Source organism: Bos grunniens, chromosome 3, assembly GCF_055505025.1.
Source record: "Bos grunniens cultivar Pamir isolate PY7600 chromosome 3, Bosgru_T2T1.0, whole genome shotgun sequence".
Taxonomy (NCBI): domain Eukaryota; kingdom Metazoa; phylum Chordata; class Mammalia; order Artiodactyla; family Bovidae; genus Bos; species Bos grunniens.
The window spans coordinates 104,743,650-104,883,138 of NC_141167.1; the positions used below are offsets into that span (position 1 = coordinate 104,743,650).

Below are 139,489 nucleotides of genomic sequence, written 5' to 3' on the forward strand. Positions count from 1 at the left end.
AAAAGTGACTATTAATATAGTCAGGTTAATATCAACCATATTCATAGCTGTTTTCTACTCATAGCTCTTTTTGTGAGTTTTTTCACCTTTCACTCTTTTTTCTGTCTTTTCTGGTTTTAACTGAGCATTTTACATGGTTCTGTTTTCCCTCTTAACATATCAATTATACTGTTTTGTTAGTGTCTTCGGTGGTTGCCCTAGAATTTGTAATATACATTTGCAAGTAATCTAAGTCCACATTCAGATAATACTGTATTACTTAACAGGTCTTGCAGGTACCTTATAACAGAGTACTCCCAATTTCCTCTTCTGCCTATTACATTGCTATTATTTATTTCTCTTATAGGTAATCACCTAATACATTACCACAATAATTATTTTGAACAAACTGTAATCAGTTAGATCAATTCAGAATAAGAAAAACATGTTGTGTGTCAATTACACCTTGATAAAAAAAAAGTAAATTCATAACAAATGAAAAAATTTTCAAGAAAAAAGATTTTATTTTATCTTCATTTATTCCTTCTCTAACATTCTTATTCTTTATGTAGGTCTAAGTTTCTGACCTACATCATTTTCCTTCTTCCTGAAGAACTTCTTGGGACATTTCTTCCAAGACAGGTCTAACTAGCAACAAATTCCCTCAGTTTTTGTCTTTATTTCTTTTTCACTTTTGAAGAATAATTTCACTGAATACAGAATTCTAGTTTGGTGGGTTTTGTCTTTACACTTTAGACCAGATCAGATCAGATCAGTCGCTCAGTCGTGTCCGACTCTTTGCGACCCCGTGAATCACAGAACGCCAGGCCTCCCTGTCCATCACCAACTCCCAGAGTTCACTCAAACTCATGTCCATCGAGTCAGTGATGCCATCCAGCCCTCTCATCCTCTGTCGTCCCCTTCTCCTCCTGCCCCCAATCCCTCCCAGAATCAGGGTCTTTTCCAATGAGTCAACTCTTCGCATGAGGTGGCCAAAGTACTGGAGTTTCAGCTTTAGCATCATTCCTTCCAAAGAAATCCCAGGGCTGATCTCCTTCAGAATGGACTGGTTGAATCTCCTTGCAGTCCAAGGGACTCTCAAGAGTCTTCTCCAACACCACAGTTCAAAAGCATCAATTCTTCAGCTCTCATCCTTCTTCACAGTCCAACTCACCCCACTATTCTTGCTTGCATGGTCTCTGAAGAGAAATCCAGTAAAATCCTTATTCTTGTGCCTCTATATGTAGGGTGAGGCAGTGTTCTCCACCTCTGGCTTCTTTCAAGATTTTCTCTTTGTGTTTGCATTTCTGAAATTTGAATATAATCTATGCCTAGATGTGGTTCTTTGGGCATTTGTTCTGCTTGGTGTTCTCTGATATTTCTGGATCTGTGGTTTAGTATCTGTTGTTAATTTAGGAAAATTCTCAGCAATTATTTCTTTAAATATTTCTTCTGTTTCTTTCTTTCTTTTCCTCTGATATTCCTGTTATATGTACGTTACACCTTTTGTAATTGTCTTGTATATTCTGTTCTTGTTTTTTTCTCTTTGCTTTTCTATTTAGAAAGTTTCTATTGACATATCTTTAAGCTCACTGATTGTTTTCAATTGTAGCCAGTCTACCAATGAGCCCATCAAAGACATTCGTTGCTATTATAATGTTTTTTATTTCTGCTATGTCTATTTTCTACTATTTGCATAACTTTCTTAGAGTTTTCATCTTTCCAGTTACGGTATCCATCTAATCCTACATATTACCTACTTCCCACTTTTCCACTATAGCTCTTGGCATATTAATCGTAGTTATTTTAAATTTTCAGTTTGATCACTCCAAAAGGAATATGCCAGTGGACACCCACGGCCTCCAGTTCTGCTCCACAGTGGTTGTATCCCTGGATGAACTGTTTCTCTTCTCTGAGTTTTGGATTCTTCCACTGAAAATGGAGTTAAATTACACTTTAGCTTGGTTTTTCTTTTACCAGACTGTCACAAATTTTTGCTCCCTTGCTTCTGAAAATATTTGAGTTTAAGCCTTGATCTTGAGTGTAACTTCTCCAGGAGCAGGACCCAGACTCCTTCATCAAATACTCAGTGTCCTGGAAACAGAGTACCATCTCTGAGCCAGAGAAAAACAGGTCTCTAAGAAGACCACCTCTCCTACCCAGCACTGGCCTCTCCCCTCCTTTCTCGTTGGACCCCTTAGGGTTTCCTGAACCCTCCCTGTCAAGTCCTCTACCTAGCATTCCCTTCCACCTCCTTTTTTCCCAGGAAACACATCCCTCTTTCAGATGTAGGTTAATAGCTACCTCTGTTGTGGAGCTTTCCCTGACTTCTTCAAAGAGGTTTTGCAGGGACCCCAGGTTCCAGCGGCACTTCCTCATCTCTTGGTTTACCCCAGAGTGGCACTGTCTCTGCACTGATCAGGAAGGAACACAGGGTACTAGCCCAACCCGACAAGTCACCCTTCATGTGGCCTGGCCGGGATAGCACTTCCATCTCTGTGCCATAGTCTATTGTCTATCAGTGGGGACACAAACACCACTTCACAGAACCCTGAGGACCACAGGAGGCAATGGGTGAGAAACACTTGGCAAGGTTGAGAAATGGGAAGAGGTGGCGTTCCTTTTGATAGAGATTCTGATGTGCTGAGTGACATCTGTGATTCAGAGTCTGAAAGCGGGCCTCTCCAGTGTACAGCCAATTTACAGACGTGGGTGGGGGTTATGCATGCTTACAGCTTCCCTGGGTGTAACAGTAGCCTGGTTGAAAGACTTCAATTAGATACAATGGGGAAGGAGGAGCAGTTATTCCTGAGGGCAGAGCTTCAGTTAGGGAAATGACACCCACCCCCGCCCCACCTCTGCAAAGCGCTCCCAGAGCCTGACCCTCACACAAACCTCAGGTAAAACTTCCTGAATCACCCTCAGCAAAGGCAATATGCAGCACAGTCTCCTCCACACTTGAGGCTTGCCTGCCACCCCATCCACATGTAACCAGGAAAGGCAGGACAGCTGCATTAAAGGCAAGAAAAGGAGCTGGTGGTTGGAGAGAGGACTGGACACTCTGTCAACGCCCCTGAGCCATTGCAGAGGACAAAGTTGAAACGGGAATAGGAGAGCCCCTCCCCCACCGAGGTCCCACACTTCTCTGGTTCTGTATCTTCACAGTTGGTAATTAATCCTTTACATACAAAAAAGCTTGCCTGAGTTTCCAGGACTTTTAATAACTTCAAAAGGACCAATGGAGAGCCCGGGACCTGGCTTCCCCCAGAGGCTGTGCCCAGGGAAGTGTCTGGAGGTGTGAAGCAGGCTGCAGGAGGGACTAGAAAGGGGAGTGTCCTGCTTTTGCCTATAGCTCCTGTCACCTGAGCCTCACAGGATGATGCAGTGATCCAAGCAACAGCCAAAGGCAGTAAAGAATGTTTTCTTCTCCAAAGACAGTGAAGAAAATTCTAGAAGGTTGCTCTGTGTTTGTATTACTCCTTTTCCGATCAAGAGCAGATGCGTGGCCTGAGCTGCTGACTTAACACAAACACTTGTCCCATTGTTAAGATCTGGCTCAGCCGGCTGCATCATCACCTCTGCCTAGACTGGCAATCCTCGGTGTGTGCTTTGGGGACCACCTGGGTCAGAAGCTCCAGATATTGTGAAAATGCAGGTCTTGTGTCCCATTCTTGGCTTACTGACCCCGGTTATCTGGGGTGAAATCCAAGAATCCGCATTTTAAACATATCCCCAGGTTTGGGGGGTTGTTTTTGTGTTGTTGTTTGTTTGTTTGTTTTGGTTTCATTTGGAGTTTTGGGGGGATTGAATCTTGGAGAGAGTCTGAGAACAAATGATTAAAGTATAAGTTCCTAGAGGGCAAAGACCAGGCTCTTGGTGGCATCATCAGCATAGACCCCTTCACAATTCATCCTCTGGGACCAGCAAAGGAACCAGAAGACAAAGGCCATCTCATCAAGAGGGCCTACTCTTCACAGGGAACAGGACTCTCAGGAAGAGCCTGAGTCAGGCTGTAGGCTCACCTCCCTCCTCCCCTCATCACACTGAGCCCCTCGGGCCCCAGACACACCAGCCCTTCCTGGACCACTTGCCTCTGTCTACACTGCCCCCAGTTCCCTTCCCCTAGTTCTCCGACTGCTCTGTGAACCTTCCTGCTTCACCCAACAGAGTTCTCATTCCTGCCATAATGCCCACACGTGCATCCCTATTTCTCAACTTCCTCCCCCCAATAATACTGAATGTCAGTGTTTACATCTTTCTCTCACCAACACAGCATCACAGGGAGCTCCCTGAAGGCCAGTCAGGTATCATTCCTCTTTGAATGGTCACAGCTAGACAGCTCCCAACACAGAGAAGGCATGCCCCCATCCAAAAATAAATAAATACATAATGAATCATAGCATGAAATAATCTTAATAAAAGAATTGACCCAAGAGTCAAGAGTACTAGGTCCTCTGGTCTCAGCTCCACTAGCAAATCTCTGTGTGACCCAGGACAGCCAAGTCTCAGGTCCACGAACAGCAAGAAACAATGGAGATGAACGTATTCAATACACGTAAGAGGTGTTAACAGAATTATTGACAGATCTGTTACTGAAAGTGCAAACCTGACTTGTAGAAACTCACCAAGGAGGGAGCAAGTGTACTGAAAACTGGACCAGGTTCTATAACAAATTGTTCTTCTATGAAGCGGTACAATTTGTGCCCAGGAGAGGAACAACATCCTCAGAATCAGAAGCATCTCTTCAGATAGGTCGCCCTCTAAAATATGACCGTGACATTGGTGGGAGGCGAAAAGCCAGGAGACTGGACCAAGAGTTCTTGTACAGGCTTTAACTATGGAATTGGCTGGGGAAATAGAGATAGCAAGACACAGACTGAGGCAAAAGGGCCTCTGCAAAGCTTGATCATGGTAACTAACTGGTAGCAGACAGAAGAGGTTAGAAATGCTTGCAGAGATCACTGCTGCCCTCCCTCGTCCCCGTGCACTGGAGAAGTGGGACTGGAAAGGGGGCAACTCAGCTGGTGAGTGTGGAGTCTCTGCCCCAGTCACAGGATATGTCAGAGGAGAAGAAGGGAAGAAGGATCCATGCCTTGAGCCTTCAGTGAAAGCTGGCCGGGGCAGTATGGGGCATTCAAAGCTCTCAAAACCAGAGTGAGGTAAGAGTCTTCTTCCAGTACATCTAGCTTGGGTTTTAATTTTTTTAAGTGGCTGTTTCACATGCTTGATAATACAGTTTCAACACATCTGTGCAAGTGTTAGAAATCTTAATGTAATGGATGCAAAACTTCCAGCATTTGCATTGAAACTTTGGCTGACTGTGACCCTGCCTTTGTGTAGCAATAAAACTCTTCTTAAATGTGTCAGAGATACAAGGGGAAGATATCAGTGTGATTGATTATGGAATCAGATCTGAATAGAGCTACGTGCCACTCAAGACTTGTCAACGTGAGTATTACTCATCTTTGCTTTCAAAGAGCTGCTGGAAAGAAAAGAAATAACTGATGTGTTTTGTCACTGGGTGTGGATCTGTGCGGAAAGAATAAATTCGATGGACGATAAGATGGGTAGGAAAGGATTGGAGGAAGGAGGATGTAAAGGGCGTGAGGACAGAGCTAAATTAGAGCAGAACTAAGTGTATTTTCAGTTTTGATCCAGATGAATGAGGGGGCGTAGAAGGGCCACTCTCCTCACCCATCTCCACCCAAGGTCTTTCACATTGTATTCTAGAAGTCACCCCACAGAGAATAAAATCTGAGTGGTTTTCTGGAGCATCATGTTGCTCTGGAAGGGCACAAGATCAGGACCCGATTCTGGGAATGGGACCACTCAGGCCCTGTGAGGCCTCTGAGATGATGCAGAAGAAAGGCTGTGGTGCTTGCGATCCACAGGGAAAGGAGAGAGCTGAGTTTCCATGTGGGAAGAGTCCAGGCCCTGGATGCCAGTTATTAGGACATCCTGTGGGGACCAAGAAAGGAGCAAGACTTTCTAGCCTCTCTACCTCAAGTCTCAGATTTAGCAATAAAATTTTCCTCAGTTTGGAAAGTCAAGGCTGGAGTCTAATGTCCACAGCAGGACAACAGTAATGAACAACATGACTTCGGCTCATTCTGGACAGGCCCTCTCAGATTCCTGGAACTCTTGACACACACATGTGCACACACACACAGACATTCATACAGACATGCACAAAAGCCTGTACACCAGCATAACACCTCACATTGTCCACAGAGCATACTCTGGGGCAGCCTCCATCTAACCAAACACACATTTAGTGGCCTGACCACCTCTGGTCACAAGCATGAGAACAAGCAGAAATAAATATCCCAGGAACGCTCTCAAAGAGTCATAAAAGAAGACTGTTTCCAGAGTAAAAAATCAGAAGAAATGCCTGCCAGACTTCTTGACCAAATAGAGGGATCAGAAGAGGCCATTGGATCAACCACAGTTGTAAATTTCTGTCCCTCTTTTGCTAAGACCTAAGCTTTTTCTGTTTTGTTTTAATTGGAATATAGTTGATTAATGGGGCTTTCCCGGTGGCTCAGTGGTCCTGCAATGTAGGAGACCTGGGTTTGATCCCTGGGTTGGGAAGATCCCCTGGGGGAGGACATAGCAACCCACTCCAGTATTCTTGCCTAGAGAATCCCATGGACAGAGGAGCTGGTGGGCTACAGTCCGTGGGGTCGTAAAGAGTCGGACAACTGAAGCGACTTAGTTAGCTGGACTAGGAGGACCAATTGTCCTTGTTTGCCTGGGATTGAGAGGATTCCTAGACATCGGACTTTTAGTGCTAAAACGGGTCAAGTCCTAGTCAAGCCAGGACAAGCCAGTCATCCTAGTCTCGACTCTGGAAAGCAAGTTGTTACAGAGATGCACGCACATGGTTACACCACATGCTGCTGATTAGTTTTGGGGCCGGACTGGGTTTGGGGCCAAAGGAAAAGGACAGTGGTACATTTATCACTAAGAACTCCCTACTACATAGCACCCCCTTTTCCCCCTAGGCCCTAGGTATGTGCAGTTGAGAGCAGACTGAAAAATTATCCCCAAAGAGAAGGAAATCCACGTGTTAGTTGCTCAGCCAGGGAAACATCCAGGATACTACTGAGGATGTACTTTTTTTTTTTTTTTTTTTGATTAGTCAAGGAGAGTGCCCAGGGGATAATGGGACTTTCTTCTTACAGACCTATGGACTGACCTCTTCTTTTAGAGCAAGGCAGAAGGTGGCCAGGACAATGGAGCATGAGGACTAGTGGGAATATGGGAAAGATTGACTTGGCCCCCAGGCACTTCTCTGGGAATATTTATCAGCCCAGATTGCTAAAGAGGATCAAAGACAAAGGCAGGTTAGTGGCCAAGGGGCTAAAGTGGGCTCTGGTCATCCTAGATATGGCTTTGTCCTCAGCTCCCATTGGAGGCATTTTCCCAGTGGCTCCTCATGACTGGAGACTCATAGCATCAATTTCTGACCTGGGATGGGTGTAGCCCCAACACCCTGATTTTACAGATAAACACACTGAGGCACAGGGAGTGCTGACTCATTCCAGGTCACGTAGCCCAGTTGGTGTCAGAGCTAGTTGGTGAGCTGACAATGATTGATAACTAGTCACAGGAAGTTCCCTTGCTCTTCAATATTGCACGTGGGATTTACACCTGAGGAATCCAAAAGGCTGATTGGACCTTGTGAGGAGTTGCTGTCTTAGTCTGTTCAGGCTGCTGTAACAAAAATGCCAAAAACTGAGTGGCTTAAACAACAAACATTTATTTCCCAGTTCCGTAGGCTGGGCAGTACAAAGTCAAGGTGCTGGCAGATTTGCTGTCTGGTACATAGTACATGGTCTTCCCAGGTGGCACTAGTGGTAAAGAACCTGCCTGCCAAAGCAGGAGACGATGTGGATTCAATCCCTGAGTCGGGAGGATCCCCTGGAGGAAGGCATGGCAACCCCTCTAGTATTCTTGCCTGGAGAATCCCCATGAACAGAGGTGCCTGGCGGGTTATGGTCCACGGGGTTGCAAAGAGTCAAACACAACTGAGCAAGTAAGCACATCACAGCACGGCATGTGGGCTTCCCAAGGTGGCACCAGTGGTAAAGAGCCCGCCTGCCAATTCAGGAGACATAAGAGATGGAGATTCAGTCTCTGAGTTGGAAAGATCCCCTGGAGGAAGACACGGCAACCCACTTTAATATTCTTGCCTGGAGAAACCCATGGACAGGGGAGCCTGGCAGGCTACGGTCCTTAGAGTCACAAAGAATCAGACACGACTGAAGCGACTTAATATGCACACACTTAGTACATGTTACATCATCTTCTCACTGTGTCTTCACATGCAAAACTTAGGGAGCTTTCTTGGGTCTCTTTAATAGGGCACTAATCCCACTCATGAGAGTTCCACCCTCATAATCTAATCACCTATCAAAGCCCCCCTCCTCCAACACCATCAACTGGGAGTTAGGATCTCAACATAGGAATTTTAGGGGGACATAAACATTCTGTCTATAGCAGTCACTGAAGAGAAAGACAAATTGGTAAGGAACAGGTGCTTCTCTGGGGCTCACAGCTGACCCAGTGCCAGTATTCCACCAGCTTTTGGATATGCCCAGAAATTTTCAACAGAGCCTTGGGGTTCACCAGAACCCTGGGGCTACCTGTGCCTCTGAGCCATCCAAGCCCCAGAGGTTGAAGCAGGGTTATAGAATCATAGATTAAATTGGAGAAGTGATGAGGAGTTTGCTGAACCCCAAGAAATATAGCTCATTGTGTCTGAAGAAAGAAACATGGCCTCTCCTGGTTTCCCCTTCCAGTCATTCAGGAAAAAATGGCTATAGATATTGAGAACTATTGTTTACTGAACACTGTGCCAAGCAAGTACAATATGTGCTTTACACACCAGTTTTTTGTTTATTTGGCCACGCCACGTGTCTTTCAGGGACTTAGTTCCCCAACCAGGGACTGACGCCAGGACCCATGCAGTGGACATGTGAAGTCTTAACCACCGGACTGCCAGGGAATTCCCCTACAAGTCAGTTTATTTAATCTGCAAGAGAATTCTATTAGATGAATATTAGCATCTCCATTACACAGATAAATAAACTGAGATTTAAAATGGTTCCATAAAAAATAAAAAAATAAAGTGGTTCCATAATGTGAGCAAGTCATCTAGCAGGTAGTATAAAGCCAACAAACCCAGGTCAGCCTGACTCCAAAGCCGGACTCTTAATCCTTCTGCTGTTTTATGAAGTCCTTGGTATGTCACATCAGGATCCACCAGGCAGGAGCCCACCACCCAAAAGACAGATGGCCATAAATGTTGTCAGCACAGCCCCACGGACTCTGATAGGGGAAGCCCAGAGAGCTGTGTGGCCATCAGGGCCCAGAGCAGCAGTGAGCGAGACTTCAGCAGGCTCTAGAGCCTTGGATCTCATATTGCTAGTCCACAGGCCACTCTGAAAGGAATTTGCTCCCCTAAAGTTAAGTATCAATATGCAGCACCTATAACTGAGACTTGAATATTACCAGCAAGAACCTTGCTAAGGAACTGTGAAAAACAGGTAAGATTTGTCTCCTGAGATCCACCTCCTGGGATAGGAGAATATGCTTTTGTCGTGTTATTTCCCTGGTGATTTACAAAAGATCCTGTGATGTTACAATTGGCCCCAGTTAAAGCTGACGCTCAGAGATTACCCTGTCCAACGCACTGGCCACTAGCTACATGTAGCTATCAAGCACTTGATGTATGGCTAGTGCAACTGAGAAGCTAAATTTTTTTTTTTTTACGTTTATATGAAGTATTATTATTGCACAGAAACCATTTGTTAAGGTAAGGAAAGAATCTGTTAAAACTATCTCAATTCAGGGTGTTGCATAGATGGGAGCCTGACAGCATAAATAGATCACCCATTACCATTTCCTTTTTTTTTTAATCTATTGATTTTTAATTGAAGGATAATTGCTTTGCAATATTGTGTTGGTTTCTACCAAACATCAACATGAATAAGCCATTGGTTTACCCATGTCCCCTCCCACTTGAACATCTCTCCCACCTCCCTCCCCATCCCACCCCTCCCTCTACGTTGTTACCAAGGGTTGAGTTCCCTGCGTTGTACAGCAAATTCCCACTGGCTATCTATTTTACATATGGTAATGTATGTTTCCATGTTACTCTCTCCATACCTCCCACCCTCTCCTTCCTCACCTCCGGCAACTGTGTCCACAAGTCTGTTCTTAATGTCTGTGTCTCCACTGCGACTCTGCAAATACATTCATCAGTACCACCTTTCTAGCTTCCACATTTATGCATTAGTATATGATTTTTTTCTTCAATTTAAAACTATTTTTTAAAGAAACTATTTAAGATTACATTTTATATAATGTCATTTGCACCAACCTGGATGAACCTAGAGATGATCATATTAAGACAGAGAAAGATAAATATAATATCACTTTCATATGGAATCTAAAAAAAAATGATACAAATGAATTTACTCACAAAATAGGCCTGCAGACGTAGAAAACAAACTTATGGCTACCAAAGCGGAAAAGGGTAAAAGAAAAACTGAGAGTGTTAGTCACTCAGTGTCCAACACTTTGCAACCCCATGGACTGTAGCCTTTTAGGCTCCTCTCTCCATGGGATTCTCCAGGCAAGAATACTGGAATGGATTGTTATTTCCTTCTCCAGATCTTCTCGACCTAGGGATCTAACCCAGGTCTCCCGCATTGCAGGCAGATTCTTTACTGTCTGAGCCACCCAGGAAAGGGGCAGAGAAGAGGTAAATTAGGAGTTTGGGATTAACATATACACACTAATATATATAAAACAGATAACCAACAATGACCTACTGTATAGCACAGGGAACTATATTCAATATCTTATAATAACTTATAATGGAAAAGAATCTGAAAATAACTTTCTTGAGAGAAATTTTGTAATAGAAAAATTTTTTGATATTGTATATTTTATAACTTGAGATGCCCTGAAATTTTACAGGTCGTATATGAAAGAAACTTTATAAAGATTTTGAGCAATAATCCTAAGAATGTACAAGACATTACCAGGAACAAGTTGTAAAACTGAAAACAAAATCTTTTCTAAAGTATCAATAGCAAACTAATTAACACTATCAGAGGAAAGATTAAATTGTCTTTCTAGTCTCATGATTTTGCAAAATGATTGTCATATGAAGCAATCAAAGATCACAGAGCCAAGAAAACATAGAAAAAATAGTTAAGTAGACAGTTGAGTCATCCAGTTAATCAAAATATTGCCATTTTTATGACTTGTGTAATGTGTGTGGTACTTACCAACTTTTTGAAATTCATGACTTTCGATAGCCTCTTCCTCTTTCTAAATAAAAATTTATGTATTCTTTTTCTGAATGGAGGATCCTTCTAAAATTTTAGCACGCACAAAATCTGTACTCAGTCCTGACATTTACCCATCTTGTCCATGACTTTGTCTCTGCCACAGCTTCTGCCTGGCTTCCCCCCCACCTCCCCTCTCCCTAGAAAAGTCTTCACACTCCTTCAGAGTCTGCTCAAAAGTCACCTCTTCTGTGAAGACTTTCCTAACTACCTCAAGATAATAGAGTTCCCCCTTCTGCTTCAGACACAGGGCAGTCTTACCTGTCTGTGGCACACCCTCATGGCACTGGGATTTGCCTCTCTACAGGCATCCCCTCAACAAGGGAGCAGGCTCCCAGGAACAGGCACTGAGGTCTTACCTACATTTCCATGTCCCCATCTCACAGCGGGAGGTCACAAAGAACACGCATGTTTATGGGATGCAGTCGCGGCTGACCAGGAGATGGAGGGATGACTCCAGTACTAATATAATGACCCCCGAGGCCAAAAGAGAAGTGTCCTAACTCGGTGTGACACTAGGCAAAATCTGTACTTCCTTTGTTTTTGAGAAGTCTTTGTCTTATCTGTCAAATGGGAAATGAATATTCTGCTTTTCAGAGGTAATGGATGCGACAGCACCTGCGCGGTTGCGTGGTAAGTCGCTTCAGTCGTGGCCAATCCTGTGCGACCCTATGGACTGTATGGGTCCATAGGAGCTTATGCCAGGCTCCTCTCTGTCCATGGGATTCTCCAGGCAAGAATACTGGAGTGGGTTGCCATGCCCTCCTCTAGGGGATCTTCCTGACCCAGGGATCAGACCTGTGTCTTTTACATTTCCTGCGTTGGCAGGCAAGTTCTTTACCACTAGCACCACCTGGGAAACCCATGAAAGCACCCAGAAAGGTGGGAAGTGCGTAGAGTAGACGTAGAGAAAAGTAGAGAAAAAAGTAGTGCGTAGAGAAAGTGCGTAGACGTAGAGAGTGTGTGATTGTTGCCGACGCGTTCAGGTGTACTTCGAGGAGACACTGTAAAACCCTGTGACTTAGAATCCCAAATCTCCCTTCACGGATACACTCCAGTTAATAGAAGTGGGCTGTGGCGCTGCAGTTTCAGCTTCCACAGGGCGTAGCAGCAGCTAGATCAAAAGATTACATCAACTACAGAAAGGGAAGGAGGCGCCCAGCCCCTCCACTTCTCCTGAGGCCAGAACCCAGCCCTCATGTGAATTCAGCTTCCTGGATCATTCTCATCAAAGAAGACTCGGGGTCCCTTCCACCCACCTTGTCCAGCCCAGTCCTCGTTCCGTGTAAGCTACAGAATCAGGCACTTACATAAATCAGCTGGAGGCAAACACACTGAAATTGAGCAACTGTGCTTCTTTCTTCACCAAATCCCACCCTTCAGATTCTGTGAGTGCCAACATCTGCCCAGTGAATTCTCACCCTTGCTTACAAATAATGCCCAAAAGTAGCCTTTTTTCTTTTTTTTTTAAATGTTCTGGCCATTTTGCCAGCCCTGTGGAGAAGCAGGAGTAAGGATTGGGGTTTGATTTGTAGCAAGAGGACTGGGAGCACCTCTGCTCCCAGAGACTCAGGGGCGGCCAGCCAATGGGCCCAGCAGTTCCAGCTCCCTGTCCAGCCTGTCTCACCCGCTTTCACAGATGGATGGACAAGCTCGCTCTCTGCTGCAAGGCACCACAAGACAGAGTCTCTGGCTGGTCTGTCTTGATTTTATTTTTTTCAAGTATAGTTCTGCAGCTGCTGCTAAGTCACTTCAGTCGTGTCCGACTCTGTGTGACCCCATAGACAGCAGCCCACCAGGCTCCCCCGTCCCTGGGATTCTCCAGGCAAGAACATTGGAGTGGGTTGCCATTTCCTTCTCCAATGCGTGAAAGTGAAGTCGCTCAGTCATGTCCGACCCTCAGCGACCCCATGGACTGCAGCCCACCAGGCTCCTCCATCCATGGGATTTTCCAGGCAAGAGTACTGGAGTGGGGTACCATATAGTTCAGTTTGGGGTTTTTTTGTTCTTGTCGTTTGTTGCTGCACCGAGTCTCTTAGTTGCAGCATGCAGGATCTTCTGTCTTCATTGCAGGATCTTCAAACTTTCAGTTGTGGTGTGAGAACTAGTTCCCCAACCAGGGATCGAACCCGGGCCCCTTGCATTGGGAGCACAGTGTCTTAGCCACTAGGCCACCAGGGAAATCCCATCTAATTTCTCTTTGCCTTGGTTTCACCGTCTATAAAACAAGAGAATTAATAACATCTTTCTATAAAGTTGTGAGAATTAAAGGAGTTAATCTACAGTGCTTGGAGCAGCACTGAAGGTGTAGCCTGTGCCAGGTAACCACTAGCTACTTCCTCCAAAACATAGCACCAAGCCCACAGGATTGTTTTCTATTCTGTTAATTGCTGTGTCCCCAATCTCTAGACTGGTTCCTGGAACATAGTAAAGCTTTAAATAAATTATGTTTAATGAATGAATCTCCTCTCTAGGCAAATTATTCAGCCAGAGAAAATAAGGGACTCCAGTCTAACCAGAGAGCATCAGTGCAGCCACCTGTGAGAACACAATCATGTATTCATTTATTTAACAAATACTTACTGAGCACTCATCTGTATATGCTGGACACTCACTGTTATGTGAATGATGCTTCAGCTGGCTTTTGTGAGCCGCTGCTCCCCCACCTCTCACAGTTCTCATGAACGCAGTTTTCCTCCAGCCCAGCCTCGGCCCCATCAGTGCCTGGCCCACCCCAGAGCCTCCATGTTCAGGACCTCCTCCTCAGCCTCTGCCCCTAAAGCCTTCCCACCCCTTAGGTCTGAGGCTGTCCATCTCAGAATGACTCATAGGTTGAAGTATAGAACCTCCTCAGTTTACTTCTTCCTTCTCTGACCACTGCCTCCTGTCACTGAGCCAACTCCACCTCCAAGGCAAGAGACCACAGATGAGCTCTGCAGACTTCCAAACACAGCCCACGACCCAGGAAACCAAGGCCTCCCTCTACTCCTCTGGGTCCCAGACCACTCTATTGGCTCACTCCTCTGTACCCCATCCCCAACCCCCACCGATGTCCACACTGGCTTTTCCTAGCTCCCAGACCTCCAGCAAGGAGACCATACGCTACCCTCTGAAATATTTACTGTACCCTCTGTCTAGAACACTTCTCCTCATTTTCTCTCAGACCTGCTGATCCCTCCAGAATTTTTTTTAGTCAATGCTATATAAGTACAGTTGGCGACAGAGCTAATTTTGAAATCAAACAGTTCTACAAGGCTAATATCAGCACCCCCACCTCACCTCTCCTCACTTTCAAGTTCCCATCCTGAGGCAACCACTTCAATCTTTGGATCCATGTCTTCCTGTATGTACTTTTATATTTCTGAATAATAGCCCTCTGTTTCTAGTTGATGATTTTTGCACTTTTTTAAGACTAGCTAATGACTTCCTATATTGGAAAATGAGGATTTAGTATTTTTACAGCATATACACACACACACATTCTTCCACCACTCACTCCCCCACAATTCATCCAGTATAGTTATATCAGTTTTTGGTTAGAATAGAATTCAGGTCATACAGTATTATGACTATGTAACTGCTATTCAGAGCTAAACAATGTCATCTACTTCGAATATATCTTCTTCCTTATGCAACTTTTTGTTTTCTCAAGTGTTAATAGCTGACCTATTTTTTTGATTTGTTGAGCGTTCTCTTTTTCTATCACTAACCCTACTAGAACTGTCCACAAAATCATAAGCCTCCTCTCACTTCAGTTAAATATGTTAGATGATCTACAGCTTTGTTTGTATTACTTGCACACACCTCTCACCAAAAAAGCAAGAGAGTTCCAGAAAAATATCTACTTCTGCTTTATTGACTATACCAAAGCCTTTGACTGTGTGGATCACAACAAACTGTGGACAATTCTTAAAGAGATGGAATGCCAGACCACCTTACTTGCCTCCTGAGAAATCTGTATGCAGGTCAAGAAAGAACAGTTAGAACTAGACGTGGAACAACAGACTGATTCCAAATCGGGAAAGGAGTAAGTCAAAGCTGTATATTGTCACCCTGCGTATTTAACTTATATGCAGAGTACATCATGAGAAACATTGGGCTAAATGAAGCACAAGCTGGAATCAAGATTGCCGGGAGAAATATCAATAACCTCAGATATGCAGATGACACCACCCTCACAGCAGAAAGCAAAGAACTAAAGAGCCTCTTGATGAAAGTAAAAATGGAGAGTGAAAAGGTTGGCATAAAACTCAACATTCAGAAAACTAAGATCATGGCATCCAGTCCCATCACTTCATGGCAAATAGATGGGGAAACAATGGAAACAGTAAGAGACATTATTTTGGGGGGCTCCAAAATCACTGTGGATGGTGACTGCAGCCATGAAATTAAAAGATGCTTGCTCCTTGGAAGAAAAGCTATGACCAACCTAGACAGCATATTAAAAAGCAGACACATTATTTTGCCAACAAAGGTCAATCTAGTCAAAGCTATGGTTTTTCCAATAGTCATGTATGGATGTGAGAGTTGGACTATAAAGAAAGCTGAGCACCAAAGAATTGATGCTTTTTAACTGTGGTGTTGAAGAAGACTCTTAAGAGTCCCTTGGACAGCAAGGGGATCCAACCAATCCATCCTAAAGGAAATCAGTCCTGAATATTCACTGGAAGGACTGATGTTGAAGCTGAAACTCCAATACTTTGGCCACCTGATGCAAAGAACTGACACATTGGAAAAGACCCTGATGCTAGGGAAAGATTGAAGGCAGGAGGAGAAAGGGATGACAGAGGTTGAGATGGTTGATGACATCACTAACTCAATGGACATGAGTAAGCTCTAGGAGTTGGTGATGGACAGGGAGATCTGGCGTGCTGCATTCCATGGGATCACAAAGAGTCAGACACAACTGAGCCATTAAACTGAACACATCTCTCCTGGAGTCCTCCATTTTCATATTCCAATCTGGACTCAAATCTCTACAGACCTGCTGCAAGGCCATTTTCTTGCATCTTACCTACATCTGCACCCTAGGATTTCCCTTCATGTTTCTTTCATGTGGCATCACCTATTTACTGGATTTCATGCCTTGCTCTTTCTTGGCTTAATCCCTTGTTTTGCAAGAGCACATCCTCCAGTAACTTTTTGAGAAAGGGTTCTTAGGAGGTAACATTAAGACCTTGAATATATAGAAATATTTTTTTCTACCAATAGTTGATTGATAGTTTGTCTGGGTATAGGAGTCTAGACTGTAAATTATTTTCCTTCAGAATTTTGGAGACTATGATTTTCTTCTATTTTCCAGAATTGTATTCTATTTCATTCCACTAAAAGGTTTAAGAATCTTTCCCTTGTCACATTGTTCTAAAATTTCATCATGACATTCCTTGCTAAGAATCCTTTTTTTAATTCATTGTGCTGGGCAATCAAATATAAAAACATATTTTTATATTTAAACATGCTTTTCAGATACAACAATTTTCTTTACCATGTCTTTGATCATTTCCTTCCCTCCATTGTCTTGGTCCACTCTCCACTCTTGAACTTCCAGAGTTGATCCTCCAATATTCATTTCTTTTCTGTCTTATTTTTCATTTTTTTAATTCTATTTTCTATTCTACTTTATCTTCTAACACGCTTGAATTTTAACTTTTGTCAAAAAAGGGGAAATGTAAAAGCAAGCCCATTTTGTAATTTCTAAGACCTTTTTTTCCCCTGGATGTTCTTTTTTAAATTTCTTCTTTTTCTTTTGTCACCGATTCAATGCTATATCTTCTTGTAACTCTCTGAAGATATTGTAAAGTTTCCTTCTATGACCTCGCTGACTTTTTCCCCAAGTTCCTTTTATCTGTTTTTCTATTTATCTTTGGGATTTTTCTTAATCTTTCATATATAAGACTTCCCTTAAATGTCTGGTGATCCTTGACTGTCTGCTCTTGTTTAAGAATGAGGCACTAAAAATTATTGAGAAGCTCTGACTAAAAGTCGGGGTTTCTTAATCGGTAATCTTCATTATAATGTGACCTGATTGAGTCATTTTAGGGAAGGCTGTTATATTGCAATTTATAATAAGACACGTATATTTGGTCTTCCTTCCAGTTCCTGGCACAGAGCTCCCAAAACCCTTGGAATTTCCTGAGTGATAGTAGTATGCTGATATTCATAACAAACCCCTTTCAGCTACACCAAAGTTTATTTTAATGAGGAGACTTTTGGAAAGCACCTAATGATAGTGGCTGGTTGTCAGGAAACCAACCATGCAATTGGAGGGCTGGAACATTTGGTCCTACCCCCTGCTCTTTGGGAAGGAGAGAGGGGCTGGAGGTTGAATCTATCACCAGTAGCCAATGATTTAATCAATCATGCCTATGTAATAAAGCCTCCATAAAAAGCCAAAAGGACAGGTTCAGAGAGCTTCTGACATGTGGAGTTTCAGGGAGAATTCACTCCCAGAAAAAGCATATGGAAGCTCTGCATCCTTCCCCACATGTCTCGCCCTATGCATCTCTTCCATCTAGCTGTTCCTGAGCCTTTTATAATCAAGTATGCGAAATGTTTCTCTGAGTTCCATGAACCACTCTTGCAAACTAATCAAACCCCAAGAGGGGAACATGGGAACCTCTGATCTATAACCAGCTGACCAGAGGCACGGGTAACAGCTTGGACTTGCCACTGCCATCTGAAGTCAGGTGAGGGGACAGTTTTGTGGGACTGAGCCTGTGGGATCTACCTGTGGGATCCGATGCTATCGCCAGGTAAATGGTGTCAGAATTGAGTTGAACTGTAGGACAGCCAGCTGGTGTTGGAGAATTACTTGGTGGTGCAGAAAAAAGAAACACACACACATGAGAAGGGCCATCTTGTGGTGATCAGTTTCCCCAGAAAAGAATCGCCAAGTCTCTAGTCTGAAGGGAATAAGCCAGCCATTAGTGTCTCACGGATGAGTGGAGGGAGAAGCTAAGACTGTCCCTCCAATCAATGTATAGCCTCTTACCTAATGCCCTGGTTTCTGTGCAGCACCTCTGCCCTCAGCTCTGTTTGACGTCCTCATTTAGAGACTGCTGGAGTAAGGAAGGAAGATTTACCTGTCTGCAGAGGTAGGAAAAGAGACGAGGGTCCACCTATTTTTAACACAAACTTTGAATTAGTCTTCTCTCCACTGGCACAGACACAATACTTGCCCTCATAGCAGTTTAGCGTGGTGTCAGGGACTAAAGTCCAACCTCCAGGTTCAGATCCCACACCACCACTCATGAGATGTCTGACCTTGGAGTATCCTGAAGTACCTAATTTCTCTAGGCCTTTTTCCTCACCTGCAAAAATAAAAATGAGAATGCTGTCTAGTTTATAACTTTTCCTGAAGATTCAATAGCATAATAAATGTAATGTTTAGAACCATAATGATACATAGTAAACCTTCAATAAATATTAGGTGCTTTATTTGGAATCTACTCCTTGCCACAACCTCTTTACTGTTCTCTCTCTTGCCCTTGCTAATCCCATTATTATTCTTTAGTCAGAATAACCTTTTTAAAATATGAATCTAATCAGCCAAATTCAGTCTGGGTTGCTTGGGACTGAGGGATTTCCCAGACATGGGATTTTCACTGCTAAGACCTGAATGTCCCCAGCAAATCAGAACAAGTTGGTCACCCTAAGTCACCCCACCCCTGCAAAAAGGCTTCCCATTTCTCTTCATGTAAAGTACAAATTCCTGGCCATTCCAAGTGCCAGGAGATCTGCCCTCCAGGCTCATGGCTCTCTATTCCCCAGCATCCTCACATTCCATTCTCCTCTGGCTTCCTTCCAAATCCTCCATCCCAGTTCACTTCAGAGGCTTCTCCCACACTGTTCCACACACCCTTCCATCCTTTCACCCTTCATCCTTTTGTCTTAGGCATCTGTCAGGAAGACCTCCCCTGAAGCCACGGATAGTGTCACGTGCCCTGTAGGATAGAATCCTCAGGAGGACAGTGTCTCTAGGAAAAGAGTCTACCTTGATTCATGGCTGTGTTACCAGCAACCAACACAGGACAGGAAGGTCAAAGTGGCTCTCTGCTGAATTCATAAAGTCATGAAAGTGGAAACGCTCCTTGATCATCTGCTGACACTTGCTGTTGACTCATGGCCCTGGGAAAGACACCAGATTTGGAGAGGAAAGATGCGAGGGGTCCAAGAAGCCACTCTGCCTCCACCTCAGCTCCACCATAGGAAGGAGGACTCCAGAGAAACCACTGTCAGTTGTAAGCATTTTTTAAAACCCCTCCTCACCCTGGGAATCAGGAACCTCACCTTCCACACCCCTGCCCTCAACCCAGGATCTTGGCTACACCTGCCTTGCCATAGGCACTGCCCTACTTGGGCAGGGCTCCTGTAAATGGTTAGCACTTAGATGCTGGCAGCAGTGCAGGGCCTCTTCTCTGATCTTACTGCCTAAGCTTCTTGCTGTTGTTTGTCACTGAGTCTTGTCTGATTCTTTTGCAACTTCATAGACTATAGCCCTTCAGGGTCCTCTGTCCATGGGATTTCCCAGGCAAGAACACTGGAGCGGTAGCCATCTCCCTCTCCAGGAGATCTTCCCAACCCAGGGATCAAATCCCCCATCTCCCACACTGGTGGGCAGATGCTTTACCAGTGAGCCACCTGGGAAGCTTAAGTTCGCCTTGACACAATCTGCTACCACGCAGCCCAGTTGCAGCCCCTTCCTCCCTCCACTTTCCATCTACCACCCAGGCCTGGCTTAAGCCACCATAAGTCTAAGTAATCCCTGTTGCTGCCCCTTCTCCCATTCCAAATTCTGTCCCCTCCAGGGGCCCTAGCCCTGATGTCCACCCCCACACCACCCCATCTCAGAGCCCTGCTGCCCAGAACATCACCCTAGATCTGCTGCCCAGATTGTTTCACCTCCTCCCTTCTCAGCAGAGTCTGGGTCTTCCTCCCTCAGACTCGATAACCTCCAAGGCTGAGAGCTTTCTGCCTTCACCCTGGGTGGTTCTCAGGAGCAAGGCTTATTCTCCCCACTTAGACTGGGAGCTCCCTAAGGTCCTCTCCTGCCTCTAATTCTCTCTCCACACTCTGAGCCAGACCTCTAGCCACAGAATGCAGAAGAAAGGAGACGGCCTGCCCTAATCCCAGCTCCTCAGAGATTAAAGCTTGCGGAGGGAAGGGGTGAGGGGATCCCATCATGCCTGCAAAGAAGGGAAATGAGCAAGACCAGCTTCAAAGTTCTGCCAAGCTAGAAATTTAGAGAAGTTCCCATGTGGCTTCTGGTGTGGGTTTGACTGAGTTTCAATTCCCAAGGCTCTAATGGGACTGACAGTGGTCATGACTGTGGTGAGATCTGTCATGGGTCCAGGGTCATTGTGCCCCTTACAGCAAGCCCCACCCAAGACCACACACCCAATTTGACCACAGTGGCTCTCAAGGTAGCACACAGGAGAGGAAGGGCATTATTCACTCAGGGCTTATTAAGTGCTGGCCTTGCAATACTCTTCCTCACATTACCCTGATATCTATGGGTAACTTGTGGATATTATGAGGTGGTTCTGGGAAGGACAAGACAACCCACCTCCCCATTACCCAGGCAAAGATATCAAACCCCATTCTCTAAGTGCAACTCCCTTCAAGGCTTTGTCTCTGACACCCACCCAAAAGCTGAAGTGGATGTGACCACTCAGTCAGCAATTACTGGTAAACTACTCGGTAAGAGGTCTAATCCCATTAATACTGGCTCTTCCTCCCCAGCCCACTTCACCAACTTGGCTGGATTTACACATAGCTCTAATCAAAAGAGACACAAACCTGACCATAGTGGCAGCTCTAGGCTTCCTTAAAAGGCTCAACATGTAGATTTAAGCACAGCAGCATACAGAAATCTTAACAGAAATGTTTACCAGAAACCATTTCCTCTCCACTAAACTGTGCTGTCTGAGCACCAAAAAAATCTCTCCAGCTGTCTCATCCAGTTCCCTCACTGCCATCTCACTTCTGCCACCCCTTGTCCTTCACCACATTGCCATTCCGGTCCAAACTAGCCACTAGAACTTCCGTCCCTCCAGCCATTGACAGGTGCTCTGGAGAGCAGAGCAACCTAGAAATTCCGTGACCTGTCTCCCTCACTCTACGTATACAGGTACGGACCACCTAATAGGTGTCGGTCTGCAAAAGTCAGTTGTATCCCTAGCTACTGACAACAGTTAGGGGAAGTTTTTTAATAACTTTTCTTGGAGTAGAGTTGGTTTACAATATAGTTTCTGCTGTACAGCAAAGTGAATCAGTTACACACATACATATATCCACTCTGTATTAGAATCCTTTCCCATATAGGTCATCATAGAGTATTGAGTAAAGTTCACTGTGCTATACAGTAGGTCCTTATTAGTTATCTTTTTTATATAAATTACTGTGCTTATGTACATCCCAATCTCCCAATTTATCCCTCTCCAACTCAGCTGAGGGAAATTACTAATGCCATTTGTAATAGAACAAAAAAAAAAATTGTAGATATCCAGGAATCAATCTAATAAAATATATCAACTCTGAAATGTTGATGAAAGATCCCAGGTAATTTTGAAGAAGATGAACAAAGAAGTGGACTTCCCTACCAGATAGAAGACTCATTATAAAGCAGTGGTCATTCAAACATTGAAGTAATGGTGCAGAGACAGAGAAATAGAGCAAAATAGAGATCCCAGAAATAGGCCCACACATATAAATGGAAATGAGAATAAGGGGGTGCCATCGAGAGGGACAGTGCAAATCAGTAGAAAAGGACAGCCTAGTTCACAAGTGGCACTGAAATAATTATGCTTGCGGAGAAAAAAATAAAACTGGTTTCCATGCTACATTACATAGCATACAAAAATAAATTCCAGCTGGGTTAAAAACTTAAATATAAACTTGTAAAAAATAAAACTTTAAAACCTTTAGAAGAAAACTATAGAAAAAGATCTGTATGACATCAGGGCAGTAAAGATTTTCTTAAAGATAAAAAGAGTATAATCTGGGGCATCAGGGAGGGAAGACTTCCCTACACTTAAATTTAAAATTTATGTTCATCAAAAGGCACTATTGAAAAAAATCTGTCAGCCAGGGGAAAATATTTGTTTTGTATTGTTATATGTCTTCACATATAACTGACAAACATACAGTATCCAATACACTTTTTTAAAACTACAAATTAACATGAAAAAGACAAACGATGCAATAGAAAAACTGTTTAAAGAATAAGAACACGCAGTTCACAGAAGAGCAATGATGGAAATTCAAGCTTCAATTATATCATTGGGATATCAGATTAGGGAAAATATTTAATCTGACATTTAGGACTTTGCACAAATTCAAACACTGCTCAAAGGATTCGCATAACCTCTTTGGAGAAAACTTCAGCAATATCAAATGTCGGAAAAATGTACATTCCCTCTGACCCAGCAACTTCACATGGAGGTTTATTCCCTAGAGAATCCTGTATACAGAGAAATATGTGTAAGAAAATTTATGGGAATATTGTTTGTAACAGCAAAAAAAGGAAGTAAGTCTATCTTCCAGGAGACATAAATAAATAGGAGAATTCTAGGAAAATGGGTATATAAATTATGCAGTATTCATGAAATGAAATATGATACATGATACAGTACTACATACAAGTGAAAATTAGTGAACTAGCACTAGTATCAACATGGGTGAATTTCACAAAGACAGTGCTAAAAAAAGACAAATCAAGTTTCAAAAGTATAAAGTTTAAAGCAAACAAAGCAATACTAAATACACAAGGGAAATGATAAACACCAAATTCAAGATGACAGTCTCTTTGAGTGTAGGGGCATGAGAGAGTAGTGGGACCAAAGAGGATTCAACTTTATTTGCAGTGGTTTATACAGTTTTTGTAATTGTGGTAAAAACACACATAACATGATGTTTGCCAATTTTATGTGTACAGTTCAGTGCTATTAAGTGCATTTACATTATTGCATAACCATCACCAACATCCATCTTCAGAACACTTTTCATCTTGCAAAACTGAAACTCTGTACCCATTGAAACAACTCCCTGTTCTCTCCTCCCTTAGCCCCTGGCAATCATCATTTTACTTCCTTCTATGAGTCTAACTGCTAAGTACCTCATATAGGTGGAATCACAGAGTATTTATCTTTCTGTGACTAGCTTATTAGCATAATATCCTCAAGGCTCATCCATGTTATAACATGTGTCAGAATTTCCTTATTTTTTCAATTTTAAGGCTAAATAACATGCCATTGGATGTAAATATCCCCATGTTGTTTACCCATCCATCTGTTGATGGACACTTGGGTTACTTTCTCCCATTTGACCTTTGTAAATAATGCTGCTGCTGCTGCTGCTAAGTCACTTCAGTCGCGTCCGACTCTGTGTGACCCCATAGACAGCAGCCACCAGGCTCCCCCTTCCCTGGGATTCTCCAGGCAAGAACACTGGAGTGGGTTGCCATTTCCTCCTCCAATGTGTGAAAGCGAAAAGTGAAAGTGAAGTCGCTCAGTCGTGTCCAACTCTTAGCGACCCCATGGACTGCAGCCTACCAGACTCCTCCAACCATGGGATTTTCCAGGCAAAGTACAGGAGTGGGGTGCCATTGCCTTCTCCGAAATAATGCTGCTACGAACATCAAAGTGAAAGTGTTAGTTGCTCAGTCCGGCCCAACTGTAGCCTGCAGACTCCTCTGTCTATGGAATTCTTCAGGCAAGAATGCTAGAGTGGGTTGCCAAGCCCTCCTTCAGAGGATCTTCCCGACCCAGGAACCAAACCCTGGTCTCCTACATTGCAGGCGGATTCTTTACATCTGAGCCAGGGTGTACACATATCTCTTCAAGACTCTGCTTTTAACTATCAGTATTTTTAATATATACTCAGACATCAAACTGCTGAATCATACAGTAATTCTACTTCTTCCCTGGCAGTTCAACTTGTTAAGAATCCCCCTGCAATGCGAGAGACCTGGGTTTGATCCCTGGGGTGGGAAGATCTCCTGGAGGAGCGCATGGCAACCCACTCTAGTATTCTTGCCTGGAGAATCCCCATGGACAGAGGAGCCTGGTGGGCTGCAGTCCATGGGGTCTCAAAGAGTCAGACACGACTGAGCAACTAAGCATAGCACCTGGTAATTCTATGTTTAATTTGTTGAAGAACTACAACACATTTTGCCACAGTATTTGACACTCCCACCAACAGTGTACAATGGCTCCAATTTCTTCACATCTCCAACACTTGATTTTTTCTTTTTCTTTTTTTTGTATTAGCCATCCTATCGGGTGTGAGGTGGAAAGTCATTGTGGTTTTGATTTGCACTTCCCTAATGGTGAGTGCTGTGGTGCACTTTTTATGTGTTTATTGACCATTTGCATGTCTCTGGGGAAATACCTATTCAAGTCCTTTGCCTATTTTTCAATCAGATTTATTTCTTTGGTTATTTAGTTCTGGGAGTTCTTTATACACTTTGGATATTAAGCTCTTATCAGATACAAGATTTGCAAATATTTTCTCCCATCTCATGGATTTCCCTTTTACTCACTTGATTGTATCCTATAATGCACAGAAGTTTTATTCTGATGTAATCCAGTCTATTTTTTACTTTCGTTGCTGAGCTTTTGATGTTGTGTCCTAGAAATCATTGCCAAATCCAATGTCACAAAGTTTTCTCATATGTTTTCTTACAAAAGTTTTATAGTTTTAGTTATTGCATTTAGGTCTTTGATAATGGTTTATATCTTAAGCTGTTGGGTAATTGTGCATTCTTTATGTTATTTGTTTCGGCTTCCCTGGTGGCTCAGAGGTTAAAGCATCTGCCTGGAATGCAGGAGACCCGGGTTCGATCCCTGGGTCGGGAAGATCCCCTGGAGAAGGAACTGGCAACCCACTCTGGTACTCTTGCCTGGAAAATCCCATGGAGGGAGGAGCCTGGTAGGCTATAGTCCATGGGGTCGCAAAGAGTCAGACCCAATTGAGGGACTTCATTCACTTCTTTATGTTATTTGTTACATTGTGTGATATGTGCATGTATAGGTCCTTCCTGCTTCACTTGTTTTTCTAGGACCATATGACATGTGGTCCAGTCAAGCTGTCCTTGCCATGGTCTCTGGTGCTGCTCCTTAGAAACCACCTTGTATCGGGCTTTCTGGGTAACTCAGCTGGTGAAGAATCCATCTGCAATGCAGGAGACCCCGGTTTGATCCCTGGGTCAGGAAGTTCCCCTGGAGAAGGGATAGGCTACCCACTCCAGTTTTCTTGCCTGGAGAATTCAATGGACAGAGGTGCCTGGTGGGCTATGGTCCATGGGGTCGAAAAGAGTCAGACACGACAGGGCAACTTTCACTCACTCACTCACTCAGTCCAGCTCTGGAGTCCACGTTCTTCATGACTCTGCAGTAGCAGTGGCAGTGGGTTTTGCAGTGGTTGTAGCAGTGGGTTTGGGGGTGGAGAGGAGGTGTCAATAGTGAGTGCACGCCATAATCAGAGTTCAAGAATACAAATGTAGACATTCAACCACTGGAGTGAAATGGAAAAACCTGATGACTCTAAAATTGATCATTAGAATTTATTAAGGTTTTACTTGAATCCTGAAAGTAGAGCTGTCCTTTTCTTTCTGGGCCCAAAGGAGAAGAGGTACAGAGCCCTGTGATACAAGCACAGTTGGGCTGAGAGCACCGATAAAAGAAGGACCAACGTGTGCCACTCTTGGGTATATATTTGGACCAAACTCTAGTTGAAAAAGATACCTGCACCCCAATATTCATAGCAGTACAATTTACAATAGTCAAGACATGGAAGCAACCTAAATGTTCACCAACGGAGCAATGCATAAAGAAGATACGGTACACATATAGAATGTAATGGCAAGGCACTCCAGTATTCTTGCCTGGAGCATCCCATGGACAGAGGAGCCTGGCAGGCTACAGTACCTGGGAACACAAAGAGTCGGACACGACTGAGTAACTAACACTTTCACTTTCAGATCAATGAATAAAGAAGACTGGGCTTCCCTGGTGGCTCAGACAGTAAAGAATCTGCCTGCAATAAAGGAGACCCAGGTTTGATCCCTGGGTAGGGAAGATGCCCTGGAGTAAGGGAATGGCAACCAACTCCAGTATTCTTGCCTGGAGAATCCCATGGACAGAGGAGCCTACAGTACATGGGGTCGAAAAGAGTTGGACATGACTGAGTGACTAACACTTTTGCTTTCAGATCAATGAATAAAGAAGATATGGTACATGTATACAGTGGAAAGTTCCTCAGCCGTAAAAAGAAGGAAATAATGCCATCCATGCAGCAACATGCACCTAAACATTATCATAGTAGGTAGAGTCAGACAAAGGCAAATACCATATGATGTCATTTGTATGTGAAATCTAAAAGTGGGTGAAACAGGACTTGCCCAGTGGTAGAGTGGTTAAGGCTCTGCTTTCCAATGCAGAGGATGTGGTTTAATCCCTGATCTGGGAAATAAGGTCCCACATGCCACCAGGTACGGCCAAAAAAGTTAAAGCAGTAATAATAAAGTAGAATATGAAACAAACTTATTTACAAAGCAGAAACAGATTCACAGACACAAAATGCAAAATTCTGGTTACCAAAGGGGAAGAGAGGGGAGGGATAAAAGAATAATTTTGGGTTAGTAGATATACACTTCTGATATAAAATAAACAACAAGGTCTTCCTGTATAGTACAGGTAACTGTATTCAATAACCATAATGAAAAAGAATATATGCGTGTGTGTGTGTGTGTGTAACTGAATCACTTTGCTTGTACAGCAGAAACTATGCAACACTGTAAATCAACTATACTTCAATAAAAGTAAACAAATAAATAAAATAAGAGGAGCAGAAAGCCATTTCCTCACCCACCAACCTTCCTCCTTCACCTCAACCAGAAAGAAGAGCTAATCAAACACTGAGCCCTTCCTCACCATTTTCAGGGACTCCAGAGAAATGCAGAGTATTTCCCCTTTAAGGAAATGCCCTTCAAGGTCTCCCTGGTCCTAAACCTGGACAGGCTGCAGCCTGAGCCCCACCCCACCACCCCGAGGGCTGGGGGCCGAGTGGGAGGCCCCTCATCTGCCTGCCGTCCTGTCTGAAAACCCAACACTCGGTCAATTCTTTGTATCTGGTTGCCCACCACAAGGTACAGAACTGGCTTAACACTGGCTTTATCCCCTTAATTCTCACCACAGTCAGGTGGCGACTTGACTCTGGGTCCCAGCCAGCCCTTCAGTCTGACTTTAATCCCTTTTAAAGACTAATGAGCTGTGACCTATTTTGTTTTGGCTTTTCACTGTGGCTGATGCTGCTGCTTACCTTGCCCCTGGCAAGAGATAGCAACACGGTGTATAATAGTGCCTCCCTTATCCCGAGGTGAAAGGCTATAAAAGAAAAAGAAACACTCAGGAACCAAAGAGGGGAAGTTAACATTCACTGAGTGCCAACCAGGTGCCAGGCACAGCTTCAACTCTCTAAACGATCCACTGTCCATCTCTGAGTGAGGAAACCAAGGATTGAAAGAGGTGAGCCTGCCTGAAGTCACACAGGACACGGACACCGAGCTGCAGCTCCCACTGGAGCCCCCTGCCCCCAGCCCTGAACAGCGCAGCTGGTTTACAGATAACAAGGCCAAAGCTGGCAGAGGTCATGTGGCTCTCCCAAGGCCACACTGCCAGGGAGGGACAGCAAAGTCTTAACTCAGAGCTCCTGAACCCTAAGCCAGGCACTCATGCCTTCTTTGGAGGGTACTAGAGGGCTGCTATTGACTCCTCAGCAGGGCAACACTTACGTAATTTGCTGACCACTTAGTTGGCAAGCCAAGGAGCTTGCTGAAACACAAGATGGGAGAAGGAAGCCACCTCAGCTCTCTTGGAGTAGGACATCCTGGTATATGCAGTTTGGGTTCTAAGGGGAAGCCCACGGTCACCCCTCAGCATGTTTAGAAAACTCCAACTTAAGCTTAGGGTGAGGCGGCTCACCCCATCCTCTCTGTGCCCAGCCTGGGCCCTGGGGCACGGCCTCACCAGGACAGTGTCCTGGGTACTGAATAAGGACAAGGTCAACACTCACACCTGCAAGCTCTGGAGACTCCTGAGGAGGCAAGATGGGCTGACTTCTGGAGCTTTCTCTTCTGTTCCCTAAACTCTCACCCTAGCCCTTTGGGTCTCTTCCTTGAATCCCCTCCCTGGTCTTTCCCCAGCTGAGCACCCCTCCATCTAGCACCTCCCATCCAATCTATGTTTCCACAAAGGCGTCCCTCAGTGAGGCCTCCCAACTTACAGGTCTTATCAGAGCCCTTAGGCCCATCGTCCCTTACAGAGCTGGAAATTCCCCAAGGATAGGGCTGTTTCTTCCCTGTCTAACAGGTGTCTGCTATTTGTTTCATCTGCACCGCTGCCCTCCTACTGCTAAGGACAAGACGTTTGGATCAGGAAATTCAAGAGAAAGAGATGTGTTCTGGTCCCAGTTCTTCATTCCCAGTCATGTCCAGGAGTGCCCGGTCACCACGGAGTTTTTCCCAACAGAGAAGGAAGGAATTCTATTGCCAATGATGCAATGTCACCCTCCACCCTGTGGGCTCAAGGCAAGTCATCGTGGTTGAAACTGGCAGGAAGAAAAACAGAAACAGGCAGCTCTGATGTCAGATTCAGGACACCCCAGCCCCAGTGTGGGTGAAGCACCCCTCACATCAAATACACAAGCCCACAGTTATGCTTTGGACCCCAACACATAGGCCATCTTTAACCTCAAAATCTCTCCTCCTCTTCCTCTTGCAAGGCCCCAGGAGTTGGTCTTCTTGCCTCTCTTCTGCAGCAACTCCATCCCCCTTCATCCTTTGGGTTTGCAGCAATCACTGTTGGTCACCAACCATCTATCGGGCCCCTCCCCATCCTTCCTCTTTTTTGGCAAACTTCACCTTCCATGAGGAAAGTTGAAAATGCCAAAGACATCTCAAAGTTCCTTTGCTCCTAGAAGTGGCCAACGGACCTGGTTCTGAAGTGCTGTGAAGGAGAAAGACTTCTGGAGAATTTAGGAGAAAGATTTTCTGCCTTGGTAAGAAAAAGAATTTGTGGGGGGAGGGGAAATACCTCCTTCTTATGTTAATTGTTGTTGCTGAGGGAACTATACTGCTGGAGAGGGGAGCAAAAAGAATTACAAAGAAATTGGCATGGTTGAGCTGCAGAATTCCCAGACCAGAAACCCCTGACATCCAGGTTTCTTGTTATGAGATAATAGGCTCCATTTAGAATCCAATTTAAATCAGTTTTTCTGGTTGTTTGTTTTTTTGGTTTTTTTGCAGCCTAAAGGATCCCAACTGGTACAAATTTCCTCTTCCCAAGACTAATCATAGAGACACTCAATCTCCAGCTCCCCTCCTTGCAGCTGCCCAGAAATCAGACCTCAGAAATCAGAAGTCCCAACCACACACTGTCCAGCCACAGGGCCCACTTGGGCTGAACTCCTGCCTCCCATCTATATCACTAAGAGAAAAAGAGGTAGAGCAAATATTAATATCTGGAAACCTGAGCATCTGGAAATCAGATCATCAGATCCCAAAGGGAGGTCAAGAGGGATAAGGTAGAGAGAAATGAGGTCCGGTTATCCAGTTGGCTTTTTCACTGATGCAGCTTGGTACGCTATTTCTGCTATCTTCAAAGTAATGTAAAGATATTTCTACTATCTTCTAGATGTGACCTCCTGGGACTTCCCTGGTGGTCCAGTGGTTAAGCATCATCCACCTTCCAAAGCAGCTGGCGCAGGTTCAATCCCTGGTTGGGGAACTAAGACACCGCGTTGCAACTAGAAAGTCCGTGCGTCACAACTAACATCCTGTGTGCCACAACTAAGACCCAAAGCAGCCAAGGTATTAAATAAATATATAAAAATTAAATTTTTTTTAAATGTGACTTCCTCCTTCTGTAATTTCCTCTTTCATACTAGATCAGTGCTTTTCACCATATCAGTTTCAACTCCTCCCACCTTTGCACTCAAGGCCTCCTTGTATTCAAGAGCCCACAGCTCTTCTCTGGTGGGACAGGTCTCACAGTCCCCACTGCACACCCTCCATCAGGCTGCACCTTCCTCCTTTTCTCACCCACCCATGGGCCTCCACCTGCCAAACTCAGATCAAGTCTCCCTTGCTGTGCAAAGCCTCCCAAACCACAGCAAACCTTCTGACCTCTTCCTTCCACAAAGGCTTGAGATTTTATTTCCTCCAACACATCATTCAGCCTGTAATGTCACAGGTGTCATCATTTAACTGCCATGAACGTTACTGCCTGTCACAAAAACCAAGACCCTACTCCCTAAGTCATGGCCCCAGAGGGCAGCCGACATAAAGGTCACCCTGGCTTGTAGATTCTCCAGTTGGTGGGAGCTGGTGGCCTTGGAGTACAGAATGAAGCAGGGCAAAAGCTAATAGAGTTTTGCCAACAGAACACACTGGTCATAGCAAACCCCCTCTTCCAACAACACAAGAGAAGACTCTACACATGGACATCACCAAATGGTCAACACTGAAATCAGATTGATTATATTCTTTGCAGCCAAAGATGGAGAAGCTCTATACAGTCAGCAAAAACAAGACCAGGAGCTGACTGTGGCTCAGATCATGAACTCCTTATTGCCAAATTCAGACTTCAATTGAAGAAAGTAAGGAAAACCACTAGACCATTCAGGTATGACCTAAATCAAATCCCTTATGATTATACAGTGGAAGTGAGAAATAGATTTAAGGGACTAGACCTGATAGATAGAGTGCTTGATGAACTATGGAATGAGGTTTGTGACATTGTACAGGAGACAGGGATCAAGACCATCCCCATGGAAAAGAAATGTAAAAAAGCAAAATGGCTGTCTGAGGAGGCCTTACAAATAGCTGTGAAAAGACGAGAAGCGAAAAGCAAAGGAGAAAAGAAAAGATTCCCATTTGAATTCAGAGTTCCAAAGAATAGCAAGGAGAGATAAGAAAGACTTCCTCAGCAATCAATGCAAAGAAATAGAGGAAAACAACAGAACAGGAAAGACTAGAGATCTCTTCAAGAAAATTAGAGAAACCAAGGGAACATTTCATGCAAAGATGGGCTTGATAAATGAGAGAAATGGTATGGACCTAACAGAAGCAGAAGATATTAAGAAGAGGTGGCAAGAATACACAGAAGAACTGTACAAAAAAGATCTTCACAACCCACATAATCATGATGGTGTGATCACTTACCTAGAGCCAGACATCCTGGAATGTGAAGTCAAGTGGGCCTTAGAAAGCATCACTACGAACAAAGCTAGTGGAGGTGATGGAATTCCAGTTGAGCCATTTCAAATCCTGAAAGATGATGCTATGAAAGGGCTGCGCTCAATATGCCAGCAAATTTGGAAAACTCAGCAGTGGCCACAGGACTGGAAAAGGTCCATTTTCATTCCAATCCCAAAGAAAGGCAATGCCAAAGAATGTTCAAACTACTGCACAATTGCACTCATCTCACACGCTAGTAAAGTAATGCTCAAAATTCTCCAAGCCAGGCTTCAGCAATACGTGAACCATGAACTTCCAGATATTCAAGCTGATTTTAGAAAAGGCAGAGGAACCAGAGATCAAATTGCCAACATCCACTGGATCATGGAAAAAGCAAGGGAGTTCCAGAAAAACATCTATTTCTGCTTTATTGACTATGCCAAAGTATTAGACTGTGTGGATCACAAGAAACTGTGGAAAATTCTGAAAGAGATGGGAATATCAGACCACCTGACCTGCCCCTTGAGAAACCTGTATGCAGGTCAGGAAGCAACAGTTACAACTGAACATGGAACAACAGACTGGTTCCAAATAGGAAAAGGAGTACGTCAAGGCTGCATATTGTCACCCTGCTTATTTAACTTATATGCAGAGTACACCATGAGAAACGCTAGGCTGGAAGAAGCACAAGCTGGATCAAGATTGCCAGGAGAAATATCAATAACCTCAGATATGCAGATGACACCACCCTTATGGCAGAAAGTGAAGAGGAACTAAAAAGCCTCTTGATGAAGGTGAAAGAGGAGAGTGGAAAAGTTGGCTTAAAGCTCAACATTCAGAAAACGAAGATCATGGCATCTGGTCCCATCACTTCATGGGAAATAGATGGGGAAACAATGTCAGACTTTATTTTTTGGGGTTCCAAAATCACTGCAGATGGTGATTGAAGCCATGAAATTAAAAGACGCTTGCTCCTTGGAAGGAAAGTTATGACCAACCTAGATAGCATATTCAAAAGCAGAGACATTACTTTGCCAACAAAGGTCCGTCTAGTCAAGGCTATGGTTTTTCCAGTGGCCATGTATGGATGTGAGAGTTGGACTGTGAAGAAGGCTGAGCGCTGAAGAATTGATGCTTTTGAACTGTGGTGTTGGAGAAAACTCTTGACAGTCCCTTGGACTGCCAGGACATCCAACCAGTCCATTCTGAAGGAGATCAGCCCTGGGATTTCTTTGGAAGGACTGATGCTAAGGCTGAAACTCCAATACTTTGACCACCTCATGTGAAGAGTTGACTCACTGGAAAAGACCCTGATGCTGGGAAGGATTGGGGGCAGGAGGAAAAAGGGACGACAGAGGATGAGATGGCTGCATGGCATCACTGACTCGATGCACATGAGTCTGGGTGAACTCCGGGAGTTGGTGATGGACAGGGAGGCCTGGTGTGCTGCGATTCATGGGGTCGCAAAGAGTCGGACACGACTGAATGACTGAACTGAACTGAACTGGCTCTGCCTGCCTCAATTCTGACTCCAAGAAGGACAAGTTCACAGTGGCTTTATTTGTGAACATGTTCTCCAGAAGCATCCCGACGCAGGTCCAGCCTGCCATTGCCAAAGAGCACATCCCATGTCAACAAAGAGGGGCAACTTCTCGTGTTTGCTAGTCACAGGTCTCACAGTATCACCCAAAACACCACAAGCACCGACTGACCATTTCACATTTTTCCAGCACTTATCTCCAAAGTATTTTAGGCCTTTATATATTTCTCTCAACCAGAATCTATAAATCAAAATACCTGGCAGTCCAGCAATTAAGACTCCGGGCTTCCACTGCACAGGACTCAAATTCGATCCCTGATCAGGGAATTAAGATCCCACATGCCATTCAGGACAGCCAAAAAATTAAATTAAAAACACAAAAATACGAGAAAGATGTTCATTAAAAATAAAATTTTTTTAAATAAATAAATTGGGACTTCCTTGGCAGTGCAGGGCAGTGGCTAACACTGCGGGTTTGCTCCATGGTTGGGGAGCTAAGATCCCACATGCCTGGCAGCCAAAAAATCCCAAACATAAAAGCAGAAGAAATATTGTAACAAATTCAATAAAGACTTTAACATACTAAAACCCCCTTAAAATAAATGAATAAACAAGTAAAACATATAACTTGCTTTTGTTGCCTACATGTGAACAGGGGTCCCCCGTCCATTACTACCACCGCCCCTGCCCTGCCTGCCCTGCCTGCCCTGCCTCTGTGCCCCCAGTTCCACATCTGTCCAAAGCCCTCCCCAAGATGCCTGCAAATTACAGGAGTCTTTACATTCTCACGCTTGTCTCTGCTCTGGAGACTGTTTTCTGAAATACCTCTATGAGTAACCTGTAACAATGAGTTACATGTGAAATTTAATCTTTTCCTCAATTTCCACCTAAAAACAAAGGAAAGACATACAAAGGACCCACGTCTGCCTCCACCAGCTTCCAGTAAACCACTCCCCACCCTCTTTCCTGTGTGTGTTTGTGTTTGTGTACACACAGGCGCACACGTGCGCTAAGTCACTTCAGTCGTGTCCGACTCTTTGCGACCCCCTGGACAGTAGCCCACCAGGCTCCTCTGTTCATGGGACTCTGCAGGCAAGAATCCTGACGTGGGTTGCCACGCCCTCCTGCCCCACCCCTCTCTCTGAGTCCCCCTAAATGGGAATGACTTCCCTCCTTTTTCCCCTCGCCCCGCTCTTCTTATTAGAGTAACGCTGCTGCCCTCTCCTGGCCTATTTCGGAAAAGGCCCTAGGCAGCTCTGCAGTCCGTCCCCTTCGTCCTGCCTGCTTCTCTGAACTGAGACGGCTGATGTCCCCACCCCTCACATATACCATTCCCTGCAGCTACTGCTCCCAGGAGTCAAGGACACATCCTTACCTTCTTGGCATCAGGCTGGAAGGGCAAGGAAGAGACCCACAGGCCTACTTTAACCCACCCAGAGAGAAGCCTTAGCCTTATCATTAAACTAGCAATTCGCGTTCAGGGGCTGTCTCCTGCTCAGAGCAGGACTTGGGTCTTCCCTCCTTAAATTGGGAGTTTCCTGGGGGTCATTCTGTGATTGGGGGCTAGCCCCTACTTCTCCTGGCTTCCTCAGGGGGGTGAGAGCAAGCTCAAGGAACAGAGCGGCTGCAGGCCAGATCTCCAGCCTCAAACCAGGGTAAACATAGCAGCTGAGCTTCCAGAAGGTAAGGACGGGCCAGCGTCACCTTGCTCTGAACTTTACTGAGACAAAGAGGATCAAGGTATATTGATTTTTTTTCCCTCAGATATTAATCATATTATTAAAGCGCTATTTTAACTTTTTAAAATATAGGTACTTGCATGGGCTGGATGAATATATAAAAAAGGAGGAAACACTAGAAGATCAACACACCCTGGGAGTGGATCATGACATAAGCTCCTCCCTGACCACTGCTGTGGTTCTCACAGCCATCTCCCATGAAAGCAAGCAATGAGCTCACCTCTCCCCAGGGCCCAAGGCCTTTATTACCCGCACGGCCGGAGCTTCACCCCTACCTACCTTCCATCACCCCCTCCTGTATCCTTCTACATTCCTCAGACAACATCATGGACTGGCCACACAGGCCACGGCAGACGCAGATACTGGGAATCTTAGAGGGCCCTCAGCAAGAAAAATGAAAGTGTTAGTCACTCGGTCGTGTCCTGCTCTTTGTGACCCCATGGGCTATACATAGCCTGCCAGGCTCCTCTGTCAATGAAATTTTCCAGGCAAGAAGACTGGAGTGGGATGCTATTTCCTTCTCCAGGGGATCTCCCTGACCCAGGGATCGATCCCCTATCTCCTGCATTGGCGAGCAAGTTAGCCACTAGCACCACCCGGGAAGCCCTTTATTTTCCAGAGCTACCTCCTTTTTTATATATTCACCCAACTCATGCAAGCACCTAGATTTTTAAGAGTTAAATGGTTCAGAAAAACTTTTAATAATAAAAAAAAAAGAGCATTCCCTGCAGCCTGCAGGTCCTCTCTCCAAATACACATCATTTTAACTGTTTCTCTTTCACTTATTCTGTACTCACTGTTCATCACCATGCCATGCTCGTGGCTTATGCTTCTTTTACTCCAGGCACTGGCTTAAGACATTATCTGCTGAATGCCTACAATAAACAATAAAGATTAACTTGCCTTTTTTTTTTAATTTTTTTAAAAAATTTTTTGTCAGGGACCTAACGTGGCACCCCCTGCAGTGGAAGCCTGGAGTCTTAACCACTGACTTGGCAGCGAAGTCCCTAACTTGCCTGTTTTCTACTTCCTAACTCTTCTCCCTGTCTTCCTCCCAAGTGTTGATAAACTATCATTCCAGCTCTTCTCTTGACTACTTGTGCAACTTCTAATAAGAAATGGAGGCCCCCTTTGTTTGCGTTCAGCCAGTGCCTCTTAGGAGAAGGCAATGGCACCCCACTCCAGTACTCTTGCCTGGAAAATCCCATGGATGGAGGGCCTGGTGGGCTGCAGTCCATGGGGTCGCTAAGAGTCAGACACGACTGAGCGACTTCCCTTTCACTTTTCACTTTCATGCATTGGAGAAGGAAATGGCAACCCACTCCAGTGTTTTTGCCTGAAGAGTCCCAGGGACGGGGGAGCCTCGTGGGCTGCCGTCTATGGGGTTGCACAGAGTTAGACATGACTGAAGCGACCTAGCAGCAGCAGCAGTGCCTCTTAACCTGTCCCTCTTTAAGATGAACTTGTCAGCACTTCAGCCTCCCCACCAGTCACCTCCCCCTTCCTTCTCCTCCCACCTTCTGTCTTATAAACTGTTGTGCAAAAGATTTATGTTCTGCTCTGGGACCGTAATTAAACCTTCAGGCTCTGTTTATAGGTTTAGTATAAATAATTGAAACCAAAACACAGGGCTTACATTGCTATGGCAACATAATTATTGTTTACTCCACAGCCAGAAGCTGCTAAGATGACTCTGTTTTATCTAGTGGCCCAGGGTCACTCTCCTGGTTTCTTACAGGACAGACCTAGCATCAAAGTTGAATAAAGCCTTCTTTTCTTTCATCCTGTCCGTTGCTCAAAAGCATGCCACATTCTAGGTTGCTTTGTTTCTGCACCATGACTTTCTTATCATTTTCTATTTTATCTCAAGTCACTCGTTGCTTTGGATTTTTTGTTGTTGTTGTTTTCCTCTGGTTAAGAAAAGGCAACTATGGGACTTCCAGGGTATCGGAGTGAAGTGAAAGTCGATCAGTCCTGTTGTGTCCGACTCTTTGTGACCCCGTGGACTGAAGCCTGCCAGGTTCCCCTGCCCATGGAATTCTCCAGGCCAGAATACTGGAGTGAGTAGCCATTGCCCTCTCCAGGGGATCTTCCCGACCCAGGGATCGAACTGGGGTCTCCTTCATTGCAGGCTGGTTCTTTACCAGCTGAATTTGTAGTCGTCCAGTGCTTGGAGAAGGCAATGGCGCCCCACTCCAGTACTCTTGCTTGGAAAATCCCATGGACGGAGGAGCCTGGTAGGCTGCAGTCCATGGGATCGCGAAGAGTTGGACACGACTGAGCGACTTCACTTTCACTTTTCACTCTCATGCATTGGAGAAGGAAATGGCAACCCACTCCAGTGTTCTTGCCTGGAGAATCCCAGGGACGGGGGATCCTGGTGGGCTGCCGTCTCTGGGGTCACACAGAGTCGGACACGACTGAAGTGACTTAGCAGCAGCAGAAGAAGTGCTTGAGAATCCACCTGCCAATGCAGGGGACTTGGGTTCGATCCCTGGTCTGGGAAGATACCACATGCCGCAGGGCAACGAAGTCAGTGCACAACTACTGCTGAAGCCCACGTGCCTAGAGACGGTGCTGTGCAACACGGGAAGCCACAGCAATGAGAAGCCTGCACGCCACAACAAGGAGTTGTCCCCACTCTCTGCAATGAGAGGAAGCCCATGTAGCAGTGAAGATCCAGCACAGCCAGAAAGAAACAGATACGATTTTTTTAAAAAGAAGTTCCAGGGAGCTTGTTCATTTTCTTTAGGGAAATGCTGGGTCCAGACAGCTACTGCTCTGCAAGCAGGTAAAGGAAGAGAGGAGAGGTATGTGGCTGCTCTGGATGCCCACAGACTTTCAGCCAACTCTAGCAATGCCAGCCCCCTACTCATTCCCATCCTCCATGGCCAACTCATCCTGAAGTCTCCCTGGTACTCCAAAATGCATATGAGTTTCCAGTTTCACTCCATTCCCTTCCTGGCATCATATTCTGTCTGAGGCTTCCTTCACTCAACCAACATACCTCCTTCAATTTTCCATCTGTTGTAAATCTTTGAGTCTCTGACTCACTGTCTGATGCATCTCACATCACCTTTCCTGCTATGAGCTTCCACCCCTTTCCAATGGAATCTCTGGAGAGAGACACAAACACAAATCCTCAACCCATTATTTGGAGCCAAATATCCATTATGATTCATTTACTATGTTCTCTTCCAGATTTTTTTCTAACCATAAGTTTCCAGTTCATGTTCCACAGCATATTAATTTCACAGGAGATTAAGTTTCCTGCAAAGAAAAGAAAAAAATGTAGGCAGATCACTTTGGGAAAAAATTCCCTTTTAGAAATTTATAGTTACACATTAACATAATGTCAGTGTTCAGAATTGCAAGCAATGGGAACTGCCTCAAACTGATTTGAACAGGAAAAGATTTTAGTCAAATGACGTTAGACATTTGACAGGTTCACCGAGAAGACTAGGGAATGAGAGCTTACGGGCTAGCGAAAATGGGCAAGAATAAACAAAAGTCACGCAAACAGAAGCACAGACGTAATTGTGCCACTGTAGCAGGCTGGCAGGGACCTGCGTGGTCACACGGGCCCTGGGCTGCACAGCCATCATGGCACTGGCACAGATGCTGCCAAGGCCAGCAAGGAGTCTCCAGAACCCCCGATTCTTGGGGTGCCCGGCCCACCTCCAAGCTTCCAGGCAGGTGCATCTCTGTTTGGTGCAGTTGTCAAGGAAGAAAGAAATTAAGTATATAACTGGAATTTTGAGCTTCTACAATGGCAGATGGATTCCACTTCATCAGACGAGATCTTCCCCACACATGAAATGGAAATCCAGGAGCTGGGCGGCCAAAATGAAAAATTACCCACTTCCCATATTCAACAAGGCTCTGAGAAGACTCGCAAAAAATAAATCCTGTCTGATAAGGTTTCACTTAGGCTCTCCCCACCTTGCAGTACCACATCTCCTTTTCTAGAACAATTATTAACATCTCACAGAAAGTAATGCTCTACAGAAAGCAATATGGGAGATGCTGTTACATCTTACATATACTTAAGAGTATATGTTACCTCTTACGTATACTTAGAGTAATATCAAAATTGGAAACATACTGTACACATAATTTTGTATTATTTAATGTGCAATATTATATAACAATATATACGTTAACAGGGCATGGTTAATATACTTCCCTTGTTTCTGCTTTCTTAATGCTCTCCTTTTTTATACTTTCTTGCTCTTCCTTTGATTACTACTTTTGTTACAGGGGTCAAGCTTTATTTCATCATAGTTTCTCCAGTTACTTGGAAAACATGTATTTCACTCTCCATTTTTCCTGTGGATACTTTTAAAAAATTGTTTTTAACTTTCTACAAATATTATTCTAATCTTGAAAGTCAAGAATAAAATTGTATCCTTTCATTTTCCTCATATAATATAAAGAAATGTATACACTTTTGCTTTTTCCAAACCCACTTCCTGTTTAATGTTAATATGGTTTACAATTTAAACTGCAATTGTTGCCAATAAATTATTGTGTTTACATTGTATTTTTTCTTGAAATAATTATTTTTAAGCTTACTTTTAAAGTTTAGTGGAACAGTAAATTAATAATATATTTTGTTAGTGGACCTAACTATAAGTTAAGTGTCTTTATTGGTTTATTATTAAGAATTCTAAGCCACTATGCCTCAAGTTCTTCATTTGGATTCATCTTTTGGTTGGGGTCATACTTCCAGTACCTTATTGCAAGAAGAGAATATAGTCAGTATATTTACTTCCAGAAGAGAATATAATTAGATCACTTTGACCTTGGCAGGTCTGAGAATATTTTTCTGATGCCTTCACAGATGGCCAATAACTTAGTTATAAAATTCTGAGTCAAAAACTTTTTCCGCACAAAACTGAAGATTTTGCTCACTTGTGACCCTTATGAGCAGATTCTAAGAAGTACGAGTCACTTGAATCATTTCTTTCTAGATAACATTTTCCCTCTTATAATCCAACAACTTTTTCCAGAGCGTGTCTAGGCATTTCTGCCTTTATAAATTTTGCATGGATTGCAGTAAGTCCTCCTCCTACACATTCTTTTATCTTTTTATCCCAAGGAGATTTTCTTTCTTTGTGTTGTACATAATTACTTCAGCTCTCTTTATTCTGCCCTCTTGCTCAGGAACAATCGTCACCACACGGGCTGGTGCTGAGATTAAATATCCAGGTGTGGAATCAGGCCCACCTGGACTCACACAAGCTCTGTGATCTTGGGCATGTTTACTAATCTTCCTAAAGCTGTTTCTTCATGTGTGAAAACACGGTGACAACACTTGGCAAGGATTAAATATGATGCTTATAAATGGATTAGCATAATGACCTGAGAAGTATCAGGTTGCAAGGTAACCGGGGTTTTGTCTTCTTGTTCAAACTCAAGTAGAAAGAAAGGAAGAACAAGGAAAACACTTTTTATGATTATAACCTCACGTTTGCTTCATCTTAATTTTGCACTTGATACTTAATCCACAGTGCTTGGAATAATTGTGTTTTTAATTTTTCCCTCTGTTAAGAGTGTTAAGATGTTGTAAGCCTTTTATATAACCCAAATAATTTTTTTATAATGTGAATAATTTCTAATTTATCTGTGTGCAATGAAGATATTCAGGCATTAGTATGAATTTTTAAACAAGTATTCTTTTTAATATTTGTTTATTTATTTATTTGTCTGTGCCAGGTCTTAGTTGCGGCATGTGGGATCTAGTTCCCTGACCAGGGATCAAACTTGGGCCCCCTGCACTGGGAGCTCTGAGTCTTAGCCACTGGACCACATTATGGAAACTCCTAATGAGAATTATGTTTAATAATATAAAAAGCTAATCCATGTACTAGACGCTACAGCTCTAGAGTAAGTCTGGGATTTGTTGTTGTTGACTTGTTGTTTGTTCTGCCCCCCTATACCTACCTCACCCATGTTAATGACCAGGCCTTCCATGAGTGATAACTCACCATCCTATTAGACTACTTAGCAGCTGCTATTACTGTTACAATAATGTCACAGACCACTTCCAGGCTCCTCTTTCTGCTCTCTTACACCTTCTTCCTGCCGTCTGGTTCTTTGGGAATTGCATTCTCAAAGAGTCAAACACGACTGAGTGACTGAACTGAACTGAACTGATGAGATATCAAAAGATTGGGAAGAACAGGAAAGATCTCGGGGCTCTGGCTACCTCCGATGGATAGAGAGAAAAACAGGATTGCAAATACACGCTTAAAATAAAATAAACCTTTCAAGAGACTTGTCCAGTTAATGATAACCCTGTGTAGCCAGGAGCTTCCCTCCTTGCCCATATTAGGAGAGAGAGAAGGGGACTACCCTTTCTAAGAACCGCTATTCTGGGACTTTCCTGGTGATCCAGTGATTAAGACTGTGCTTCCAAGGTTGGGAATGCGGGTTTGATCCCTTGTTGGGGAACTAAGATTCCATGCCAGCGGTCAAGAAAAACACTACCATTCTTCCAGGTATCCAGGCCCCCACCCACATCCATGTGGCTGTTAGAAAATGAGATGGAAGTTTCAGCCAAGTCTTCAGGCCCAGGGCCACCTTCCTACTGAACCAGCAGATGCTGGCCCTGATCAGCTGCAAGAGGCACCATCTCAGGACCAGAGCTTGTTCTGTAACCTCAGTGACCTCTGTCTGCTCCTGCACTCCAATCCCACCCAGTCATTGCCCTGGCTCCTTGGGGGTTGGGAGGTGCAGGGTTTGAGGTTTGGAGGAGGGGTCTTAGGGAAGGATTACATATGCATCCAAATCTTTATTTTCTTTATTATCTCTAGCCCAACTCTTTAAAATGCAAGCACCAAAAATGTGACACCAATGTCCTTTCAGGTTCTGCACTAACTTAAAGCCACCAGTGACTCTGGTCCAGCAGCCTAAGTAGTGGGAGGGCTTGGGGTATCACTCAGTGGAGCCAGAAGAGGGAAGACCACCAAGGGCCCCCAACTCCAGCTCCGAGCCCTTGCAGAGAAGACCCTTGAGGACAGTGGTTCTCAAAGTGCAGTCCACCAAACAGCAGAAGCAGCAGCACTCGGGAACGTGTGATAAATGCAAATTCTCAGCCCCACCAGACCTACTGTATTAGAAACTCAGATGGTTCTGCGATCTGTGTATTAACAAGCCTTTCGGGCGATTTTGATGCATGCTACAGTTTGGGACCCATGGCTCAGATAACAAATGTCTCTCTTGTTTTCACAAGCAGAAGAAGCTCTCCTGAGAGAAGACAGAGGAGAGTGCTGCCAGATTTCCTCAGCCCTCGTTCTTCCTCATATTTCATACTTGTTGTCCGTAGAGATTTTGTCTTTCTCTCTACTTCCATGAAGGGTTTCCCAGGTGACATAGTGGTAAAGAATCCATGTCCCAGTGCAGGAGACTCAGATTCAATCCCTGGGTCTGGAAGATTCCCTGGAAGAAGAAATGACAACTCACTCCAGTGTTCTTGCCAGGAAAATTCCATGGACAGAGGAGTCTGGCAGGCTACAATCCACGGGGTTGCAAAGAGTCAGACATGACTGAGCAACTGAGCATGCACACACGCCTAACTGTCATGAGTCATTCTATAAGAACATGATGGTATCAGGGGATGCAGCCCAGACCCCTTTTCACCAGAAGCTCTCTTTGCAATCTCATGGCAACTTTGTGGGGTGGATCATGTTATCCCCACTTTTCAGCTGAAGAAACTAAGTTTCAAAGAAGTTAACTGCCCTTTGAAAGTCCACCTCCCTCCCTTCTGCAATGCCATCCAGCACCAGAACATGTGTCTCAGCCCCACCACCAGCCCTGAGCCACAGGCCCCGAACTTCACTTGTCTCAGCCCGTCTCCTCATCCGTAAAGTAGGAGTACAGCTGACCTGGCCAGCCCATCTGCCTCACAGAGTCATTTGCAGAGCCAAATGGGAGGAGAAGACATTAATACAGTAGTTATCTCTTAATTATCCTCGACTGTATGTGTATGTGGGGAGGGGGGAGGTGGACAAAAGACAGTGGCCCAAGGAGTTTGGGGTTGGGGTGGGCAGAACCACCAAGGATATAAGTTGCTGTGACAGAGTATGAATGCAGGGGTTCTGAAGGTATGTCTTATGAGGACTCTTCTGACTGAAAAGAACAAAACTAAATGTAGCTTCAGGGGGAAAAAAACCTCATATCACTAGAGGATACAGAGAAATGCCAAGACTCAAATGATATCACCTGTTTTCTAGGTGATGGATCCACTGATGCCCTGTCTCTCTTAGAAGATCCCATTCTCCTCTGCCTAGGAGGACTTCCTCCATGAGAAGACAGACGGCTTTTATCACATATGTGTGGCAATGAGAGCTTTCTTCCTCTAGCATCCTTCCCCCAAGAAAGGACCCCGATTGGCCCAGTTTGGGTCCCATGACTTAAAAGACTTGCTCCTTGGAAGAAAAGCCATAACAAACCTAGACAGCGTATTAAAAAGCAGAGACATCACTTTGTCAACAAAGGCCCGTCTAGTCAAAGCTATGGTTTTTCCAGTGGTCATGCATGGATGTGAGAGTTGACCACGAAGACTGAGCACCAAGAAATTGATGCTTTTGAACTGTGGTGTTGGAGGGGATCAAACCATTCAATCTTAAAGGGAATCAACCCTGAATATTCACTGGAAGGATTAATGCTAAAGCTGAAGCTGAAGCTCCAATACTTAGGCCACCTGATGGGAAGCCCCAACTCATTGAAAAAAGACCCTGATGCAGGGAAAGATTGAAGGCAGGAGAGAAGGGGTGACAGAGGAGATCGTTTGATGGCATCACCGACTCAATGGACACACTATCCAGGAGATAGTGAGGGACAGGGAAACCTGGTGTCCTGCAGTCCACGGGGTTGCAAAGAGTCAGACACAAAAAAATAATAATAATAATAAATTTAACAAAAAAGAAGAGTCGGACACAACAGAGCAACTGAACAAGGTCACATGTCTGCCCTTCAATAATCTTGTGGCCAGGCTGACATCGTCCACAAGAGCTGGATTTGAGGCTTGAAGAAAAGAGCATTTTGACACCTCATTTGTGTAGTTTGTTTTTATTGGAAAAGACCCCAAAAATTCCACCCGATAAGACATTCCAGAGGATCTCAGGCTGGAAGCTGTTCTCTGAAGTTTTCCAATTCCCCCTCATGTTTTCGACTTTGTCACACTGAAACTCCAGAGTGACAAGATCAAAAGCTGACCTTCAGGAAACCGCGTCACCTGGACCTGACCCCTAGTTTCAGGCACAATGTCCTCTCGGCTCTGAGCCCCCTCTTGCTGTATCACTCCCGTAGCAAAGCCACACTGCATCCAGGTCAGCGTGGTCGTCGACCCTCAGCCACCAGGTGTCTCCTCCGACTGAGCACAGCAGGTCAGCCAGGGCCCGCAGCGCCAGGGGACAAGGCTGTCGGACCAGCCAGCCTGCGTTCACGCACCCACTGCAGCTTGTAGGAGTAAAGCGGTATAACTGGGAGCACAGCCAGAATGAAGTGAGAGTGGGGAAGGAAAGTTCCTCAGAAGGGGAAGAGAGAGTGTTCAGACCTGCGTGCATGAAAATGAAAGCAGCAAGCACACCAAGAGCCAACTGGCCTCCATGGGCCTTCATGGGGCAGTTGACCTTACTGAGCCCTTCTCGCCGGTCATGTGGTCCAGTTTGACTTGCCAGCTCTGCGCAGCTGGCTTCCTACACCAGCTCCATGAAGAAGAGTTTCCATTTCCAAGACCAGAGAGGGGAGGCTGTGGAATTTTTTGGCCAGAGAACCCCAAGAGCACATGAGTCAGCCATGAGGGCCCAGGTCCTGGGGCAGGGAGGAGGGGCTGACCCAGCAGAGAGGAAGGGGGAGGAGAGGACCTGGTCTGGGGCTCGGAGGGAACAGGACCCTCTCTCCTGCCCACCAGGGCCACTCTCCAGGGACCCAGCTCAGGGCTGAGTGGGTCCTCCCCACACAGTAAGGAAGTGCAGATTGCCTGCAACCAGGCTGAGTGAGTTGAGAGGCGGAGGGTGGCTAGGAAGGTGGGGATTCATCTCTGACTTTCTCCTCCAACAGCTGCCCAATCCAGGAGCTGGAAACTGGCTTCCCCTCTGGACTGAATTCCTCACTCCCTGTCTCTTCTCCTCCTGCTGCTTCCAACCAAACCTGAGCCCCAACCCCACCCTTAGCCTGCTGACAAAGCCACCCCTGGCCTCTGAGGAACAATAACCCCAACAAATGTATTACTACCAGAGTGAAGACTCTCTTGCAGACTTCATCATCTATTAATCTATGTGCTAAGTGGCTCAGTCATGTCCAACTCTTTGCAACCCTATGGACTGTTGCCTGCCAGGCTCCTCTGTCCATGGGACTCTTCAGGCAAGAGTACTGGAGCAAGTTGCCATTTCCTCCTCCAGGGGATCTTCCTGACCCAGGGATCGAACCCACATCTCCTGCATTGGCAGGTAGATTCTTTACCACTGCACCACTTGAGTTCTCGTTAGTCTACATCATCTCATTAATCCTAACCCTGTATGGTGGCTTCTATAATTATCCCTATTTAGAGATGAGCCAATTGTAGAGAGAATATGCAGCTGTCCCCAAAACACAACCAAGAAATGACAGAGCCAGCATTCAGGTCCCAGTCTACTCTGGGGATCCAAGCTGGGCCCCCCTCGCTGCCCTCCTGCCACCTCATGGCTGACCCAGGAAGCTTCCTGGTCATCCCTTTATTCATTCCACAAACCCTAGAGTCAGTGTTGCTAAGAGAACGCCCTAAAATGGAGCCAAGAGGCCACTGAGGGACTGAGACCTATGCACGTCTCAGCCCATCTGGAAACTGACCTTTTAACCTTTCATTGTCTTCACAAAGACATCCAGAGCATCTGCTCGATGTTCCAAGATACTTATCGGACACTTACCCTAAAATAACTCACGACAGCCTATCCCTTAAAGACAATACTTCCTTCCTTGTGTCAGAGGACAGATTTGTGGCTTTTGTCTTTGTGAGCCCCTGACTGTCTCTTCCTCAGAACACTCTTTCTGGTTGACCCCAATCTGTGCCTCCAGACTGCAGGTCTTAAGAGCCCAAATGAAGTTCTTTGTTCTTTGAGGCCTTGATGCTGATTGTTGTCCGACAACCTTGACATAACAGGATGTTAAAAAAAAACAATGGAACTTTTTCAACTGTCTTCTTTTTGACGGAGGCCACAGGCTGAGGTCAAAGGGTTAAGTTTCTACACATTCTAAAGAGAGGCTCTTGACCAACTATGGAGTACTTCCTAGGAAGGAGGTGAAGCAAAAAGGCAATGTCTTTACCTATCCCTCGACTCAGGGGAAGGAAAGGCTGGGGTCAGTCAGAGACAGGAGGGAGGCAGGGTGGTGGAGACACCCCAAAGAGGTGGAGGGCAAGGTGCTTCTCCTTCCCCTTAAGCCAAGTGAGAGCCTCTCAGGGAATGGGCTGTGTCCTGTGGACACCTGAACCCTCCAGGCAAGAGGCTGGCTGCTCCAACAGCAGGTATGGAGAGATGCCTGCCAAGGGGTGAGATTGCCCTCCCGCAATTGTGGGGCAATTGCTGGGGTCCTATGGCCAGACCCCCACCAAAGGGGGCCTGCCTCCAGGATGGAGGGACCCCAAATGAGGGCCTGCATGGAGACTTCTGCTGGATGTCAGAGCAGAGTAGAGCTGAGATGCTGTAAAGGATCAATGTAGGGGGGTTCTGACAAACCCACAAAAGTTACCCTCGCCCTGAGAGAGTCAGCATTGGAGCCCCCACCCATGAGGACTCCAAGGCCAGCTGATGTGTGCCCTGGTCACTGAGATCTCTGTGACCCCTTGTCTCTCCTGTCTCTGTCCCCCTAGAAGTGCCAGAGGTGACATGGTGAGCAGGGAAGGAGGGTGAAAGGGCAGGTGGGAGCAGTGAAGAGGCCACCGCCCTACCCCACAACCCCACCCCCACCCCTCTTCGGCCCCCACCAGGCAGGCCAAGGGCTCTCACTGGGATGAGAGATGGAAGTCTGGACTCAACTTTTCACTTCCTGAAAATTAAGAGCTGCAAGATTTCCTCCACAGATAGAGAAGAATGAGAAATCAGGTTTAACGGAGAGCATTTGGAGGGAATAGATTCATTTTCATCTATACTTCACTGAGTGCAGAGCATTCAATAAGCTGGTTATGTTTCGTGAATCACCTGCTCTGCACCCCATACGGCGCTGGGAATGAGGGACACAGCAGTGAACACACCCTGGGTTCCTCGTGGTCCTTCTGGCATTTCCATGAGAGTGGAATTCCAGGTCTATGCCCACCCATAGCTGTGTTTGCCCGCCACCCCTCAGCCATGTTTCTGAAAGGGTAACTCATGGAAACCCTCTGCTTGGTATGTGCAGACTCAGAACCCACGTGTTAAGCCTGATCTTGACTAATCAATTCCTCCATCCCCCTGCCTCAGAGCTGAACTTGTTCTCCAGCTTCAAGTTGTGTGGCTCCGAGTTCTATGTAAAAATTCTTGTGCAGTCCCCCATTCCTAGCCCTTTATCCCACATCCTTCCTGAGTGTAGAAGTGTGTCCATCCATCCGACAAAGATGTATGGGACACTTATTAGGTGGCAGGCTCTGTGCTAAAATAAAGATAAGGATGACACGGTCCCTCGCTCTGAGTAGCTCCAAGTGTGAGTATCAGGAGAGGGGATGGAAGGAAGGGGAAATGAAGGAGAAGAGGCTTATATGCAGGTGTTTCCACTAAGTTGTAGCCAGACTAATATAGACAGGTGTAAGAGGTGCTATGGGAGTTAAGAGCAGAGACCTAACATGTCACAAAGCAGGTGACACTTGAGCCTGGAGTGGGTTTCCCGAGAGACAGAAGAAATTGCCTGGACAAATCATGGGATGGACACGGCAAGATCTAGGGACCAGGGCAAGTATCCAGCATGTGTGCAGTGCTCCTTTCTACCAGCAGAGGGCACTTATAAGGGCACCAATCCCATCCTGAGGGCTCCACCCCCATGACCTCATCCAAACCCAATTATTTCCCAAAGGCCCCAGCCTCCAAATATCATCATGTTGGGGATTAACATATGAATTTGGGGGAAAGGAACATTCAGCCCATAGCAGAAGTCAATACAGGATTTTAAGCTGCAGAATCAGCTTTATTAGCCAGAAAGACAAATTTGACAGCAATGTGGAAGACAAACCGGGTCTAACTCAATTTTTCCTTATACTGTAGGGCTCCCCATTAGCAGAGCCGTGTGACTCAGCACTAAAGAGGAAGGGTCTGGCTTCTGATCAAGACATCTGGCCATCAGGTTCTTCCAGGCAATCTGTTGGCAAAATCTCACCATCCCAGACCTCTCAGGCTTCCCCGTATACAGGACCACGCTGAGTGGAGACTGAATGGTCAGCAGGGGGCACCAGAGGACTGGTAATTGGACTGTCACAAGGCTGGTCAGAGCCTTCCCACCACGTGGTGAAAAGGAAAATCTTCCAGGTTCCAGACCCTGGCACAGCCTGATCCCTTGGTTTCCATCATTGCCAGCCTCTCCGCCCCCCTCACCCCAACCCCACTCTGACCTCAAATAAGAGATCAGAAAAGGAAGGAGGTGGAATTTTTTTTTTCCCCCCAAATTCAGGGCAAACATACACACATACTTTTTTTTTTTTAAGGCTCTTCCCAGTTTCTTAGGAAGGTTTTTACTTACCAAACTCAGCAACTTCCTGATCAAGTTTTGGGTCATACTTTTGTGTGTTCCTAAACAAATGCTCTGAGCTGTGAGCAAGGACCCTTCTCAGAACATAAAATCACAAGCTAGAGCTGGGTGTGAGCCTCAGAACTAATTACAATCTGGTAATAATTCACACTCTTGAGAGTAACTCACAATTTAAATCTATATTTATTAATATATTTACCATAGGTGATCTGTAACTGGGAGGAGGAAAGGACCATCTAAATGTCCAAAATTAAGGGACACTAGCAAATGTGGAACATCAACAGGAAGGAACTGTGTGTCACCAGTAAAGTGGAAATGATGTACTTGTAGGAAATTTTGGTAAGAGAGTAGAAATGCTTGTCTTTTCTTTTTGTAGGGGAAGGGGGAGGCACTAAAAGAGTTTTGACTCAAATGGCTATCTTCAAAAAAAAAAATTCACACATAATAAATGCTGGAGAGGAAATGGAGAGAAGGGAGCCCTACTACACTGTTTATGGAAATGTGAATTGGTACAGCCACTATGGAGACCAGTATGGAGGTTCCTTATAAAACTAAAAATAGAACTACCCTGTGATCCTGCAATTCCACTCCTGGGCATATATCCAGAGAAAAACATGATCTGGAAGGATACATGCACCCCAGTGTTCATTGCAGCACTGTTTACCAAGACATGAAAGCAACCTAAATATTCAGTGACAGAGGAATGGGCAAAGAAGACACGGTACAGATATACAATGGTACATTACTCAGCAGCCATTTAAAATAGTGAAATAATGCATGTGCAGCAATATGGATAGCTCTAGAAATTATCGTGTTGAGTGAAGTCAGACAGAGGAAGAGAAATATCCTATGAGCAGAATCTGGAAAGAAATAATACAAACGAAGTTATTTACAAAACAGAAACAGACTCATAGACTTAAAGAAGAAATTTATGGTTACCAGGGGGATAGGGATAGTTAGGGAACTGGGGGCTGACGTGTATACACCGCTGTATTTAAAATGGATAACCAACAAGAACCTACTGTATAACAGGGGGAGCTCTGCTCAGAATTATGTAACAACCTAAATGGGAAAAGAATTTGAAAAAGAATAGATGCATGTAAATGAGTAACTGAATCACTTGGCTGTACACACGAAACTATCACAGCATTCTTAATCAACTATACTCCAATATAAAATTAAAAGAATTTTTTTAAAGTTTTTACTCATTCCTGGAGGCAAATGTAGTCTTCCTTCCCGGAGAGAGTGAGGGCAGGCAGAGGAGTATCCTGCTTGGTTGGGAATTTGATTGCTTGCTCGTTTATTTTAAAGAATAAGTGATCATAATGCCTGTTTTATATATTTCTGTATTCTGGTACATTGTGTAATTCTTAGGTACCAAACTATTAGTATTTTGTCAATATTAATATTGACATTAATTCAATATTTTTTAAAACCTGAAACCCTAACCATTTTCATATTGAAGTGTACCTAAGAATTATAGGTTACATTAAAATTTCAACTCAAACAAAGATTAACTCTATTAGAAAACATTTTTCTATACCTCCATAATCTGCAAAAGGTGACAGAAAATGGCAATCAACATAGTAAAAAATAATTCTTCTTATCCCTGAGCAAAGGATGATGGACATTTTAGTACCAAAATTGATACCAGTTCCTCCAAATTATCATCCATATTCATATATGAAGGCAATAAGGAAGACAAGGGCTTCCCTGGTGGCTCGGATGGTAAAGACTCTGCTTGCAATGCAGGAGACCTGGGTTCAATCCCTAGGTTGGGAAGATCCCCTGGAGGAGGGCATGGCAGCCCACTCCAGTATTCTTGCCTGGAGAATCCCATGGACAGAGAAGTCCGGCAGGCAACAATCCATGGGGTTGCAAAGAGTCAGACACGACTGAGTGACTAAGCACAGCACAAGGAAGGCAAAGCAAACTGAATGTATATTCTTTAAAACAGAAACTGTACCTTACAACAAACAACAAAGACAGGAGGCCCCGAAAAGAAATTCAAAAGCATCTCAAATTAAGCAAGAAATGAGGATTTCCCTGGTGGTACAGTGGTTGAGAATCTACCTGCCAATGCAGGGAACACGGGTTTGATCCCTGGTCTGGGAAGATTCCACATGCCTTGGGACAACTAAGTCTGTTTGCCACAACTACTGAGCTCCGGAGCCCCCCTCCTACCTCCCCAAGCCGCAGCTACTGAAGCCTGCGTGCCTAGAGGCTGTTCTCCACGAGGAGAGAGGCCACGGCCAGGAGAAGCCTCCGCATGGCAATAAAGAATGGCACCCTCCCCCACCACAGCAACTTGAGAGAGCCGACACAAAGCAATGAAAACTCAGTACAGACAAAAAATAAATTAAATTTTTTTTTTAAGAAATGGGGTCATTAGGAGATGGAACCAGCTGCCCCTCACCCCTCTCAGTCTAGATGAAGATGACAGCACCTTCAGTAACTGTCAAACTGTCCACAAAGTTACATTCACAGCTCAAGGACAGCACCACTGATGAGGATTGCTTTTTTAAATTGTTCTTTTTTAAATTAAAGTATAACTGGTTTACAATATCATATTAGTTTCAGGTGTATAACATAGTGATTCAATGTTACATTATAAAACGATTACCACAATTAGTCTAATTTTCATCTATCACCATACAGAATTATTACAATATTATTGACTGTGTCCCCTACACTGTATATATATCCCCATGGGGATATAATGTCACATTTGCTTTTCACATTTATTTTCACATTATTCCATTCACATTTATTTTACTTATAATTTTCACATTTTATTTCACAACTAGAAGTTTCTGCCTCTGAATCTCCCTTACTATTTCATTCATCCTCCCCTGATCTCCCTCCCCTGGCAATCACCAGTGTATTCGGTCAGAGAGGAAGAAAATGTTCCCTGCCCTTTTCGGTTCTTCTGGCTGGTATGAGAATTAACTTGACATGAGGCAGATTAACGGGAAAACATCAAACAGAAGTTTAATAACATATATACACAGGAAAGTCCAGCCTCGTGGTGTGGCCAAAATTAATTAATTAATTAAAATCTACAACTATTTACTATAGTTTCTGTTGAAACAATTTTTTTTCTAAAATCACCCTCATTTCTAAACAAGATAGCCAATTAAGACTAACATATTTGCAAAATAAATTTAGTTTCATTAAACTTGGTCTGATTATTTAACATAAATCCAGCAAGAATAGCTATTGACCAATAGGCTCTTTTAAATCAGCTTGTTGAGAACTTTTCATAAGAAATCTCCAGAGTGAACTTTTAAACGCCTCCGAGGTCAGGAAACCACGCCAACAACCTGCCATCAGACTTGCCTGTGATCCCTACAAATTTGGGTGAATTCCTCTCTGTCTGAGGTCCCCCAAATATCCTGAGGTTCTTGTGCCTGCCAGGAAGTGACCATTCTTACTCACCTGGTAAGACTGCTGGGAACCCTGTAAGGAAGGTTCCAGACTATTTTTCCAAGGGGCTTTAAGACTCAATAACATCAATCTTAGCTCCTTAAAGCTGTCACATCTGATTCTATGCATGTCTCCTTCAAATATGATATTCCAGCCAAAGTCTTCATAATTGTGTTTCCAATTGTGTCCTATTAGAAGGAGAACAGATTCTTAGCAAATATATATTAAATAATTATATTGCCAGGGCTTCCCAGGTGGCGCTAGCGGTAAAGAACCCGCCGGCCAATGAGGAGGGGAGACATCAGAGACGCGGTCCGCCGATCTCTGGCTCAGGAAGATCTTCTGGAGGAGGCCATGGCAACCCACTCCAGTATTCTTGCCTAGAGAATCCCATGAACAGAGGAGTCTGCAGGCTACAGCCCATAGGGTCTCACAGAGTTGGACACGACTAAGGCAACTTATCTCACACACACGTATTACTGTGAAAATAAGAACACCCACTAAGAGGTGCCAACTTCTAAAAGGACCAGGGAGAGAGAAAAAAATAAATATTTCAACTGTCCTTACAAAGGTATAATTTACCAAATAGCTGTTAAGTCATAGTTAGCTTAAAAGGAAAGGTGTCCTTATAACTGGAAAACAAAGATTAAAAAATCAGTAATATCCCAGCTATGGTTTTTCCAGTCGTCATGTATAGATGTGAGAGTTGGACTATAAAGAAAGCTGAGCACTGAAGAATTGATGCTTTTAAACTCTGGTGTTGGAGAAGATTCTTGAAAGTCCCTTGGACTGCAAGGAGATCCAACTAGTCCATTCTAAAGGAAATCAGTCCTGGGTGTTCATTGGAAGGACTGATGCTGAGGCTGAAACTCCAATACTTTGGCCACTGAATGCAAAGAACTGACTCATTGGAAAGGCCCTGATGCTGAGAAAGATTGAGGGCAGAAGGAGAAGGGGACGACAGAGGATGAGATGGTTGGATGGCATCTCTGACTCAATGGACATGAGTTGGAGTAAGTTTCCGGAGTTGGTGATGGACAGGGAAGCCTGGTGTGCTGCAGTCTATGGGGTCGAAAAGAGTCGGACACGATTGAGCAACTGAACTGAAACTGAACTGAATATTCCAGACAAAAAGTTATACAAATTAGAATTGTACTCATCAGTTCATTTTAGTCCCATATAATTAATTATTGTTGATCTTGATCTTTTGTTAGTATTTTTAGTATATTCAGAAAGCCATCAGTGTTTTCGTTAGAGTTCTGTAATTTCTTACCTAGTTTCACTGGTATTATCTAAAAGTCATCAGAAACTTGTCTGTTTTTTTAAAAAATGTCCTATCTATGAAGCTTAAAGCATTTCCCCCAAAACATCAGAGTAAGATAATAACTGTCTTTAAATGCCAAAAGACTTTAAATGCCACATTAAAGATTTGATGACAATGCAATTGAAAAAGATATTTGGTCATTTCTGTGACATACAACATTTGAACATAATAACTAGAAATATAATTGATGACATAACAGGACATATCCAACTTTTATGAATCTTATACAATTTCTAGCATATTTATGTTAATGACATTTATCCATACAATATAACCTAAGTAGATTTATCATTATTTATTTGATAATGTGTTGCATGTAATTTAACATGATGAATGAGACTAATTAGTTTAATATCTCTTTTGGAGATGTTTCAGGGGCCCTTTGATTCTCTAAGTTAGCTAGCAGTCAAAAGGGCTTTATTTAGCATTTGATGTGGGAAATTTTATCAAAGATTTTTTACACACTTGGTCAAATAGGATCATAAGTCACTGTGAAACAATACTTATCCATTTAACCAAAGTTTCAATAAAAGATTTCAAAGACAAATACAGAAAGTTATAACATATTATTAATACTTAAAAGGTAAAAAAATTTGTACAATTGTTACCAAAACAAATCGATAGGGAATTCCCTGGTGTTCCAGTGGTTAGGACTCAGCACTTTAACTGCCATGGCCCAAGTTCAAAATAGATCAATATTCCAAGAAAATGCTCTCCTGTTATTAGAGAGAGAAAGCCAGATTCTAATTTTGTATCAGCTTACTTCTTTATTAAAACTCATTCACTTAATTAAATTCATTTTAATCTTAGCCACCTTGACCAAATATAAAACTCTTTTTTCCAAGGTTCCTTTTCCACAAATCTTCTATAATTTAATTCTTTACATTCAGAATTTTGTCCCATTCTCCTCTCTCTCTCAACCTCTCTTCAGTATAAAATTACTTTCTTTTCCCTTAACAAAATGCATTTCCATAACTTTATACTTCTAAAATTTCTTTGCATATGAGAGTGTTTTCCTTCTTAATTTTAGTAACTTTAATTACATATGTTAATTAGAATTATTAACCCTTAGAAACCTTAATTTCTATTTAAAAGTAGGAAGCAACCAATTGAAGACTGTTATACCAGTATTTTTTCTTTGGCAAACTTATACATTTTATAATTTCTAAAAATATACATTTCCTCATAGCATAACTTTTTTTCAGTGGTACATAACATTTTTCTAATAGACCCAAACATCTTTAGTTTTTCAATAATAAGAAAAAAGTAAGTAAATTCAGGCTTATTTAGCAACTAATGTTTCAGCATTTTATCTTATTTGGAAATAATCTAGGCATCTAAGGAATTTCCATCATTTAACTTAGCAAAACTAAAGCGTTACATTCCTGAAAGATCTTGGAAACTATCTTTAGACCTTTAAATAGATTTACATCTTTCTAAGTCAATAAACTGTGGAAAAATCTGAAAGAGATGGGAATACCAGATCACCTGACCTGCCTCTTGAGAAACCTATATGCAGGTCAGGAAGCAACAGTTACAACTGGACATGGAACAACAGACTGGTTCCAAATAGGAAAAGGAGTACGTCAAGGCTGCATATTGTCACCCTGCTTATTTAACTTATATGCAGAGTACATCATGAGAAACGCTGGACTGGAAGAAGCACAAGCTGGAATCAAGATGGCTGGGAGAAATATCAATAACCTCAGATATGCAGATGACACCACCCTTATGGCAGAAAGTGAAGAGGAACTAAAAAGCCTCTTGATGAAGGTGAAAGAGGAGAGTGAAAAAGTTGGCTTAAAGCTCAACATTCAGAAAACTAAGATCATGGCATCTGGTCCCATCACTTCATGGGAAATAGATGGGGAAACAGTGGAAACAGTGTCAGACTTTATTTTGGGAGGCTCCAAAATCACTGCAGATGGTGATTGCAGTCATGAAATTAAAAGACGCTTACTCCTTGGAAGGAAAGTTATGACCAACCTAGATAGCATATTGAAAAGCAGAGACATTACTTTGCCAAAAAAAGGTCCGTCTAGCCAAGGCTATGGTTTTTCCAGTAGTCATGTATGGATGTGAGAGTTGGACTGTGAAGCTGAGCGCAGAAGAATTGATGCTTATAAACAGTGGTGTTGGAGAAGACTCTTGAGAGTCCCTTGGAGATCCAACCAGTCCATTCTAAAGGAGATCGGTCCTGGGTGTTCTTTGGAAGGAATGATGCTAAAGCTGAAACTCCAGTACTTTGGCCACCTCATGTGAAGAGTTGACTCATTAGAAAAGACTCTGATGCTGGGAGGGATTGGGGGCAGGAGGAGAAGGGGACGACAGAGGATGAGATGTCTGGATGGCATCACCGACTCAATGGACATGAGTTTGAGTGAATTCCAGGAGTTGGTGGTGGACAGGGAGGCCTGGTGTGCTGCGATTCATGGGGTCACAAAGAGTCGGACATGACTGAGCGACTGAACTGAACTGAATATATTATAAAATTTTACATTTAATGCTAATAACTCTAAAGACGCTCTTATTTTAATTAAACCAGTACCTTTAAACTTGCTTTTATTTACTTACCAATGATTAATCCTATATCATGTGAACTTGAAAACATTTGAGTTAGTTTCTATTATACTTTTGAGCTTTGGAAATATTTAATCTGTAACTGGTTGCATTTATTTATTTAGGCCATGCCACATGGCTTGCCGGATCTCAGTTGCCCGACCAGAGATTGAACCCGGGCCACAGCATTGAAAGCCCAAGATCCTAACAATTAGGTCACCGGGAAACTCCTGTGACTACTTACTTTTAAACCAATTACATAGAGTACTTTTTCAAGTTAATTTTGGCAATATGATTCTGAGATAGAAAAATACCATATCTATAATGTACATACCCTCTACCTGCCTAACATTTTTCTGTCTGGTCTAAGAATTAAATTGACCTGAGACAGACTAAAAGGAGAAAATCAAAAGTTTGATAACATGGATACATGGGAGAGACCCAGAAAAACTGAGTAACTCACCAAAATGGCCAGAACACTCATCTTAAATACCATCTTCAGTGAAAGACAAAATAAGATGTTGGCGGTAGTGGTTTCGGACTTCAAAGGGGAAGAAGGTAATTCCCATGGAGATAGAAAAGCAAATGTTTGGTAAACAAATATTTGCTGGGTCATTTAAAGATAAAGAGACACAGAGAGAAATTTTATCAGAGTGTGTTAGGTTCCTCCCTGTCTACACACCTAGTCCAGTGTTCCCAGCAGCATTTATTAAAAAGGCTGTCTTTTCCCTTTTGTATATTCTTGCTTCCTTTGTTGTGGATTAACTGACCACAGAAGTGTGAATTTATTTCTGGACTCTATTCTGTTCCATTGATGTATGTGTTAACGCCCTCAAGGTCCATCCATGTTCGCAAATGGCAGGGTCTCCTTTCCTCTCATAGCAGAATAATACTCCATTGTGTGTATATATACACCACATCTTTATCCGCTGAAATTCACTTAGATAGTTCCCAGATGTTGACTATTGTGGGTAATGCTGCAAAGAACACGGGAGCACAGATGTCTCTGAGAGATTCTAATTTCAATTCCTCAATAAACCTGTTTAAAAAAAGAGAGAGAGACAGCTAATTTTTCTTGTAATGAAAACAGTCCCTGGGTGAGGTGCTAGCCTCTGGATAGGGGGCACCTATTAGATACAGAAGTCACTGTGCCGAGAGCTTTGAAAACAAATTCATTTATTTTAAAAGTATGAGAAATCTGAATATGCAAATAATGCATATATAATAATGAATCCATTTTGGTTCACATTTGTCTTTACACCAATACAGTAGTAAAAAATGATTTTTATTATGCTCCTATGGAGGAAAGAGTTCACAGAGGCAAAAGTACTTAGAGCTCATGGAAGTCAAAAGCAGTCCTGCTTCGAGGTAATTTGTGAGGAAATTGGTCACAGCCTTCAAGTGCTGTAGGGAAAGAACCAGGATTGGTGACCCTACTCCTCAGTCTGGAACTCTACCGCCTCCCCTCAACCCTGAACCCTCCAGAGAGGGCAGAGCCTGGGCAAAAGCTCTGTTAGCTCCCAAAGCACCAAGGGCCTGAATACTGGGACACCCTTAAATAAGGAGAGCAGAGGCGTGTGCTGAGGGAGGGTCTGGAAGCTTAAAGAACTGCGTGAGGAGGAGAGCTCCAGGGAGGGAGCTTCCATATGGGACTCCCCACCTGAGAGCCCTACCGTTGACCTGGAAAGTGAAAGTGTTAGTCGCCCAGTTGTGTCAGACTCTGTGCAACCCCACGGACTGTAGCCTGCCAGGCTCCTCTGTCCATGGAATTCTCCAGGAAAGAATACTGGAGTGTGTAGCCATTCTGTTCTCAGGGGATCTTCCCAACGCAGAGACTGAACTCAGGTCTCCTTCACTGCAGGTGGATTCTTTACCATCTGAGCCACGAGGGAAGCCTGGAGGCAGGAGAATAGCCTCCTGAGGCTGTGAGTGTACCCTTCCCAAGGAGAGATGTGAGGGGGTGCCTCCAGACCTTCCCCACCTTTCCCCCTCCCTCTGAATAGGGGCCTGGGGTGCTTTCCCCTGGACTCTGGGAGGACACAGGCAGGGCAAGGGTCTGCTTGAACATCCCATTGAGCAATGACCGGTGGCTGACTAAAGTTTCCCTTTCTCCCCTTCTCCCCTCCAGCTCTCCCACCACACCCTTCCTACAAGAAGCCAGAAGAGCTACAATCAGCCCTACACACCCCTCACCACCCCTTACCCAGCTCCTTTTTCAGGCTCCTCCGGGTCTGTCCCTGCTAACCACCTCGGCTTGGTTTATAAATTAATTCCCAAAGTGCCAGGAAGACTGGTGTGCTCACTCCAGGAGTATCATCATCACAGGCCTCCTAGCCAACCACTGGGTGCCAACCTGGGGCATCCTAGCTTGTCTACAGCTCCATCCTCACCACATATCCAGGAGATCCTACAGGTTCATCTTTGGGTAACTGCCTGCCCTCTTCCTGCCACCCCGCCGCACTCCAGGTCAGATCCTCATTGTCCCACTCGCAGGGGTCGCCAGCTTCCTGGCCTCTTCCACAGGCTCCAGATCTCTTTGAAGTCCAGGCTTTCATCAGATCACCACCTCATTCAAAACCTTCAATACCAATTGCATACCCATAGTTTAGAAGCAGGGCTTTCAAACATTCCTTTACCCCTGGAAAGTGTTAGTGGCTCAGTCATGTCTGACTCTTTGTGACCCTATGGACTGTAGCCCTCTGTCCATGGGATTTTCCAAGCAAGAATACTAGAGTGGGTAGCCATTCTCTTCCAGAGGATCTTCCCAACCCAAGGATCAAACCCGAGTTTCCTGTATTGCAGGCAAATTCTTTATGGTCTGAGCCCACCAGGGGAGCCCTTTATTCCTGGAACCCTTTCTTAAAAGGAAACATTATGGAGGAGACTGGTCTATGAAAAATACCAAAAATAGGGCTTCCCAGGTGGCTCAATGGGTAAAGAATCTGCCTGCAATGCAGGAGACACAGGACATGTGGATTCAATCCCTGGGTTGGGAAAATCCCCTAGAGAAGAAAACGGCAACCCACTCCAGTATTCTTGCCTGGAGAATCCCATGGACAGAGGAGCCTGGCGGGCTACAGTCCATATGACTGCAAAGAGTCGGACACGACTGAGCGACTGAGCGCACAGCACTGGCTGAAATGGTAAGTGGTCAGAGCTGCACCATGAGAATCACCCCACCATGGGCCAGCCCCTAAACCACCTTTGAGAACCCACAAGAGCTCTTGTAGTTCAAAATCCACTAGATCCGATCAGACTAGCTAAAACTTTTTAAAATGATACTGCCTAAGGCTGTCCAGGATGCTCAATCATTTGCCACTAGCGGGAAGTGGGAACTGTTACTGCCATTTTGAAAAGTAATATAGTAATAGCTATTTAAATTAAATATGTATCACCCCTTTAACCCAGCAATTTCACTGCTGAGATTCTGTACTAAATAAATAAAACCATCAGTTCTTGAAAATGTGTATACAGAGATGTTTATTCATCAATATTATTATTGTTTATAGTGAAAAAAATTGGGGGTAGGAAATGCCCACCACTAGGGAAATAGGAAATAGGAAGCAGCAAGCACCACGTGGTGCCTCTGTACTATGGAATAATATACAGCCATTAAAAAGAAGGATTTAGACCTCTACAGGTTGACTCGAAAGGATTTTCATGATATATTGATAAATGGAGAAAAATAAAATGAGAAAAACATATACAGATCATGATGCTATTTTTATAATGCAATTATACAAAACATCTCTTATATATGGGACTGCATCTATATATAGTAATACGGTCATAAACAAGCTATGGAATAATGCATTCTAGTTTTTTAGCATTAGTTGTTTGAGTGCGAGAAAATAAAACTTCAGTGAATATCTCAGTTCCCCAGCACTAGCCCTAGCCTCCTGGTGTTGCAAAAAGCAGGACCCCTTCCAGGGCCTAAAAGTGGGCTCTTGTCTAACACTCAGAACTGAATTGTCCAAGGAGACACATGTGCTGACAAAGCAAGAGATTTTATTGGGAAGGGGCGCCCAGGCGGACAGCGGTAGGGCCAGGGAACCCAGAAGGACTGCTCTGCCATGTGGCTCTCAGTCTCGGGTTTTATAGTGTTGAGATTAGTTTTGGGGTTGTCTTTAGCTAATCATTCTGACTCAGAGTCCTTGCTGGTGGTGCACGCCTTGTTCAGCCAAGATGAATGCCATCAAGGATTCTGGCAGGTGGTCGGACACGTGGTGTACCCTTCTGACCTTTCCTGAACTCTTCTGGTTGGTGATGGCTTATTAGTGTTGTGTTCCTTACCAGGACCTACTGTGGAAAGCAACTCATGCAATGGTTCCTATGGTGCCTGGCTGGGGTGGGCGGTTCCAGTCAGTGTGCTTCCCCCAACACTGGGACTCCTCACATGCCTTGAGAATTACATTTGCAGGCATTCTGTACTAAACTGTTTTGCTCCACAGCTTCCCTGGTTGCCCAGATGATAAAGAATCTGCCCACAATGCAGGAGACCTGGGTTCGATCCCTGGGCTGGGAAGATCCCCTGGAGTAGGAAATAGCAACCCATTCCAGTATACTTGCCTGGAGAATTCCGTGGACAGAGGAGCCTGGCGGGCTACAGTCCGTGGGGTCACAAAGAGTCGGACACGACTGAGCAACTAACACTTCCACTTTTCTTTCACTTGTCTCCCGAGTCAAATGCTTACTGTCTGTGGTAGGTCCCAAGGTTAAGCTCCAAGGAGATCAAGAAAACAAAGCTATCTATCTAGGTATTTATACTTCAAAAGAGATGAAGACTCGGAATTTAGAGATCTCTAGGATCTAAAAACTGGAGACTCCTGGAGCTATCTTCTTCCTAGAGAAATTTTATTTACATTCCAAAGGGTGGTGTTAGGATTCAGGCCAGTGACATTCCCAAGGAGATGATTCCAGAAGAAGAGAAAAGGTTCCCTTTCCCTCCTTACAAGTCGTGAAAAATCATCTTTCCTTGTCACTAGTCTTTGAATGTCTGGTCTTGAATGGGACCCAGCCCAGGATAAGATCCATGCCAAGGCAACTCACTGATTATTTCTATAAATCATTTGGTACACTCTCAATACGTAATGAAAACATTTAAGAGAAAAACATGAAAAAGAAATAGCCAAAATATGTCATGATGCGATAAGCACTGATGAACTGGCAAAGAGATTGGAGAGGCCCCAGTTCTGAACTGAAGTTTGCCCAGGGTGGAGGCACTTACTCCTTTACTGGTCTTTTCACTTGTCAAACGAGGTTAATAATTAATACCACCCATGAATCTTCTGAGCACCACAAAAGACAATGGATAAGAAAGTGCCTTGTAAAACTAAACGCACTATACAAATGTACAGCGGCTTTATTCTCCACTGTACTGGATACGCTTGGCAGAGAACAGAGAGTTACAGATTGTGACTCAGTCCTAAACTCCTTTGATTGGGGCCCGCCCCAGCTTACAGACGTGGGCTGTGATGTTGCTGTTTCAGCTTCCTGGGAGTCAGGCTGACTAGGTTGTAGGATTAATGCCTGTTTATATACCGCAAGGGAAAAGGGAGCCTCATCAAGGGGCATGGGGGAACACACGGCCACTTCCACCAGAGGCCTGGATCAGCCTCAGCAAAGAGACAAGGTGTGAAGCCCCCAGATCACATCTGAACATTTCCTTCTCTAAGCCCAGACCCCTGTTCCACAGCGTGAGTTAAAGGCTTCACATCCAACCTTACATCAGTTAGAAGCAAATGCAATAAAACATGACCAGTCTGTGCCTCCCCTCCACACCCAATCCCAGCCTCTGAGTAGACCACCCACCAAATTTCATTGTAAATGCTGTCACCTCCCACTGCCCCCCACAAAAAAAACTTAAAAACTGTAACTTCAAAGCAAACAGAAGATTTGCTATTTGTTTGCGGTTTTATTTTTAAATCTATGTTCCTGTTCCCCGCCACTACTATGGAAAGACAGCTGATAAAGGACACATCTGTTAAAACGCAGGTGAACCATGCCTGTTTCTTGATTTCCTTCGGCCTCACGGCCTGCCCACCCACCAGAGCTCCCTGAAGATGCAGGGCTGAAGGCCTTGTCTGAGTAGCCCCTCCCCCTGCAGTGCATCTTCACCCGCTGAAATGACCCCTCCTCCCTCTTTGTATGAAAGTCTTCTTGGCCCTGAAATTGAGCGAGGGGAAGGGAAGGGTTCAGATCCTATTTGTCTTTGCAAACCGCCTTCCTTTCTTTGACTTGCTGGTGGCAGGCGTGTCTTAGCTGAAGCTGAATTGCTTATTTGAGGACTAAGTTAGGTTTGTGTTTGTTCAACCTCTAAGCCATGCCTGACTCTGCAACGTCACAGACTGCAGCACACCAGGCTCCTCTGTCCTCCACTGTCTCCCAGAGTTTGCTCAAACTCGCCTGTTGAGTTGGTGACACTATCTAACCATCTCATCCTCTGCTGCCCCCTTCTCCTTTTGCCTTTGGTCTTTCCCAGCATCAGGGTCTTTTTCAAGGAGTCGGCTCTTCACGTCAGGTGGCCAAAGTACTGAAGCTTCAGCTTCAGCAACTGTCCTTCCAGTGAACATTCAGGGTGGATTTCCTTTAAGACTGACTTGTCTGATCTTGTTGTCCAAAGGTTAGGTGCCAGGAGCCAAAAGATCACCTGGCTGACGTTCCCTGAGCACCAAGTGGCATGTCCTTCTTCCCTGGAAGGACTCCACGACCATCGGCCCCTCCCCAGGGGCTGGAGAAAGCCAACCCCGCCGGTCTGCAGCGTCGTGCTCTCTGCCCACAAGAGGGCGCTGGCTCCACGCCCCAATATGCTGGCCTCTGGGGTTCTGGGAAGGTACCTTTCCAGGTGGTGTTGGGTGCAACCAAAGCCGAGCAGCCTGGGACCGCAGGCCCTGGGTCCCTTCCTGGTTCCCAGCTGTGCCAGTCACTACACCCTGCAGGGAAGGAGAGGCCACTAGAGAAGGAGGGACACCAAAAGGTAAGGCTTCCAGTCCTCTTGAGACTGTCCACTCATCCCCACCCCAAGGAGGAAGAAGACAATGCTGCAAACCTGGGCCCCAGGGAAGCGCGGAGGTAAGAGGAAAAGGAGGATATGGTCTCCCTTTGAGGTCCCCAGAGCCTACAGAGGAACTTGCCTGGCCGCACCAGGCCTGGAGGGGACAGACTATGACAACTGCCCCATCACCCTGAGACACAATTTACCCCCTTGCCCCACCCTCACCCGCCACGTGAAAACACTAATGCAAACAATGAACTCAGGCAATAATTCAGACAGTTACTCACCTTCCCTGATGGGGGCTGAGAATGAGGCTTGGCTCTGACGGAATAAGTGGGGTGATTCATTCTGCTAAGGCTGTAGGGATTGGCTGGATCAATATTGATAGAAAAGCTTGAAGCCGTGGTTGCCCAGCCCTGGGATCCCCACCCCATCCTGGGGACCCCCCACCCCACCCCTTTCACAAACACCCCATGATTCACATATTCACACAGCTACCAGCTTCTCAGACCACCACCCCTAGTACAAATTACCCTGCCCCCTGAATGCATGGACACACTCCTAAAGCGTGCTTCCCAACTTCAACCACCCAGGGCATAGGCAGCAGAACGGAACTCAAGCATCCAGTGTCCTGTCCGTCTGTGGTGGTCTCAACAGAGTGACAAACACTCCCTGACCAGGCGCTGGGCATGTCCATGGCACCTTCTCTGCCCCCACTTCACTGTGGTGAGACGTGGGCCAGCCCCGCCCCCCAGCGCTTCTGGCCCTTCCACTCTGGCCATACCCAGAGCAAAACTAAGTCTTCATCATCAGGGACCTTGCTAGGACTATCTCTGCTCCACTCTGGACTCAACACAGCCTTACTCAAGCACCATTTCCTCCAAGCCCACCCCAGAACCCACTCTACTGGGGACCACTTGTGTGTGTGCATGCTAAGTCACTTCAGTTGTGTTCAGCTCTTTGCAATTCCATGGACTGTAGCCCGCCAGGCTCCTCTGTCCATGGGAGTCTCCAGGCAAGAGTACTGGAGTGGGTTGTCATGCCCTCCTCCAGAGGATCTTCCTGACGCAGGGATCAAACCCCCATCTCTCATGTCTCCTGCATTGGCAGGCAGTTCTTTACCACCAGTACCACCTGGGAAGCCTGGGGACCACTTGAGCCTTTCCTTAAGATGGCTTCACCCAGAGTGGACATCTTTTCTAATTCACATAAAAGCCAACTTGTGAGCTCACAGCCACTCTGTTAGGGTACATCCACCATCTTGTGAGCCTTCCCACCAGTTTTCCTGGCCTGGTGAGTCACTGAGTCACTCCCAGAGGTAACTGTGAGAAAACCTTCTGATGGTTGATGCAGCATCAAGCAGAAGAGGAGACAGAAATCACTGAGAAGCCAGGACACAGGGGTAGATTTAACCAAAAAATAATAATAAATTTATTGTACAATTACCACCATTAGACAGACAGACCAAATAGAGGGCGTCTCCACCTCCCAATTTATTTTCAGTCCTGGAGAAGTTCATTGTAGATCATAGCCAAGGCCCCCAGGAAGGTGACATATTCTTGGAAGTTCACCACCTGGTCCTTGTTCTGGTCCAGTTTGTCCATTAGCTCTGCGATTTCCGCATCCTGCATCTTTTAATGTGTCAGAATGGGAAAGCCAGACTCAATGGTGATGAGACCTTGAGTTCTCTGCATTTCCCCCTCCCAGGCAGCCCTCTCTCATACAAGTGTCTCTGTTCTCACTTGTCACCAAAGATCCAGTTCCACCTTGGGTTCACTTGGCTTTACCCCTCCTCTGTTCCTCACTCAAAGGGAAGGAATTCCAGGCTGAGTAGCCCCAGCCCCACAGAGTGTGAACCAATGGTAAGGCATGTGGTCTAGGGCCCTGGAATGTGGACAGGGGTGAGTCAGATGCACCTGGCACCCCGCCCTCTCCCAGTCCTGCTGCTAAAGAGTGGGAGGTGGGGAGAGGGGGCCTGGGAGGCTCACTCATCTCCCCAAGGGTGAGCTCCTTCTGGACAAGCTCTTTCAGTTCCTTCTTGCTCAGGGTGTTCTTGACGCCCTCACGGCCGGAGTACTTGTGGCAGATGGCCACCAGGAGGCTAATGGCCTGATCCAGGGGGGGTCCCCATAGCTGAAGACTGGGCTCAGAGCTGCAGGCAACGGGACAGGTCAGCAGCCTGGGCAGCAAGGCCTTCTCACTCACCCACACGCTTCAAGACCACTGTCAAGCAACCCCTTCAACTCCCTTTGACTAGGGTGAGGTGAACCTTGGTGGAGAAAGGAGAAAGCCGGGGGCTGGAAGGGGAGGGGGAGGGCAGACTCTAGGGCCAAGAGATGCGTGCCCTGCAGAGAAGGGAACCAGAGCAGAGGTGGTTCGAGGATCCTAAGGAATAAACAGGACCACAGTTGAGAACTCTCCTCTAGGGGTTCCAAGAAAGTTGGGGAGTATCTTGGGAGTGTGGGATGGAGGCTGCACACCCAGCCGCCCCCCACCCCACCCCCCCCCACACACACACACACGCACACATCCTCACAGGACCACATACCGTGCCAGTGACACACCCCACGCCCAGGACACACCCTCCTGCAGCCTCCCAGGCCCGCTGTGGGGAGCTGCCCCATAGGACGCCTTAGCCCGGGGCCAGCCTGACAGGGCCTGCCTCTCCCCGCCACCGGCCTACTCTGAATGCGAGCGGACCAACCCGGGAGCGCCGCCCCAGAAGGACCGGGGCCGCCCTGGTGAGAGAACTCACCGCCGGTTGCAGCGAAAGGAGAAGGGAGCGACCGAGCGGAAGGCTGAGCGGTCGGCCAGCCCGCCTTATAGTGGCGCGGCCGGGAAGCCGGTCAGCGAAGGCGCCCCCGCCGCGCACGTCCCGCCCCAGGCCCCACCCTGCCGGCTCTTTACGCAGCACCCCGGCCGAGCTTTGCACGTCCCCTGCCCCGGGGGCTTTTCGGGGCTCCGTGGGGTGGGTGTGAGGGGCTTAAGGAAGACCTGCACTCCCTCCTAATTTCCAAAACTCAGTTTGTCCACCGTGTCGTGATGTGACAGGGCAAGGGGAGGAGGCGGAGAACCGGGCAGGGACTGTGTGTGTGTGTGTGTGTGTCTGTCTGTCTGTCTGTCTGTGTAGAAGTAAGGGGGTAGCGATGCAGGGAAAACCCTCGATGAAGGACAGAATTGACAGGGCATCTGGAACAGCCATCCCACTAGGGAAAATAAATTCCTGCCACCACCAACCCCTCCCTTCCCGCACCCCACCCCCTCCCTTCCCCCACCCCACCCCCTCCCTTCCCCCACCCCACCCCCCTCCGGAATTCCACTCGGAACCTCTTGCCCTTTAAAGTGCACGCACACCCGGGCGAGCGGAGCCATGTGTCATGAGTTATTTACCCTCCACAGCAAAGTTTTTCCGATCCTCTCCTAAGAAAGGATTTTGATATGGAGAAGTGGGGAGAGCAGAAATCTCTGGCCCCCAGAGATGATGGGGGTGGGGCTCATTGCAAAGGAGGAAATGGAGGAGAAGGGGGCTGGCATGGAGTTCAAGGCCAGACTGTTTTCTTAGTGTGTTGGGGGTGGGGGCGGGGGGCGGAGGGAGAGCCTCCTGTGAGCCAGGGACAAGTCGTTCTGGCCTGCCCACCACTGCCCTCAGGGACCACATCCCAGCTGCCCCCAGTGATAGGGACAGAACAACGGGGCCAAGTAGTGGGAAAGTTAATCCCACTGGGGGACTATAAGTAGAAAAAGTTTGAGAGACCCCTATGAATTGATGATTACTCAAGAAAGTGGGTTTGCTTAGCCACAAAATCAAGCAGGCTTGCTTAGCAACAAAACCATGCATCAGAACATAAGACATACCCCCAAACAACAAAACAATGATGGCCTGAGCCCCACATCCTGCCCAGTGAGCTCAGTAAGTTAATGATCCCTAGGTCGTGCTCTCTGTACACATAAAAAACAGTAATTTGTAGACCTAACTTGACCATGTAGAGATATGAAAACTCCCCTGCTCAACCCAGAGGAGGAGCTAATGATGGAAGCACGATGTCTACTCAAGAAAGACAAAGGTCTTCTCCCCCTCCCCACCTTTCCTCTGATTGTAAAATTGTAACCCAGTAAGTTCTTAGGGCCGGGCATCTCTCACTCACCCACTTGTAAGCCTCACAATCATCCTCTTCCAGTAAATCACTTCTTATCTACCACTTAGCCTCTTGCTGAATTCTTTGCTGTGCTGAGACTTAAAGGGCTATGGTACCAGAGCTCTTTGGAGCTCCTGAAACAGCACCTAAGGATTTCACCCTTATTGTGAGTGTCCTCATTCCCTGAGCCACTTTCCCCCAGCAACTTTCTCTGCATACTTGCAGCATTCCCTCGAGGCAAGCAAAAGCCTGGCCCTACTTCCCCATTTTTTTTTTTTTTGGAGGGCAAGACTACGCCTGGATAAGATTAGTCACATCCACTCTGAAAGACTCAGAACCCTAACTCCCAGAGGCTGTCCACTTACTCAAGGAGAAGCTCTGCCTAGCCCCACCCCACCCCCAGCCAAGATGGAAAAGAATTCTACCAAACCCGCCCTGGACACCTGGAATGGAAAACCTTTATTCCTCTGCTGGAGGGGAAGGCTGAAGCAGGGTCTATCTGGGAGGGAGGGGAAGGCGAGGGGCCATGCAGGATTTGTGAGCAGAGCTGTAGGGGCCAGGGACCAGGCCCCGGTCACTGGTTCTCCTCCAGAAAGAAGTCATTGTAGGCCATGCACAGCGTGGTCAGGAACACCGAGTACTCCTTGAAGTCAATCTCCTGGTCGCTGTTCTTGTCCAAGCTCTTCATCAGGTCGTCAATGCTGCTCTCCCTCATCTTCTTCAAGGGCCCAGATAGAGAGACAGGTCAGCCAGCCACCTCTCCCAGCCCTGCCGTGCCCCCTGGGAAGGTGGCCTCAGGCTGATCCCCAGCTGAGTCAGCAACACAGAGCATCTCAACCCCCAGAGCCTCCCCCCAGGCCACAGCCAGCATGGGATCTGACACCAAGCAGAGCCTCCGTGCCCTGAATAAATGACTAGAGTTCGGGTTACTGCAGGCACCCTTCTTCCTCTCAACAATTTCTACCGTTCAAAGAAACAGCTAGACTTCCTACAACACCTCATAGAAACAGCTTGGTGACTATACTGGCACTGAGCAGGATCCAAGTCTTATTCTGTCCCTGTTGGGGATCGTTCAGAACGCAAGCAGATCACACATCCCTCCACGAGAGCAGTGGTTAGAGCTCTGTGTTCCCTAGCTAGGAGAGCCTGCAGGATAGCTATATGGCACGAGTGCATGGCACCCAGGCCTGCTCTCTGTCTGGTCCCCTGCCCTCCCAGCCCAGCTCTACAAGAGGAGGGAGACAGGGCACTTGGAGGGAACAGGAAGAAAATACAGGCACATCCTGCCCGCTCCTCTCCGCTGTCCTCCACCCCAGCTTTGCCACAGGAGACAGGACGTCGGGACATACGGAGATGGAAACAGCCTCTCTGTGACCCCATGCTTGTCCCCAATCTGGGCTCCTGTTATAGCCAGGCCCTCCCCAGGGCCTCCGTCTCCCTGTAATTAACCCTGCCGGACCCACGGCCCCTCCCTCTGCCCTCATTAAACTCCAGGATGCAGAGAAGTAGGCAGGAAGGCCAGAGGGGAGGCCGGTGACACCCACACCTGCTTTGGTCCCCTGTCCACAGAGACACATTCCCACTTTTCTCTAGGGAGGTCCACTAAGGTTCAGGATGCCACAGGAGAGCCCCCCGCCCCAGGCTGATTTTAAAGGAAAGAGGGAGAGTGATACATGGAGCTGGCCTTGAGTTCCAACCTCTCACTAGCTGGAGATTATATAATGCATCTGAGCCTCAATTTTTTTTTTAACTGTAACCATAATATGATGACTACCTCACAGGCCTCTCCCTCTTCAGTTGCCTCCCTCCCACCATCTCCATCTGGTAAGAATCAGTTCTGCTTCCTTCCAACCTGTGTTCACAAACTAGCAGAATTGTCCTTTTGGGTCCCATGTCAGCATTGGCTGAAAGCCCCAGCAATGGTGGACGCACAGAGCAGGGCCAGGTGGGAGCCCTGCCCGTGAGTTATGCATAGCTGACCTGGACCCCCGAATCCCCTCACCCACCACCCACCCCATTCCTCTCACAGATTCCACAGCTGCAGGAACCCAGCCTCAACCTGGAAGTCTCCTTGATCTCCTTATCTGCATCCCTCACCCGGGCTGAGGTCCTCCCTGCAAACGCTGCTCTCTCTGTTCCCAGTGATACCTGATTCATCCCTCGGCTCTAGGTCTAGAGTTGTACACGCCCAGGATGTTCACTGTCTTCCTTGGGTCTCCGCCCCTACTTTGGGCCCTCCTGTCCTGGCTGAGACTAGTGTACCTTACAGACAGACATGTGTCCCCTCTGGAGGGGCCTCCCCTCCTCGTGCTGGGGAGCCCCTGACAGTGGCATCCCCTTCTTTTCCCTCCCCTCCCCCACCTACCCAGGGAGCACTGGGACTCTGGGGTGCAGGGGAGGGACCGGAACCTACCTCACCAAGACACAGCTCCTTCTTGATCAGTTCCTTCAGCTCCTTCCTGCTCAGAGTCAGTTTGCTGCCCTCTCTCCCAGAATATTTATGGAAAGTGGTGACCATAGTGGTCAGTGCCTTCTCCAGAGGGGTCTCCATCACAGTGTGCAGTTCCAGAGGCTGAAGGGAGAGGGAAAGATCACATGCCCCAGGAAGCCGGACCCCATCACTAGCCCCTCTCCAAGCTTCTCCTTCAAGGACCAGTGACTGGAACGCCTGGTGAGCCCAAAGTCTGGCACGTGGACCCCAATGTCTCAGGATAGGCTGTAGTGAGACCCACGGCAAACTTGGAACAGCCAGAGCCTGACCAGCCCTGGAAGGAGACTGCACACTCTCCTGCTTAGAAGATGTTGAGAAAAAGGTCTAGGGGCAAGCTGACCTTCCCAGAAGAACTGGTGGCAGATGGTGGAGCCAGTGAAGGGTCAGGATTTTCTTCCGGCCTGACCCAGCTTGGGCACTCACTTTCCAGAGGTCATTCTCCTTACCTTAGTCACCCTCCCTGGCCCAGGAGCCTGAACCGCCCGCTATCAGGGAGTGTCCCATTACAGAAGTGGGGGACAGGGCAAAGAGAAAGTCCAGGGGTTGGAGGAACCGGGGCTGAAACTGGAAGATAAGATCTCAACAGGAATCCGGGAAGGGGGGACAGGACTTGTCCGGCTGGTCCCCAGGCTCCAGCCCAGAGAACTGCACACACAGACCAGTCATGAGTCAGGGAAGGAAGTGGGCCTCCTCTCCAGGGTCATTGTGAGGGCTGGATGCAGAGACTGGGTTTGATGGGGCCCTCCAGTCCACCAGCACAGCCACACACCCCTCCAAAGGAAGAGGCTCTTGGAGCTCCTGTGACTCAGACTTGGAAACCACTTCCCCCTTAGGCAGGAAGGAGCCAACACCCAAGGAACTTGGGGTTTGCAGGTAAATCTGTGTAGGGTCCTGAGCCAGGAAAGGAGGAAGAAGCTGCTGTCTCCTACCCTCAGCTGGAAGCCCACCTGGCTATTCCTGCCTCCTACCTCCCCAAACCCTCGGGAGACTCCCCACCACCAGGAGACTCCCCACCACCGGGAGACTCAGCCAGGACCAAAGTGGAAGGCGGGGGTCTCGGCAGTTGCAGCAGCCTCCTGGCTGGTTCTGATCCCCACCTCCACCTCCAGAGCCACTTTCTCGGGAAATTCTCATAGCCATGATGCCAAATACCTGGCCCTCTCCTCCCTGAGCACATGCCCACTCATCAGACCCAGCCTTTCTTGGGGGAGGTCACCAGAGCTTGTCAGCTTCTGGCCTCATCGCCCAGCTTGCCCTACCGTATAAATGAGCAGGGAGATCAGAAGGAAGGACTCACCAAGGAAGGAGAGAGCCAGAGAACTCACGCGGCAGACACAGGCTGCCTGCCACTGCGGTCTGCCTATATTCCCTTGTTCCAGTCCCCAGGAAACCAGGGGAAAGAAAGGGCCAATAAGAAGGGGCCAGGGACAAAGAGGCCTAGGTCAGAGCCTCCTGGGACATGGCTGCAAAGAAACCCCCTTTTGCGAATCTCACCTTCCTTGTTTCTAAACAGAGGGGATGGGAGCATACGGAGTTTACCATGGTACATACATTTTCAATCCCAGAAGCTTTGTCTTTCCAACCAAAACCCAGAACTCACAATCTGATGGGACAACAGCCAGGCTCCCTGGAAAGAAGAATCAGGAGGTATGCAGGGTATCCACCCATACCCTAGGCTGCTCTTTGTATTGCGGCCCTCCCACCCACCCAAGAGCAGAACAGATGCATCTCAAGATGGAAATCAGCAGGGGAAGATGTTTCCTGCTAAGGGCATGGTCAAGGTCATTAGCGAGTATGGAGACTAAAATTTTAAAGGACTTTTCAATGATGATTTTTTCAACACCTCTCTGGTCACCATGGGAAAGAATTGTCAGAGATTTTTGGGGAACTGAGAATCAGGGAGACCAAGGCAGAAATCGGGGAAGGGTAGGGCTGGATGATGGGGTAGAGGCTGTGGACTCTGGGGAGCAGGTTCAAGGTGCAATAATGACCAGGGTGTGGGTCAAGGAGATTTGCCTATATCCCAGGAGAGACTCAGACATTGTTCTGTGATTAGTTGCTCAGTCGTGTCTGACTCTTTGCAACCCCATGGACTGTAGCCCGCCAGGCTCCTCTGTCCACGAGATTCTCCAGGCAAGAATACTGCAGTGGGTTGCCATGCCCTCCTCCAGGGGATCTTCCCAAACCAGGGATTGAAACCAGGTGTCCCACATTGCACACGGAATCTTTACCATCTGAGCCACCAGAGAAGCCCAAGAATACTGGAGTGAGTCACCTATCCCTTCTCCAGGGGATCTTCCCAACCCAGGAACCGTGTCGGGGTCTCCTGCATTGCAGGCAGATTTTTAATCAGCTGAGCTACCAGGGAAGCCCGGACATTGTTCTACCACCAACAACCAGTTCAAGAATGAGAAGAGAACAGAGTTAGGGGCTTAGCGCCTGTGGCTGATGCCGCCTCACCCTAGCCTGCCTAGATGCTCCCTGCTGCCCCCAATTCCACTCCCACCCCCAGCTGCCAAAGGTAAAGACACAGCAGGGACTGGTCGCTAAGCAACAGGAGTTTCCAAAGTAGAGAGTTGATGCAGAAGGGAGACTCAGGGGAGGGCACTTCAATGGAAGATGGGCAGACCGGGGAGGGGGATGAGGGGGAGAAGGAAGAAGTGGCAAACTTTTTCCTGGATCAAAATTCTATCCGAGTCTCTGTAGTCACACTCTGAAGGAACATCTGAGTCACCTACCCCACTCCTCTGCAACTTGAGAGAAAAACAACACGATGAGAAGAAAAGGGGAAAGCTTGAAAGGTCACGGACACCAGACCTTCTCTGTCTCTGGACCTGCCTTCTACTCATCTCTTCATTGAAGGTCCCTGTACCACCCAAGCAAGGCCTGGAAATCTAATGCCCACCCATTGCAGGCTGGAGCCGCTGGTCTTTAACCTAAAGAGAAGCACTATCATGCCTGATATTTTCAGGAGGGCTGGGGAGGAGGGGCGGAGAAGGCAATGGCACCCCACTCCAGTACTCCTGCCTGGAAAATCCCATGGACGGAGGAGCCTGGTAGGCTGCAGTCCATGGGGTCGCTAAGAGTCGAACACGACTGAGCGACTTCACTTTCACTTTTCACTTTCATACATTGGAGAAGGAAATGGCAACCCACTCCAGTGTTCTTGCCTGGAGAATCCCAGGGACAGGGGAGCCTGGTGGGCTGCCATCTATGGGGTCACACAGAGTCGGACACAACTGAAGTGACTTAGCAGCAGCAAGGAGGAGGGGAGTCTCAATTCACTTATAAAATCTCATGCCTAGAATTTTGTCTCCAAAACTCTGGTCGCCTCCCACTATCTCCCTCCCTCCCAGCACAGTTACTGTCCACTCTTCAGTTCCAAGGTCCTTTGTCCTCCTCTGATGGAACATGACTGTTAACTGGTAACAAATCTCATCCCAGGGCCTCCAGAGAGATAGGCTTAGAGAAGGATGATATTCTCATGCTGTGGCCATCAACCTGCCCTTCCTCCATGTCACCTCCCTGATCTGACCCTGGACAGGAAGGATTCATCTCTCCTGGGGTCTGAAGCCAGGGCACTGGAACAGGTGGCAGGCGGGACCCGAACTGTAAGTGTCAGGATTGAGCCTTCCTCCCCATTCCACTCTGGCCTCACTACTTCCTCCCCATGACTCAGTCCTTTCCCCACCACCCCAGGGCACCCACACTCCATTCCAGACCCCAGCCAGGAGCAGATGTGACCTCCGAATCCATCCCAGCCTCAGTCAGAGGTCCTGCCAGAGGCAAGGCTGGGGAGGTGGGATGGGTGAGAACACTGGCTAAGATCCTACAGCTGGGACATTCCAAGCGTCTGGGGTCCCTTTCCCTGCCTTTGACCCCATCCAGAGTCGCCTCTGTCCGCCACACACATGCACAGTCCCCGACATCCGTCTCCCACCTTCACTAGTCCGCTCTCCACTCTCCACAAGATGAGAACTCAGCTCCCAGCATCCTCCATTACCCCCGCCCCACTGCCCCCGCAACGCATCACTCAGGCCCCACCCCCACGCCCCCGGAGTTTCTCAGACCATCAGCCTCATAGCTTTCAAGAATCTTTATTGAACTTGTTCAGTATGGTGCTCACGTCTGGAGGAGCCAGGGTGAGCTGATGTGCCCACCGCCAACAGGGAAGACCCCAGCTGGCAGCCCCCCACCACCCACACCTGAGGAGCCTTCACTTTTTCCGGGGTTGCTTATCAGGGAAACCTTCGAAGAACTCATTGCACATCATGGCGATGCAGGACAGGAAGACGCAGTACTCCTGGAAGTCCACCTCGTTGTCCTTGTTGCAGTCCAGGTTGCTCATCAGTTTCTGGAACGCAGTTTCATCCGTCCTTTTCTGCAGGAGGAAGAGGCTACGGGTAGAAACCGGAAGCGAGGTCGGGGGTGGGGGAGTAGGGCAGAGCTAGGACTGGGTGAGGCTTGAGCTCCAGATGGGAGCTCAGGAAGGCACAGGCACCCCTGTGGGGCCCGGCTTTGGACCTCCAGCCCTAGGGGCTAAGCTACCCCTCAGATGACGTCTGAGGACCTGGGTACAACTGCGTAACAGAGACCACAGCCTCTTCTGCCAAGGTCATTTTAAGAGTCCAATTATACAATGGTCATGAAAGCGTAAAGGTTGATACAGATGGCAACTGGGATTGCTCAGGAGAATTCTGTAGGTGTTTGAGTGTCTCCAGAGAACTATATCTTCATGTCCACAAGCCAAATAGAAACTCAAAAATGGTTTATGGGGCGAGCGGATGGTGATAAAATAGGAATATGAGATTAACAGATATACACTACTGTATATAAAAGAGATAAGCAACAAGGATTTACTGTATAACACAGGGAACTGTATTCAGTATTGTGTAATAACTTATAATGGACAAGAATCTGAAAAAATAGATGTGTATATATAGCTAAATCACTTTGCTGTACACCTGAAATGAACACACTATAAATCAACGATATTTCAACTAAAAAAAAAAAAGAATAAGAAGGCATATAACTTTCACAGAATCTTAAAAAAAAAAAAAAGAGGTTCATTGCTGGAGTGATGGCAAGAGTTCGACCATCGCGGTTCATGATCTCAGCTTTAAACACGGACTTCCTTGGGAAGTTACTTAGCCTCTCTGAGCATCAGTTTCCCTCCAGGGAAGTTGTACAGAGCACCGTACCCTATCTGCTCACTCTGCCCTCTTTCTGAGGGTGCTAGGAAGTAAGCGGTGGGTGCTCACCGTGCTTTGGCCACAGGCACCCAGGGTAAGCTCTCTGCCCGGAAATTGCCCATGTCAGCAGCTGATGCCAGCTGTAGGTAATGCTGAACAGAGGACAGGTGCCTCCCAGGCAGTATCACTCACCCCCAAGAAGCTGGGCAGCTCCCGGGTCAGCAGCTCCTTTAGCTCAGACTTGTTGAGCTTGAACTTGTCACCCTCCTTGCCCGAGTACTTGTGGAAGGTGGACACCATCACATCGAGGGCCTTCTCCAGGGGGTATGCCATGGCAGCAGTCAGGAGCTGGGGGCAGGGTCACAGAGACAACCTTATTTTCCCACCCCACCCCCAGCTATGTATTTGTAAATGCCCCCACTCCCATCCCTCAGGGAGCACATCTCCCATCCAGAAAGGGGTTCAGCTCCTAGCGGGAGAGGGAAATGTATGCTTGGGGCAGCGAACCCCTGCAGGGCTCCGGGTTCCAGGCAGCCAACTCCCCAGCAGCACTTCCTCCACCCTCACTTGGTCCCTTCACCCACTCCTGAGCTCAGCCCACAGCAGCCCCACCCCAGCCCATTCTTTCCCCCTCCCAGCACTGGGCTGGGCGAGGCTGCTGGAGGCTTGCCCAGGGGCCTAGCGGAAAAAACCAGTGCATAGGGAGGGGCAGGGTGAGGTGGCAGAGGCACGGATGCAGGGGAGGGACGGGGAGGCCACCCTCCCTTGGGCCGGGCTGCTGGTGCAGGACCGAGGCTCCTAGGACATAACCAGCCAGAGCCCACAGGCGCCTTCTGCCTTCACTGTGCTTTCCACACCCAAGTGTGCCACCCAGCAGACACCAGCCAACGTGCACACCCACCAGTCACATACGGCAGCAACGCCACACGCAAGCCCCGGCATCACAGAACCCCTCAGACAGTCCCCACCAGCCACCTGCACGCTTGTTGTTCTTTCCTGAATGCACACACACACCACCCACCCCAGAGCCTCCACATCGGAATCTCACATCTGGACCTGTTTAGCGCCTCTGGCTCCCACCCACCCCCCTTCCTCCTGCCCCCAGCCTCGGCCTGACACCCCTTGCATGCCAGCCCGGCGACCACAACTCACCAAGAGAGAGGAAGTGCTGGGGAGAGATGATGGGGAGAGAGGAAGAATGGGGAGAACCCAGCAGTCTGACCTATTTATACCCGGGCCAGGCCCTGCCCATGGCAGGGGATGGGGGAGAACGGGACCCAGCCCTCCTATCGTGGGCTGATGTGGTGAACACAGTGGCCCCCCTCCACCCCTCTCCACCCGCCCAGCCTGGAAAGCCAGCTTCCTGCCCCAGCAGGCACAGACGAACATGGGAGAGCCCCAGGGGCACAGGCAGGGGCCTGGAGGGTGGGTGTGCACAGCTCTGCTTGAGTTTTAGGGAGCTGGGGGAAGGGACAGGCTGTGCCTGGGGCATGAGGGACAAGGAGGACGTGTCCCTCCAGGCAGCCGGCATAGAGGGGTGGAAGGTGGCAGGTGGGAAACTGCCCTGGGATGTGGCAGCCCGAGAACACAGGGAGGGCCCCTCAGGTTCGGTGCGGGGGATGGCTCATGCTGCCCTGCGCCCCTCCCCAAAGAGCTTCCTACTATGTTGAGTGAGCCCCGGGACGGGAGCTGGGGGTCTGGGAGGAGGAACAGGCTAACACCCAAAGGAGGCTTGGGGACCCCCACAGGCACATCCTTGGAGAAAGGCACTGTGGCAGGAGTGATGGAATGGGGAAGGAGAGGCATGCCTTGGGGCTCAGGGATGGACTGAAGAGACCAAGAGCGGTCGGGTGGCAGAGGGCGTTGGAAGGGGGCTTATATTTGGCAGAGGGCGTTGGGAGGGGGCTTAGATTTGGGATGGGTGTCAGGGATGAAGAGGGCAGGGAGCGGAGGAAAGTTAGAGGTGATGCAGCACAAAATGAGGGGAGGCAGGGATCAGCGGAACCTCCCAGCGTAAGGTATGAGCTCAGGGGTTGAGGGAGGGTCAGGAGTCGGGGGTTAAACCCCTCAGGTGGCTGTGACTTCAAGCAGAGGGGTCTGCCTGAAGGTCTCTCTCCTTCCCCCTTCAACAGCAGAGCACCCCTCCCCAGATGATCAGGGAGCAGCACCCTAGTCCAACCCCTAATCCCATTAGTGCTGCACTCTGGGCTCTCATAGCCCAGGGCGGGGAACAGACTCGCCCTCTCCCCTACGGCCCCACCCTCCTCCCAGAACATCGGGTCTGGGGGATTGAGTTTGACCCCCCTCTCACCTCCTTCACAGCCCAAGGGAGCTTCTTCTTCAGAGACCCGCCATATACAGACAGACAGAGAGCCCCCCCCCAACTATCCTCCCATGGACATTGTCCCCGAGTTGCCCCCATGCCTTCCTGCTGGACATTGGGACCATTTCATTTCCGCAGGGTCTGAAACTGCCCTCAACCTCCTGTCCTCCCGTGGAAAAGTCCAGGGAGGGGTGATGCCCCAGTGCTGTCATCTCAGAAGAACCAAAGGAAGCCAAGTGATGCCAGTTCTTTATTAGGAACAAAAGAGGCCTTTGCCGCCACAATCTCTCTCCCAGACATGCTCTTCTGGGCCTTGACAGCCACCACCCCTGTGGCTGGTGGGGGGAGGCAGCGGCTGGCTGCTCTTCAGATCACTAGCTGTGGTTCTGGGGATGGTCCCCTCGTGTTTCCTGGACTCATGGGTTGACACACCAGGGGCAAACCTGGGAGAGTCTAGAAGGAGGGGCCCGGGGGGCTGGGAAGGGGAGAGCTGACGGGCCCAGGATGACCTCGGGGCAGAGCCAGAGCGGCTCCGTTACTGGGCGCAGGAGGGCTTCAGGGGACTGTCCTTGAAGTACTCATGGCAGTAGATACAGAGGCAAGCGAGCAAGCGCATGTACTCCACAAAATCCACCTGGCAATCCTTGTTGGTGTCCAGGACGCTGATGAACTGCTTGTAGTCACACTCCCGGAGCGTCGTCTGTGCGGGGTGGGGCGGGGAGGGATGAGGAGGCAGGCTGAGGAGGGCAGAGCAGCCTGGTGCACACATCCCTCCCCTCCACGCCTCCTCCCCGCCATCCGCAACCCACGCCCCTTCGGGGTCAACCTCAGCCTCCCTGTTCTGAGGATTCACCGTGTCAGTTTCCCTCCCAAACCCTCTTTCTCAGCCCATTTACGGAACGTGTGTTCTTCACAGAGCTCTCCCTCAGTCTTCCCAACTGCCCTGCCAGTCTGGGAGGTGATTTTCTTCCACTTTACAGATGAAGAAACTGAGATTCCGGTTGTGCCCATTTCCCTCCCAGCACCCCTCCCCACAGTCTAACCTCCACCCCCTTGTGCCCCAGACTCTGAGCAGGGTCTCTTCGCAGAATTCAAGCAGTGCTTCCCTTGGGGGCTAAGCCCAGGTGCTCACCGGGGCCCAGGTAGGCAGCTCCTTCTCCAGGAGTTCCTTGAACTTCGCCTGGCAGAGCGGGTTTCCAGAGAACTGTGAATATTCCTGAAAGGTGCGCACGAGAGTAGCCAACGCCTGCTCCAGAAGACTGGCCATATTGCCTGTCATGGAACAAAGGTGGGACTCATGGCAGAAGCCAAGTCAACCCCTCTCTAACCGCTGCACTCTAAGTGTCCCAGGGACTGAGCCCAGACCTGGATTAACCCCCTACGCACTTCCAACCCCACAAGCTCCCCCTCCTCTGAGCAGCCCTCCTTGACTACACCAGCTCCTCGTTTATTTTCCGACCGCCCCCACCGTCTCCCACCACCACCACTTGTTCTGTTTCTGGACAGAGGCCTTAATTGCCCAACATCACTGCAAACCCCTCAGGGAGAGCGGCCCACTCGTCACCTCACTCCCCCACAGCGGTGGTAGTTCAGTCACTAAGTCATATTGGACTCTTTTGTGGCCCCATGAACCGTAGCCAGCCAGGCTCCTCTGTCCAGGGGATTCTCCAGGTTCTTACTGGAGTAGTTTGCCACTTCCTTCTCCAGAGGATCTTCCTAATCCAGGGATCAAACACTGGGTCTCCTGCCTTGCAGGGGTTCTTTACCATCTGAGCAACCAGGGAAACCCCCACTTATTGTCTCCATCTTTTCTCATCTGACACCCAACCATAGCTCAGTCCGGCTCTGCATCACCCTCTGAGACACAGCCCCCTGAGCCTAGAATCTTCCTCCCCTTCAGGACCCCAGAGCCCCTTCCATAGGAACCTGCACGGAGATCCTTGCTCTGGGCTCCCAGCCTCAGGTCCTTGGCAAAGCTGAGCATCCTTAGAGAGTCAGGTCTCAGAGGAACCCCTACAGTCTCACCACCACCCTCTCACCATCCCTTCTGCCCTGAACTCAGGGAAGCTGCATGCAAAGATCCACTATGCCTCTGACTAGCTGTGCAGGCGAGGATGAGCCATTTAAGGTCTCTGGTGCCTTATCTGTGAAATGGGGTTAATCCCACCTCACAGACCTAATCGGGGACCTGAATCAGATGGTCTCTGGAGACAACCAGCTCCGGTAGGGACCAGTCTGTGATCTGCCCCAACTATAGCCATCACCCTGACCCCTGAGGGTCTTGAGACAGAAGGCTCTGCAGACAGCTACCCCGTTCTGTTAGAGGAGAAGCCCTCCTCAGAATTGCCCACCCACCCCCATTACATTGGCCCCTCCCACCGCCCTCCTGGGAGATGCCTCCAGCCTGGGGAAACCCTAAGGCAGCCAGGAAGGCACGTGTTGTTTCCACGTGAGCTGAGTGACTCACTCCTGGTTCCCCCAGGGGACAGGAGTCCTGCAGCATGTGGCAGCCTGGGCCAAGGCTCTCTCCCTCCCTAATGATTTGTCCTCTGCTGGGCGCTGTGGATGGTCAAGAGTAGGGAGAGACAATAGGGTTAAGTGCTGCCTGGGGTTTAACGCTTTGTGACAGCCCAGGATTGGAGCAGAGTTCCGGGTTCCCAGGAGAGGAAAGGGCCATGATGGCAGGGAATAGGAAAATGCAGAGAGGCTGAACTGCCCTTCTGGGTTCCTGCCAGCCTGCCTGGCGCCACCACTGTGGCTTTTTCAGGAGCTCGGTGCCTGGAGACTAGAGGGAATCCCCTCTTGCCCGCCTCCCTGGCCCATCTCACCCCTCTGGGAGGAATGAAGGGAGTGGGTGAGGGGGAAATTAACTGTGGGCAACAGCAGTGCCTTAAGCCCATCATCCCCATCCCTCGGCCAGACCTCAGCTCTGCACACCCCCTAAACCCAAGCTCCCCAGCATCCCCTTACTGTACCATGGAATCCCTGAGTCCATCACCAGACTCCCTTCACCTCATTAATTCCTGCTGTGGTCATCCCTCTGCCCTCAAGCTCAGACTCTGAGCCAGGAAACAGAACTCGGGCTGACCAACACCCAACCCAGGGCAGGACCCAAGCAGCTGGCACTCACCACTGATGTTGGCGTTTCAAGTGGAGGAACCCAGACACAGGACATCCCTATTTGTAGCCTCCTGATGAAGGAAGGGAGTAATTATGGGGCGATCCAAGTAGGTCAAGCTCAGGATGCCTCCCAGGGGCTCCCCTGCCTCCCTCCCTGGCAACTCCTACTACAAACGCCACTCACACACCTAGCCATGCATACATCAAAGGCTGAAGACACCACCACCTCTTCATTTTCCCTCTGGCCTCCCCCAGCGTTGGGAACAGGCCATGGCCTCCTGTCCATCTCCCTCCTGCATGGTTAGAGGAGACAGGTCATTCATCACAGCCACCCTCCATCTCTTCATGCTGAAGAGGCATCCCAGAAGAAGGATGGACACATTTTTGCCTCACCCCAAGAGAATCCCCGTGCCAGAGAGGATCTTGGTGAGCCTCTGGTTCAGCTCCCCCATTTATGGTGAGACCACTGAGCCCATCAGACACTCTCCTGGCTAGATCCCCAGACCGACAGTCTTTGTGATGGGGGCATAGCCCTGGTGGCTCAGATGGTAAAGAATCTACTTGCAATGCAGGAGACTGGGGTTCAATCCCTGGGTCGGGAAGATCCCCTGGAGTAGGGAATGGCTACCCACTGCAGTGTTCTTGGCCTGGAGAATTCCATAGACAGAGGAGCCTGGGGGGCTACAGTCCATGGGCTCACAAAGAGTCAGCTACAACTGAGCTACTAACATTTTCACTTTCAAAGGGACAAAATAGGTGATTAAATAGGTAATCCCACTAGGGGATGGTAAGTGGAAAAATACGGAAGACCCCTGAATGTTAATGATTACTCAAGAAAGCAGGTCTGTTGCTGTTTAGTCGCTCAGTCGTGTCCGACTCTTTGCAACCCCGTGGACTGCACCCCGCCAGGCTCCTCTGTCCATGGGATTTCCCAGGCAAGGATACTGGAGTGGGTTGCCAGTTCCTTCTCCAGGAGATCTTCCTGACCCAGAGATCAAACCCACATCATTGGCAGGTGAATTTTTTACCACTGAGTCACCAGGGAAGCCTGAAAGCAGGTTTGCTTAACCACGAAACCGAGCAGGCTTCCTTAGCAACAAACCACACAAAAGAAGCACAAGACACCCCCCAAAACAAGGAAACAGTGGCAGCATGAGACCCACATCCTGTGCAGCGAGCTCAGTCAGCTGAGGATCCCTAGGATATGCTGTCTGTACACATTAAGAAAACATTCATTTGTGAACCTAGCTTAACTATGTAGAGACAAGCTCAACCTGGAGGAGGAGCTAACGATAGAAGCATTGATGTCTACTCAAGAAAGACAAAGAAGGTCTTCTCTCCCTCCCCATTTTTCCTCTGATTATAAAACTGTAGCCCAGTAAGGTCTCACAGTGTGGCATCTCTCGTCCTCCCGCTTGTAAGTCTCACAAGCATCCTATTCCAGTAAATCATTTCTTCACTATGTCACTTCGCCTCTCCCTGAATTCTTTTCTGTGCTGAGACGTAAAGAACTACGGTACTGGAGCTCTTTGGAGCCCCTGAAACAGCACCTAAGGGTTTTGCTTGGACACATTGGGTGGAAAACTGCTTGCTTCCCTAGGGGATCATCAGCAGAATGCCTTGAGACCCGGGAGGAAGGCGTGCTGCTCCTAGGGGCCCTTCTGGAAGGCTAGGCTGTGTTTTCCTGGTTGCCCCCTCACCCCACCCCACCAAGCACAGACTCTCGCCAGGGCAGCCTGGAGCTAGAGCTCTTGTGTCCTGTCCTCCTGGCTCCACATGGCACCAAGGCCGAGCTCCCTGCACTCCCTTGGGGTGGGGGTAGCTTTCCTCTGGTTTGGGGCTTAACGGTATAGCCCTTTGGGGTCCCAGCATTATGTGGGGTGACCCCTTTGCCTCCGCGCCTCAAATGAACCCTTCCTCTTTCCACAAACAAAGCCAAAGGTCACTTTGGCTCAGTTTAGTGATGTCCTCAGGATATGAGGGGCCTGGTACCAGGCTCTCTTCCTGGAATCTGCTTTCACTTAGATTTTGATCTCATTCCTTACCGCCTTGTGAGCTCTTTAATGCTTTAAAAAGCTGTTTTTATTCTCTCCAGAACTTTTTGTTGTTTTTAGCTGGAACAGGCACAGATCACCATATTACCAGAAATGGAAATCCCTTCATATCACTTCTCTCCTCCCGCCCCTCATCCCTGGGCCCGAGAGACCCCTCCTCATTTCTCAGAAAGAGAACTCAAGATCCAGAAGAGTGTGGAATGGGGAAGAAACCCTAATGCTTATGGGGCAGCCAGAGAGTTCATGACACCTTGGCCTCCCTTGAGTCCCCCTGCACCTGCAGCTCAACCTTCAGCCATCAGCTGCCTGAAGACTCAGCCCCTTTAAATGAGGGAACTAAGCAGTGGGAGGGCCGGGAAGGGAGGGCTGTGATTATCTCTGTTTTATAGGCAAGGAATTACGGGGAGTAGGGGACAGAAGCAGGGGGCCAGTGTGGACCAGCGATTAACTCAGTTCTGGGTCAAGCACTCGTTCCCACCTGTGCCACCTCAGGAATGCCACGAGCAGCCACCTTCCTTAAGCAGATCACCTCACCTCTCTAGGCCTCATTTTTGTCATCTGTGGATGACCAAGGAAAATAATGGTCACCGTTTCATAGGACTGCTGTGAGGCATAAATGAGTTAGTATGTACACGGCTCATAGACAAATACGCTGGCACCTGGTGAGCATGTGAATGTTAGCTGAAAGGCAGGTGACTTGCCCAAGTCACACAGCTAATTAGTGACGGGGTTAGAGCCGTTCATGACTCATGTCAGTATTCATTTTATTTTTTTAAAGTATACTTATTTTTGGCTGCGCTGGGTCTTCGTTGCTGCACAATGGGCTTTCTCTAGTTGTGAGGACCGAGGGCTGCTCTTCACTGCAGTGTAAAGGCTTCTCATTGCCGTGGCTTTTCTTGTTGCAGAAAAAGAACGGGCTCTAGGCACACGCGGGCTGGGTTGCTCCATAGCATGTGGAATCTTCCCAGTCCAAGGATCAAACCTGTGTCCCCTGCATTGGCAGGTGGATTCCTAGCCACTGCACCACCAAGAAGTCCTCATGTGAATATTTAGAAGCACCTCTCCTAGGCATTGGAGGTACAGCCATAAACAAAACAGACAAAATCCAAGTTCTGTGGAAAGGACCCTCTAACGCAGGCAAGAAACGGTAACAAACATACGTATGAGAGATGGGTAACATAAATGCAAGGGAGAGCAGGAAAGCAGGGCTACAGTTGTGGGCCTGGGGTACTCTATGTGAGTGGTCAAGGAAGAGCCGGGCCACTGCTCCCCGTCTGAGTCCTTATCCCCCAGCCCTTCCTGTTTCCCAGCCTGGCTGCACCTCCCAGGACTCCTCCCCTTTGTTTGCCCAGACTGAGGCAGGCAGGCGCTCACCCTAGGAGGTGACAGCTGAGGGGAGTGCCGGGAGCCATCTCCTGGCATATTGCATACTGAGTGCAGCACTTTCACAGAATAATCTTTCAGGATCTGGAATAGCTCAACTGGAATTCTATCACTGCCCGGGAGCCAGCGTGAGGAACTCCGCCCATGGCAAAGGTCATGAGGAAGGAGGCTTGGCATACGCAAAGGCGGGATCGAGCCGCAGGAGTCCCCCTGGAAATTCTCGAGCATCTACCCCCAAAACCAGAGTCTGCCTACTTTCTGCTTTGTGCTTTCACCTACACCTCTGACTTTACAGGGGGCTGTCCCCCACTACCTCTCTCTGAAAAAAGAGTTAACTTACAGCTCCAGTTAATAAAGTTCCTGGGTGTGATAGTGTTTCAACCTACAAACTCCTTTGGAATTCCTCTAGCCTGCCTGAATAGGTTTTTCCAGCCACATGTGATTGTTCAGAGCCTCCCAACTGTGAGAGGCATGAGATGTTGTAAACTGTCTAAACACAGATTCCTTTGAGCAGTTAAAAGATTGATTAGAAATTGTATTGGTGAAGGGTTTTTCACTTGTTGGGCCAATGTTTGCTGCTAAGTCTCCATATCCCTTACCTGCTGTGTCCCTGGCAGTGTATTGATTAATATAATTGGTGTAAGTAGTAGCTTTAACGTTTGTAATCTTGGACCCTTGAGTTAATTCTTTTTCTTGTTATAGCCCATCACACCTTTGCCCTATAGGAATGCAACTTTATCTAATGCTTTTGGAGGGTGGCGCCTGACTTTAGAATAATCACCTTTAGAGAAAAATAAGTTTCTTAAAATGTTAACAGGCCTCCGGGCCAGAAGATGATGCAAATCACCTAAACTTTTGCATATGATAAGTTTGCAGGAAGAAAGCCTGGCTTACTGCATGACTCTACCCCTTCCCCCATTATCCTCTGTGCATAACTTAAGGTATAAAAACTACTTTGGAAAATAAAGTGCGGGCCTTGTTCACCGAAGCTTGGTCTCCTCATGTCGTTCTTTCTCTCACCTTCTGGCTGAATTATTCAGCCTCTTTTCTCCACTGAATTTCCTCACTGAGCTATCCTTATTTAACCACTCTTTGTATCTTTAATTAACATTTAAGTAAGCTGTTGTTTCCTGATCGCTGAAGCCCGTCTCCCCTTTGAAACCCCTGGATCCACCGGGGCTGGACCCCGGCAGGGAGGGTGGGTGGACTGGGAGGTCTGGGAGGAGATGCTTTGGGGCTGGAGGACTGTCACGAGAAGCCCTCTTCACTGAGCCCTCACTCTGAGCTCCGCCACCCTCCTCTCTCCACCTTGAGGTCCTTTACCTTGTTTGGGTCTTGATTTTTTTTTTTTTTTTGATCTGGAAGATTCCTGCCCTGAGACTTCAGTGTGAAAGTTCTTCATATCATTTGACGGTCCTGTGGAGCGTGTGAGAGCTGAGGGCCCCGCATCTAACTCAGCAACCCCACGCAAAATCCCCCACTCAGTGGGGGCAGCAGGAAGAGAAGCAGATGCTCTCTGACCTGGCAGGACTGTCCCTCCTCTCTGTCTCCCCTCCCTCCTCGCCTCGGTCCCCCACTATCACCACCCTCACCTTACAAAGGCCTCTGGGAAACCCCCTGGCCCCTGGAAGGTCCGTGTCTGGTTCTGCATCTCAGGGAGAAATAAGATGAAATGCCCTGGAGCGTCCAAACATTCCTGTGCTTGTGCCACAAGGACCTGGGCCCAAGGGACAGGGTGACCCCACCCCCCAGTCTCATAGCCCTGTGGGGGTCAGTGAACCTCCTCAAACTGACTCATCTCCTCTCTCTCATCATCTGAGCCCAGTGTGGAGAGAGTGTGGGAAGGGGTATTTGATTTACCAAGGCTGGAGGCAGGGAGGCCTTTGCTACAGAATTAGGGAATGGGGGTGGGGAGAGAATCTGAACTGGGATCAAAGAGAACCTGTAGAGTTTAGACCTACTACCTCTTTTGAGTGCCTAGTCAATGCCTGACTCTGCCCATTTCCTGGATGGGAGCCCTGAGTTGGTGAGGAGTTCAAATGACCTAAAGGTGGGAGCATGGGGAGCCTCATTTGGGTGGCTCCTATTGAAGGCAGGAGAAGGGGACAACAGAAGATGAGATGGTTTGTTGGCATCACCGACTCGATGAACATGAGTCTGAGCAAGCTCTGGGAACTGGTGATGGACAGACAGGGAAGCCTGGAGCACTGCAGTCCATGGGGTCGCAAAGAGTCAGACACAACTAAGCGACTGAACTGAACTGAACTGTCTCAGAATCCACCTTTGCCTTCTGCCCTCTTTTCTTGCAGGACAGACCTTGAAGAGCAAAGAGCAGAGTCGCAATGGGACACAATGGAAGGGGAGATATATTTCCCTGAGGTTCTGCTCCCTGCCCTAATTCCAGGAGAAAATGAGAGAGAATCTGGCCAGCAGGCCCCTGAGCAGCAAGCACCGTTTTCCAGACCCTCCTGCTCTCTGCCTTGGCACAGAGATTTGCAGGGAGTGGTGGGATGAGGGAAGATTACTGAGACCAGCTAGGAAACTCATGTGTTTGTTAGTTTGTCAAATACACAGAAAGAAATTTGTCCCATTAGGTGCCTAGCCAGTCGGGGAACAGTTCCAGAAGCAGCCAACCGTGGCCAGTCTCCGCCAGCCCAAACAGCCCCAGAATCTGGGACAGAGTGCCAGCAGAAGCCAGGATCCACTGCAAGCAGTCACACTATGGCCATGCGATCACCAAGAAGTGGACCCACTTCCCCATGTCTTCAGGATCAAGAAACCAAGGGCATTTGGACTCTGCCCAGCCAGGTCCCCTTCATCTCACACAAAGCCCAAGGGGAAGGAGAGGAAGGCCCAGGCTGTCACCTGCATGTCCCTTAAGCAGGAGCCCCTTTCTCGCAGACTTGGGACAAATTCCAGTACCGCTCCCTGTATAACTTCTGTTGCTGCTGTTCAGTCACTAAGTCATGCCAGATTCTTTTGCAATCCCAAGGACTGTAGCTCCTCTGTCCATGAGATTTCCCAGGCAAGAATACTGGAGTGGGTAGCCATTCCCTACTCCCGGGAATCTTCCTGACACAGGGATCAAACCCATGTCTCCTGAACTGCAGGCAGATCCTGTACCACTGGGCCACCTCTCCCAGCCCCTATGTCCTCCTCTGTGAAATGTGGAGGGACAGAGCTGCAGGCTGTTCACCGTGGGGGTGGACTCAGGGAGGGGGAACCTGAAGCAGCGGGTGGGCACCCAACTCCATGTCCCCGCAGAGAACACTGAGCTCCGAGGCCCGGCCAGCAGCCAGAGACAACCTGTCCTGACTTTACAACCGGTGTTAGAAGTGATACAGCCCTCACACAACTGCTGTGAAGAGTCAGTGGGATGTTGCTCGAACAGGCCTATCAGAGAGCCTGGCCAAAACGAGAGTGCCTTGAATGGCAGACGCTTCCTCCTTTTGATTTCCTTATCTGTAAAAGGGGCCTAATGATAGTTCTCTGGGGGGTTACCATGGGGCTGAAGAAACAGTGTTCCTGAAAGCAGCTTTGGGAACTGCTGTGGAAATGTTAATTACCATTATCATACATCCCTGACCTGTATTCACTGGTTCCTCTCCCTACAGGGTATTATATTAGGAAATAGGCTCCTCTCTTTTCATTGCTCTGCCTGCCCAACCTTGCCCAGCAACAGTTAAAGCGGAACAGTAAGAACAATCAGGGTGTCTCACTCCTTATTTTGGGGGAGCTTTTGTCTGAGCTACTCTGTAAGCAGTTCCCAAGCAGCAAAGCTTGCCAGGGAAGTGAGAAAAGTAAGAAAGTAATTCACAAAAATATTGTCTATTACTTGTCTATTATCCATCCCCCCTTTCCTTTTCGTTAAAACTCTTTTTCACTCCTCGCTTCCACTGCAGGGGGCATGGGTTGGATCCCTAGTGGAGGAGCTAAGATCCTGCATGCTTCATGGTTCAGCCAAAAAAAAGGAGCTCTTCAATTCGAGTAGAATTTAGAGAAAATATAGAGCGCCCAGGACAGCCGTAGTACAAGGTCATGTTAGTTGCTCTGTTGTGTCTGACTCTTTGCGACCGCATGGACTATATAGCCCACCAGGCTCCCCTGTCCGTAGGATTCTTCAGGCAAGAATACTGCAGTGGGTGTCCATTCTTTTCTTCCAGGGATCTTCCTGACCCAGGGATTGAACCTGGGTCTCCCACACTACAGGCAGATTCTTTACTGTCTGAGCCACCAGGGGAGCCCCAGACAGTCTCCTCAGACAACAAATGGCTCTCAATAAATGGCCTTGGGGCCAAGATCAAATCCTTGGCCCTGCCAAGGAAAAGGGCCTCAGGGTAAGATAAAGTCAAAGAGGAGAAATTTCATGTGGACTTCAAAAAGATTTAAGGGCAAGTCTCAGATTTCACATACATATTATGTCTTCTAATAATTTTAACAGTGTGTCTTCTTGAGCCTTTCAGACAAGAGGGTCTTTAAGAATCATAAGGACATTTTCTCCCAGCACCTTGACTCTAAGGTGGAAAGGGCCAGTCTCAAAGAGATTTATAAATGTGGCTTTTGTCTAACTGAATTTGTAAGTTGATAGACAGGAAGCCCACAACATTTTTAAAGGAATTGTATCATCTTGCACTGAAAGGGACAAAGACAGCTCACAGCAAAAAGCAGCTTTGGGTCTTTCACTTTCAGCACAGCAACTGGGCCAGCCAGATGACAGGGCAACACTGAGCAATGAAAATACTGTCAACCAGCAAAAAAAGTTTATTGAGTAAAACTAAAAAAGATAGAGAGTCCTCCTGGGCCGAAGAGACCCATAGCAGGGAGCCACAAGCTCTGCATCAGGACCGTGCTGGGGAGCCCTGGAAGAAATCATTGCACATGATCGTAATGAGGGCCAGGAAGACGGCGTACTCCTGGAAGTCCACCTGCTGGTCGCTGTTCTCATCCAGATCACCCATCAGCTTCTTCAGGCCCTCCTCATCCACCTTCTCCTGAAAGCAAGAGACAGTCAGGCCATCAGCTCTTGGGGCAGAACCCAGCTTTCCCCTCCTCCCTGGGCAGCAGGTAAGCGGTGAGCAGGGAGCACCTTGAGTGATGGGGAGCAGGGAGGTCCTGGGAGCACTAGGGTGCCCTGTGAGTGGGGACACAGGGGAGTGCATGAGCCAGAGCCTCCAGCTCTCCCTGCTGGGGGATCCCAGACCCTCCCTTCAGAGGATCAGCTCTGCTCCCCACAAGGGCCCAGGGAGATGGGCATTATCCACATCCCGCTGATGAGGAAACTCAAGCTTTCTGAAGCCACCACCACGCCTCATCACCAGAAAAATGAATTCCACAAAGGCAGACTCTTTCCCATCCCAGATAAAATGAAACCAAATTAGAAAAGTATGATCAAAAATATTTTTTTAAGAAAAAAGGACATGCCTCGTATGTTCAAAGTCACTTTGGGATTTGTTCCAGCAGCTAAGACTCCACTGGGATTTGGTCCAATAGCTAAGACTCCACACTCCCAGTGCAGGGGCCCTGGATTTGATCCCTGGTCCGGAAACTAGATCCCACATGCCACAATTAAGACTCCCTCCCATGCACTCTCAAGGACCTCGTACCCCTGGACTGTACCCAAGGCCTCTGCCAGAGCCCAGTGAGCCCCACTAACCAGCCCCGGGAGTTGCTCATCTCCGCAGCCCTGACATCGAGCCCACTGGCCTGTGGAAGGAGGTGGAGAGCCGGAGCTTCCTGCCCACATACCTCCCTCTGTCCTCACTCCAGTGCAGCCAAATAAATAAATATTTTTTTGGTGGGGCGAAGGGGGAGTGGTGCACTTCTCAGGTGGCACTTGTGGTAAACAATCCATGTGCCAGTGCAGGAGACATGAAAGACTCAGGTGTGATCCCTGGGTCAGGAAGATGCCCTGGATTAGGAAATGGCAACCCACTCCAGTATCCTGGCCTGGACAGTTCCATGGGCAGAGGAGCCTGGTAGACTATAGTCCACGCGGTTGCGAAGAGCTGGAAATGACTGACCAACTGAGTGCGTGAGCACACATGAGGGAGGAGCTGATTAAAGGGAGGGTAAGGGGCCAATTGAGAACTGATGGCATTTCTCTCCTAAACATCTCAGGGTGTGTCTTAGCTGAGCTTTTCTTTCCCTAGACACCTTCTTAGTTTGGCAAGTAAATATGAAAACCAAAAGAGAGAGAGGATGGAGGGAGGGAGAGAGAAGGAGATCACAAATGAGAGCTGTGTGATCCTGAGCGAGTCACGTCCCCTCTCTGGGCTCAGACAGCACATTCGTTCTCCAGAAAGCTGCAGGGAGGGGCCGGCAGTAGAGCACCCACTCGCGCACACAAAGGCTTCCCTCTCACTCTGGTGAGGTCATAAAGGGCTTGACCCCACTCTGGTGTCTGCATCCCCAGGCCCGCCCACCCCCAGCCAGCGAGGGAGAAGACATTCATCCCGTGCCCCCACACCACACACCAGGACCCTCTCATCCCCGGTGAGCCCCACTCACCCCCACAAAGCTGGGCAGCTCCTTGTGCAGAAGTTCCTTCATCTCCCCCTTACTCAGCTTGAACTTGTCGCCCTCTTGGCCAGAGTACTTGTGGAAGGTGGCGACCATCACAGCCAGCGCCTGCTCCAGGGGACTGGACATCTTGGATCTGAGGCTACAGGGGTGGCAAGGGAGGGAGATGCCTCAGCCCAGCCTGCAGGATCGTCTGCTGCCCTTGTGCCCCAAGCTGCCTCTCCAAGTCCCTCTTAGAATGGGCAGGCAGGGCTGCGTCTCCGCCTCAGCCTGTGGCTCCCTGGCCAGAAGCCATACCTCCATCTCACACTAGGTGGGTGAGGCAGGGGATAGACCTTCCTCTGTATTTGGAAGGGCCTCATGTCTCCTCCCACCATACTTGGGGCCCACAGCATCTATGGGGGAAAAAAAAAGGCAGGGTGGCCGGAGTCCCACTGGGGATCCTTTCTGTCAGCTTCTATCATAGGCCAGTGGGCTCTGTGCCAGGGCTGCGGAGACAGGCATCTCCATGGGCTAGTTAGTGGGGCTCACTGGGCTCTGGCAGCGGCCTTGGCTACAGCCCAGGGGTACGAGGTTCCCTGAGGAGTGACCTCCCCCCTCAGCCAGAGGGCGTCGTTCTCCCATCTAACTGGAAGCTCCCTTGGGTAGGCTGTATCCTCTGTCAGACCAGGGCTCTCACCCGGTAGGGAATGTGTCTCCCCTCACGCTGGAGGCACCGGAGCAGGGGTGCTGGCAACTGAACACTCTCCCTAACAGCAAGGATTCTGCTGGGACTGGAATTCAAGAAATTAAAAGCCCAGTACCCCAGGATCAGGACAGAATCTGAGACCAAGGACAGAATTTGGAGGTCATTCTTTCCAAGGCCCTGCCTCTCAGAGTGGTCACACCACCCCGGGAGGATTAGGCAGGTCCCAGGGTGAGGCCAGAGGAGCAGGCGCCAGGGGCAAGAAGCACCCTGGGCCCATCCTGCCAGCCTTGCCTTCAGGAGGTGGGAGAAGACGGGAAGTGGCAGGGCCGTGCAGCTGCTCAGGGCAGGGGCCCGGTCAGGCCCACTCGCTTGAGATCCTTGGCTCTTAGTCCTGCTGGAATCCAGGACTTTTCAAAAACAAACAAACCAAACCAGGATTCTCCTTAAAGCACCCCCGCAAACCTCCCACTACCACACACACTTCATATGCCTGGACCCAAACCCCAAAGAAGCAGCAACACTCAGACTGAGAGATGCAAGACAGACCCCAAGAGCAACCCCTAAACCTCACAGAGGAACTGGGAAAAAGCCTCTATCTGACACTTCACAGGAGGTCCCCCCAAATGCAGAGACCCACAGAGACCCCGGGCCTTCCACCAAGGGAACCAGGAGACAAAGACCAACATAAGGGGACATCCGGCAGAAGCTAACCCCACAGTGTAAATCAGCTCTGCTCCAATAAAAACCCATTACAAAAAAAGCCAAAGGGACAAAGGCAGAGACCCATGGGGGTCTTGTCCACCCAGCCCTGCCCAGGACAGAGGTACTCACCAGACCAGAGGGCAGAGAGAGACTCAGGAAGGAAAGCAAAGGTCCAGGTGCCCAGAGCTGGGATTTATATGCTAGCCCCACTGGCCCCTAACTTTGCATTTTAAGGAAACCAAACCTGCCCTAACCTGATCCCACCAAAGGCTGGCCTCCTGCCACCCCCACACACCCCCTCCCAGTCCCTCCCTTCCCGACAATACCGGCTCCTGGGCAGCCAAGGGCAGCCCCTCCCCCGGCCCCGCCCTGGCCACAGCGGGAGCAGGAGGTGTCACGGGGAAAAGGTATTCTGGGCCCTGGGCAAGGGGAGGCAGCCCCTGTTCATGGGGGCCTGGAGATTCAGGCCCAGTCTTGTTCTCATGACAAATGCCTGCGAGTCACAGTTCACTGGCATGCCTGAAGCTGCAGGTGAGTGCTGGGACTTCATGGGTCTGTGTGTGTGCTGGGAACCAGGAGGCAGCTGGGGGCTATCAGGAAGAAGAGGGCAGGGGTGACTACAGGGAAACAAAGTGGCTTTTAATAGCCGGCCCCAGAATAACTGTCAGTGACGTACTGAGGCAAGAGGGTGTGCTTTAAAAGACCTGGAAAGGCCCCCTTCGGGTAGGAAGGGGTCTGGCAGGAGACAGGGAGGCAGCGAGAGGTGGAGATGGCTCTGCTATAGTCAGCTGGGGTGAGCAGCAGTCTGTGTGTGTAAGGAAGGCCCAGGAGGGTTGAAGGGAGGAGAAAATGCGAGTCTCCTCCAGCTTGGGAGGTGGGCAGGTGAGGAGGAGGCCCGCACATCTTCCCAAGCCAGGAGGCCAGGCTGGGGATGAGGTCACAGCCTCGGCCTCTCTCACCCACTCGCCCAGAGAAAGGCAAACACTGAGGCCTGTTAGGACCCAGCCCAGGGGAGGGCCTTTCAGAGAAGAGCAGACTTCACGCGGCCTCTTCCCAGGCCCCCCTGGCCTACTGCCTCAGTCCAGCCCGGGCACCGCCCTTCCTGTGTGCCAGCTCCCCTCCCCCCCTCCAGATGTCCACCAGCTTCTTTCCCCTCCTCCAGAGCCCCTAGTCCTAGGTGACTCACCCGCGGTTCCAGGCCCAGAGGCCCAGGCAGTGACTCAGCAGCACCGCCCTCCTCCCCCAGGGCTAGGGCAGCCAGAGTCACGGGGCAGCAGGCAGAAACCCCAACCCAGCTCCGGCAGACAGGGCACTGGAACAGAGACCCCCTCATCAGGCCCACTCTGGGGAGTTTGGGGTCATGACACCACAGAGAACTCAGACTGAGGACCCACAGAGGATCAGACATTGAGCCAGGCTGCTGTTTCCCCAGCGGTCACTCACAGTGGGACTCAGGAGCGGCCTGAGCAGCATAGATGAAATCAGGCCTCAGGGGCCCCGGTGCCCTCTCCTACACCTCTGCAAAGCCACCCAGTGTCCTTCCTCCCCAAGGCACTTGGCCCCCTTGTGCTACTGCTCTTCCTTGTCAAAACCTATTTCAGGTCGAGCTTGGAATAAAAATTGTTCTCCCCGAGGGTAAGGATCAGTGGGGTGCAACGCATTGCTTTGTACAGCACTTCTTCCATCTTAACTGAGGACTTCGGCAGATGGCACTTCTGCTCAGAAACTGCAGTGGCGTCCCCATGGCCCTTGCTGGAAGTGAGGTGCTCGGGCTCTGGCCCCTACCTGCATATCCAACCTCTCCTGCACGTCTCCTAACTGCCTGCTCACTGTGCCTGAGCACCTGGAGTGGCCAGGACTGCCTATGCCCATCCTTCTGCTCAGAATGTGCCCACTCACCACATCCCTGCCTCCCGAAGTCCCACATATCCTTCAAAGCCCAGTTCAGTGCCCCCACCTCACGGAGCTGCCCCAGGGCTAACCAGGGTCTATCTCCACCTGCTCTGTCCCACGGCAAGCGCTCCTTTGGTACTCAGAGCATTCTAATCTCGATTGAATCACTCGTGTGCCTGTCTTCTCTCGCCCTCACTCCCACATGGTGAGCTCACCGGGCAGGGACCGCATGAGCAACGGGTCTTGCCCACACCAGGTGCCATCCCGAGTTTACGGTTGGCACCGTAGGTGGTGGAGTGCTGGGGACAGTATCAGGGGGCCTTCCTACCTCCCGAAATCACATCACTGATGATGCTACCAAATCATAACTTCTCTGCCTGCTCCCAGGAGTGGAACTGAGACACTGGCTTGGAAAACAGAGCTTCAGAGAGCTATGAGTCCCTGAGGAGTGATGGCAGGAAATATCTTGCTCTGGGGACCCATTGAGGGAAGGAGCACAGCAAAGTCCCCAGAGGGCAGGGATGGAGACAGGAGGCAGACAGAGGAAGAGAGGAAGAGGCAGTCAGACAGAAACTGGGAGAAAAAGTCAAAGAAAAACAGAGTCACGGAAAGTGTGAGGGAAAAGGGAAGACCAGAGCGATAAGAGAGAGCGCCTCTGACGCTAGGGGCAGCATCTGGACACCTGTCCCGAAACTGAGACTAGGGCTGGGCCCATCAAGGAGCCATATTCCTGAAACTGATGAAAATCACAGTAATTTGCCACTAACTTGCTGTGTAATCTAGAGTAATTCCTTCCCCCTTGCAGAACAGGAAGGTTGGATAGGCTGACCCCTCAAAGTCCAATTCCATTCTATGCTCTCCACTTCTTCATGAAGGCAGAGAAGCCAGGACGCAGGCAGGCAGTGGACACATCCTGGCAGTGACTGTGCCCATGCCCAGCTTGGGAAGCGGGGTGTCCTCTTTCGGCTAGGCGTGGGTGGTTCCAGGTGCCAAAGGTTTCCCATCAGCAACTCCTGGGTTTTCCCCGTCTTGTTCATGCCCCCTGGTGGTTGAGATGTGACATTGCAGGCTGATCTCATTCTTTCCCTCCCTCCTGTCTGGGTCGGCCAGCCCCTGCCCAGCCGGGCTCTTGACTCAGGCAGAAGACAACGCTGATTCATCTCCAGCAAACCTTCCCACGCCCACACCTCTCACACCTGCATGACGTATGAAGTGTTTCCAGGACAGTTCCTGCTGAGACACCCAGGTGGACTTCTGAAATGGAAGTTGGATGCCTGGAAACAGTTTAAAAGCCGTGGGGAGGAGGCAGGAAGGAACTAGGTGGCAAAAAGGAGGGGCTGAACACTGTCAAGCTCTGTCAACCTCCCCACCATCCCTGGGGCAGTTCCAGGGAAAGAGAAATGGTCTCGCTGCTGGGGCCCTAGGGCCCTTGCTTTCCTCTGACTTAAGCATGAGACTTGAGGAAGTTGCACCAACCTCTGAAGTCAAAATTTTTCACCACAAGGATCCTTTTTATTATTCCTCTGCCCTCCCCAAATCTGCTTTGAGATATTTTCTCTCAACAAACTGCACGAAATAATTTATCTAGCTATCGCCTGATGGGTCTTCCCCGGTGGCTCGGTGGTAAAGAATCCATCTGCCAAGGCAGGAGACGCAGGGGACAAGGGTTCCATCCCTGAGAAAATGGCAACCCACTCCAGTATTATTGCCTGGGAAACCCCATGGACAGAGGAGCCTGGCGGGCTACAGTCCATGAGGTCACAAAGAGTCAGACACAACTGAGTAGACTGAGCCCAGCACAGCGCATCCCTTGATAGCCTATTCGGCATGAGAGAATCTGCATTATCACACTGGGTTTGGGTCATTCTGGATCTTCCATGTGTAATGGATTTGTCATATCCTTTGCTGGAAGAGTCCAGACTGACATTATGAGCCACCTCCTGTGTGCTGAGTGATGTCCATATATCACCCCATTTAATTTACACAAAAATCCCAGAAAGTTGGTACAGTCTTACCACCACTTTGCAGAGGAGAAAATTGAGGCTCAGAGAAGTTTTCCCAAGTTCACACAATTAATGAGGCATGGCTTAAACACAGGTGGTCACAATGGTAAACCTCCCTGCTGCTGCTGCTGCTAAGTCACTTCAGTCGTGTCCGACTCGGTGCGACCCCATAGACGGCAGCCCACTAGGCTCCCCCATCCCTGGGATTCTCCAGGCAAGAACACTGGAGTGGGTTGCCATTTCCTTCTCCAACACGTGAAAGTGAAAAGTGAAAGTGAAGTCACTCAGTCGCGTCTGACTCTTAGCAACCCCATGGACTGCAGCCTACCAGGCTCCTCCGTCCATGGGATTTTCCAGGCAAGAGTGTTGGAGTGGGGTGCCATCGCCTTCTCCCTAGAAGAGCCAGTCATCAAGAATCCCCTAGGGACTTCCCTCATGGTCCATTGGTTAAGACCTCACCTTTCAATGTCGGGGATGTGGGTTCAATCCCTGGTCAGGAAGCTAAGATTCTATATGCTTTGTGGCCAAAATGCCAAAACACGAAACCAAAGCATTTTTGTAACAAATTCTGTATAGACTTTTTTTTTTCAAATGGTCCACATCAAAAAAAAAAAAAGACTCCTCTAGAATCCTAACCTTCTGATTCCTACACAGACCAACCAGCCATCCCCTCACATTATACCCAACCTTTGAGTCTTATTTCTGGACCTCACCCAGTACCCAGGAGCCCATCTGTCGCCTGCTCTGGTCTGACATCTTCAATGACCCCTCTTCCTTTCCCTCCAAATGCACTCTGGCTTGAATCTAAAATAAGCTTAAAAAAAAAAAAAACTTCCCTTGACTCTTATTGTTGCAACAAATAATACCTCTATTCACACAGTGACCCAAATCAAAAACTTGGCTGTCTTCCTATCCTGCCCTTACTGCCCTCCAGTTACCCAGGTCAGGCAACCTGACCTTCTAAATAACTGCTCAGTTTTGTCTACACTGCCTGAGATCCCACTGTATCACCTTGCTCCTAGGCTATTGTAAGCACATCCGGATTTTTTCCCCCACCTCGAACCATGTCCCCCACTCTGACTCATTCTCAGTTCTGCCACCAGGGTGATCTTCCTAAAATTCAGATCTGACCATGTCACTCCATATGTAAAAACACTGAGGGATCTCCCTTAACCTTAGGAGAAGGCTACCCAGCGTGGCGCACCTTCCTAGGTACCCAGCTGTGCTGAGGCACGTGCCATGCCCTTCCATGCCTCTGAGCCCTTGCCCAAGCTGTTCATTCTCTCAGGAAGAAGCCTCTTCTTGCTTTGTGCCCCTGTCAATCTCCTGTTGTTGCTGTTCAGTCGCTCAGTCACGTCAGACTCTTTGAGACCCCATGGACTGCAGCACGCCAGGCTTCCCTGTCCTTCACTGTCTCCCAGAGTTTGCTCAAACTCATGTCCATCGGGTCAATGATGCCATCCAACCATCTCATCCTCTGTCACCCCCTTCTCTTGCCCTCAATCTTTCCCAGCATCAAGGTCTTTTCCAATGAGTCGGCTCTTCGCATCAGGTGGCCAAAGTATTGGAACTTCAGCTTCAGCATCAGTCCTTCTAATGAATATTCAGGACTGATTTCCTTTAGGATTGACTGGTTTGATCTCCTTGCAGGCCAAGGGACTCTCAAGAATCTTCTCCAGGACCACAGCTCTAAAGCATCAATTCTTCAGCAATCAGCCTTCTTTTCGGTCCGATTCTCACAACCATACATGACTACTGGAAAACCATAGCTTTGACTATAGGGACCTTTGTTGTCAATCTCCTACTCATCCTTTATTTTTTTTTAGCCACACTGTTAAGTATGTGGAACTTTAGTTCCCTGACCAGGGATCAAACAAGTGCCCCTGAATTGGAAGCTCAGAATCTTAAACACTGGACCACCAGGGAATTTCCTCCTCAGTTCAGTTCAGTCGCCCAGTCGTGTCCCACTCTTTGTGACCCCATGGACTGCAGCACACCAGGCTTCCCTGTCCATCACCAACTCCCAGAGCCTCCTCAAACTCATATCCATCGAGTCGGTGATGCCATCCAACCATCTCATCCTCTGTCATCCCCTTCTCCTGCCTTCAATCTTTCCCAGTATCAGGGTCTTTTCGAAGTCAGTTCTTCACATCAGGTGGCCAAAGTATTGGAGTTTCACTTCAGCATCAGTCCTTCCAATGAATATTCAGGACTGATCTCCTTTAGGATTGACTGGTTGGATCTCCTTGCAATCCAGTGGACTCTCAAGAGTCTTCTCCAACACCACAGTTCAGAAGCATCAATTCTTCAGCGCTCAGCTTTCTTTATAGTCCAACTCTCACATCCATACATGACCACTGGAAAAACCATGGTTTTAACTAGATAGACTTATGCTGGCAAAGTAATATCTCTGCTTTTTAATATGCTGTCTAGGTTGGTCATAGCTTTCCTTCCAAGGAATAAGTGTGTTCTAATTTCATGGCTACAGTCACCATCTGCAGTGATTTTGGAGTCCAAAAAAATACAGTCAGCCACTGTTTCCACTGTTTCACCATCTATTTGCCATGAAGTGATGGGACCAGATGTCATGATCCTAGTTAAATGAATGTTGAGTTTTAAGCCAACTTTTTCACTCTCCTCTTTCACTTTTTTCAAGAGGCTCTTTAGATCTTCTTCGCTTTCTGCATAAGGGTGGTGTCATCTGCATATCTGAGATTATTGATATTTCTCCTGGCCATCTTGACTCCAGCTTGTGCTTCTTCCAGCCCACCATTTCGCATGATGTATTCTGCATATAAATTAAATAAACAGGGTGACAATATATAGCCTTGACATACTCCTTTCCAGATTTGAAACCAGTCTGTTGTTTCATATCCAGTTCTAACTGCTGCTTCTTGACCTGCATACAGATTTCTCAGGAGGCAGGTAAGGTGATCTGGTATTCCTGTTTCTTGAACAATTTCCCAGTTTGTTGTGATCCAGCCAGTCAAAGGCTTTGGCATAGTCAATAAAGCAGAAGTAGGTGTTTTTCTGCAACTCTCTTTCGCAACAGATGTTGGCAATTTGATCTCTGGTTCCTCTGCCTTTTATAAATCCAGCTTGAACATCTGCAAGTTCACAGTTCATGTACTGTTGAACCCTGGCTGGAGAATTTTGAGCATTAATTTGCTAGCATGTGAGATGAGTGCAATTGTGCAATAGCTTGAACATTCTTTGGCATTGCCTTTCTTTGGGACTGGAATGAAAACCTTTTCCAGTCCTGTGGCCACTGCTGAGTTTTCCAAATTTGCTGGCATATTGTGTGCAGCATTTTCACAGCATCATCTTTTAGGATTTGAAATAGCCCAACCGGAATTCCATCACCTCCACTAGCTTTGTTTGTAGTGATGCTTCCTAAGGCCCACTTGACTTCACACTCCAGGATGTCTGGCTGTGGGTGAGTGATCACACCATCATGGTTATCTGGGTCATGAAGATCTTTTTTGTATAGTTCTTCCTACTCACCCTTTAAATTTAGCTCAAAGATCAACTCCTCTGTGCAGCATCCCTGGATCTACTCCCCAGCCCCCTCACATACTAGAACACGTGAGTGTACATGTGTGCTCATGTGCACACACACAGAGCGGGGTGTTGGCTTAAGTTAGGTGTCCCTCCTACGTATTTCTGCAGCCCATTGCCAATCGCCCTGTAACAGCACATTTTATGTGTAGTCGTGGCCATTTATTTATGTGTCTTCCCCAACTAGATCAGGCTGCTGGGACCTGGATGCTGAGTATGGTCATCTCCTAGGATCCCCGGTGTTTGACACGGAGCAAGTGTCCCGTGAATGGCCAGAAGGAGGCACAAGCACAGTCCCTCATGGCCACCACCCTTTCTCCTCCCTTTGACCCCACATTTCCAAGACTCTAAATCCTCTACCCCCATCCCTGAACCTTCTCAAAGCTGACTTGCAGGAATTCCCTGGTGGTCCACTGTTTAGGACTCAGCACTCTTGCTGCCAGGGGCTTTGGGTTTGATCCCTGGTCAGGGAACTAAGATACTATAAGCTGCAAGGCGCAGGCAAATAAACAAATAAAAGCTGACTTTCTACCATCCTACAAATCCAGCTGTCTCCAGTGTCACCAGAAGCCGCCTTCTTACCAACGCCAGTTTGGGGGAGGGGGCAACTTAACAGCCCACTCCTCAGAAGGGCTCTTCAGAGGGAGGGGCCAGTCCACGCCTCCCAGCTCTGCTAGAAGAGGCCACGCTCCTAGCCTGCTGCTCTCTTTCTCCTCCAGCCAGCCCTATCCTGTCCTCACCTCCCTGGTGACCACACTACCCCCAGGGGCAGGGGCAGGAGGGCAGCTGCCCTCTGTGATGAGATGGGGAAGGTCAACTCAAGAAGCAGCAGGGGGAACTTACAGGGCTTTGGGCTCCAGTTCTAAATTATATTCTCTGGTCCATTTTCTCCAAACTCAAAAAGGAGCGGGCTGTGAACAACTAGTACCCTCAGAAACCCCAGTACTTAGGTCTCCTCCATCTTGGCCCTTCTACTGCATATACACCTTTTAACTAGGGTCATTCCTCAGGGGTCTGGCCAGGAACAAACCACTCTTTGCACCCACCCACCTCCAGCCGCCCTCACCCTCATTTGTGTCCTCATGAGAGAGGGCTCCCAGGGGCACGGGCGCCTTCCGGGCCATTCCCCCGCACTGCTGGACTTGCCTCTCTGGCCCGCAGCTCCTTACAAGGTCAGAGTACAGGGGCCTGTAAGTTGCTAAGGTCCGATGCCTGACTCAGGAGCCTAGATTCTGCTGTCCTGCTGGCAAGCACTCAGGCCTGGGTGTCAGACAGACCTAGGTCTGAAGTGGGGTTCTGCCATTTGCTAGAAGATGGGGCCACAGATGGAAAATATCACTGGTGAAACTGGTGCCAACCGGAATCAACACAAAGGGGAGTGATTAACATTCTTCCCAGAAACGCTCAGCTTGAGAGATGCATTCTGCTGTGTTCTGATAAATCTAGGAACTTCTGAAATCTCAGAAAGGAGCTAAAAGCAGTTTCAGAAAAAGAAAGGTAACTCAGAAAGGTGAGTAGTGATTTTTAAAACCATAGGATATTGCTCATGAGGAAGTGGTTTAAAGAGAGATGTTCTAAGAGATCAACGTATAATACTAGGAAATGGTTGTAGCAAAGAAGTTAAGATGTTGGAGTTTGAGATTGAATCTTAACTCCACTGTATTCTAGCTTCATTGATCAAGATCTTTCAGCTATAAGAGATGGCAGTTCAAGGCAAGCTCGCTGAAGAAAAAAGGGGATATACTATGTTACATAACTGGTAAGGTCACTGTGATAATTTACAGGTCAATGAACCACAGCCCCGGGACCCAGAACTTAAGACCATCCATCTATTTGTCCATCCTTCTCTCATCACTGTCTCTCTGCACGTTGGCTTCACTCTTACTGTAACAAGGTCTCTCTATATATCAAGGAATGTAGCCACAGACTGTTCCAGCTTTGTAAACCCAGGGTTCACATAGCCCAGGATGAGCCTTGATTGGCCCCACCGGGTTCACGTACTCAGCTGTTGACCAATCCCTGTTTCCAGGGACGCAGGGTATTATAAATGGCCAGCGTGGGTAAGGTTCCCAGCCTACCATCAAGGATCTCTTTCCAAGTGGAGGAAGCAAGTTACCGCAGTCACTACACTCACCTGTGACCTTACAAACATGACTTAACCCCCGCTGGGAATCAGGAGGTTCCTATCACTCCTGTAACATGAGGACACTATCATCTACCAGAGAGATCAAATGAGATAACACATGTAGAGTCCCAGCGAGCACTCAGTGAATGTTACTAGATACAACAGTAAAAGCGGAAACCAGGATATACAGTTAGACGCAATGTCATTGCCCAGATGGGGTTGTCTGACACGTCAGCAACATGAAACCAGGATCAGGCCCCACACATCCACTGAAACTCAAGGACCAGAGTCTACTTCTCGTTTCCCTGTCAACATTTATACATTTTTTTGAGCCCTTATCTTGTCTTCTGCTAATCTCAGGGATTTCCCAGGTGGCTCAATGGTAAAGAACTCGCCTGTCAATGCCAGAGACACAGAAGACGCAGGTTTGATCCCTGGGTCAGAAAGACCCCCTGGAGAAGGAAATGGCAACCCACGCCAGTATCCTTGCCTGGAGAATCCCCATGGACAGAGGAGCCTGGCGGGAAGAGTCAGACATGACTGAGCATGCACGCACAGTATCAGGTATTAACACTTTTTAATATAAAACTAAGATCATGGCATCTGGTCCCATCACTTCATGGGAAATAGATGGGGAAACAGTGGAAACTGTCAGACTTGATTTTTTGGGGCTCCAGAATCACTGCAGATGGTGATTGCAGCCATGAAATTAAAAGACACTTACTCCTTGGAAGGAAAGTTATGACCAACCTAGATAGCATATTCAAAAGCAGAGACATTACTTTGTCAACAAAGGTCTGTCTAGTCAAGGCTATGGTTTTTCCAGTGGTCATGTATGGATGTGAGAGTTGAACTGTGAAGAAAACTGAGCACCGAAGAATTGATGCTTTTGAACTGTGGTGTTGGAGAAGACTCTTGAGAATCCCTTGGACTGCAAGGAGATCCAATCGGTCCATTCTAAAGGAGATCAGTCCTGGGTGTTCATTGAAAGGACTGATGCTAAAAGCTGAAACTCCAGTACTTTGGCCACCTCATTCGAAGAGTTGACTCATTGGAAAAGACCCTGATGCTGGGAGGGATTGGGGGCAGGAGGAGAAGGGGACGACAGGATGAGATGGCTGGATGGCATCACCGACTCGATGGATGTGAGTTTGGGTGAACTCAGGGAGTTGGTGATAGACAGGGAGGCCTGGCGTGCTGCAATTCATGGGGTTGCAAAGAGTTGGATACAACTGAGCGACTGAACTGAACTGAACTGAATATAAAAATAATAAAGAAAATCTTAAAATTGAGGAAAGTCTGCTCGTTTCCTTCATTTGTTCTCCTAGCTTGGAAATGAACATATTTTGTCCAAATAATTGGTAAAATATCTAGGACCAGCTTCACATTTAGCAGTTTGGTGACAACCGAGGCTGATCTGGCTCAATGCCTCCCCGAACCCCATGTCATGGATAAGGAAATTGATTCCCTACATGAGGGGAGACACACACATCATCATCCCAGGTTACTCAGGATGTTAAGATCATCCACCTCTAGTTCTCCTGGCTGTTTATTCAGCAACCAACCTCTGGTCTTTATTTGGATTCTCACAGAAACTTTCCTTCTGGTAAGAAATGGAGCTGGTTTCTGGAATGTTTGCGTTCATCACACAGTCATAAGAATTCACAAGAATTAGTCTCTCGGAACAAGCTCATCCTTGAGTTAAGTAATAAAGACTTTTTAAACCTGCCCAGCTTCTGGCTTGATAAACATCTGCTTCTAAACCAGAAAGAGGGCAGCAGTCAAGCAGGAGGGGAGAAACTCACAGGTACTGAGTGTTTACTCTGTGTAAACATTGTTCCAAGCACTATACCTACATTATCTAATTTAATCCTCCCAACCACCCTGTAATGTGGGGAATGTCTGTGATTAATAGATCAGGAAACAGAAGCTCAGGGGATTAAGCATAGAGCCAGGACTGAAAGGCAGGTTGGCCTGGCTGCCGAGCACCACTCCTCAATCACCCCCACTCCCTGCCTCTCCTTCACCCAAAGTTTCTTCTCTAGCCACTTCCCTGGTTGCTCTTCTCCCTGTCTCTGCTGGTGGCTGACATTAGTGTTCAACCCTTTTCTCCCTTGCTTGCTTCCCTCCATCTCCTTTCTTTCTCCCCCTCTTTCTCACAGCATCATTATCCTTTCACTTTGGTGGTGATTTAGTCGCTCAGTCGTGTCCGACTCTTGTGACCCCCGTGGACTGTAGCCCGCCAGGCTCCTCTGTGAATGGGATTCTCCAGGCAAGAATACTGGAGTGGGTTGCCATTTCCTACTCCAGGAGATCTTCCCAACCCAGGAATCAAACCCGGTTCTCCTGCATTGCAGGCAGATTCTTTACCAACTTGAAAGAGTGTGAATCTGCATTCAGGCCGCCCCACCCTCCCTTGAGAGTCTCAGGCTCTCACTGCTCCCCTGGTCATCTAATGGGCATCACCCTGCCTTCTTCTGTAGAAACCCCAGACCCAGCCAGGCAGCCTCGCCCACCCACGTCCTCACTGAGCACAGACCAAGTGCTTCTGGGTTTTCCTGGGAACCTCACCTGGCCACCTCTTCCTCTCTGTGCCTGTAGCTACAGCCTCACCCCAGCTGCCCTGGGAGAGCAACCTCCTGACGAGTCTCTTCCTGGACCACAGCCCCTCCCTTCATTCATTCTGATCATAGCTATCCATTCTATCCCTCACTTACTCAAGAAACTTCTGGATCTCTTCACTGACCATCACATCATTTAAACTCTTCAGTGTGTATGAAGAATCTAAAAAGAAATTATATAAATGAACTCATTTACAAAACAGAAGCAGACTCACAGACTTCGAGAACAATCCTACGGTTAACAGGGAAGAAGGATGGGGGAAGGGAGAGTTAGGGAGTTTGGGACCTACATGTACACACTGCTGTATTGAAAATGGATAATCAACAAAGACCCACTGTGTAGCACAGGAAAATCTGTTCAATGTTATGAGGCAGCCTCAATAGGAGGGGAGTTTGGGGGAGAGTGGATACAAGTATATGTGCGGCTGAATTGTTTTGCTATGCACCTAAAACTCTCAAAACATTGTGAATTTGCTATACTCCAATATAAAATAAAAACTTTTTTTAATAAATAAATAAACTCCTCAGTGTGGCTCTCAAGGGTACAGCTATCCATTTCATTCCTCATTCATACACTCAACAAATGTTAATTAGGTAGTAACACTGCAGCAGGCCCTGGGGATACCTTGGTGAAAAAAAAAACAGACACATTCCTTACACTGGTGGGGCATGTAATCAAGTGAGGATGACAGCAAGTAAACGTAAATTACAAGTTATAGTAAGAGCCATGCATGAAAACCAATGCGTGCAATGAGAGAGAATCATCACCTGGGCAGGGTGGTCAGGAAGGGCCTCCTGCGGGATGAGGAGTTCCCCCAAAGGGAGTGGAGGATGAGCATTCCAGGCATTGACCCAGAGATGGGAGGGAATTTGGGGTGTGGAAGAAGCACATGAAGACCAGTGTGGATGGGTCATGTATGGCGAGGCAGAGAATAGCACAAGCTGGAGCTGCAGAAGTCAGAAGGGGGTCAAGTCATACAGAGCCTTGTAGGCCAGTGTAAGGAGTTACAGATTTTATTCTAATAGGACACCGGGGAAGGATTTTAAGTAATAGAGTGGCATAATCTAACTTCATTCTTAAACATGACTCTGGGGCACTCTCGATGAAAAATGGCAGAGTATACAGCAATACAGACGGACCAGAGATTATTAAACTGAGCGAAGTAAGTCAGACAAAAACAAATATCATATGATATCACTTAATACGTGGAATCTCAAAAAGTGATACAGGGACTTCCTTGGCAGTCCAGTAGTTAAGACTCTGAGCTTCCAATGCAGGGCATATGGCTTCAATCCCACGTTTAGGAACTGAGATCCCACGTGCCGCGAAGTGAGGCGAAAAAATTAACTAATCAAAAATGTTTAATAAAATTTAAAAATGATGTAAGTGAACTTATTTACAAAACAGAAATAGACTCAGACCTAGAAAACAAATTTATGGTTACCAAAGGGAATGGGGGATGACAAATTAAGAGGTTGGGATTAACACATATGCACTACTTATAGGACATTCCATCCAAAACCAGCAGAATACACTTTTTTCTCATGCATACGGAATATTCTCCAGGATAGATCACATACTGGGCCACAAGCCAAGTCTCGGTAAACTCAAGACAATTGAAATGATATCAAGCATCTTTTCCAAGCACAAGGTTATGAGCTCAGAAATCAATTACAAGAAAAAAAAAAACTGGAAAAAACACAAATACGTAGAGGCTAAACAATATGTTAGCAAATACCAATGGAGCTCTGAAGAAATCAAAGAGGCAATCAAAAAGTAAATAGAGGCAAATGACAATGAAAGCACAGCAATCCAAAACCCACGAGGCCCAGCACAGCAGTTCTGAGAGAGACGTTTATAGGAATATAATCCTCCCTCGGGAAACAGAAAAATCTCCAATGAATATATACACACTCCTGCATACAGAAGAAGTAAACAACAAGGATCTACTGTATGCACAAAGAACCATCCTCAGTGTCTTGTAATAGTCTATACTGATGGTAAAGAATCTGAAAAAGCATGTGTGGAATGTGTGCGTGTAACTGAATCACTGCTGACACTTGAAACCGACACAACAGTGTGAATTAACTATACTTCAATTTAAAAAAGGAAGAAATAAAAAAGAATCAGACTTCTATCTCCCTCTGATTGAGATGTAGCATTTGTACTTTTTCTAATTCATAGCTAAGCTCACAAGAAAGGAAATTTTCAGAGGCCCAAAGCAAAGAAGAAACTATAAAGAGTGAGCATGAGTTAATGCTACAGCTGTCCTTGGGAAGGGGTGGTTTCTAGTCTCAGAAACAAAGGGCTTCAGTTTTTAGGGACCAGTTGAGAAGAAATGAGTCTTTTATCTGCAAGTATCTGGGGATTGGAAAGCCCCTTACACGAAGCAAGACCCTCAAAGGACTGCTTCCTCAGTGAAAGAATGGCCTGAAAGGAAAATCTCCCACCAGCAAAATGAGATTACAAGGAAGCTCCTATAGCTTGACCTGGACTCTGGATGGGGGAAAATAGGTTTCCTAGAGAAATTTTAACCTTGGGTCTGTCTTTGTGCAGATTTGGGACTTTAGTTTATGGGGCTGGCATAGTTCAGAAAATCTGGAAGTAAAAAGTTAGCATAAAATGTGGTGCTAAACTGGTGATGGCCTGGGGTACTCAATAAACACAAAATGATTTTGAAGGCCCAAACTCTTAAAACAGATTAACCGGGATTTCCCCGGATAAAACTGAGCATGACATTTGAAAAATTACATAAAATAGGCAGTTTTGCAGGGGAGAAATATATATATATAACTCATCAACATGGACTAAGAAGACTGAAGCCCTGTAACTATCAAAGAAATTGATCACTAGTATAAATCCACACAACAAAGATAAAAATTAAAAATAAAACAGATCCTGACGATTTTTGCCGACGTTTACCAAATAGCCAAGAAAAAAAAGTCTTACACAAAACTTATATTTCCAGAAAACAGAAAAAGAGAAAACAGTGCCTAGCTTACTTTATGTGGAGAAGGCACCGGCACCCCACTCCAGTACTCTTGCCTGGAAAATCCCATGGATGGAGGAGTCTAGTAGGCTGCAGTCCATGGGGTCGCTAAGAGTCGTGTCATTTTCCCTTTTCCCTTTCATGCATTGGAGAAGAAAATGGCAACCCACTCCAGTGTTCTTGCCTGGAGAATCCCAGGGACGGGGGAGCCTGGTGGGCTGCCGTCTGTGGGGTCGCACAGAGTCGGACACGACTAAAGCGACTTAGCAGCAGCAGCACCAGACTTTATGAGGCAGATACGAAATAGTCTCTGAGGTAAAGACTGCTGGTTGTCCCATTACTTATTCTCCTCTTATCTCTTGTAGCAAAAGAATGCTTACTTTTAAGTTCAAGTAAAGGCCACAGGCCCCAGTCCTCCCTGCCACATGACTAAGCTCTGGCCAAGAGAAGTAGATAAAAGTGATGAAACAGAGCAGGAAACTGTGGGGCCTTCCCGGGGCAAACCCCACTCCACCATCCATGCCCTCCACTTGCTGCTTCTTCATAGGAAACCTTTGGTCTCCCGGGCATTCCATGAGTCACAAAAAGCCAGCTCAAGCTTCAAGGATTGAAAGAATGTGAATATATAGTAACAAAAGATAGAAGCTGGGCCAGGAGAACCAGTAACAATTTAAACAACAGGTCAGCCATCTGGCAGTCCCAGAAATCCTAGCTTCTCCTGAAAGACATGGAAACCAGTGTCCAGCACAAATTCCTGAATTGTTTTGTGAATACTAAAACCATCACCAGGAGGAAACGGCTAGCTGCATGATGACCAAACTGTAGCCTTGATATAAGCTGCTCCATCTTGAGCAGTACTGATATCTACAGCTTGCCTAATGTCAGAAATGGGCCTCAAGGAAATGTGAACAGATCAACCCTGGAGCTGTAGATTACAGATGTTACTGACCAGGTCACAGTATGGCCGGTTTTGAGATGCTGGTCAGAGCTGACTGTGCTGTTCTGCATGTAACCCCTGCCTGCACACCCTGGAAGTTCCCAGTTTTTCCCTATAAAATCCTTTTCCATCTAACTGGCAGCTGAGAGATGGTTTGGGTAACACTCATCCATCTTCCCAGGTTGCCACCTTCCTGAATAAAGCATCTGTCTTTTCCCATCAACCCTTGTCTCTCAAACATTGACTTCTGAGCTGAACCTGGATTCGGTCCCAACTCCAGCCAGTAACAGTGATACACGAAAATTTTGTTTGTTTGTTTGATATGTGTAAGTTCTGATTCATGCCCTTAATAGCAGAGAACATGCCATTGTTCCTTCACTGCTGCTTAAAATAAAGATGTGCCATTTGAACCATACAAACCAGAGACAGCTGAGCAGAACCACCAAACCAGCCCTATACCACAAATCTCCAGATAGTACAAGATAAACAAATCAATTTCTGCCTCCTCCTTGCCTCGGCTATTTTTGATATTCGTTACACAGCCAAAGCTGTGGACTAAGTAGATCACCCTAGATGCTAGCACCAGAAATGTACCATATGAGACAGGAAAATTAGAAATCAATCTCAATTATGCTTACAGATGCAGAATCCTAAATAAACTATTAGCAAATGGAATCCAGCATTACAGTTAGGAAAAATGCATCATGATTAAAAGTTGGGTCAATGCCATGAATGCAGAGATGGTTTTAACTGTATTAATGTAAGTTACCTCATTAACAGGTTAAAAATAAAAATTATATGATTATTTCAACAGATGCCAGAATAAATTCAATACTCATTCATAATAAAAACTCTTAGTGATCTAAGAATGGAAAGAAATATCTTAACTAACAAAGAGCATCTATCAAAAACCTACTGCAATTTCATTCTCAATAGTAAATGACTGCTTTAAATTATTCTTATAAAAGTCAAGAACAAAGAAAGGGTTCCCACTGTTACCACCTTGCTGCTGCTGCTCCTGCTGTTAAGTCGCTTCAGTCGTGTCCGACTCTGTGCGACCCCATAGACGGCAGCCCACCAGGCTCCACCGTCCCTGGGATTTTCCAGGCAAGAATACTGGAATGGGTTGCCATTTCCTCCTCCAGTGCATGAAAGTGAAAAGTGAAAGTGAAGTCGCTCAGTCATGTCCAACTCTTCTAGACCCCATAGACGGCAGCCTACCAGGCTCCTCCGTCCATGGGATTTTCCAGGCAAGAGTACTGGAGTGGGGTGCCATTGCCTTACCACCTTACTCAACATTAAATTGAAGATTATGGCCATTTTTCTTAAGATCTCAGGATTAGAAAAAAGATAATAAGATGATTGCCTCCATGGAAAGACAAGAACTCTTGGCAGCTGACTACAAACAGGGCAACATAAAAGCCCTGTCAAGATAAGAAACTGATGAAAACAGGTGTGGGCTGACCTAAGGCAGCCAAGCCTCCTCCTTCTGTAAATCCCCAGAGCTGGAGGATGAAAGAGACTGCCTCTTCCCAGAGTTTAAACTTAAAGTTTGGAGGTATATCCCTCCCCACAGTGCTGCCTAGTAGAGGGGCAGCAAAGAAAAGAGTGACCCTAGTTCTCTGGTGTCTTTGGCTGAGGGGCCCAACACCATCAGCAGACACAGTGACTGAGAACAAATCCCACCCCAGCCCAGGAAACGTATACCTGCAAGCCAAAATAATCAGAACCTGAAGTGATTAACTATTATAATGACATAGAAAAAAGAGCAACCTAAACTGTTTGGAGCAAAAATGTTGAACTTGATGAACCAAGAAGTTAAAATAAGATAATAAATATCCTCAAAATATAAAGAACAAATGATAGAAATAAAAAGCAAGAAGCCATAAAAAAATAACTGAGTAGACATATCCAATATAAAAGACATATTCATTGACATTAAAAGAACGACAATTGGGGAAAAAATAAAGGATAGACACAGCTGAAGAACAAATGGGAGATCAGGCTGAAGAAATCTCCCCGTTCAGTTCAGTTCAGATGCTCAGTCGTGTCCAACTCTTTGCGACTCCATGAACTGCAGCACGCCAGGCTTTCCTGTCCATCACCAACTCCCAGAGCTTGCTCAAACTCATGTTCATTGAGTTGGTGATGCCATCCAACCATCTCATCTTCTGTTGTCCCCTTCTCCGGCTTTCAATCTTTCCCAGCCTCAGGGTCTTTTCCAATGAGTCAGTTCTTCACATCAATTAGCCAAAGTATTGGAGTTTCAGCTTCAGCATCAGTCCTTCAAATGGATATTCAGGACTAATTTCCTTTAGGATTGACTGTTTGGATCTCCTTGCAGTCCAAGGGACTCTCAAGAATCTTCTCCAACACCACAGTTCAAAAGCATCAATTCTTTGGAGCCCACCCTTCTTTATGGTCCAACTCACATCCATCCATCCATGACTACTGGAAAAACCATAGCTTTGACTATACGGACCTTTGTCAGAAAAGTAATGTCTCTGCTTTTTAATATGGTGTTTAGGTTCATCATACCTTTTCTTCCAAGGAGCAAGCATCTTTTAATTTTATGGCTGTAGTCACCATCTGCAGTGATTTTGGAACCCAAGAAAATAAAGTCTCCCAGAGGGCAGATGAAAAGATTAAAGAGACAGAATATTTCAAAAGATGCTAAATGACATAAAAAGTGTGAGATCAGGATAATAGGATTCCCCAAAGAGCGGAAGAAAAAAAGGGGGCAGATATAGCTAAAGAAATATGGTAATAGATTTCTGAGAATTAGAGAAAGGTTAAAGGTCTCAGATTGAAGGCATTTGCTAAGTGGTAACTGGGGTAACTAAGATGGGGGAGGGGGGAAACACATTCAAACTCATATTGAAATTTAAGAACATCAAATCAGATAAAATTCTAAATATCTTCAAAAGAAATACAAAGGAACAAAAATCAAAGTGACATAAGACTCCTCAACAGAAACACTAAATGCAAGAAGACAAAACAGCAAATTTTTTCCCTAGTTTTCTTTTTTTATTGGAATATAATTGCTTTACAATGTTGTGTTAGCTTCTGCTATACAATGAAGTGAATCAGCTATATGTGTACATATATCCCCTCCCTCTTGGACTTCCTTCCCACCCATCTAGGTCATCACAGAGTGCCAGGTGACCTTCCTGTGCTTTCTAGCAGGTTACCACAATGTTTTAAAATATTCAAAGAAATCTTGCAAAGAGCTAAATAGTCAATCAAATGTGAGGGTATTAAAAAATATCCTCAGTGCAGTCCAGTGGTTAGAACTCTGTGATTCCACTTCAGGGGAGAGGGAGGAAAGGGGACAACTCCAGGGAACTAAGATCCCACAACCTGTGTAGTGTGGCAAAAAAAAAAAATAAAATATGATTATTTTAAAAGGCCAAAGGGCAATGGGGAGAGAGAGAATGAAATGGTTAGTTGGAGAGCAGAGTCTCCAGCTGCTGCAGGTTATAGTTGCAAAAAGAAAAGGGACTTGGCACAGAATTTTATTGTCAGCCTGAGGGAAAGCACTTGAAGGACAAGACAGCTAGCATTTGGTTGGGGACTTAAGCAAAAGAAGAATCAACCTGAATTTTAGGGACTGTCAAGATGATGGTATAAGAGAGAGAGGAAAGGACAAGATTAAAAGAATACAAGGGTGTGAAAAAGTACTTTTCCTGTTAAGGGAAATACAAAATGAATGATACACTTAGAAATTATTCCAAGGAGGAACGTGGGGTTGAGTTAAAGCAATCACAATATTTTTTAAATTTAGAAGGTATAACTTTTGAAATATAAGAAGAAAGTTGGCTTTATCCATTGGAAAGCAAGAAAGAAAAAAAAGGAGGGGGGGGAATGACTTAAAAAGCACACTATATGAAAAATCAAAATAAAATGGCAGAATAAGTCTTAATGCTATATAGATATCTGTAATGTGTGTTATCAGCTCAGTCCTGTATGACTCTTTGAGACCCCATGTACTGTAGCCCGCCAGGCTCCCCTGTCCACGGAATTCTCCAGGCAAGAATATTGGAGTGGGTTGCCATGCCCTTCTCCAGGGAATCTCCCCAACCCAGGGATGGAACCTGAGTCTCCTGCATTGCAGGCAGATTCTTTACCATCTGAGCCATCAGGGAAGTTCCAGTGTCTGTAATAAAGATGAACAAAAGAAACATACTTCTTAAAAGATTCTCAGATTGGGTTTAAAATTATTTTCAGCAATATGTTGCAACAAGAGAAACATTTAAAAGAAATGTTTTAAATATTTACATGTATGCAGATGACACCACCCTTATGGCAGAAAGTGAAGAGGAACTAAAAAGCCTCTTGATGAAGGTGAAAGAGGAGAGTGAAAAAGTTGGCTTAAAACTCAACATTCAGAAAACAAAGATCATGGCATCCGGTCCCATCACTTCATGGCAAATAGATGGGGAAACAGTGGAAACAGTGTCAGACTTTATTTTTGGAGGCTCCAGAATCACTGCAGATGGTGACTGCAGCCATGAAATTAAAAGACGCTTACTCCTTGGAAGGAAAGTTATGACCAACCTAGATAGCATATTGAAAAGCAGAGACATTACTTTGTCAACAAAAGTCTGTCTAGTCAAGGCTATGGTTTTTCCAGTAGTCATGTATGGATGTGAGAGTTGGACTCTGAAGAAAGCTGAGCGCCGAAGAATTGATGCTTTTGAACTGTGGTGTTGGAGAAGACTCTTGAGAGTCCCCTGGACAGAAGGAAATCCAACCAGTCCATTCTGAAGGAGATCAGCCCTGGAATTTCTTTGGAAGGAATGATGCTAAAGCTGAAACTCCAGTACTTTGGCCACCTCATGCGAAGAGTTGACTCATTGGAAAAGACTCTGATGCTGGGAGGGATTGAGGGCAGGAGGAGAAGGGGACGACAGAGGATGAGAGGGCTGGATGGCATCACTGACTCGATGGACGTGAGTCTGGGTGAACTCCGGGAGTTGGTGATGGACAGGGAGGCCTGGAGTGCTGCGATTCATGGGGTCGCAAAGAGTCGAACACGACTGAGTGACTGAACTGAACAGAACTGATATATATAGCTAACTCCCTTTGCTGTTCACTTGAAACTACCACAACATTGTTAATTGGCTATACCCCAATACAAAATGTTTTTGTGTTAAAAAAAAAAAAAAAAACCATTAAATTTAAAATATTTTAAAGTAAAAAAAAAAAAAAAAAACAGAATGTGGTGCTGGAGAAGATGCTTCAGAGTCCCTTGGACAGCAAGGAGATCAAACCAGTCAATCTTAAAGGAAATCAACCCCAAATATTCATTGGAAGGACTGATGCTGAAGCCGAAGTTTCAATACTTTGGTCACCTGATGCGAAGAGCTGACTCATAGGAAAAAACCTTGATGGCTGGGATAGATTTGAGGGCAGGAGGAGAAGGGGAGGACAGAGGATGAGACGGTTGGATGGCATCACCAACTCAATGGACATGAGTTTGAGCAAACTCCAGGACATAGTAAAGGACAGGGAAGCCTGCCATGCTGCGGTTTATGGGGTTGCAGAGTCAGACACAACTTAGTGACTGAACAACAACAACAACAACAACAAAAAACAGGTGAAAATATACCAGGTAAATATAAAGCATAAGAAATATCAGGCGGACTTCTCTGGTGGTCCAATGGCTAGGACTCTGTGCTCCCAAGGCAGGGCGCCCAGGTTCCACCCCGTCAGGGAACTAGATCCCACATGCTCCAACTAAGACTGACTGCAGCCAAATAAATAAATAAATACTTGCTGTTGTTGTTATAAAGAAATATCAGAGAAGTAATTTTGATGTTTGATAAAAGAGAATTCAAGTTGAAAACATATAAGAAACAAGAGGAACATAATACAAGAAAATACAAACATCATGAACATACAAACACCAGTAGTATAGCCTCAAACTATATAAAGCAACAGCTAACAAAACTTCTGGAAGAAATAAATAAAAATTATGGTTAGAAATTGTAATATACTCTTCTCAGAAACTGATTAAGGAGACAAAAAATAAACATAAATATAAAATAGCTGAATGATGTTATTGGTAAATTCATACTATTAGTCTATATATATATATAAAATTCTACACTCAACAAAAAGAAAATAAACACATGTGGATCATGTAATATTGAATAAACTCTAGGATGCAAAAGAAGTTTCAATCAGCTCCAAAGAATCATTATTACACAGGTTATAATTATGTTTCCTTATTATAATACAATAAAAAATTTAATTAATAGGTAATAAAATAGTTTTAAAAGAAATAGAAAGAAAACGAAAAGGGCTCTAGTGTTCATCAACAGTATAGAGAAATAAATTAGAGCATATTTAAACAATGAAATATGATACAGCAATGAAAACAAATCAACTCCATCAGTTTGGATAAAACAAGAGAGGAAGCTGCAAAAGAATCTCTGCATTATGGTACTGCTTACTTAAAGTGCAAGAACATGCAATACTAAATAACATATTGCTTAGGAATATGTATATAGGTGATCAAAATTATCTTTTTTAACCAAGAGAATCATAAACACATAATTGGGGATGGTGATGTTTGAAAGCAAACTTTGCCACCCCAAAATGAGTCCCTTTGGCTTGAAGATTCATTTAATTTTAAGAAACATAAGATTCAGGAAGTCTTTCTTTTTTGTTGTTGCTCTTCAGTCACTAGGTCGTGTTCAACTAGAGATCCCATGATCTGCAGCACGCCAGCTCCTCTGTCCTCCACTGTCTCCTTTAGTCTGTTCAAAATTCATATCCATTGAGTCGGTGATGCCATCTCATCCGGTGCCACCCCCTTCTCCTTTTGCCTTCAGTGTTTCCCAGCATCAGGGTCTTTTCCAATGAACCAGCTCTTTGCACCTTTTTACCTCCCCCTTAGCCGCCAAAAAGTGTCTATATTTATTTTTTGGTTGAGCTGGGTATTTGTTGCTTTTCGTGGGTTTTCTCTAGTTGCGGCCGGCAGTGGTGGGGGAGAGAGGGGTGCTACTCCTCCTTGCAGCGCCCTGGCTCCTCGTTGCACTGGCTTTTCCTTTTGCAGAAAACAGGCTTGACTCAGTAGTTGTGGCGCATGGGCTTAGTTGCTCCACAGCATGTGGAATCTTCTAGAACCAAGGATCAAATCCATGTCCCCCTGCACTGGCAGATGGATTCTTATCCAGGGCGCCACCAGGGAAGCCCTGCCTAAAGAATTTAGATAAAAGCCAAAACAGAGCTATCACCAAAGATATCTGCAAAGAATCTAGGCTAGGTGTGGTAGGGCAAGATCAGAGTCCACTCCTATCCCATTGTCATGGCCCAGCAAACATTTATTTACCAAATATTTGCTTTTCCATCTCCGACTGAATTGTCTTCCTTCCCTCTGAAGTTCCAAACCACTGCTCCCTAAATTCCTCTTTTGTCTTTAGTTGAAGATGTTACTCAAAGTGAGGGTTTTGACCATTCTGGTGAGATACTAATATGCAGTTTTCCTGGGTCTTTCCCACATAAACATATTATTAGACTTCTGTTTTATTTTCTCCTGTTAATTGGTCTCATGTCAATTTAATTCTTAGACCAGGCAGAAGAACCTAGGAGGGCAGAGGAAAATATCTTCCTCCCCAACACTGGCTACAGCTATGGAGAAGGTCAGTGTAATAAATGATTACACGTGGAGGCCTTCACCTAGATCTGTAAGTTTTGTTTGTTTTAAGGGACCTAAAGCAAATATTTTTTAATGTTTAAATTCAGAAAAGATTATAATTGGATGCTGTGCTATTTTCTGTACTTTTCTATATACATGAAATATTTCATCATTAGAATTGTAGAAAAAGAATATGAAAGGAGAGAGCGTCCATGAAGGGAAAGTAAGCCATAGACAAGGTAGGAAAAGTTGTTTAGCCTGAGATTTTCCCATGGAACTCACATCAGCAGCAAATGGAGGAGCCATATCTACAGGGTACAGAGAGAAAGAATGTAGGACCTGAGAATTTTATGCCCTGCCAAGCAGCAAGTCTCAAGCTGAAAGAACTCAGGAAATGCAGAAGCCAAGAGCCCTTTGAAATCCAATCAACCAAATAATTACTCAAATAAAGGATGTTGAAATGAAGCCAGGCTTAAAGGTCTGTTTGTGAGTGCTGAATTCATAGAACTAAAACTAAACTTGCCTTGGAAATCGTGGTTACAAAACAGAATATAAATATTGTATATGTCAACATTTTAAAATTAACTAATATAACTCTCAGCAATTGGTAGATTGGGAGAGGGGAAATGGAAGTAAACATAAATATACTGTTTTCCTCATCCTTCTGGTAGGTGATGAGGAGTTGTTTTTTCATCTCTGACTCTTTTACACATTAATATTTCTCATGATGAAAAATAATTTACCTGAAATTCAATAATTTGTTCATTTTCCCGCTGCTGCTTGTCCCTTTTATCTACAAGCAAAACTTAAAATATCTTCTTTTATTATAAATAACGTGTACTGTGGTCCCATTTTTATAACTTTTTATTCTGTAATCAATCAGTCTCTCTAGCTATCTGTACTGATAGAGAGAGCACCAAATGATATTGAACAAATGGTTAATGTGTATTTCTGGACAGTGGGATAGTGATTAATTTTTTTTCTTTCTTCTCTGTACCTTGCTTCTTAATTTATTGTTCTTGTTGCTGCTACTGATGGATATGGGTCATGGGCATTCCTTTAGAAGGAGAAAAGATGACCTTGGCAGTTATTTCAAGAATGAATTGAAGCAGGATTTGTGGGAAGCAGAGAATACTGGCCCTTGCAGTGACAGGGAGATAGTGATGGCTTTGAAATGATGGGAAGGGTGGTGGTTCAGTGGTTAAGACTCTGTGCTTTCATTGCATGGGGCAGGGGTTTGATCCCTGGTCAAGGAACTAAGATCCTGCATGTCACATGGCCAAAAGAAAATTTTTTTTAATTTTTAATTGAAAAATTAATGAGGTGATGGGAAGGGCATTATAGAGAGAAAGAAGTGAATATTTTGAGATTTATTTTTAAATAAAAGGACTTGTTGATCAATTAGGTATGGGGAGTAAGATGTAAGGAAGAACCCAGGAAGACTTCTGGATTTGACTTGAACATGTGCAGATGGTTCAGTTCAGTTCAGTTCAGTCGCTCAGTCGTGTCTGACTCTTTGCGACCCCATGAATCGCAGCACGCCAGGCCTCCCTGTCCATCACCATCTCCCCCACCATTAATATGGGAGGTGGGGTTGAGGAAACGGATCAGGAGGGAAAACCAAGAGTTTGTTGTTGGACTTGGTCAGTTTCATGTACTGTGAGTCATCCACATGGAAGTTCACTTATTCAACAAATACTGTGTGTGTGTGTGTGTGTTTGTGTGTGTGTGTGTGTGCGCTCAGTTGTATCCGGGTCCTTGTGACCCCATGTACTATAGCCCTCCAGGCTCCTCTGTCCATGGGATTTCCCAAGCAAGAACACTGGAGAGTGGGACATGGAAGCAACCCAGATGTCCATCAGCAGATGAATGGATAAGAAAGCTGTGGTACATATACACAATGGAGTATTACTCAGCCATTAAAAAGAATACATTTGAATCTGTTCCAATGAGGTGGATGAAACTGGAGCCTATTATATAGAGTGAAGTAAGCCAGAAAGAAAAACACCAATACAGTATACTAACACATGTATATGGAATTTAGTAAGATGGTAACGATAACCCTGTATGTGAGACAACAAAAGAGACACAGATGTATAGAACAGTCTTTTGGACTCTCTGGGAGATGGCAAGGGTGGGATGATTTGGGAGAATGGCATTAAAACATGTATAATATCATATGTGAAATGAATCGCCAGTCCAGGTTCGATGCATGGTACAGGATGCTCAGGGCTGGTGCACTGGGATGACCCAGAGGGATGGTATGGGGAGGGAGGTAGAAGGGGGGTTCAGGAGGGGGAACACGTGTACACCTGTGGCAGATTCATGTTGATGTATGGCAAAACCAATACAATATTGTAAAGTAAAAAAAATATATATATATACTGGAGTAGGTTGCCATTTCCTTCTCCAGGGGATCTTCCCAACCCAGGGATTGAACCCAGTCTCTTGCATCTCCTGCATTGGCAGGCAGGTTCTTTACCACTGAGCCACCTGGGAAAACCCAACAAATATTAAGTACTTACTATGTGCTAGGCACTGGGGGACACTGCCGTGAACAAGCGAGACAATGAAATCTTCCCTTGTGGTGCTTGCAATGAACAATGAAGAAAAAGTAAAAGCACATGGAATTTTAGAGGTCATGAGTGCCATGCAGAAAAATAAAGCAGGCAGTGGGGATAGGGTATACCAGCCTGTGGAGAGGTTCAATTTTAAATAAAGTGATCAGGAAGGTTCTATTGGGAGAGTGACATTTGACCAAAGACCTTAAGTAGATGAGGGAGATGCCACGTGACTATCTGGGGAAGAGAACTGTGCTTTAGTACTGAAAGAAGGGGTTGTGAAAACCTCTCTTTATAGGCAGACTTTCGATTGGTAACTGAACTGGGAGGGTTTGGGGGGACGTTTTGTAAGACTGAACCCTTAACTGGTAGGTCTGATGCTGTCTCCTGGCAGATATTAGTGTCAGAATTGAGCTGAGTTTAGGACACCCTGCTTGGTGAAGTGGGGGAAAAACTCACACTCTAAAATTGGAATTGGTGTCAGAATTGCAGATGCTCTTTAGACAGAACCTCTTCTCTTCTCATTTCACTCTCTATCCCTTGCAAGCTCATCCATGCCCCATGCTTAGGTTTCCATCTATATGTCTCTGCTTCTCAACCTGCCAATCTAGCCCTCTCCTCTGAACTCTGGTATGTATATCCAACGACTCCTTTGACATTACTACATAAAACTAAACTTGCTGTTTCCACACACCTACTCCCCCAAATCTAGGCCTCCAGTTTTCCCTGTGGCAATAAATGGCACCACCATCCATCTGGTTTCACAAGTCAGAAATATTGGTCTCCTGGACACCTGCCTCTCCCTGGTCCATTATGCCCAATCCATCAAGACCTGATGATTCTACCCCCTAAATCTCTCACAAATGCATCTGCTTCTCACATCTCCCCACCACCCCTCTCCCCACAATTCACTGTTCTTCATCTCTGTTTTATTCTTCTTTACACACCATATGATTTCCTTGTTTGCTTGCTGCTCATGTATCTCCACCTGACTAGACTCCAAGCTCCCCAGAGATAGAATACTGCCCGGCAGGTAATGAGCACTAAACAAGCACATGCTGATTGGGGTAAATGAGCCTGCATGCTCACTCTCTCTACCGGAGGTCAGGAGACAGTCGTAGGTGAGAGCCGCAGCTCCCAAATCAGACTGCCTGGGCCCCACCGCTTATCAGCCGTATGATCTCTGGTAAGTTATGCAACTTCTCTGTGCCTCGGTTTCCTCACCTGTCAAATGGGGATAACAGAAGTACTTACTTCATTGGGTTCTAGGGATTAGGGATTTAGTATGTGTGAAACACTCAGAACAGTGCCTGTATAGAGTACATTTGTTTGTTTAGTTGCTAAGTCGTGTCTGATCCAACTCTTTGCAATGCTATGGACTGCAGCCCACCAGGTTCCTCTGTCCATGGGATTTCCCAGAAAGAATAGGGGAATTAGGTGTTATTTCATTCTCTGGGGGATCTTTCTGACCCAGGGATCAAACCCGCATCTCCTGCATTAGGCAGATGGATTCTTAACCACTGAGTCACCCGTTGTTCAGTCGTCCAGTTGTGTCTGACTCTTTGTGACCCCATGGACTGCAGCAGGCCAGGCTTCCTTGTCCTTCACTGGAGAAAACCAGAGAGCCACCAGAGAAACCTCGTATAGAGTAAGTACTCAGCAACAGTTAACTATTATTTGTTAAAGTATCTCTTCACTGGTCTCCCTGCCCCTACTTTACCCCTTCTCTTAATCTTTTCCATGTGGCAAAATAAGTGAAATTTTTCAAAATGCAAATCTGGGCACATCACACACCCAAGTGCGCGCGCGCGCGAGTGTGTGCACACATACACACACACACAGAGTCACACACACACTCACATTGCTGAAAGAAACCATTCAGTGGCTGTCAATCCTTAGCATGCCCCTGAGGGAACTCTCCAGCCTCATCTTGTTATTGGGCTTTAGCCACACGCACTTTCCCTTAGTAAAAAGGAGCTTCCTGCCACAGAAACTTTGCATATGATGGTCTATTTGGGTAGCACTTCTTCCCCTCAACTTTACTTTCACAATCTTCCCCTTGCCTGGATAACTTTTGCTCATCTTTTAAATCTCAAGAGTCACTTCCACAAGGACACTCCCCACTCCCAGACTAAATCAGGTTTCTTTGTTTAAAAATACTATAAGGAATTCCCTGTGGTCCAGTGTTTGGAATTCCCTATGGTCCAGTGTTCAGGACTCAGTGCTTTCACTATCATGACCCAGGTTTGATCCCTGATCCAGGAACTAAGATCCCACAAGAGGCCTGATGCAGGGAAAAAAAAATTTTTGCTGTAAATATGATCCCTTGGCAGTTGACCTCAGTTTGTAATCATCCACTTGTTTGTGTGATTGCATGGTTATTTGTTTTCTTCTCTAAACTGTAAGTCCCATAAAATCAGGAAACATATTTTTCCTTCTCTTTTTACTGCACTATCTACTGTGCCTGGCACATACAAGTACTATATTCATTTTTTTAATTTATTTTTTTGGCTGCACTGCCGGGATGGAACACATGCTCCTTACACTCCTTACAGTGGAAGCTCAAATTCTGAACAACTGGACCAGGGAAGACCCCAAAGAACTATGCTCTGAATGAGTAAATGAATAAATAAATGAATGTTTCTTCAGCAGAAGCAACCACGACCACCATCCAGGGCCTATAAGGGGCTTAAATGCTTCATACTCACTGAGGCCAAGACACAGACACAGCCTCTGCCCTTTGGGCAGCCCACACAGAGTTAGGAATAGCAGGGGCCTGAGCGCCAGGTCCACTGGTCAGATCAGCAGTGTGTCTTTAACTAAATCATGTCACTTCTCTGAGCCTCGATATCTTCATCTGTAAAATGTGGATTATGATTCCTGTCTCATAGGGCTGCCAGGAGGACCACAAGAGCCTTGGATGAGAAAAGTTGTTTTAAAACTTTTAACACTGGACTTACAGAAAGGACTGCTTTGTTTTCTGAAAGGGACTTTACTAGGAATAGAAATGGAACAGAAAATCAAAATGTATAGGAAATACAAAAGCTGACCCAGGTGGTTTTAGGGTTCTTACCCTAATGTGGGAAGATAACCCAGGTTCTCACCCTGTAGAATGACAAGCCTGGAGACAGATGGGTTTGATGGGCACAATTTATTGGGTACCCACCCCCTTAGTCCCAATAGTTTAGATACTAGGGCAGGCCAGTGTGAGACCCCAGACAGAGGGACCCTTCTCAGCTCCACTGTGGGACCCCCACAGGAGCCTGTTTCTGGGCCCCATCCCCCTGCTCTGCTCAGGTCCTGCTCACGCCATCTGGTCCCTGACTCCTGGGTGAGGGAGAAAGCCTGGCCCTTTGCTGGCCCCAACACTCCCCAGGGAGGCCTCCAGCTGAGCTGCCTGACCTCGAAGAGGCTGCTTTTGTTCCTTTGGGGCCTCTCTGGCTCCAGGCCCTGGAGCTCAAGCAGTGACTGTTGGTAAGCTTCTCTGACCTCCACTGAAGCTCAGCATCATCGCCAGCGCTCTAGGGTTACACTTAGAACCCTCTAGAAATAAGCGGCTAACTGGGGTCACACATCTGCTCATTTCCCACCTGCTGTTCTAAACTCTTGATGGGTAAAGTGTTGGTCTCCAGGCACAAACCAGGGACAGTGAAGGGAGCTCTATTCTGAGTTGCCTCCGGGATTTTTCATGGCATCCTCACAACTTAGGCTTTAAGGAACTACCACATCAAGTCCTTGGCAAAAGGCTTGTACACAGAAAACTACAAAAGATTGCTGAAAGAAATTAAGGAAGTCACAAATAAAGGGAAAGACATCCCAGATTCATGGATTGGAAGGCTTAATATAGTTTAATGTTCATACTATCCAAAGTGACCTAGAGAGTAAATGAAATCCCTATCAAAATCCCAATGGCATTTTTTTCAGAAATAGAAAAAAACTATCCTAAAATTCATATGGAATCTCAAAGGACCCCAAGTAGTCAAAACAATCTTGAGAAAGAAGAATAAAGCTGGAGGCCTCACACATCCTGATTTCAAAACACATTACAAAGCTACAGTAATCCAAACAGTATGGACAGGCAAAAAGACAGACATACAGGCCAATGGGCCTGAGTGGAGAGCCCAAAACTACACCCTCACATATTTGATTGAATGATTTTCAATAAGGATATCAACACCACACAATGGGAAAGTGATAGTCTCTTAAATGGTATTAGGAAAACTGGATATTCATATACAAAGGAAAGAATCTGGACCCTTACCTTACACCATATACAAAAATTAACTCAAATGGGAACCTAAACATAGACCTGAAACTATAAAACTCATAGAAGAAAAGTTACGGAGACAGCCTCATGACATTGTAACAAGCCAATATTCCTTGACATCAAATACTTTGGCCACCTGATGCAAAAAACTGACTCATTGAAAAAGACCCCGATGCTGGGAAAGACGAAAGGTAGGAGGAGAAGGGGACGACAGAGGATGAGATGGTTGAATGGCATCACCGACTCGATGGACGTGAGTTTGAGCAAGCTCAGGGAGTTGGTGATGGACAGGGAAGTCTGGCGTGCTGCAGTCCATGGGGTCTCAAAGAGTCAGTCAGACACGACCGAGTGACTAAATCAAACTGAAGTGATGACACCAAAAAAAAGTAACAAAAAGCAAAAAAAAAGAAAGAAAGAAACCAAGTAACAAATAGACAAATGACACCATATTAGACATATAGTTTGACTGCAAGCTCATACTGAGGCAGGTCACTTTTAGAAGGTTGAGGATCTGTAAACGGAGAAGGCAATGGCACCCCACTCCAGTACTCTTGCCTGGAAAACCCCATGGATGGAGGAGCCTGGTGGGCTGCAGTCCATGCGGTTGCAAAGAGTCAGACACAACTGAGCGACTTCACTTTCACTTTTCACTTTCATGCATTGGAGAAGGAAATGGCAACCCACTCCAGTGTTCTTGCCTGGAGAATCCCAGGGATGGGGGAGCCTGGTGGGCTGCCATCTATGGGGCTGCACAGAGTCGGACACGACTGAAGTGACTTAGTAGCAGCAGCAGGATCTGTAAAGGATTCCAATAAAACTGTAAAACTGTTTATGACTGTGCATCTTTTGAAAAACCTTAAACCTTGGGGTACACTTTCTGGAGTTGGAAACCACTGATCCAGACCCCTGCAGGCTAGAACTCCTGCCCTATTTCTCCTGGGGGCATGTGCTGTCTTTCCATGTCAGGGAAGAAACACAGAAGCTGTCATTGTCCCCCACATCAGGTGTAACGCCTAACTCTGCCTCCCACACCCCTCTTTCTTTGCACCCCACTTCCTCATCCCATAAACTTCTCTGTGTACTAGAATCATCTATGGATGAGAATTTAGTATCTCAGTCCTACTCATGACTCAACATGAGAGTCGTGGCCCCTCTCTCCTGGAATTGCAGTGAGAACTAAATGGGATGCAGTGTGTGCCCAGAAGTTGAACGTGAGTTGAGTTTGGGCTATGAGGGCCCAGAGGTAACGACATGTGACCTTGGCCCTTCAAGGAGGAGGGAAGAAGTTGCTGACCCTTTGCTGACAGCACCTGCAGGGTCCCAGAGTCCTCCTTTCTTCCTCTGCCCTTGGGGTTTCTCATGAGATTCCCCCTTGCTGCTCCCTTGCCTTAGGGCCCCTGGCAAAGATCACCAAAACAAGAGGAGGTTCCAAGGAGTGGAAAGGCTTTAATAAACACGACAAAGGGATTGGGTGAGGGGGAGGAAAACTCCAGATCAAGCCTTTTTCCCATTTCAGTGGCTGAAGAGGAGGGAGGGGGCTCGACCCTGTTCCCAGACCCTGTTTCCAGACTCAGAGGCAGCTGGAGGACAATCCCTGGAAGTCTCCTCTACCCAGCAGAGGGGCTGAAGGGAGAGCGAGAGAGAAGTCCTTGCTGGTTCTGCCAGGAACCCGGGAGACCTGAAGCAGCAAGCTGACCTCTGAGGTCAGGAGAGGCCTGGAATCAGGCAGGAACATCGGAAGTCAGAAGGGTAGATGGACTGAACAGGTAGGGAAACTCTTGGGTCCCCATACAGCATTGTCACAGAGGGGCCCCAGGGTCCTCTGGCTCCAGGGACTGAGACCCACAGGGAGGCACCCCCAGACTGAGACACTCACAAAGGGGCCCTGACGTTTCCCCTTACCCTGTTCCGCTATGGTCCTAGGAGGGTCTAGAGGGAGAAGAGAGGACGGGCCTGGGTGGGCAGAGGAGGCTGAGGAGGGAGCCTTGGAAGGGCGTGGCGGGAGGGACGGCGGGAGGGCCTCTAGCTGCTGCTCTGCTGCTCCTGCTGACGGATAAGGTTGGCGATAGGGCTAGTGATGCCGCCTATCAAGGTCCAGTACTCATCAAAGCTGATGCGCCCGTCGTGGTTGGCATCCAGGTTCTGGATGAGCTTGTCAGCAGCCTTCCGGTTCCCCGTGTCCTGGGAGAGAATCAAGGATTAGCAGTGCTGATGTGGCAGCTCTACAGCGGCCCCAGGCAGGACCCCAGGCCTGGGCTGCTGCTGCCTTCGGAAAATGGGAACAGAGCCCTCACTGGCTCAGGCCTGGGCACGCTGAAGACAGAGGCCTGCGTGGAGTTGAGACCCTGGTTGGGGTGGGGGGGCAGGACTCTGAAAGGACAGAGAAAGCGGTCGGGAATGACACTCAGAGGGGACAGGGCTTTGGGGGCTGAGGAGGGCCAGGCCCCTGGGTCGGGGGAAGCTCACCGTCAGCATATGGTTGAGCTCTTTCTGAAGCATCTTCCGGAAGCTGCTCTTGCTGATCTTGTTCTTGACCAGGCTGTGCTTGGAGACGTATTTGTAGAAGTTTTCCACCAGGACGACCACCGCCTTCTCTAGCTCCGTGTAGGAGTCCGCCATCTCACTGCCTCACGCCTCACGGGGCCTGGGCGCCAGGATGAGGGGAAGAGAGGACAGCTCACAGACCACATCTCTGCCTAGGTCTCCCAGCCCCTGTCCTCCCGCTGGTCCCACCCCCTGGGCTCCTGCCCCCCATGCTAGCCGGCCAGACCCCGGACCTCGGGAGGAGGGAGAGAAAGGAGAACCCAAGAACCCAGGCTGAACGTGGAGGTGGGCCTGGAATGAGAACTATGTGTCTCCTCTCATCCAGGTGATCTCCAGCTCAACCGCCTCAGCAGGTTTTCCAGGCCCTTCCCCAGCCCCAGGCACTGGGCTTGTCAGAGCCCCAGAGAGAAGAGAGGATCCGTGGGAAGACAGAGAGTGCCAGCACCCATCCCTCTGCCCTCTCCATACCCAACCTACCCAGGGTCCCTGCCCCGGGAACAAGTATCAGCTAGAAACTCATAGGATGGGCCACGGGGGCTGGGGAGGGACAGGAGCCATGTCCCCCACCCCCCAGGTGGCCTGAGACCTGGCCCCAGGCCACAAAGCAGGAGGCAGACTTAGGATCTCCCTAATCCTTCAGCTGGGCTCCAGGACGGTACATTCAGGGTCTCAGGCCATGGCTGTCCTTCTCTGGTTAAACAATATCCTGATACACCAGGTCAGGCTTTGTGCAGGCCCCCACCCACCCCCGGCTAGCCTAACCTCCCTCATACCCACCTCGAAATATACAGCAGGATCCAAGGACCGCCCCCCCACCCCATTACCTAAGGAGGAGCCAGGCCTGGTCCTGCCCCAGCTGGAGACAGCTGGAGATGGAGCCTCCGAAGCCAGCCAGAGGCTACAACACGTCACCCCCTCGCCCCAGGACAAAAGGCACTCACATTCCAAGCGGATACAGCCAACAGAATAACAGGATATGAGGGGAGCAGGCGGATCTACTCTGTGAGTCACCACCCATGCCCGGAGCCCCCCCAAGTGAACCCTGGCAAATGAGCCTTCCCTCCCACCCCCAAGCCCAAGGATGAGTTGCAGCCACCTTGCCCGTTGGTCCTGGCTCTGGACGATGGACACCGTTATCAGGGCATCCCGTGGTTCGCTTTGGAAGGGAGGTCCGCTTCCCTGGCCCACCACAGCTCCCACCCCTGCCACCTGCTCTCTAATCCCCTCTTGGCCCTCCATCCCTCTTCCTGGGCCCTTTACCCTGCCCTCTCCACCTAGCTGAAGCCTGCCCAAACCCCACCTCCTGGGGGAGGTTGCCCTGGCCCTTGCCGTCAGTACCCCCCTCCCCTGACTCCCACAGACTCTCAGCCGCTGTCGGCTGGGCCCACTAGCTAGTATGGCTGCAATCTCTTCTAAGATCTTCTCTCCTCAGACACCAGACATTCCTTGACGCAAGGATGGTGTTTCTTACATGCAGCCACTGCGTTTCCTGAACCAAACAATAGGACACAGAGACTTTGGGACCACTTTTTAAAACCCAAGATATACAACCATCTCTGCATCTCCCCTGGCCCACATGACCTGGTCAATGCCTTGCTCAAGGTAGAGGTTCTATAAATATTTCACCTCCTTCCAGCCCTGACGCTAGGCAGCCAAGGTCCCTGATAAGATGTCTCTTCTATGAAACTTCTTCTAAAGGAAGGGTGAGTTCAGAAGGACAAAGCCAGGATGCAGGAAGGAAGGAGAGTTGAGAGGGAGAGAGGTCAGGCTGAGGCGACTCTAACCAGGTATTCTCCCCTTCTCTCTGCAGCCTCGTCCACCTGACCATCTGGCCTGTGGCCAGAAAGATGAAATATGGAACCAGAAATATAGGAAACCCTACTCTTTTTCCAGTGAAAGTGAAAAATGAAAGTGTTAGTCGCTCAGTTGTGTGCAACTCTTTGCAACTCCCGAGGACTGTATATAGCCCGCCAGGTTCTTCTGTCCAGGGAATTCTCCAGGTAAGAATACTGGAGCGGGTTGACATTCCCTTCTCCAGGGGATCTATCTACCTGACCCAGGTCTCCCGCACTGCAGGCAGATTCTTTTCTATCTGAGCCACCAGGGAAGACATCTTTCTTTATTGTGTGTAATTGTGTGGTTCAATGTTCACACCTTTGTGAGACTTTCATACAAACGCTCTAACATTCACAAATGAAGACAAAAGTGTTTCAGCCCGTGAACCGTCTGCCTTCCTGCCCCCGGATGCGGAATGGGCCACGCCTCTGACCAGTATTCCTGAGAATTCCTGATGCTGCATTCATGTCAGCAAGAATTTTATCAACTACTCCCAACTAACCTTGGGAGTGGGAGAAAGTTCAGAGAACCCTTGACTTTACCCATCCCAGACCTTGTTCCCCAAATGAGGAATCCTGAGGGAAATAAGAATAGGAAAGGGAGGGACTCCCCTGGTGGTAGGATGGATGAGAATCCGCCCACCAATGACATGGGTTTGATCACTGTTCTAAGAAGATTCCACCTGTAACAGAACAACTAAGCCCAGGGAACACAACTACCAAGCCTGCGTGCTCTAATGCCTGAGCCGCAACTACTGAAGCTCTCGTGCCTACAGCCTGTGCTCCATAGCAAGAGCAGCCCCCACAGTGAAACCTGAACAGCGCAACTAGAGAGTAGTTTGCAGTCACCCCAACTAGAGAAAGCCCATGCACATGGACAAAGACCCAGTGCAACCATAAGTAAATAAATAAACGATTAAAATAAAAAAGGAGAGCAAATGGGAAGAAATGGGTTTGGGGGCAATGTGCCACTGTCCCTCTCCCTGCTGGTCACCCACTCCCCTCCCACCACCTGCCTTCTTGGAGCCCAGTCCTGCCCTTCCTTTTTACCATGTCTCATGGCACCCCACTCCAGTACTCTTGCCTGGAAAATCCATGGGTGGAGGAGCCTGGTAGGCTGCAGTCCATGGGGTCGCAAAGAGTCAGTCAGACACGACTGAGTGACTAAATCAAACTGAAGTGATGACACCAAAAAAAAGTAACAAAAAGCAAAAAAAAAAAAAAAAAAAGAAACCAAGTAACATAGACAAATGACACCATATTAGACATATAGTTTGACTGAAAGCTCATACTGAGGCAGGTCACTTTTAGAAGGTTGAGGATCTGTAAATGGAGAAGGCAATGGCACCCCACTCCAGTACTCTTGCCTGGAAAATCCCATGGATGGAGGAGCCTGGTGGGCTGCAGTCCATGAGGTCGCAAAGAGTCAGACACAACTGAGCGACTTCACTTTCACTTTTCACTTTCATGCATTGGAGAAGGAAATGGCAACCCACTCCAGTGTTCTTGCCTGGAGAATCCCAGGGGCGGGTGAGCCGGGTGGGCTGCCATCTATGGGGTTGCACAGAGTCGGACACGACTGAAGCGACTTAGCAGTAGCAGCAGCAGCCTCTATCTGGCAAGACATAGGTGAGCTCCCAGGAGACATCTCAGCACCTCCTGTCAAGCGCACAGTCACCCAGCAAGGTAGGCTTCAGATCCCAGGCTTCCCAAAATTCCCCACCCCACCTTCTAGTCAACCGGACAACTCCGGAGTTAAAAAAACGCTCTTCTTTTTTCTGAAGGAAAGATATCAGAGGCTAATAGTCAGGTGTCATCACCTCCCTCCCCTGGGGGCCAGGAGACAGGCCCTCACTACACCCATGCCAAGGCCACCTGCCCCTCCTGCCTACCAGGCCACAGGGTCCCCAGACAAGGGGCTGGGGGGAAGGGAGGTGGTGGGCCTTCCCCTCAGCCCCTCCCTGGGAAGGGCGGGGCAGGAGGTAACTAGTGCACTGACTTTCCTCTAAGCAGATCCTGTCCTGAGAGTGATGGGGGAGCTGGACTGTATACTACAGCCTTCAGAAAAAGCAGAAATAGAAGGACTCATCCTGCAAAGGACCCTCTCAGCTGGGTCCCCGACCCGCAGGCAAAGTTCTCATTGTCTTCACCTTGGCTGATTCATCATTGAGCAACTGAGAGGCCCCCACCCCCACCCCGCCCACCTCAGCCCAGCTTGCTGACTTCTCCAAAAGCTCAAATTGCCCTGACACCACCTTCCTGGGTCTCAGTCACTCCAGCCCCACCCTGTCACCCCCAGGCACTGGGCCCCACCCCTCCAAGGGCCTCTTCTTCACTCCCTCATCTGTTTAACTCCCCAGTCCCCTTCCACATGGAGCCCACACCCTCTAAAACTCACCTTTTCTTCCCCACTCCACACATACTTCTTGAGTCTTAAATTGTTCCCAAGTTTTGGGATATGTCCCTGGACTCCTATCCCTCCTAGTCATCTCTCCTCTAGAGCCTAGTCCACCCTCAAGCTTAAATTTGGCATTCTCTGCATCCCTTCCATTGACCTCACTCCTGTATCCACCATTCATTTGCTTACTCATTCATTCATTGACTCATTCATTCACTCATTCGTTTCTTTCTTAATTCACTCATTTGCCCCAGCTGTCTGCAAAGCACAGGAAGGCAAAATCTACCACCAGGCTGGTAATGCTTTGCTCTATATGCAAGGCTGTTTCAAACTACTTCTCCAGCCTCTACAACTCCACTGTCTGTCCCCCCTCCTCTAGCTCTTTTCCCAGTCCCAGAATATCTCAAACAGGTGTCCCTGCCTCACTCCTCCTCACCCTCACAGAACTCACAGCATCTAATACACAAATATACATAATCAAGGAATTCTGCCATTTCTGAACCTCTCTGCTTGGGTGACCCATCTACCTTCCAAACGCTTCTGCTTTCAGAGTGTGTAGCTGGAGGCAGAAACCTGTTTATCTGAATTTTTTTTCCAGACAAGTTACGCTGGAGGAGCTTGCTATGGACACACACATACTGCTGCACTTGGCCTCACCAACACCCAGCCGGCGCCTCTCTAGCCGAAGGGGAAAGTGGGAGCCCTGCTCCCCAGCACTCCGGGGCTCCATCTCCCAGCATCCCTGCCCCCACCGCCACCCTCCTGGGCAGGGCAGGGCAGGGGAATGCTCCATAGGGCCGGTGGCTCCACGGAGCAAAGCAAGTCAAGCCAGAACCTGCCTGGGTCCTGAGGTAGAGGAGAAGCTGCCCAGTTTCCCAGCCCCTCTCCTAGAACTCGGGCTCCAGGGGGCCTCACCCAGGTTTCTCCTGGTCTCAGAGCACTGGGACCTGCTGGAGTCAGAGCTACAGAGAGGCCACCCAGGAGCTGCCTCCCCTCCTCAGGCTGCTCTCAGACCCCCTCGGCCCTTGCTGGCTCCTCCTGGACTTCATCACCTGTTCCAGGACACAGGCCTCAGAGCCCAGCGAGGCCTGTGTCCAGGGTCTGGCTATTCCCCAACCCCCACCAACACACATCTGCCCTGAACTGTGAGTGAAAATCGGAGCAAAGCTCAACACTTTACCCGGTGGCCCAACCCAGGGAGACGATCCCAGGCAGCTGCTGGGCTGGGGAAGGGGGTCTCACCACTGCAACCACTCCTCTGAAGCCCTCTCCAGCCCCCGACCCCACTAGAAAGCTCCATTCCCAAACTGGCTTTGGGGGAAAGTTAACAATTAATGAAACCTTCCTGCTCAGTCTCTGCAGGGCCCCTCTCCTCAGGCCCCCTTCACCGCCCCTTGTCCCGGCCTCCCAAGCCTGCGGGGGCCCCTCCAGCAGCCCCAAACCTCCCAGGATGGGCCTGAGGTGCTCACCTGCCTTCTTGGTCCACTTCCTCTCCTGCAGGGCTCTGGGGCCTGGGCTCTGGCACTGCCAAGCAGCTCCCCACGCTCAGCCCAGCCAGGACTCCTCCCCGCTGCACTCCCAGATTCTGTCCCACTCCCTCCCGGCCCTGCCCGGCGGAGCTGGCTCGGTGGGGAGGTAGTCACTGAACTCCCTCTCGACTGGGCCCTGGGGTTGGGCCCTTGTTAAAGGGATACACACCTTTTTTAACACCCTTCCGCCCCCACCCCAGAGGGAGTGGTAGAGGTGGTGCTCCCCCAACCCCACCCTCCTTGTCCCCCAGGCTCCAAGCAGAATTTACAACTTCGAGAAAGGAAGGGAAGGACAGTCACCTGCCCTACTCACCTGGGGTCACTGGGAGCCCAGTTTCAGCGGCCCCTAACAGACAAGTTCAGTTAGCATTCCAGGCCAGCCTGGCTGGCCACAGAAAATATGACTGTTTGGGATTTCAAGAGCAATGCCCATTTCTGTCAGCTCCAGTCAGAAGGATCCAGAGTGTGGCTCCTGTCTTCCCCATTCAGCGCATGCATCCCTAAGACCTCATGTGCAACAGAGAATTCTTCTGAAAACGACCCCTCCATCCCTTTCTCTGAAATACCATAGGAAACTGGTCAGGGATGTCCCAGAGGCAAAAGCTGACTCCAGGAGGGCCCCATCCCCCGTTCCAGTGACTTCAGCTCCCTGGGCTCTCACTCTGCGTCAGCCTCTCTGTTGAGTAGTCACATCACATGTCCGATCCCATTTTTACAGATGAGGAAACTGATACTCTGAGATGATGCCCCCAAGTTCCAAAGATAGTAAGCGGCAGAGCTGAGATTCAACCCCAGGTCGGTCAACTCATTTCACAGCCTCACGGCTCCCTCGCTGCTAGTCATGCAGGCCCCAGCACACCTGGGTTCATGTCCTTCTCCCCACGTGTGCATACATGCCCCGCTCTCCTGCCAGAAGGCCAGGCCACTGGCAAAGTACAGCTTGATCCTCAGAAAGGACCAGGTCTCCCACCTTTTAGGCCTGGTGCCCTCCTCAACCCACATTCACGGGAGAGTGTGAGTCCCCCCAGTCACTTCCGCTGCCGACCACTGCACCTCCACATGAACCCTGCCACCCAATGACTCTGCTATTCACCCGCACTCACCCCAACTCCTTCTTACCCATGGACCCTTGGGATGGGAGGTAGACCAATCAAGACAACATCTTTCATTTTTTTCCATTTTTTTTATTAATCAAATGATACAAAACAACCATCATCCTGTAAATGCCCAAGCGCCCAGCTGGTCCTCTCACTCCCAAGTCCCCGTCCTCAGCCTCTCCCCGAGCCTGCTCTTTCTCCCTTCCCCTTTCCTAAGTCAGGGAGACAGGGTCCTGAGAGGAGGCTGAAGCAGAGCTAGGGACAGGGAGGGAGAGCACTGGACAGTTTGGGTTGGGGAAGAGATTAGGAGGGGTAGTTTCATAGAGACCCTTCTTAGTACCAAATGTCCATCCCTATTGCCACACCCTCCAAATCATTTCCCACAGCTCAGCTCCTCTCTGCCCTCCCCCACTACTAAATGATGTGGCCCTTACACCATCCTCAACCCTCCAGCAGCCTTCCACATATGTCCCTGGCCCCAACGGCTCCCCGAGCCTCCCCTTGGTGGGGACCCCTGGACTCATAAGCTCCACAGGGATGAAGTGCACAGAGGCCCCAGAAGGGCCATTATGAACCTGAACCCTGCAGAGGCGAGCCAGATGGGGCTGGGGAATAGTGTGGGGGTGGTGGAGAGAGGTGTTTAAGGTCCCCTTTCCCCAGCATCCCACCCGACCCATCCAGAATTCCAGGGGAAGGTTTTCAGCTCCCCTGGACAGCATTCTCCAGCTTCACACTCTTGGCTGCTTCTCCAATCAGCTCCCAGAAGCTCCCAAACTCCAGTTTAGAGTCGTTACAGTTGCCCAAGTTGGCAATTTTCTCTTCCAGCCCACAGTTGCTCTGCAAGGAGGGAAGACACCACAGCTCAGACAGGCAGTACCTTTCAACCTTCCCACCACACCCTGCCCAGGGGCAGGAAGCAGGACCTGAGCCTGCCTGGCATTGACAGAGGAAGGGCTAGGGGTTGCCAGTGCCAGGGGCTGTGGCAGCGTGGGTGGGGTCTTGGAGCACTTGCTTGGGAAGTCAGGGTACTGCCTGGGGCGGGGTTCACTCTCTCAGTACCGGCATGAGGTGGGGCAGCTGCTGGGTGACCAGGTCCCGGAGCTCGGAGGGAGTCAGCGTCTCCTTCCCACCCTCCACCGAATACCGGTGGAAATTCTTGATCAGGGTCTCAATGGCCCTCTCCACATCACTGAGTTCCTGGGCATCCTAAGGACAAGAGACATCACCCATGTTAAGGAGGCCTCACCCACCCTATGACAGCCTGCTTCCCCAGGAGCCTGACAGAGCCAACAGAATAAGACAGCTGACAGGCCCATGGGCCCTCGCCCACCCCCAAAGCCCAGCATCCAGCACCCTTTGCCCCCACTGTCCTCTGCCCTCAGCCATGGGTTGGACAAGGCTTCCTCCCCGCCTCCCCCAGCCTCCAGGCAGGGCAGGTCCTAGCATGAGGCCCAAGCATCCTCTTCAGGGGGGCCCATCTTCATCACCCTGTGTGGGCACCAGAGAGGAGGTTCAGGTCTCACAGGCAGGGTCTGGAGTGCAGAGCAAGGCCAAGGTGAGGGGACAGAAGTCAGTGGGGGACACAGACCCTCAGGGTGAAGGAGAGGAGCGGGAACAGGAAGGTCAGGAATGAATGGGCCCACCTCAGCGTTGGCTGACCGACACTGTCCCATGATGCTCGACGCACTTGGCCCTGTGGTGAGAGTTTTGTCGTCCTACAGCAGGCCCCAGAGGAGCTGATGGCTCATGATCTGCTCAGAGGAGAGGGGCAGCTGAGCTAAGGGGAGAACTCAGCATTTCTTGCTCAACTATCCCCTTTGGCTGCACCCCAGATATTCTGTGCCTCACCCAGGGGGTCAGAGCCAACACCACATAAGCCCTTCCCTGCCCAGGCTCCAGGAGCTAAGGTCACAGCCCCAGGCCTACTATCTAGAGGCCTCTCCTCAGCCCCCCACTGTTCTGTACAGACACACACACACACACACACACACACGCACACACACACACCCCAGCCTCCAGGGCCTGGTCCCCCAGACCTTCCCCAGGCAGACTAAGCTAGGATAGGCTAAGCATGCCCTCTGAACCTGGTTCAGTCCATTTGGGTGAAAAGCCCTGGGTCTCCTTACCCGCTGGCAGCCTCTGAGACAGGACTGAAGAAGCTAGCTCACCTGAGCTCAGCTCTTATACCTGGGCGGAGGGAGGGGAGGCAGGGGGCTGGGCCTCCCAGCTCTGGCTGGGCCACCCAGCTCTAGCTGCCGCCTGGACTGTGAGCCTGCAGTAGGGGCTCCACCTCCTAGGGCCCCACCTCCATTGGCTGCAGTTCCGGGAGCCCGCCCCGTCCTGGCCGAGAGGAGGGAATCGTGGAGAAGCTGGGTCTGGGATCCCCCTGGCCCCAGACCAGCAGGCAGAGTCCAGGGAAGAAAGGGGAGGAGAGGCTGCTGAGGGAGAGAGGGAAGACTTGGAAACACAGTGGCGCGAAGCCTGGGAGGAAAGGCCTGGAGGAAAAGTAAGACAGAGAAGCAGAGGGGCTCTGAGAGGCCCTGAGTCAACCACCAGGAAAGGAGAAGAGGCTGGTCAGGGCGGGTTTTGTGGCCTAGGGGAATGAAGGACACGTGGCTTGAAAGATGTCCCCAGGGACCTCTCTGTCCTTTAAAGTGTCACACACACACTCCTTTCCCCTCAAGGCCAATTTAGATAGCGACACTCAAGCCTGCTGAGGTCCCAGACCCCAGCCTTCCCCAGTCCTGAGGGAAGAGACTTGGGTCAGGAGAAAGGAGCCAGAGAAGGGCAGCCTGGAGGAGGGAGCCGACTGAGGGTTGTCCGGGACTTCCTTTCAGTTCCCAGAGCAGCTAGCACGCAGGCTATCTGTCAGCTAACAACCTCTCCAAACTGGTTGGGCTAGCTGCTCCTCCCTCCCTCAGAATTCCATATCTTCCCTGAACAGAGGCTGCATTGCAACCCCCTTCCCCCAAACACACAATCCAGCACCCACAACGACATCCAGGGAGCCTGGACCGGAGTTTGAGGTGGGGGGACTCAGCCCAACCCCAGGGGCCCTCCTCAGCCCATGGGGAGGAAGAAGGCAGGGGAGTCAGTGTGATCAGGCGAAGCTCAGAGCCAGAGTCTCTAGGCTCCTTTCCTAAATTCTGAGGTCCAGGCATATCTCACAGTGTCCCTCCCTCGTCTCTCTCCTTCCAGGGTTCCTCTGTACTTTTGCCCTCAATTGGGCTTCCCTGGTAGCTCAGGTGGTAAAGAATCTGCCTACAGTGCAGGAGCTGCTGCTATTGCTAAGTCGCTTCAGTCGTGTCCGACTCTGTGCGACCCCATAGACGGCAGCCCACCAGGCTCCCCCGTCCCTGGGATTCTCCAGGCAAGAACACTGGAGTGGGTCGCCATTGCCTTCTCCAATGTATGAAAGCGAAAAGTGAAAGTGAAGTTGCTCAGTCGTGTCCGACCCTTAGCCACTCCATGGACTGCAGCCTACCAGGCTCCTCCGTCCATGGGATTTTCCAGGCAAGAGTACTGGAGTGGGTTGCCATTGCCTTCTCCAATGCATGAAAGTGAAAAGTGAAAGGGAAGTCTCTCAGTCGTGTCCGACTTAGCGACCCCATGGACTGCAGCCTATCAGGCTCCTCCGTCCATGGGATTTGTCAGGCAAGAGTACTGGAGTGGGGTGCCATTGCCTTCTTGGAGTGGGGTGCCATTGCCTTCTCCGACAATGCAGGAGACCCCGGTTCAATTCCTGGGTTAGGAAGATCCCCTGGAGAAGGGATAGGCTACCCACTCCAATGTTCTTGGGCTTCCTTGGTGGCTCAGACAGTAAAGACTCTGACTGCAATGCGGGAGACCTGGGTTCGATTCCTGGGTTGGGAAGATCCCTGGAAGAGGGCATGGCAACCCACTCCGGTATTCTTGCCTGGAGAATCTCATGGACAGAGGAGCCTTGGCAGGTACTGTCCATGGGGTCCCAAAGCGTTGGACATGACTGAGTGACTAAGCACACAGGGGTGTCTGTGTCTCAATGAGAGGACCCTTCTGGAAGTGTCTTATTCTTTTTTTTTTTGGCTGCACTCCGAGGTATGTGGGACCTTAGTTCCACAACCAGGGGTTGAACCCACATCCCCTGCATTGGAAGGTGGATTCTTAACCACTGGACCACCAGGGAAGTCCCCAAAGTGTCTTATTCTGAGAATTCTTCTGAAAGGGTCTCAATCTGGGGACCCCTCTGAGGGTATTTCAATCGCAGTGTTTCTCCAAGAGTGCCTCAGCCCGAGGTCTCTAATATCTCAGTCTGGGCATCCCTCTTAGTGTCTTGGGGGAGCCACTCTGGAATGTCTCAAGTAGACCCTCAGAGCTCCAGCCTGGGGTTCCCTCTGAGGTTTCTCTGTCCAGGGGTACTTACAGGGCAAATCTCAATCTAGGACCCTTTTATGATGTGTGATGAGGAGACTGTCTTAGACTAAACGTTCCTCTGGACTCAGCGGCCTCAAATGATAGCCTCCTGACAGTAAGGCGGTGCCAGGCCCTGGAAGGCAGCACCTGCTGAGTTGCCCCACCCCTGCTCCCTCTGGTGGCAGATAGTGTAAACCGCATGCCTCTCCAGCCAAGAAGGAGGAGAACCCGGTCCAGTGTACCCATTGAGAGACGATCCCAATTCATCACAGAGGCTCTGGAATTTCAACCCAGTTTCATCTATTCTTTTTTTTTTTTTGGCTGCACCGGGTCTTAGTCGTGGTACGAGGGATCTTCGACCTTCACTGTGCAGGATCTTTAGTTACAGCATATGGGATCTAGTTCCCCAACCAGAGACGAAACCCAGTTTCTCCACATTGGGAACGTGGAGTCTTGGCCACTCCACCGGGGAAGTTCCAGTTCCACCTATTCTTGTCTTTGTGACTTAACCTCTCCAAAATCTGTTTCCTCTTCTTTGATACAGGACTTAAAAATAGTACTTCCCTCAACAGCCTGTGAGAATTAACTAATGCAAGAAAATGCTCAGCACCATTCCTGGCACAGACCAAGCCCTCAACACATGTTCACTGCTATCATTACCATCCAAGGACACAAACCCCAGGAATAAGAAAGTAAAAGCCAAGACCAAGCCCCAGAGCAGCTGGCGGGATATAAGTCCCCTCACATGTCCCAGAGATCTCAGTCTACCTTTCATATATTCACTCATCAACCGTGTATTACTGAGCACCTACCCGTTCGAGACCTGATGCTGCAGAATATTTGAAGACGAATTATGTTGGTGCTCATAATTTTTGGACTTGCCCTCAGGTGGGGGCAGAGCTTTCCCACCCCCCTGGTCTCAAGAGAAGAAATCAGGATGGGTCTGGAATAAGCAACATCCGTGTTTCAAGGAGAAAGCTTTATTTGCGGGGAGTGGGGTTCAACCCAGCCATGCCATGCCCGCCCCCATCCCAGCCAGCTGGCATCACTTCTTCCGGATCTCCAGGGCCTTCTCTTTCCTAATCTCCTTTGCCAGCTCCCCAATCAGCCTCCAGTACTCGCTGAACTTGAGCTCTGAGTCCTGATTCACATCCAAGCTCTTCATCTTCTCATCTAAGGAGCCCACATCCTGGGGAGACACCACAGCAAACAGTAGAGTTAGAAATGACTGTTTGGACACAGGGAGACAGGGAAGAATTGCCAGTCACTATTCCCTTCCCTCAAAGAGCACTAGAGCTACCCTCACACCTTCTGGATGAAGCTGCAGCCTCAACATGGCACTACCCTGGTGCCCAACTCCAGGGGAAAGCAAAGGGTGGAAGTGGGGAACCTGGTTATAGTGTGTGCTGTGGTCTAAATACACCCACCATGGGGGATTGTGAACCATAAACGTGATGTCACTGAACGCAGAGAGGGGAAGAGATGCACAAATGGGCCTTCAACTGCAGGTACCAGGAGGTTTCAGCACATCACTGCACCAGCCCTGGGATAAGCCCAAGGACACTTGGGGAGCCCTTGTAGGCATGGACTCCCTCTGACCACCCTCAGAGTCTTCTCAGGCCATCCTCCTCCCTCACAGAAAGTTGGAGGCATTCACAGCACTTTGCTGCCTGCTTGTGTAACCCTAATGCCTTCTCATTCTTCCAGCCGGGTCACTAGCCTGGTAGATCAGGGGAATGGTAAGGACACAAGGTATCTGGTTTTCTAGGGGGTCCTTGGCAAAGTCTCTCCCAGCAGACCTGTGAAATCTAAGGATATTCTAAGTTGGACCACCGTGATCAAAGGGTTTGTTGCCAGATGGATAACCACAACAGAAAAGTTGACTGTTGAACAACAGATCCATGTCAAACCAGACAAGGATGCCTCAGGCACAGCGCATGCCCAACATTTGAATCAACGTTTGGATGAAGGCTAAGGTGGCTTTCCAGATCTATAGATGGCACGAAACTAATTCATAGAAGAGCTCAACAGACTTTTTTAAAGGACACAGTCACACTTAACTGTAAAATACTATAAGCATTGCCAGGGGAAAGCAATTGCAAGTGTTACATGGGGAGGGAGAGGGGAAACATACAATTAGTCAAGAGAGAGAAATAAAAAGTAAAATTGTTAAGAAAGAGGATGTAAATTCACCCCTTGTAATATTAGCAGTTAGATAACTATATACCTAGGAAAAACCAAAAAGAGGAATAAAAGCTAACATTTCAGCAAGTGTAAGCATTTAATAGTTCTGACTGTTCCAAGCATTATGCTGAACATATTACATGCTTTACATCATTCAGTCTTCATAATCTGCTAGAATGAAAGGCTCCAGGAACATAGGGCCCTTGTCCATCTTGTCCACCACCGTGTTACCAATGCCTGGGAAAGTGTTTGGCACAGAGTGGAGGCTTGGTCACTACTATAACCCAAAGCCTAGGTCAATGTCAGAACAGAACATAGTAGGCACTCAATAAATACTGACTGAATAAATGCAAGACCAATCCAACAAGAACAGTACGAGTCCAGTTCACAGGTGAGAAATCAAGGCTCAGAAAGATTAAAGTACTCACCACAGATGACAAACTAGACCCTGTATTTGAACCTAGGTTGTCTAACTCGGAGCTTATGCTCTTAGCTACAATTCTGTATTTCTTTCCCCCCCAAAAAACTATTAGAAATGATAAAGTATCTGGTGATAATATTAATACTCAAAAACAAATACCATTTTGGAAATATAATATGAAAGATTCCACTGAGAATAGTAAAAATATAAAATAAAGCACTCAGGAAAAATGTAGAACTATATTTTAAGGTTTTGTGAAGAAAACTGAACTGAAGGATATGGAAGAAAACATGGATAAGACTGAGGGCAGGAGGAGAAGCGGGCAACAGAGGATGACATGGTTGGATGGCATCACTGAGTCAATGAACATGAGTTTGAGCAAGCTCCAGGAGACAGTGAAGGGCAGGGAGGCCTGGCATGCTGCAGTCTGTAGAGTCACAAAGAGTCAGACAAGACTGAGCGACCAACCAACACCACCTAGGAGTGAGACACCACTCTAAGTGCTGAAAATAAAGCAGTGAGCAGATTCCTCCCCTTTATGAAAATCAGAATGTTTCCTCCAATGGAAAGGAAGGAAATTACATGCTACTTCTTGGTAACATAAAATTATATAACGGAAGAACTTCCCCGGTGGTCCAACAGCTAAGACTCCACACTCGCGATGCAGGAGGCCTGGATTCAATCCCTGGTCAGAGAACGAGATCCCACATGCTGCAACTCAGACTTGGCGCCGTCAAATAAGTAAATAAATATCTTAAAAATAAATTAAATTAAATTATGTAATGGAGGCTGTTGTGAAGAAACTGTCCTGAAAGAAAACAGCTCTAGGGTAAAGGGGACAGAGGGCTACCCAGGTGACACAGTGGTAAAGAGTCCACCTGCCAATGCAGGAGATGCAAGAGATGCAGGTTGGATCTCTGGGTTGGGAAGATCCCCTGGAGCAGGAAATGGCAACCTGCTCCAGTATTCTTGCCTGGGAAATCCCATGGACAGAGGAGCCTGGTGGGCTACAGTCCATGGGGTCGC

General features: G+C 47.7%; 7 protein-coding genes and 3 long non-coding RNA genes across 33 annotated transcripts in view; 2 read left to right on the forward strand and 8 right to left on the reverse strand.

Annotated features, from left to right (window-relative positions):
- The first annotated feature begins 27,754 nt into the window (after positions 1–27,754).
- LOC147376560 (uncharacterized) lies at positions 27,755–30,838 on the forward strand. 2 transcript variants are annotated; one of them, XR_015161431.1, is made up of 4 exons: positions 27,755–27,868; positions 28,712–29,399; positions 29,647–29,842; positions 30,035–30,838. It is a non-coding gene; the product is annotated as an uncharacterized LOC147376560 (long non-coding RNA). The 2 variants fall into 2 exon arrangements; XR_015161432.1 differs by having other exon boundaries at positions 28,759–29,399.
- A 10,802-nt stretch (positions 30,839–41,640) lies between these two features.
- Positions 41,641–63,130, reverse strand: LOC147376561 (uncharacterized). The gene is made up of 2 exons (XR_015161045.1): positions 51,991–63,130; positions 41,641–42,300 (listed from the first exon to the last, which is right to left on the reverse strand). It is a non-coding gene; the product is annotated as an uncharacterized LOC147376561 (long non-coding RNA).
- Positions 63,131–64,258: 1,128 nt separating this feature from the next.
- Positions 64,259–66,227, reverse strand: S100A6 (S100 calcium binding protein A6). The gene is made up of 4 exons (XM_086394071.1): positions 66,158–66,227; positions 65,611–65,674; positions 64,850–65,067; positions 64,259–64,491 (listed from the first exon to the last, which is right to left on the reverse strand). Exons 1-4 carry the CDS (start codon positions 66,225–66,227, stop codon positions 64,355–64,357), a joined length of 489 nt encoding a protein of 162 aa, XP_086250197.1. The 3' UTR covers positions 64,259–64,354.
- Positions 66,228–67,431: 1,204 nt separating this feature from the next.
- S100A5 (S100 calcium binding protein A5) lies at positions 67,432–71,183 on the reverse strand. 9 transcript variants are annotated; one of them, XM_086392765.1, is made up of 3 exons: positions 71,083–71,183; positions 69,405–69,563; positions 67,432–67,709 (listed from the first exon to the last, which is right to left on the reverse strand). In XM_086392765.1, exons 2-3 carry the CDS (start codon positions 69,540–69,542, stop codon positions 67,566–67,568), a joined length of 282 nt encoding a protein of 93 aa, XP_086248891.1. In that variant the 5' UTR covers positions 69,543–69,563; positions 71,083–71,183; the 3' UTR covers positions 67,432–67,565. The 9 variants fall into 9 exon arrangements, with proteins under 9 accessions (XP_086248891.1, XP_086248890.1, XP_086248893.1 ...); XM_086392764.1 differs by having other exon boundaries at positions 71,034–71,139; XM_086392767.1 differs by having other exon boundaries at positions 67,432–67,706; positions 71,034–71,103.
- A 2,380-nt stretch (positions 71,184–73,563) lies between these two features.
- S100A4 (S100 calcium binding protein A4) lies at positions 73,564–76,086 on the reverse strand. Its single transcript, XM_086392759.1, has 3 exons — positions 75,827–76,086; positions 74,867–75,022; positions 73,564–73,863 (listed from the first exon to the last, which is right to left on the reverse strand). The coding sequence occupies exons 1-3, from the start codon at positions 76,061–76,063 to the stop codon at positions 73,699–73,701; spliced, it is 558 nt and encodes a 185-aa protein (XP_086248885.1). The 5' UTR covers positions 76,064–76,086; the 3' UTR covers positions 73,564–73,698.
- Positions 76,087–77,234: 1,148 nt separating this feature from the next.
- LOC147376565 (protein S100-A2) lies at positions 77,235–107,084 on the reverse strand. 9 transcript variants are annotated; one of them, XM_086392773.1, is made up of 4 exons: positions 106,667–107,084; positions 103,760–103,826; positions 90,062–90,215; positions 88,293–88,545 (listed from the first exon to the last, which is right to left on the reverse strand). In XM_086392773.1, exons 2-4 carry the CDS (start codon positions 103,789–103,791, stop codon positions 88,393–88,395), a joined length of 339 nt encoding a protein of 112 aa, XP_086248899.1. In that variant the 5' UTR covers positions 103,792–103,826; positions 106,667–107,084; the 3' UTR covers positions 88,293–88,392. The 9 variants fall into 9 exon arrangements, with proteins under 9 accessions (XP_086248900.1, XP_086248902.1, XP_086248897.1 ...); XM_086392778.1 differs by lacking the exons at positions 103,760–103,826; positions 106,667–107,084 and adding exons at positions 90,753–90,846; positions 91,593–91,629; XM_086392770.1 differs by lacking the exons at positions 103,760–103,826; positions 106,667–107,084 and adding exons at positions 90,753–90,846; positions 91,333–91,629.
- Positions 91,844–102,339, forward strand: LOC147376566 (uncharacterized). The gene is made up of 3 exons (XR_015161046.1): positions 91,844–91,994; positions 101,403–101,606; positions 101,869–102,339. It is a non-coding gene; the product is annotated as an uncharacterized LOC147376566 (long non-coding RNA).
- A 16,405-nt stretch (positions 107,085–123,489) lies between the features above and the next one.
- On the reverse strand, positions 123,490–131,071 carry S100A16 (S100 calcium binding protein A16). Of its 6 annotated transcripts, none has more exons than XM_086392803.1 (3): positions 130,683–131,071; positions 124,530–124,707; positions 123,490–124,244 (listed from the first exon to the last, which is right to left on the reverse strand). In XM_086392803.1, exons 2-3 carry the CDS (start codon positions 124,680–124,682, stop codon positions 124,086–124,088), a joined length of 312 nt encoding a protein of 103 aa, XP_086248929.1. In that variant the 5' UTR covers positions 124,683–124,707; positions 130,683–131,071; the 3' UTR covers positions 123,490–124,085. The 6 variants fall into 6 exon arrangements, with proteins under 6 accessions (XP_086248929.1, XP_086248926.1, XP_086248932.1 ...); XM_086392800.1 differs by lacking the exon at positions 130,683–131,071 and adding an exon at positions 130,310–130,432; XM_086392806.1 differs by lacking the exon at positions 130,683–131,071 and adding an exon at positions 128,841–129,703.
- A 461-nt stretch (positions 131,072–131,532) lies between these two features.
- On the reverse strand, positions 131,533–133,734 carry S100A14 (S100 calcium binding protein A14). Of its 2 annotated transcripts, none has more exons than XM_086392799.1 (4): positions 133,635–133,734; positions 133,110–133,217; positions 132,526–132,672; positions 131,533–132,303 (listed from the first exon to the last, which is right to left on the reverse strand). In XM_086392799.1, exons 2-4 carry the CDS (start codon positions 133,137–133,139, stop codon positions 132,166–132,168), a joined length of 315 nt encoding a protein of 104 aa, XP_086248925.1. In that variant the 5' UTR covers positions 133,140–133,217; positions 133,635–133,734; the 3' UTR covers positions 131,533–132,165. The 2 variants fall into 2 exon arrangements, with proteins under 2 accessions (XP_086248925.1, XP_086248924.1); XM_086392798.1 differs by having other exon boundaries at positions 133,593–133,734.
- A 3,088-nt stretch (positions 133,735–136,822) lies between these two features.
- The window catches only part of S100A13 (S100 calcium binding protein A13), a 6,667-nt gene continuing 4,000 nt past the window's right edge, over positions 136,823–139,489 (reverse strand). The window contains exon 3 of the mRNA XM_086392807.1: positions 136,823–137,047. Within this exon, the coding sequence (XP_086248933.1) occupies positions 136,904–137,047 (144 nt within the window). The 3' untranslated portion in view covers positions 136,823–136,903. The remainder of the gene's footprint in view (positions 137,048–139,489) is intronic.

What these genes read in the sequence shown, in the direction of transcription:
- S100A16 (XM_086392803.1), bottom strand. Translation starts at nt 124,682, where the DNA reads ATGGCGGACTCCTACACGGAGCTAGAGAAGGCGGTGGTCGTCCTGGTG. An exon ending in AGCTCAACCATATGCTGACG is followed by an intron (nt 124,245 to 124,529) that starts GTGAGCTTCCCC and finishes ATTCTCTCCCAG; the next exon opens with GACACGGGGAACCGGAAGGC.
- S100A4 (XM_086392759.1), bottom strand. Translation starts at nt 76,063, where the DNA reads ATGTTCGTCTGTGCCTGCTGGGGCAGGAAGCTGGCTTTCCAGGCTGGG. An exon ending in CCAGCACTTCCTCTCTCTTG is followed by an intron (nt 75,023 to 75,826) that starts GTGAGTTGTGGT and finishes CCCTGCCCCCAG; the next exon opens with CTCCTGACTGCTGCCATGGC. An exon ending in AGCTGCCCAGCTTCTTGGGG is followed by an intron (nt 73,864 to 74,866) that starts GTGAGTGATACT and finishes TTCCTCCTGCAG; the next exon opens with AAAAGGACGGATGAAACTGC.
- S100A5 (XM_086392769.1), bottom strand. Translation starts at nt 69,986, where the DNA reads ATGGGACACTCCCTGATAGCGGGCGGTTCAGGCTCCTGGGCCAGGGAG. An exon ending in TGGGCCAGGGAGGGTGACTA is followed by an intron (nt 69,568 to 69,930) that starts AGGTAAGGAGAA and finishes TTCCCTCTCCCT; the next exon opens with TCAGCCTCTGGAACTGCACA. An exon ending in AGGAGCTGTGTCTTGGTGAG is followed by an intron (nt 67,710 to 69,404) that starts GTAGGTTCCGGT and finishes GGGCCCTTGAAG; the next exon opens with AAGATGAGGGAGAGCAGCAT.
- S100A14 (XM_086392799.1), bottom strand. Translation starts at nt 133,139, where the DNA reads ATGGGACAGTGTCGGTCAGCCAACGCTGAG. An exon ending in GTCGGTCAGCCAACGCTGAG is followed by an intron (nt 132,673 to 133,109) that starts GTGGGCCCATTC and finishes TCTTGTCCTTAG; the next exon opens with GATGCCCAGGAACTCAGTGA. An exon ending in AGCTGCCCCACCTCATGCCG is followed by an intron (nt 132,304 to 132,525) that starts GTACTGAGAGAG and finishes CCCTCCTTGCAG; the next exon opens with AGCAACTGTGGGCTGGAAGA.
- LOC147376565 (XM_086392770.1), bottom strand. Translation starts at nt 91,447, where the DNA reads ATGTTGGTCTTTGTCTCCTGGTTCCCTTGGTGGAAGGCCCGGGGTCTC. An exon ending in GGCTTTTTCCCAGTTCCTCT is followed by an intron (nt 90,847 to 91,332) that starts GTGAGGTTTAGG and finishes CTTGAATTCCAG; the next exon opens with TCCCAGCAGAATCCTTGCTG. An exon ending in AGCTGCCCAGCTTTGTGGGG is followed by an intron (nt 88,546 to 90,061) that starts GTGAGTGGGGCT and finishes TCTTGCTTTCAG; the next exon opens with GAGAAGGTGGATGAGGAGGG.
- S100A6 (XM_086394071.1), bottom strand. Translation starts at nt 66,227, where the DNA reads ATGGCTCCGCTCGCCCGGGTGTGCGTGCACTTTAAAGGGCAAGAGGTT. An exon ending in GAGTGGAATTCCGGAGGGGG is followed by an intron (nt 65,675 to 66,157) that starts GTGGGGTGGGGG and finishes CGCCACTATAAG; the next exon opens with GCGGGCTGGCCGACCGCTCA. An exon ending in TCCTTTCGCTGCAACCGGCG is followed by an intron (nt 65,068 to 65,610) that starts GTGAGTTCTCTC and finishes GTGGTCTTGAAG; the next exon opens with CGTGTGGGTGAGTGAGAAGG.